The following is a 144,179-nucleotide window of genomic DNA, read 5'->3' as shown; positions in this document are numbered from 1 at the left end:
TGCTCGACAAGCTGCCATCGGAGAGGGGGTCATTTGTTACGTCACTTGGTTCGTATCCCACAGAGCACAGGCAATGCTACTTGCAGGCTGGCACGCTTATCGGCTTTGCCACTCGGTGACGCCAGCACGTCACTACTCTGAGATGCCCCAGGACCGGCCATGAGAGCCAAGGCTTTGCACTTGCATTCAGGTGGACGCGCCATACTTCCACAAGGCGGCGCTGCTCTCGATTGACGTTTATCAGGAGATGTCATTGCCTATGCTCCATCCCAAAAGTTGTCTGCAGCAGGTGCAAAGGCACGAGGACGTTGCTTTCAAACGTGCAATTCTTTCGCAAGCGCTCATGCAAGCAAAGCTCGCTGCAGTCCTATGCCCTCGTGCCCTTGCCTTCGTCTTTGCTGCGCACAACCTGTGAGACGGAGTACATTCGACATATATGGCTGGGATCAGCACAATTAAAAGCGTGATAAATCTTAAGTTGTCTCTAGCTTCGTATGCAAGAACAATCGTGCATTTGCGTCAAAGCTCGAGGGAACCAACTATGAGTTTTTTCAAAGTGCACCGTCGAAACCATATTAGCCTCTCGTGCAATAAACATAGTGGCCGGAGGCAGTGTTGCCAGTGGATGAAATTTCTCTCAACGTAATGGAATACCTATGCTAGGTGATTAACGAATGAAAAGAGCAGGGAACAGCATACCAAACCTCTAAGAGCCATTAAGGTGCTGCGAAAACAAACCACATCACGGCGGCAGTAGGGAGGGGGACACTAGATGTTTAGTGCAGCCAACCACGAGGTACAGCTGAAAATGGCGAAACGTCTATACGCTGTGCTCGTGCCCTCTCCAACGTTCGCCCTGCCGAATTCCGTGAAATTGCCCAGATGCACATAGACGGCGCTGCAATCGGAGAACATGGCGCCGCTCTGAAAGCTCCAAGTGGAATGATCTAGAGCCACTGTCAGGTGTCACAGCAATAACAAGAGTGGTAGCTTCTTGAATTGGCTTCGAATGATACAAGTTGTGCCAACAGCTCCCACGACCAACTTTGCACAGCTAATACAACCGATGCTAGACAATGATATAATTAGATAGTCAAAGCGATGCAAGAGGCGAAACTCCTAAGCCGCATATTTGCTGCCGTAGCAGACACGTGGGCCATAGTCGCTTGCTGTATCCGCTATAGTTAATAGCACCCGAACGGCAGCAAGGTCTTGCAGTTGTCCCATCTACGGTGCAAGCATTCTACCTTCAAGAATTTTCTGGAATCTCATGAGCTTAGAGCATGATGGGTCCTAGAGCATGTGCTGGAGGGCTGTCTCTTCCCCTACAGTGACACAGGACAGGTTTATGAACCTCCGAAAGGATGTGTTCACATGAGCTTCAAAACCGCTGCATTGTAAATAACGCATTATTTATGTGTCTGCACGCATGGGCAACATTTCAGACGCCACACAGAGTGCTCGCTCATCGCCCGGCAACTTCACCATGACTTCGAGTGAAGCGATTCGCTACCCTCCGAGCAGTTATTACGGAAGTCTAAGGAGATATAAACGAGCATGTTACAAGCAGGCCACAGCTGCTGTATTATATTAAGTATTGACTGGTGCCATCTACCTGAAGTCAATGAAACTGTTCCCTCCCTGCTTCCCACTGTCCTGTTGGCTGGCGACTGACAAACCTGACCTTCGACGCTAAGCCGGTTTTCTCCGGTTTCCCCAAAGTGCCCTCATGGCTGGTCATAAAGCGAGCGACCACGAGGGCGGCGTACAGCCAAGGAAAACAACTGCCGTAGTTATTTGACCGAAGTCCGAAAATTGTTTTATGGCCCCTTTAAAGACCAGTTTTTTTCAATTCAATTCAATTCAACTTTTATTTCCAACACAGTGTTGGGGGTCCCCGGGCGAAAAAGCTGTCATTGACAGCTTGAGAGTGCCTGGGGGCCCCTACAGACAGCAACATATTGTGAAAAAATACAAAAATATGACGCGTAACAATATGAGTACACATAATCACCGTGTGAATGTATACAATTATATATAGTTACGCACAAGCAATTAAAAGGATACAAATGTTTAGATATGCCCAACTGTCTCGCATGACGGTGGGTCCAGGAACCGTCAATGAGAACGGAATGGTCGTCATCCCGCAGGTGAGCTAGGCTTGATGTTTACAAGATCACGGCCAGTGAATCCGGTTTTGGTGGCGTGTCATCATGTACACAATTTCGCGATGCATACACGACCTATTCGATTTTTTTCATCACTACAGAGCGCTGCTCGTTAGAGAAATGGAATGGCTCTTCTTAGTGCTTGTACAACTCACCGCAGGCAGGCTAACTTTACCGTGCCTTAACATCCATGAATTCGATATGGCAGTTTTTTTGTGCTAGTAATCCAACACACCGGTCTGGCTGGATTTCACAAGCGACAAAAAAAATGGCTCCTCTATGAGATGACGATCATCCTTTTTGTGCTCGCGACTTTTAGTGGTGGCTAATTGTACGCACTCAAAGATCTGTACACCTTTGATGACTCACATGTAAAGAAACTGGTCTTAAAGACAGGAAAGCAGGTGGTCATGGATGTCCATCGACTCGCAGCCACATCTCACTGTCTTGGACATGTTACAACTCCCACGCAGACCTCCAACAGCATTCTAACTCTCCTTGCAACGGTAGCGCATACCCCAGCACAAGCACACCGAAAAAGCTCTTTCAATGGCAGCGCCTTCCACAGGGGTATAAGGAAGGTACTCAAACAAAGACAGCAACAAAGCACCTCGGTGATGCCTAGCTACCCTTCCTAGAAGAAACAGAATAGTAAAAGCCAGAAGGACAGTCACGCCCGTAAGAGACCGTGTTGGAATCTAGGCTTCATCACTATACTTTGTTTGAGAATCCAAAAATGAACGAATGTGGACAAATGCACAGTTTTGTTTTGCTCTTTGTATTTCCTTCAAATCCTCGCGGCTAGGAATCGCAGTGAAGAAAAAGAAAAAAAAAAGATATAATTAGCTGACGGGTAATATCCAGCCTCTCATCTTCAACGACATCCGTCGTTCCGCTTTCGCTCCTCAATAGATTGCCAGCAGCTTCCCCGGCGGCGACGCTCAGGCTTTCTGGACATGCGGGAAGTGAAACGTTTGATCAAAGCAGGGCTCTCCGACAAGGCCGAGTCACATGTTCCTTCCGAAAGGAAATTCAGTTACTGATGATTTTTGTCGAATGCCGACGTCAGAAAGCGCTTTCAAAGCAACAAAAACATACCTTTTGGACAGCACGAAAGCGCGCAGCCCCAACAAGCCGTCTCGACAACGCAAATGTTTGTTTCGTTGGGGGATATGACTACAGATTTTATAAAAGAACATACTTGCGCTGGTACGATATCAGCTATTAAATAGGAGGACTCAGCTGTGCAGAGAAAGAAACGAAGGAGAAATGTGATGCAATAATACTTTGTTTGGGGCTAGTTGATTCATATTGAATAAAAGATGAAAAAGCGCGAACAAACAGGACGACACGGACAGGCGCCAACTTCCAACTGATTTATTGAAACACGAATCACCGCCAAACTCGATCCCAATCGCCTAAACCAGTGGTTCACAACAACTGTCGTTTCGCGGACCCCTTGTCGATCAGCGGAAATGATAGAGGACCCCCTTTTGTGGTGAAGGGAAGGGAAAGGTCTAGGTGAATTATTATAATTATTTAATCAATGATTATAACTAAGGCCTAGTGTGAAGTAACTTCTCTCACACACTAAAAAACTCATCAAAGCATTACAGTGTTCCTTTTCAGTCTGGAAAAAAGACAACTTTTCATGCCGGACTTGACTGATGAGGCAGGGCTTGCAGACCCCTAGGATGCCTTCGAGGACCTCAAAGGGTCCGCGGACCCCCATCTGAGAACCACTGGCCTAAACACATGCAACGGATAAAATTCTTTTCGCTCATTACACACATCCTTCAAGAAACACAATTTCTTTGGTTAACAGATAACTAGATGGCATCTTACGCATCTGTCAGCCGCTTTGTGTATACAGAAAGCTTCGATTAGTTCTCTATCCCTTTTTTCATTCCCTTTCCTGATAAACCTTGTGCGCTCAAACAAAGGTTCGCACCCACATCGTTTGCAGTCCTCCGCAAGATGCCCACCCGAATTATTGCGTACGGCAAGTTGGTGTTCGCGCGCTCTTTCATTAAAGCATCGGCCGGTCTGACCGATGTAAACTTGGCCGCAACTAAAAGGAATCTCAGAATCCACCTTAGTTACGCATTCGGTGTATCTTGTCACATGTTTTTTTAGCATACTACAAACTTTCGTTTTGTAATTGCGGAACATATCTTTGAACGTTTGCACGGCGCTGAGACGACCACGTTAAAGGGATACTGAACCAAGGAATTTGGTGTCCATAATAAGTGGGGCACGTTCTTTCCACGAGCCAGCAGCCGCCGGTGTGCGCGAGCACACGCAACAAAAATGACGTCACAGACCTCCATTCGTGGTTGAGATGACAGTGAAATGTATGGGTTTCGGACCAAAGGAGAATAAAGACAACTTTTTCATCTACACAGTGGTGCCTGGTGTAAAAAGTAAGTGATGAATTGGTCTAACAAGCACGTAGCTTTCACTTGTAGAGATGAAAAGCCTGTCTTTATTCTCCTTTAGTTCGAAGCCCATGCATTTCACTATCATCTCAACCGCGAATGGAGGTCTGTGACGTCATTTTTTGTTGCGAGTGCTCGCGCACACCGGCGGCTGCTGGCTGGTGGAAAGAACGTGCGCCACTTATTATGGGCACTAAATTCTTTGGTTCAGTATCCCTTTAACCCTGTGCCTAACAGCCATCTTTTTTAATTGTGGGACACTTTGTGCAAATATGGTATCACCAGCACTGGCATCTTTTCTGTCTTTTCACGACTTTTGTCAACGCCCTCTCGTTTTATTTTCTGTAAGTGCCTTTTACAGACACTTGTCACTAAGCTCTTCGGGTAACTGGCCCTCGTCAAGCGTGCAACCTGCTGATCAAAGCTGACCGGTAGTCTATGCTGGCAGCTTTTTGTAATGGCTGCTTGAAAACAGGTAAATGCTATCCCCCGTTTTAGGAGCATTGAGTTGGCACTGCTAAAAGAAAGGAGGCCTTTCTTAGTTCGTGAATTATAACTGCAGCACAAATGATCCTTAGTAAAAAAAGAGCTGTAAATCTAGAAACTGAATACTGCCATCATTAGGCATTTCCCAAGTGAAGTTCAGTCCCCCGGACAGTGACCTAAACAGATTAAGAATTTCTGCCACGTCATTTTCCATACAATTCGCATTAGATTCCCCCAAAATAATCAAAAATTATCCACATAGCGGAAGATCTTGACCGCATTCATCCCGTCAAGATTCCTCGATATGCCCTTGTCCGTGGCAGAAGATAAATGTCACACAAAACAGGTGTCACTGAAGAACCTACACAAATACAACCCTTTTGTACGTAGAACTGTTCATTAAAAACAACGGCCGTGGACTGCAAGTAAAATTTTAACAGCGCTATGAAATGGTCGCAGTTGACACCCGTAGAATTCTGGAACCCCACTTCACCAGAGTTCGTTATGCTCTCAAGAACAGCGATGTAAAGTCCATCATGGGGAACCGAGTAAAACAACTCTTCTACATCCACAGACAAGGCTGTAGGCGCATTCTACAGTCCTGGTTTAAAATCTTGAACTAGTTCCCCGGAGCTTCGAACCAGAAAGGGATCGTCAATGACTACCCTTAGCGAAAACTAGGTTGCTTTAAGTATACTTTACGGTCTTTTAAGATACTCATTCTCAAGAAGTATACTAAAATTGTCCTTAAAGGATGCTAGCCAGAAGTAGGCTTGTACTATTAGTGTCCTTTCTTAGTATGCTTGAAGTAAGTACTGTAATAGTATACTTTTAGTAAACTAGCTAAGACCTAAGTAGCTTCTAAGTTCATGCGAAGCGTCTTACTAGTAGCCTGCCCTGGGTATCTTTTAGTGCACTAGAAGAACGTTATGGAAGTAAGCTGGAAGGATCTTGTAAGTATTCGAGCAGTGACTTATCAGTTGCCTCTCTAAGGTTTCTTTTAGTGAACGAAAAGTTTACTATGGAAGTGCGCTGAAAGGATAATCGGAGTATGCACCGAGTATGCTTAGCCGCGCTCACCATGAAATGAGGACAACATTGGGCTTCGTCGCTGTGTCTGTGTCATGAAATGGCGTCAGCAGCTCGCGTTGTTTCGAGCGCTGTGGCGTTTCAGTGCTGTACGTGAGCCCCCTGATCAAGTTCTCAGCGTTCCGGTGGCAGGCGTGACCGACTACGTCTGCGATTGCACCGTCCCAGAATGAGTGTAGTGACCATTATACGTTGCGCACACGCTGTGGACGCGTAGCTTCCCGGCGTGGCGATCAAGAAATGACCCGCCTGGAAACGACAACAATAGTTGCTTTGACGCAGTGGTTACCCCTCACAAGAGCGCAAGAAAAACTGTGAAAGGTACGTTCAGTTGATATCTTCAGGAATATGAAAGGTAGCCGCTGCAGTCTCAGCGTAGTAGTTGTCGTTTCCAGTTCGTTCTGGTTACACGGACGCGGTGAGCAGCCTGCAACAGCGAGTGAGATACGCTATTACCGTTTGATCCACCAGCTTCGGGAGGCTGATATCACATCGCAACCCGCAAAAGTCAGGAGCTTGGCAGATGAATCCGAACACCGCGTACAAAGAAAGTGATTGCTTGGTGACAATCAACAAATATGCGAGCATTACCGACTACGTCTGTGATTCCATCGTTTAATCATCAGTGCTACGTGTTACTTGCCCCACCAACATCGACGAGCAATCTTCTGTCGTCGATAGTTCTCAGTTTGTGTAGTGGTGCACCGGGTCGCGAAATCGATGCTCCTGAGTTTCGTCGACGCAGAAAAAACAAGCTTCATCGTGTCTGCGTCTGAGAGCTCCTTGTGGTTTCATTGCAGTGTTAAAATTCGAATGATTTGGGGTCTGTTGCTGTCGTGACGCGTTTGAGTTCTTGGTATTTCTATCAGTCATGAGCGTGACCGACCACGTTTGCAAATACGTCGCTTTTTAGACTTAAGCTAGGTGGCGCAAGCTACCACCCGTTACAAAGTGCGCTGCAAGGTGCCGCAGTAGTATCCATACCCATACAATCATCCAGATGGTGCCAGATTGATCAGGCGTCAGTTTTGTTTAGGGGTGTCGCGAACTTTTGTCGAACCAGATTTTTTGGTCGAACTTCCGGGGTTCGACTGAGTCGAACCGGTTCGACGAACCTTCGAACTTTTCACCAGATTCGACCGGTTCGACTTTATGGACAGTGTGGCCAGACCTTAATACAAGCATGTCTAGGTTTGGAGAATGTTTTTTTTATGCAAGGGGTTATTTTATTTTTGAACAGCTGCAATTAAAAGAAACTAATTCTAATCACTGAATAAGTTAATAACTTAATGTTTAGTACTGTATTGACTAAAATAGACAATCAGCGCTGCACTTACTTCATCTTTTAGCCATTACCATCCAATCCGAAGCCAACTGGCCAGCCTGTCGCGCATGCGCACACGAGTCGAACCTCAATACAAGGTTCGTCGAACTTTCCACTAAAAGTTCGAAAAAGTCGAACCTGGTCGAACTCGAACCGCGGCCGGTTCGCGACACCCCTAGTTTTGTTGTCTTTAAATAAACCAGTTTTTTTTATGAACGTTCGATGATGTTACTTCGAAAACTTTAGCATTCAGAAGTGGGATTACCGCTGAGCCTTCCCGGAACAGTGGTGGCTGCGACAGCCACGTTCACGCCGACGAACGTGAGTCTTCTTCGCGGGCGGTGGTGCGCGTCCATTGTTTCCGCCACCGTGGAGAGGCCGTTCAGTGTTCCCGTTGACTCGACGAGAAAGCACAGCCATGGCCGCGGACCGTGAGCTCGTACGGACCCTAGCGTCGCAACCGGGCTTCGCATCGGTGACCGCGATGCCAGACTTGACGGCGTCCATTCGCGCCTTCTCTGACTCGTCGTCGGCAGCGAGCGCCATGAAGTGCGCGGGACTGGGAGGCGCATATCAACACGCTGGCGGCGCAGCGCAGTCCGGGTGGAGTGATGAAATAACGCTCGCTGTTGCTTCATCGAAGGTGAGCGGGACGGCTTGAGTGGCATCCAACGACCGGGAAGCGACTGGAAACTTGGTCGAAATGGGCTGAAGAACTACAGATGGTGTTCCCCGATGATGACGATTCGCACTCTACGAGATGATGCTCCGGCGGACACAGACCGGGTGAGTCCGTCGCTGATTATTTTTTCGACAAGAGATTCTTCTGCTCGAAGTGTGACGTCAAGGAAATGAGTTTACAATGGCGCAGCTTATAATTGCGGAACTTCGGAACATGAACCTCGCTGTGATCCTGCGGCTTCAACAGCGACGTTCGCAACGTCTTTCGAAATTTTGCGAAAAATTGCTGATTATTTTTCTTGAAATCACTCGTTGCAGAACAAGCAGCCCACAAGAAAAAAAAAAAAAAAGACACTGTGGAGGACAAGCTTCTCAAAAAGCTTCGCCAGGAGCTGAAAAGTCACAGGGTATGTATAACAACATTTTTGTTAGAAAGTGTTAACTTTATGGAGAGCACATCAGATTTATATAATGTTGCCATTTTGGTGCTTGGTTAGATATATTTTAATCAATGTCATTATTTTTTTTTTCAAGTGTACTTATCAATTATTCATTCATGCAAACTGCAAGCTGTTCAGAATGCTGAAGTAATTGGAGACTAGATATACTGTTTCAGTAACCTTTGCACTGTGAGGGCAGATGACATATGATGTTATTTTCCTCAGCATTAGAAAAAGTTGGTGGGCAACGGGAATGCAACTTTGCGGGTCAGTCAGAGGTCACTTCTGGGAAGCAGTTGCTTAGGACTTCCAATGTTATACTTTGTTGTACAACTCTGATAATCTATCATTACTGCTTATATTTTCTGTTTATAGCTCCGTGCATCTTCTGGGGATCCTGAGGACGTTGCATCACAAGCTCAAGGACCTGTCTTCGCTGTACCTGCCCTGGCCTCTGCTGAAGAGGCCTCTGCTAGGTCCAAGGAGGCCCGGATAAAGGAGGGCGAGACCTGGGCTAACAATGTCGAGACCAGGGCCAGTGAGCCTCAGACCGGGGCCGAAGCCAGGGCTAATAAGGTCAAAGCCTGGGCCAACGAGGCCGAAACCAGGGCAGGGCCACCGAGGCTGAAGCCAGCATGGAGCACGTTGAGACCAGGACCGACCTGACTGGGGGACGCTGAGGCTAGGGCGGCCGAGGCCAGAGCACAGGAGGTCGAGGTTGTAACGTAGCGTCCTCTGCATCCGGATGTAAGGTGAAACAGTATAACCTACTTGTCCAGGCCTAACTGCTCGATGTCGCAAATTTGCAACCTAAAAGATTTTTTGCTTAGAAGTTCATTTGCACCAAAAATAACTTTAGTGATCGATTACATATACACATTTGCAGGTACGTCCCCTGGGCGCCGCCATCTTCCTAGCTGGAGAGCGCGTGAGCTGCGCCATAACCTAATTACGATGCCTTGAGAAGAAGACGTAGTCAGACTATGGCGCGGCCCACAGTGTACCTAAGTACCCCCCCGTAAGCAAGATGGCGGCGCCCATAGGCCATACTTACAAAGATGTATACAAAGCAAAAAAATAAAGTTTAAAATATTTTTCTTATCTACACTTTGCTTTAATTCCCTGCGTTAAATGGTCAACAAGCTTCTTCATATCCCAAAATGAGTGCTACTGCTGCTACCATTCTTTGTGATTCCGTAAGTTTTTTTAGTTAAACTGAATGCTGATACAGGAGAGACTTTTTCAAAATCAGGGTAGGCAATATCTGTGATGGTAAAGCACTGAATCGTGATGAGAGAGCTGACCCTGCTTGGGTTTGGAGTTTGACTGTCTCTATGTTTACACACAGTGTCAATTTTCATGCCTCAATTTGCTGTTCTCCTTACAGGAATAGCTTGTGCATTTCTCTTTAAAGTTGCAGCTGTACATAGGTGAAATGGGGCCACTCATAATATGATATAGAGTGGCAGCAGCATTCTTACTCGATTTGGGAGCGGTTTGTGAAGCGGCGTGTTGACAGTGAGTGCCCGTGTCGAAAGCAGTGAAATATGCACAAAAATACTGAATGTGCACTAGGAGAGAAATTTTGAAAATAAAAGTGACAGCCACTGAACTGAGCTGACTAAGATCAGGGAATGAGATTTGAGGGGTATTGGGGTGGCGAAGCAGTCTGAAGGGAGATTAATATTTCTAGTGCAAGTTAAAGGGCTCGGATAATTTCACGAATGGTTTCTTTATGGTGAGTATACACATGTCCAGCATGGGATTTCAGGCTTGGATTTCATAGCTTCATGCTTTCCCACCATTCATATTAAAAGTTTGAAGTCTAGGAGCAAGTTTGGTGCAGTGTTTGCTTTAATCGTGTGCACTTTTAATTTTCCTTAATGTTAAACCAGGTGTCACATGTGTGTAACTTCAAAGCGCCTGTGATTTCAGTGTTGGCTGTTGAACCAGTAATTTTCTTATAATTTGATGCTTCCTACCGGCAGGTGTGCCACCCCTTGCTGCGGCTATGGAGACTCGTGGAGTGGCAGGCCCTGTGGTTCAAGAGGATATTGTGTAGAATATGGTATGTAACAATTTTTTTTCTTCACATTGCAGGTAAAGGTGTGAATCTTTTATCTTGTCTTTTTCCTAACCGTAATGGCTCATTCCCACGAAATTTTGACGCTGGGCGTCAAAATTTGATCAGATTATTTTGAAGCTCGAACCACAATCGCAGACTTTTGACACTGGGTGTCAGAACTCTGTGGAATATCCTGTGGCAAGCGGATCAATCAAAGACCTTTTTGATCTTTTTTTTTTTTTTTTTTTGCTGGAGAAAACTTTTTAATTAGAACAAAAGGCAGGAATTCTATTGCCATATGTCCCACCAGGGAATGTCAGCTTATGTGCAGCAAGAAAATGAATTTCGGCGACGCGAGGATGTCTCGTGCAAGGCTCTGTCACATGCCTCCTCAGCTTGCAATGGCCTTGCCACTTGCCTTCCTTGTCTTGCTCGGCCTTTTCTGTCCTCAGGTACAGTTGGTTTGCGACAGCACACTGCCTTTTGGTGCCAGGGTAGGTAGATGCAGCTTTTAAAAAAAGGTCTATTGCATCCTTTGTGATATAGCAGACGTTCATAAATCATTTTAAATCTCGTTTAGCAGACAATAAATCAATGTCTTTTTTGTTGTGTTTTCGTCGGTGATTGACACTTCATGGCAGGCGAAACCAACACAATTTAGACGAACTAGAGGTTTTAGCACCGATTTTCCATGTCACCTAAAAGGAGTCAGTGTGAAGCGCGGATTGAACACAAGTATCATGTCAGCCTTGACTGCCCATTCGGTGAGAACACGAGTCGCACCTGATTGATGATGCTTCACTAATTATTATGCTCGGTCCCCCTTTTGGTCACAGAAAATCCAGTGTGTTGACTTCCCAAACTCTTCTTTTTCTCGCACTGACAAGCAACATATTTGCAAAGAGTCTTTTAGTTCCTTCACTCTCGCCAAGACGAAAATCAGACCCCGTGCTGTGGACAGCTTTCGTTCGGTGCTCGCATATTTCTTGGTTGTCACTGAGCAATGAGCATAGGTAACCTACTCAAAGTAATGCATGGTGTTTGTCAAAAGTTGACCTCCTAACTTCCTCCGCCGACGCACACTGGCACGGCAGGGTTGTACTAAGGGAACTGATTTCCCAGATACATCATATGGGAACGGCAGGGAGTAGTAAGCCTCAACATTATAACTTACAGTGCGACTAGGACAAAGACAGACAGAGGAGAAAACACAGGACAAGCGCTGAACTAGCAACTGATTCTATTGAAAAGAAAATACATATGATGCTGCTGCTGCTCAGGCAGGCATGCCCCTCTGTGGCCCTGGCGCTTCTTCTTTTACTCAACACGATACCAGCCGAGTTATCCGAGATCCGAAAAGCCGATCTCGCTCTTCATCAAAGTCACTGTGGGCTGGCTCACACACAGAGATCCGTTTTGTGTTATGTAGTATGTCTCCATCATTTCTCGGGGTAGTTTTTGGTTGTGTCGGAACATCACTGTCGTGTTGTTAAAAAAGGGTTGGCATCCGCAATCCCGGCAATGCATCGCGAGATGTGTGTGAGCGGTTCCTTTCGTAGAACTGTAATGTTCTTCTAGTCTTATCTTGAGGCAACGCCCAGTTTGTCCTATGTAGGCACGCCCGCAGGAAAACGGGATCTTGTAGACCACACCTTTTATGCAGGCGACAAACTGCATTCCGTGTTTGATGCTGCAGCGGCTGTGAGATGTAGGATCGTCATTTCTCGCACGTTTGTTGACTGTGGAGCACACAGATCTAAGCTTGTGGCGGGCGGAAAAAACAACATTCACATTGTATCTCGTGGCAGCTTTCTTGAGTCCGTGGGAAAGACGGTGGATGTAGGGTATGACTGAAGTTTTCCTTTTCTCTTTCTGCTCGAGGTCACATTGCTCGATCTCTGGATCTGTTTTAAGGTATTTCACGATTTTTTCCCAAGTTGAAATAATGACCGAATTAAGATACCCCAAATCCTTGAGCCGTTGAATTTTAAAAATGAATCGGGAACTCAATTTGTGGATGCATGTGCTTGTTAAAGCTGTCCTGAGACAGGGAAATGCGATGCCTTGTTTGACGAGTTTAGAGTGGGCTGACTGAAAGTTTAGAAGAGCCTTTGCTGTTCTGGGACTGTAACACCAGCAAACATGATCATCCCCCTCTTTGATGCGGAGATTCAGGAACTCAATAAGGTTCTTTTTTTGGGCTTCATAGGTGAATCGAAGTCCTTGCCTTTTTTTTTGTGAAGATCTTCAGCACATTGTCAAGCTTCTGATGGAAATTAGCCCTCTCAACGAACACCAAATAATCGTCTACGTACCTAAACACTTTTTTGGTGTTTTTCTCCAAGCAAGGTTCCGGATCCCGATGGATCTTGCCTAGGAAGATGTTATTGAGCACAGAGGCTACCCTCGACCCTATGCATACTCCGGACTTCTGTATGTACACCTTGTCCTGCCATCCGATGAATGTGGACTTCATGGACTTCAGCCCACTCCAAACTCGTCACACAAGGCATCGCATTTTCCTGTCTGAGGACAGCTTTAACAAGCACATGCATCCACAAATTGAGTTCCAGCTTCATGTCCCAAATTCAACGGTTCAAGGATTCGGGGTATCCTAATTCGGTCATTACTTCAGCTTGCCAAAAAATCGTGAAATACCTTAAAACAGATCCAGAGATCGAGCAATGTGACCTCGAGCAAAAAGAGAAAAGGAAAACTTCAGTCATACCCTACATCCACCGTCTTTCCCACGGACTCAAGAAAGCTGCCACGAGATACAATGTGAATGTTGTTTTTTCCGCCCGCCACAAGCTTAGATCTGTGTGCTCCACAGTCAACAAACGTGCGAGAAATGACGATCCTACATCTCACAGCCGCTGCAGCATCAAACACGGAATGCAGTTTGTCGCCTGCATAAAAGGTGTGGTCTACAAGATCCTGTTTTCCTGCGGGCGTGCCTACATAGGACAAACTGGGAGTTGCCTCAACATAAGACTACGAAAACACCACAGTTCTATGAAAGGAACCGCTCACACACATCTCACAATGCATTGCCGGGATTGCGGATGCCAACCCCTTTTGAACAACACGACAGTGATGTTCCGACACAACCAGAAACTACCCCGAGAAATGATGCAGACGTACTACATAACACAAAACGGATCCTTGTGTGTGAGCCAGCCCACAGTGACTTTGATGAAGAGCGAGATCGGCTTTTTGTATCTCGGATAATTCGGCTGGTATCGTGTTGAGTGAAAGAAAAAGCGCCAGGACCACGGAGGGGCATGCCTGGACGAGCAGCAGCATCATCATATGTATTTCCTTTTCAATCGAATCAGTTGCTCGTTAAGCGCTTGGCCTGTATTTTCTCCTCTGTCTCTCTTTGTCCTAGTCGCACTGTAAGTTATAATGATCTCTACCGTAAACTCGCCCAATTGTCCATTCTGCTAAGCCTGAACAGTTCGGTCTTTTTTTGGTGACCAAATTCGGTCGGCAGCAAGACTGCTTTTTAAAAGTGTGAACAAACCATATGTTCTAGCAAAAAATGTGCCTATTAGAGAGGTTCAAATATTCGAACCATAGCTATACTTACTGACCTTATAATGTGAGGCCTAAGTTTCCACATTCCACCAGGATGTGCGAAGAGGTAAGCATTGGAATCTGTGGAAGAAGCTTAGCAATGTTGAGGCATAGAAAGGTAATGGTTCTTCAAACAGCGCTAACCGTATTGTTGGTTTCATTTCTGAATTGTTTTGTGTTGTCTCTGTTTCTGTCGTGTCCTTAAATCTCAGTGATTTGCTTTGTTCGTGGTTTGCAAGGTTTCAGCAGACCCGTCCTCTTTTTTAAAAGGTTCTTTTTTTAATTAGATGCTGTATATGGGGTGTCTGTTCATGCAGGCTTAGGCCATCCCAACAATGTCAGGACTGCTTTCTGCTGATCATTTTCATAACCTAAATATAATTCTGTTAGAACCCAGGGAACAATTTTTGCAACAGATATATCCCTCATTGCCTCTACGCACGCCTTCTAAATTCTGGGAACTGGATGGAAATAGTGTATTAGGTTCACCACTATCTTTCTATGATTTTCCGAGTGATGCTGCCACACTCCACGAATGCGGCCAGTGGAAGTTCTCATTCAGCCACTGTAGGGCGCGCAGCATTCAATCGGTTGAGGCGTTTTCAAAACTGGAGGATATAGTGGTGCCTCGATTATGTGACTTTCAGGAGACTGCGCGACAACATTGGATAATCCAAAAAGCAACAGTTACGGGACAAAGACATGCAGAACTCCCAAACAGCCTTTAAGCTGATAATCTGCTGGAATCTGAAGAAGCTAGAACCCTCATGCAACTATGAATGTAACCTAGAAATTGTGTAATAGAGGTGCCAATCAATCTTTATTATAACCTTGGAACTTCAAAAGAAATCAGTGAGTTTCTGCTGACTCGTCCAGTTGTGCATAAACCGGGGACGCATAATTGGGGTTTTACTGTATCCACTGTGGGACACATTTCATTCTCGATCGCATAATGTGTAGAAGTTTCTTAAAAATTTCTGGGCATTGCCTTTAAGGACTAGCATTTTCAAAATAAAAAAAAAACAATCAGAAAACTGCTTTAATAAACGACGCAGATCAAGCCTGGAATGTGCTCGACAGCGGATGTTTTCTTCAGCTTCGATAATACTTCCCCAGTCGACTCCTGCATGCTGCAAGATTGCCAATTCAGAACTTCCGGAGGCTGCAATCACAGAGTGAAGCGTAATTATAGTTGGAGGCACCTACTACAGTCCATGTGCATGTTCTCTTAAAGGGACACTTGCATGGCTGTTAGGGATATAGCTAATAGTAATCAATAATATTGATTACTATTAGCCTTGGCACACTCGCAACTGTTGTTTATTTGGAAAGACAATTTACTATATAGGCCCCTTCGGCCAGCCTAGTCATCATCACTTCGCGCGAAGCATTTTTGTTTAATAGTGCGATTGATGCCTCACTTACACACTCTTTTCCTTTTTCCTAAATATCATATTCCCCATGCAGTTCTCTGCTTGTTTTGTCATTTTATCTGGCAAGAATCTTAACATCGTGCAACACCAAGGAACAGGGGCATCTACTGCAGTGAATGGCGAGGTGGCCAGACAGGCTAGCTCACGTGGCAGCCACGTGCTCATGGGCACGTTCATTCATGCATCCACAAATTTATTCTTGTGTTTTATGCTGCAAGGCTCAGACGGCTGCTCTATGATGTTGATTCTGTGGCAGAGCCGAGCCATCTTATTGGATGCCAAGGACACCACAGGAATGCGGTGGCGCTGACCGACTTCCCTTAATTGTGTGAAACTGAGGCTATGGTATCACAGCTGGTCTTACATTGGACCTCTCACGAGTGGGTTTGTTTATCCAGAAGCAAGCTACCTGCAGATGTGTATAATTCAGGTCGCCAAAAGCTTGTTAAATAAAGTTGAGGCATAAACAAACCTGCTCGTGAGAGGCCCAATGTGAGACCAGATGTGGTACCATACTTACACTCATACCTGCCAACTCTTCCGAATTTTTCGTAAAATGTACAAATTGGGACTAATTTTACGATTTTACGAATCTTGCTTCAAATCTTATAAAAAAAATTTTTTATTTTTTTTGTTGTTGTTTTTGTAACTCCGTTGTTGGTGGTATCTTGTATTGCCACAAGAGGGCGATAGGTACCGTCCACAGCAGCGTCGTGGTTTTTACTATCCGTCTATCCGGTGGCCACGAATCGAAAACCAATCCAAAGCTCAAAGCCTTTGTTCGTGTGTTCGGCGGTGCACAGGTGCAAGTTGGTTCGGCGTGTTCAGACGTTGTTGGGGCCTCGTTGTTTCGGCCAGTTTCGAGGCAAAAAGTATGGCGTCTGTGTTTGTTGCACGTGTAACTGTAGCATTCGCCTGGTCACTGTGGCTTCGCGGCGCAATGCCGAACTCGAAACCTCAAAAGAGGTACATTCAGATGTTCCTGAAGTCCTACACGTCGAAATTTCTGTGCTTCATGCCGCCCAAAAAGCAAGAGAAGTTTGGATTGTGTAGCACGTACACGTGTGATGCAAGCATTTCGCACGCTGGCCAGGCTGACATTAAGCTGCACATCGCTTCGCGTAACCCCCCCCCCCCCCCCCCCCCTCCGCCCCGGCCGCAGCCGCGCGACTTTTACGAATTTGAAATTCCACAGGTTGGCAGGTATGTACACTCAGTGTCACACAATTCAAGGAAGTCGGTCAGCGGTACCGCACTACTGTGATGTCTTCGGCACACAATAGGATGGCTTGGCTCTGCCACAGAATCAACAGGCCCAAGCCCCGCCGTCTTAGCCTTGCAGCATAAAACACAAGGATAAAATTGCTGGGTGTGTTTTGGGCGTTGTGTATCAGATACCAATATTGTGAGGGGCAGTGTATATGGGCCAGATGTGGGAATGATCCTGCCCGTGAGCATGTGGCTGCCACGCCAGCCAGCCTGTCTGGCCACCTCGCCATTCACTGCAGCAGATGCCTCTGTTCCCCGGTATTGCATTATGTTAAGATTCTCGCAAATACAATGACAGAACAAGCAGAGAACTGCATGAAGCATATGAAATTTGGGAAAAAGGAAAAAAGCGTGTGAGTGAGGCATCAATCGCCCTATTAAACAAAAATGCTTTGCGCCAATGTGATGGTGACTAGCCTGACCAGTGGACTTTATATAGTAAATGTTCAAACTAGACTTATCACCCTCTTTACTATTAGCTAGCTCTCTTCATCAAACACTTCCTTACCACCAGCATGTCAAGGCATTCATATGGATGTAATGACCGTATTTGGTTCTATTTTTATGTTTCAGATAACCTTTGGAGACATTGCGCTTCCTGAAGCGCAGTTGAAGCATGTTGACACGAAGCAGCCATCCATTTACGTTCAGGAACTCGCGGTCATGGTATTTGGAACTGAGGCCCTGACAAACTGCTGCCTTACGGGGTCGGCAATGAAGGGAAAGCTTCCTAAAAAGGGAGCTAAGGACTTGATAGGTGAGTAAATTGCCGTAAAGAGGAAATGGCAAGGCACTATTGCAATCAAACTTAACAGGAACAAATACTAAGTTTACTCTTGACATATATTGGACTTAAATCTTGGACAAAAGCTCACCAGACAGAAGCTCACCGGTCAAAAGCTCACCACGTGAAAATTTCATGTTGGTCTTAACACGAGTGCAGACAACTTAGGTGCATGCGTGCGACACTAAAACACAACAATGAATTAAATCTGATAGGCACATGGTTTGTTGATTAGACTGGAAACAAGTTTATCGATTGGTTAGAAGGAAATGCAGTCCCGTACAGGCTGTTTCCAGCAGTCTTGGTAGATCTCGGTGCACCTGGAGCCCCTTGCAAATATTTTCCAGACGGTTGTGGCATACCTTGAGTCAACCCAGATTGATCTTATCAGCTTCAGCTCCACTCATTTTGGTGACCTAAATTTTTGTCCCAAATCGTTGCTTCTGTGCCTGTTATGGCTTACCTGTCGACACCGTTGCATGAGATGGGGTACCACTTCTTCTAAAAATAGTGCAATGTCCATTGCGTCCGCACTTTGGCCCAGCTCGTGACTCACCAAGTAGCCAAAAAAAAGGGGGTGAGCTATTGTGTGGGTCTACGAAAAAAAACGGGTGAGCTTCTGTCCGGTAAGCTTTTGTCTGGTCACCATTGGACTTGTGTCTCGGTACTCATGGATGGTTGTTTCTTTTTGGCTTATGTTGGGGGAGGTATTTGTCTTTTTGTGTCATTACGTCTTGCGCTACACCTCTGGTTTGCAATAATGTGCCCCAGTTCTAGCATACTTTAATTTTTGCCTAGATTATAATTCACTCTGATGTTCCTTCTGCTTAATTTTGATCGTCGATTTATATCAGCGATTAAACTTAACGAAACTTCAGTATTGTTTACTTTTGTGTACAATTTTCTGAAGATAGCTGACTGTTTACCCCAGCTTTAGGCTGCTGAATCTTTCAAAAGCTTTCAGCTTGTTCAGTTGTTTTTAAAGTAATTGTTTGGTACAGTATGGCCTCAGTTGGTTTTATATCAGTAAACCCTGAATTATAATATAAAATAGATGTCAGAGTCAAAATTAAAAAAAATGTGGTCATCTGTGTGTTTAAAATTATTGTCTAGCTACGCTATCTCCGACTTTCTAGCCAAATATCCTGAGGCACTGGTTCTCGAACAGGGTTCCTAGTACAGTATACTGAGGGTTCTTTCAGCACCTGAACTTCCTCAATCGTTCCTACACCATTGTCATACACTCAATCGCAACAATGCCAAGAGTGGAAGGGGCTCCTCGGCTAACAATAACATTAGTAAATTTTTGTTCGCTGATGTCAGAAAGTTTGAGAGTCCCTGTCACAAAGAATGTTATGTTTGCAGGCTTTTAAAGGGGTTATGAAATAGTCTTCAGACTTCGGCCAAGTAAGTGTGGCAGTATCCCACCATCGCATGTGCGGTGAAGATCAGAAAACAATTTTTTCCAAGGTGCACTAGTTTTATTAAAAAAATTAAATAGACTTAAGCTTGGGGGGCCCCTCAACCTTTAGAGTCCTTTCCAGGTCACGTGCGTGTGACATGAATTGGAGGCCAAATTAGTGAATGACAACTTTTATAAAAACCTTAGCTTCAAATTGGGCAGGTACCTGCTCAACCCGCAAACTCGACCACTATTGGCGCCAAGCCAGTAGTTCCTGTGGCCACCATAAGCTGCATGATGAAAATTGGACCCTTTTTTCCTTTCTGATTACGCAGTGCACTCGCGACATTTTGAGGGATCACGGTGTGTTTTCTCGTACTTGTGATAAGGTAAAAGAAATAAAAGTAAGGAGCTCCAGACTGTTTCCACAGTAAACTTGTTTCATGATCCCTTTAATGCATTGCAAATTGACGAAATGCCTTGTTTTACATTATTTCACAGCAGCAATATTTCACAGTTGCCAATAAACATAGTCATTGGTCCCTGTGCTCAATATATTTAGATGATTAACTTTTTGTTGTTGGTTTCTTTTTGTGAAATTTTCTAAAATTATATGGACCTGGAGTATAATTTTAAGTAGTATTAAGTAAATATGGAGTCTTAAGGCAAGTTCCTTAATTGTCTATTGTCTTCTCTTTTCAGCTTTTGTTACTGCCAATTCCCTGGAGAAACTCGGAAGTCCGTGAAAGAATACCTGTAAAGGAAGTGCAGCAATGCTTCCTACACTCAAAACAAAGCCTCCAACACACAGAAGAAAACTGCAGAATCAAAAAAAAAAAAAATTAGCTTTCATTTTCATTTATTTTGCGCATTGGCTTTTTTTTCCTCTTAAATCTCATTAGCGATTAATTTAGATTTTATTTAACAAGTGCATTAACTTTTTTCATTCCTTTTACTTCAGTCATGTAGGTGATGTTACTTCAGTCATGGTAGATGATAAATATTGTAGGTTTTATATTAACAGGTGCAATACTATTTTTGCTCGTTTTTCTTCAGCATGATAGTTTGTAATTATTTTTTTCTTCTAATAAGAGCTTGTTTATAAAGCTTTAAGTGCATCTGTGATATTTGTAAGCCACTAAAAGTATTACGTTTTTTGTTCCATCGTAAGTGTTTGTTTATAGGCAACATGTGTTCATTCTATTGAAAAAAATATTTGTTTAATAAAAAGTTCTTACTTTAATTTGTCATCACTTTGGACTCGTCTACATTAAAGCCTGTAACATAATGCATTTCAGTTTCGATAAGTGCAAACCACTGCAATTGCTAAATCAATATAATTTTCTACTTTTCTTATCTGGAATTGGTCAGGAATAAATTGGTGAAATGCTTTAAAAGTTCTATTAAGTGTACCCCCGATTATATTTGAAAGCCTGCTTCCAAGTTTAATCTGGGGTACAATTTATAGTACTAAAGGCCTGCATAAAAGCATACTAAAATTCTGCTCAGAAGTGTACTAGAAGAAGTATCCTAAAAGGATGGCGAAATGTTACTTCTGAAGTGCGTAAGAAGTGTACTAAAATGCCTCTTACAGGCATGCTTAGAAGTATCCTAAAAGTATAGCGAAATGTTACTTTTGAAGTGCGTAAGAAGTATACTAAAATGCCTCTTACAGGTATGCTTAGAAGTATACTAAAAGTATGGCGAAATGCTACTTTGAAGTGCGTCAGAAGTATACTAAAAACCGGCCAATTTAGAGCATCAAGCATACTTCTGGAAGTGCAAATAAAGTATACTCTAAGAGCCCCGGTTTTTCGCTAAGGGTAAGGCACTTAGGTGACGCTGTAAGTACCTGCTGACCTGCACGCTCCAGTAGCCTTCCAGTAGACGCTTTTCGGCACGTCGGGGTCGAAGTCGTCAACGCTTGCCGGTTTGAACTTCTTGAAACAGTTCACGCTGACGTGCCATAAACATAAATCACGTACGCGTACACTGTTAGCGAAAATGTAATATTTCGCCTGTTTACACCCCATTTTCACTCGTTAGCATATTCTTACACGCTCTGCTAGTGATAAATCGTCAAAAAATTACTTGGGGTGGTAAAAATTGGTGTTTCGGTTTCGGTTTACACGACTAGGCGTGTAAGCAACACTGAAAACACACTAGCCCAACACCCCAAAACGTCGAGCGCCGTGTTGCTTCTGCCTTGAAGCCGTACGGTGGACGTAGCAGCCGAAGGTGAGTGTTTGATTTTTTTTATCAAGTTTGTATAGAATGTAGCACGTCTCAGATTTTTTGTTACATGCCATTCAAGAACGTTAGATTTGCTTTGAGCAAGCCGGCTCAGGCGTTAAGCCCGATTCACACAACCGGCGTTTAGCCACCCCGTCGATTGGAAACGACTTGACTGCTCGCCGGTTCTTTTGCGCGAGTTTTCGCTCGGGCGCTGTGAACCCTATGAACTGTGGTGCTCAAAGCTAGCACAGTTAGGCACGGCTAGCGTCCCGGTGGAAGCTGCAGAGAGCGGAAACCGAAGACACCGTGGCAATAGAGTGGCGAAGCCGCGATCCTGCGCTGATCGTTGTCCCGCCGCTCTCTCCGGCAATATCGACACTTCGCTGCTGGGTGTCTCGTATTTCGACGTTTTAGAGAAACTTGGCAAGCGCGAGGAGTCTCTATATCGTTTTCTCCGTCGCCTGCGTGGAGGAAACACGGTGGCGATAGAAACATATGCTCATGCAGTCAGTCAACTTGGACAATCCCCCTGTTCCCTCAATCCTATCGCATTCTTGGACTGCGTTTGTGACAACAACGTTTCCCCAGTGTGAAAGCTTTCAGTCACAATGGGCTACAAACTGGGTTGTGCATTGCATGTAGCCCTGAGGGAATTCTTCGCCGGAGACACCAGCACATTAGTTTCATTGGTAAGGTGACCGGCCACTAACGTGTTTGGCAAATGAAGCGATCACGGGTAAGTAGAAATGCAAACAATGCTGAATGAATATTAAGGTGGTTGTAGCCAGAGCCTGCCAGTTGAAATCAACCTTTAACAATATAGTCTGCGGTAACTTCTTTTTGCCCTTAGGATTGCAAATTTAAACACAAAGCCACTCCACATAGCTGTCGAAAATCGTGTAAACAACAGCAGTCATCGTCCCCGGTTCGGATGAGCGAAGCCTTAGCTTGATGAAAAGAATGGCGGTCTGTACTTCTTGGTTGTTTTAATCACAACCTCGCACAGCTGAACAGACAAACAAATCAAAAAATATATCCCGCGCTGCCTTGCAAATCACAGCACACAAGCAGGGTACATAGCAGAGCAGAAAACACTGGCAATGAGCACACGGAGGCATGCAGCTTCCTTTCTTTTTCCCTCGGCGAATGATTGGTTTGCTGCAGCATTCCTTAAGCACGTCGACATTCAAAAGTTGAGCCTGATCTGTCTTGCAGTGCCTCGCGGAACGGCAATTATCGTCCACCATTCCACAAGGCACTGCAGGACTCGCAAATGTGTGAACAGTTCTTTGCAATAAAGGCCATGATCGGGCAGCAGGTGCCCATCTAAAGACATTTAATATTGATTGGCATTGAACTAAAATTTGGGCTTCATCACGTAGCAAGCATGGGTGAGGTATAATTCAAGAACATTTAATGTTCGACGAGTTTAATACGTTGTGGTGCTTTCCCATCTGTTTCGGTGTCACGGAGTGGGGTTCAAATTAATAAAAATAATTCAATGATCCACTCTGAAGATAAACGAGAAATTACGGGAAAAGAACAAGAGAGCTAAATTCGACCATTGACTAGCGCTAGGTCCACGCCTGGTGTATAATCAGTAGAGAAAGATGATGGCACAGGGAGGATAAGCAAACAAAAGATTAGATTTAATAAATTGAAAAACTAAGCTGTACACGGCACTAGAGCACTCAACACAAACCACACTCCAGCTCAAAGCTATGGGGCCCTGCGAGCCAGAAACTAATACTAAAAAGACTCGACGCTCATAAAACCGGAATAAGCCAACAAAACAGTGACGAAAACCCGACACTAACAACGAGAGCAAACCGAGATGGAGCTCGAACGTTACCGCTACACTCATGGGATAATCCTCCAAAACAGTCTCGACAGAAAGTAGCACTGTGTAAAAATCTTCCCAACATTCAACAATTCGTACTTCAGAGCCAGAGAATGCAGTAGACAAGTCCTAGAAAACCAGGCTTAGCTTTCAGGTAGGTGCTGAGTCTAGAGCAGTCCGTAGTCTGGAGTTGTCGGCCGAAGAACGGCGTCTCGGAGTCCAGCGGTTCAATTAGAGGCTTGATGAGGTCGACACCGCGCACCAGACAGCCACACAAGCTTCAGCACAACAAACTTAAACACTTGCCCGACAGGCAGGGCAGAAGCCAAAAATTACACGTTCCAAGACTCATCTGCAGGGAGTAACCGCGTTGAGCAGCGACCCGGCCAGCTCTGGGGTTGGACTACCTTCTTTGCTCCCGAACCCCCTTTTATAGGCTCGTCTACCGACCTTTCCCCGCCTTTCGGGTCAGTCAACTTTCAAGAAAAACAAAGCTACACAGCAACGACCGAAATGGCAGAACCTGTTACATTTTTCAGACAACCAAACATATGTGCCCATCCATTCCCCCGTACGAGTCCAAAAACATCAATTATCGCCGATACATAGAACACGACAGGCGGCAGACTGAGTAGTGTTGACGATTGGGCTAGTTGGTCATTCATATTAGCGGAAAACAAACAGCGCAAGGACAAGGACAGAGTAGAAGGCGGTAGACACACACAGCGCTGTGTGTGTCTACCGCCTTCTACTCTGTCTTTGTCCTTGCGCTGTTTGTTTTCCGCTAATATGGCAGACTGAGCAAAGCCGCCGCCTTCAAAAAGCGCGCTAGCCAGCGTAAACATCTTTGTATCCCGGCGGCGCCCCTGCATGTCAAATCGGCACCATGCGCGACCCAGCATACGCACCCCTCCGTCCGCGAGGTCAAAGCCACAAACTGTGACCTGGGATGATCTACGTCGCCCGTTAACAAAACCCCATTCCGCAAACGAGCAAATTCGTTGGGGACTTAGAAAGGAACTACGACGGGACGAACTGAGATTAAAAGTGGCACCACACTCCCCCTTTTTGACCGTACCAACACTTAAAGTGGTCCAAAAAAAAGATCATAAAAGTATTTAAAAAAATGAAGAGAAGCCTGAATTTGTGACACCCGGTTTCTCCATCCTGTGTTTTTTTTGTGCTTTTTCTATTACGAAGCGAGACATTATTCCAGCCGTAGGCACCAGACGTAATTCCCGTCTGCGATCATAAGATTATAGGATCCTAACTGCCGGCAGCTAAGTGTCAATTACATCCGGCTTGTACATACAGTGCAACATCTTTTGCTATTCCGCCGATCATCACTTTACAGCCTGGGTATCTGTTCTTGTAAACGACAGTAGTGCTACATGTTAAACGGCTTTAAAGCGATAGAGCAAACTCACATCTCATTATCTTTTAGCTGAATAAACTGTTTGTTTGTTATGCTTGTTATCCAATTTTTGTTTTAATTTAATTTTCTCATATAAACACCTCACATTATAGCAAAAAAATCTTTTTATAGTACGGAGGTGTCCATATTAAGAAGACATAACTTATCATCTTTGAAACTAGTTTGCCACAGCCAGTGTTATAATATGTATTGATTTTTTATGCAGTGCCTGCCTTTCCTTGCCCCTTGTGAGGACGACTGAGAAAGCGACTTTGCGCCACAACGACGGATGGCAAGTATCCCAAGTGTCGTCGCGTATAGTGGTCATGTCCTATGTGTTCGCAGCATTGTAGGCCGACCGTGGATCACTTTCAAAAGGGAACTTTCGCCATGTGCGCAGTATGGCCGTGTACAATACGGGGCACGTACAGTCAGAAGAATTATGAGAGGGAACAGGCGGGCGCGTGTCACTTGGAACAGGCAGAGCAGCCTAGCAAGTGTCATGCTTGTGCACTGAGGGGCCCTGGTTTGAAGAGCCGAGGCGGAAGTTTCAGCAGCGGTGTCACTGCCCTGGCGGCTTGTCGCCGAAGCAGAGATGGGGTTAGCTAGCTTTGCTCGTGGCTGGCTTTGTGTAGTGTGTGTAGACCGGGAACGTAGACTTATGAACTTCGGCAACAAGAATACAACACGGCTTTGGTGTTTTGGTACGAGCAACAAACGTGACACTATCTGCTACGACTAGCTACGACCACCCACCGCAGCGGTGAAGGCATCGAAGAAGCAGAACCTGTGTATTACGCCGTTGCCGTAACCCAACAGTGCTCATTTGTCATGGAGGGCTTTCCGCCCAGAGACTTTGCTCGTCACTGAGTGTTATTTCCCGTGTTTCCCTTTGTGTGCTCAGTGGCTGGACGGGCCTCATACAGCAGTTCTTCAGGCTCAAAGGTGACTAAAAGTTGAGGGTGGATGGACTTGCAGCAATCCCCTCGGTTGGTGCGTGTGACAGAACCTTTGTACGGCATCATCGGGAGGATGCTGTTGTAAGTTAGCAAGTAGTCCAATTGTATGTTCATTATGCTAATATTTAAAAAAGCTTGTTTAAAAGGATGCTGGACCAAAATTTGGATTTCATAAAATAAGGCCGCGGAAGCTTTGAATGGGAGCTCTACAAACTCCGAAACATCACTCATACATTAATATCTCAAACGGATGACCGTATTCTTGGAAAGGAAAGGGCACAATCAAACAAGAAATGTGACATCATACTTCTCCTGGTACACTTTAGAATGAGGGGAAGCGGCCTCGCTTCTCTCATTCCCGCTTCGGTTCACCTGCTTAAGGAAATGAAGCCTAGAGGAGAGGGAATGAGAATCGCGACATCACATGTCTCGTCGTCCTTGTTGAATCCCACATGTTTCCAAAAATATGGCCATCCGTTAGAAATAATGCTCTATGTGTGATGTTTTGGGGGTTTTGCAGCGTCCCGCCTACCGCCCCAGTGTTGTTTTGCAAGCTTCGAATTTCGGTTAAGCATACCTTTTAATATGAATAATTGTGTCATCAGCATGTTAGAACATGTCAGTTCTACACAGCTACTCTCAAACATTTTCGAGTGGTCTCGCCTGCCAGATTCAAAGGGGGGGGGGGGGGGGAAGCATGTACATGTTTTTATGTCTACAGCACAAATGGTTCCTATCATGCACTCTAAATAGCTGTCAATCGACAGACTGGGTAAAAGAGTGAGCACAAACAAGTCCAGCTACCAACAATGCTGTCCATGGCGAATCTTGGACACCATGTCTTACGTTATGTGGCCTCAGTGGTCTTTCTATAGTTCTTTTCATTGTTGCCGGTAGAACAGCTACCGATAGGGGGGGTTGCGAGGACGTCAACTTTGAAATGCAGTTTCTTGACATAATGTTTGCACCTTGGGAAGTTTTTACACATATACCTTGAAGTCGCTATTGTACGGATGAAACAACTTTGTAAGAGTGTCTATGAAAACTTTGGCAGGGTTCTCTTTAACGTGCCTGACTTACAACAAGGCTGTCCAACTTGAGAAATTTCACTGGTGGGAAGCTTATTTTCATATAAGAATGGTGTACTTCTTCACAGCGCTGTATGTATCCAACAGAAACTCCAGATGTGTTCAATAAAAGTAGCATTTGCTAATATTGTGTTTTCTGTGTATCTGATGCACTAGGTTGCATTTGTTTTGAACGCTTGCTACGTTTAGGCTATAAAAAATAGTCTAAATTTTATGTCGACCAGCTTATTGAAAAAGAAGTGTTCGGTCTGAATAAAAGATTCCAGAAATTACACCAAAATAAATTGCTACTTGGGGTAGCAAAAATGGTGTTTTACAGTCGACTCTCATTATTTCAAACTCCAGGGTCCGTTTGCTCGAAGCGCTAACCGCGGCTGAAGTTAGCCGCAGTACCTAGGAGAGGGATTTTCAAATCACGTGACTGGCTCGGTAGTGATGCGGGGAAGCGTGGCGGTGTCCCGGTGAGTGAGCGCCGCACGCTTTGGAACTAATATGTCGTTGTAGCTGCAATACCGGACGCGTTAGTCAACAACGAATGGTGCAGGAGGCTTTCGCTTTGCCTTACCTCACTTCATCACAAAGCACGAGCAAGGCTCTCGCCGCAATTGTTTAGATAGTCTTTCGACTCTGGCCATTCCTAAGCCTAAATGAATGTGGTAATTGTCGGCTTAGCAACATCTTTGGAAAGCGGATTGTCTTGACTCTATCGGTCGGGTATTCATTGCACACAAAAGCAAACAGCATCCCTATAGACCTTTTTCTAAATTACCCAAGCATCGAGAAGAACGCTGGAAGTATAATTCTGCGGTCCGCGCGCACTGGCCTTCCTCTTATAAAAGATTCGAAGTTAATAATCATAATAGATATTTGACCAACGCACGTGCAAGACAAAATTTGTTTAAGACTTTTTACTTTAGAACAGTTACCACTTCAGACGCCAGCACATGCAACGCGTGTAACTACACTTGTAGCATGCAGCTCGGTGCTTGGGAAATTTAGAGAAAGGTCTAATATGGTCTATTGGGACGCTGTCTGCTTTTGTGTGCTATCAATACCCGGCCGATTGAGTCAAGGCAATCCACTTTCCGAAGACATTGCCATGCTAACATTTATTGCGTTCATTTAGGCTTAGGAATGGCCAGAATCGAAAGACTATCTAAAAAATGTGGCGAGGTCATATGCTCATGCTTTGCGATTTAAATGAGGTAAGGCAAAGCGAAAGCCTCTGGCACCATTCATTGCTGACTAACGCGCCCAATATTGCAGCTACAACGACATATTAGTTTCAAAGCGAGCGGCGCTCACTCACCGGGGCACCGCCATGTTTCCCTGCATTCTTGCCGAGACAGTCACGTGATTTCAAAATCCCTCTCCTAGGTACTGCGGTTAACTTTAGCCGCGGTTAGCGCTTGAGCAAACGGGCCCTGGAAGCCACACACTTTAGTTTGAAATATCAGAAGATTGAATTATCAAAATTCATCTAAATATTGTCACGAATAAAAACATACTTATTTATTAAACCTAAAATCAGTGTGTAATGCGCCGAACTTGTGCTGAGAAACATAAATTAACAAAGACTTTTGATGGTGTCGAAAGGACAACTGCCTCAAGCAGAAAAGCAAAGGTACTTTTGTAAGCGCGTGGGTATCTATAGTCGGTTACAAGTCAAGAAGGTAGGAGAAGCTCCTCCCACAAGTGTGATGCGCCCGTTTCAAATCTCTCGGCAGTCGAAAGAAGAGTTCACTGGAAACGCTCCTTGTTCCGCTTCAATGGATTCCCACTTGTCTCCGATCCCACTTTTTAAGAAAGCGACCTTTGTATTCATCGGAGAGGGAACCGAGCCCCTGAAAGCAGCCTTTGTATCCATCGGGGGGGAAGCTAATCCCCGAAAGTCGTATTTTTTTCCGTCGGTGGGGGAGAACTCTAATCTCCCTCTCGTGGCTTCCACAATGCTAAGTCAAAGTCGAAAAATAAAGCAAATATGTACAGAAAGGCAAGACCCTCCTCGCGCGTTGGCCGCGACGTCAAGGAAACGGTGGGACGCTATTGGATGCGGAGGTGGCGGAGGGATATCTGATTCCCTTTGAGGGTCATTTGCCGCTACCTTCTTAACCTGTAACTGACTATAAAAGTTTCTGAGCTCGAACAAAAAAAATTTGGAGTCGTCTCATCATTCCAGTCACGCAAACAAAAGAAAGAAGTACATGCGCTGGCGGGGTCAGCGGCATGCGAGTCGATCACGCTGCTGACTCGGCTATTTGTACGTGGCATTATTCCCCTCTTGTGAAAAACTCATCGTCTTTATGCAACACAAAATTAAATTAACAGCTTAAAGAAGACTAGGTCAAAATACAGTCTCGTAAATAGCAGATTTTCACAGTCCTACCGAACATACCTAGTTCAGTTGAGTCGGAAGACGTGAATCGCCTACGGGTCGCAGAGGGCAGCGTGACAATGTTGATGTGCCATTGGCCAACGACTTACAACTTAGGTCTCGTGTAGCGAATAACCTTGAGGTCGAAGAACCACTTTAACAGTTCCTTGCTGCGACGATGAATTGGTGTTTAGATTCACAGTGGGTAGCCAGGCTGAAACTGGGCGTCGTGGTGACAAAGATTGTAGCAGTCATCGTCAGGAAGTTGTGGCTTGCATCAAAATGCGACCAAGCTGGCAAACTTCCTCCGTTCGTTGAGTGACATACCAGGCGTCGTCGTCCTGTTCGTCTTCGTGACAGATACCACACTTGCCGTAGGTAGCGTCATCGGGTTCATCCTCAAGGTCGCCGTCAAGTTTGTAATCGTGGTTGTCGTTAAAGGGCGACTCCGGACCGTACTTTCAATTTTGGGATTATGACTGTTTTTAGTGCAGTCAGCGTCCCTGAATTGCAAGGTGTAATTTTTTCCTCGTTATTGTGCGTAGTTTTAAAGATATGGACGCCTCAAAGTTTTGTTTGGGGCACGGCCAACAAAACCGAAACTAGCCGCTCGAGGCCCTGGCAGCACTAGAAATCAGCCGCTATGTGAACGTGACGTCAGGATCGTTCTCGTTCAACGAGTACGCAGGTTGATCAGCAGCTACTTCTGTTGCGCTAGCCGTCTAAATAAAGGTAGGAGGTAAGCTGATTTTATTTTAATTTTGTATATGTGGTAGTTATCCAGCACATGTAGGAGGAGTTAGTGCGTATACCCAAAAGCTAGTGACTGGAAAACCCGTAAACTCGTACAGTGCCGTACTCGGCGGCCGCTACCGCCGTGCGTGTGCCATGCCGTACTTGTCGCTAGTATACCCAAAAGGTAGCGACTGGAAAACGAGTGAACTCGTTCAGTACCGTACTCAGCGGCTGTCGCCGTGTGTGCAGTCTTCCGTACTCTGTCGCGAGGCCTAAATTGTCATCGGGCTCCGTGGATGGAGCGGCGTTGCTCTATGACGCGCTGCCAGTGAAGTACAGTACTGGGGGCCGTCTCGCTTTCGCGCTGCGGGTCAGTAACAGACACAAAGCTTTGAGGCTTTCCGGCACAAGCTGCTGCGTTAGGGCTGTACGTGTCTGTTTTTGCATTCTTTTTTCCTCAAGCGCGTAAAAGCCAAAGTCCACTCGTCGAACAGCGTTTATCCACACCTTCTTCAATTTCTGGTACGTTGGAAACTTGTGAAAAAGCACCTGCGGGTTGTGCAGCGGGTTGTTTGAGCAGCCCACAGCACTACAAGTTCTACTCAGCATCCTTCGAGGAACAGCTGGGCAGTCTTGGGCGCTACGAGTTGCTCGCTAAAACCAGTCTTTTGAGTCCTCACAAGCAAATAAACAAAAGGCTATACCGAAGCTACACGGGCTACAGATAAAAGCAATGGCGAAACATGACAATCACAAGTCCAAGTAGCGGTGGTAGCGGCTCAAAGAAGCGCACTCCGCGTAACGCTTGGAGGAAAAAAAGAACGATACTGACGTCAGGGCCCAATGTTGCTTTAGTGATCGGCAACCCGCTAGCCGACCGCGCGTGCAGCGGCTCGCGGCGGGTTACATTTTTATTATCGGCATTAGTTGAGAATGCGGCATCTCACGGACGTAATATTTTGGCTGGGGTCGTATTTTGTGTCACTACAGCGATACCAGTAATTTCTTTAATTTCGAGTTTTGGCCGGAGTTGCCCTTTAAAGTCATCGTCCGGATTGTCCTTGGATAACTGTCAAAGCCGTAGTCGGGATCGTCTTCCATGAAATTGTTTGAGTCTTCGCCTGGGTCATCATCAGTGTGTTCATCAGTCTCGTCACCACGGTTGAAGACTGTTTGTCATAGAGGCCGTTGTCAGGTCGGTTGTTGACATTGTAGCCGGGTTTGGTCTTTGGAGTTGTCGTCCGTTTCATCATCAGCGTAGAAGTCGTCATGATGTTTTCGTCTAAGTGTGGTAGCCAGGGGCTTTGTCAAGTTCATTGTCCGGGTCGCTTCCGAGGCCATAGTTGAGGTCGTCGTTGATGTCACAGTTGGAGTCGTCCTCGGATGATTTCAAGGACGTCGCCTTCACGATCGTCGTCTTCAGAGTTATCGTTTTCACAGATGGTACGCTTTATGGGCATAGACTGCGTTACCCTGCACATCCACCAACATGTCATGAACAAAAACAAACTTGATTAATAAAACTTCAGATCAATGTTAAATGCAGCGAACTTGTGCCGAGAAACATAAAGTAACAAAGACCGCACATACTTCGACAGCGACAAAAGGACGACTGACTCGAGCAGCCATGCGAAGCTCTTTTTGTAAGCCCGTAGGTATCTAGAAGGTTCCTAGCTCGAACAAACAAGATTCTCGAGTCATCTCAAACATTCTAGGCGTGCAAACAAACAAAAGATTTCCCATTCCACCCAACTCCATTGCAGAGAATTGAAATTTTCTAGTTTTAATTCCATTCCTTTGAACTCCTGGAAAGGAAAAACTGGGCCCATCCCCACTCCTGGAATGGCTGAACTGCTGCATTCCATTCCTCGCAATCCCTCCGAATTGTGAAAATGGCACTTGACAGCTAGTTCTAAGTTACCGGAAAATAACGTCGGCGTAAAGCTGGCGTTGTGAAATGCGTAGACAACTGCAAAATTATAAACCCTACCTGCAATGATTGATTTTACTAAGTTGAGCTTTGGTCGCACATAGCACTAGTGGCAATTGGTATGGGGGCACTGCAGATATTGATCGCACCACCAGGTGTAAAAGCCTCATAACAGAGAGGAAAACTAAGTCGCCCATCTTTTCCACAAAAGAACCGTATATGTCCTCCACTTTTACGAGATATATAATAAGTGAGGAGTCACGTGTATTAACGAAGTGTGGCCGGTGTGACATTGTCCCTGCCTGGTGGCCTGCAACTGGTGCTGTAATCACACATGGTCCCAACAGCGCCTTATGGTTGCATCTTGCAGCACCAGGAACGACACTTTGGCTGTGTTCCAAATCTTACCCAAATAGATCCGAGTTACTACGGTGGGTCGTGTCACGTGACAACACAGATTGAAAAGTGCTGGGCACGGGTAGTTTTTGGAACGCTGAGGTACAAAACACGAGTAAATTGCCCTTGTCAGCCTACAACTCTACAGTTTGGGTTGCTTCACTGGGGTTGCCACTTTCATCCTCGAAGGAATATAAGCAGTCAGATAACCAAACCGTCAGTTACCTAAGTGCAATAATGCCGTTTCGAAAGCCCCTTTGACGGCATCTAAGCAGCTCGCATTAGAACAAAGCCTATTCCATTCCTACTCTAGTCTGGGCAAAATGTAACTACTAATTTCATTCCCATTCCATTCCAGTGATGCCACCATTTTATTTGCATTCGGTTCCAGGGTTGTGGAAGTGCGGAATCGTTCTAACTCTGGAGTGGCAACTCCTCAACACTGGTGATAGTCAACCAGGCACCCAGTTCAGTGTGAATGCTGTCCTCACAGCTTATCCAAAGCTGCTATTACTGTAACAAACTCCAGTACGACGAAGTAGTTGAATTCGGAAGCCTGTTGTGCAGATTTGTACCTTGCATTGTTTCCGGTATTTTTTATTTCTTTTGTATTTTATAATGGACAACAACCGTTGTAATCTCGGTATTGTTGCCAAACCTGAAGGTTTTATCATCGGTGCACTTTTAAATAAATACATATATGCCACAGCCGCAGCTCCGCGATGAGCACTTACACTGCGACTTAGGTGTTTCGTAAGTATTCATTTTGATTGCGTGATAATGATCTTTGTCTTCTGTTAGAATTAAAAAAACCAAAACAATATTCAACATGATGGATAATTTTGGACACCCGCGGCATGTGTGATCTGAGCATTTGTTATTTTCATCTGAAGTGTGTCTCTTGCTTACTACCTATAGAGTATACGATGTTGTGGACGGAAAAGATGCTGCGACCTACTCCGAGCAATAAAAACATTCTGTTTATTCTCATGTCGTTGAGCTCGTGGCGACGAGTATGAGTAGCACTGTTATCTTTGGCGATGCCAAGGCTGAATCGATAGACTGCCGCAGAGCTATCGCCCTCAGCTCTGCACTGTGAGGAATGGCACGATTTTGTTGAAGTGATTGCGGCTCCAGAGGTGTCGTTGCTGTTAACATGTACCGCAAGCAGGATGACATACTAGAGAGCAGGAAAGAGAGCGTTTGGAAGCCGTGCATGGTAGTTGACGCCGAGGTCAGGAAATGAGGCAGCAGACGGGGGTAATCGACCCTGTCGTGCTTTCAGTCCGGCTCGATCAGTTTGGAGTGTACAGCCTCGGACTGAAAGGGGGATGCCGGCCGACTGCGGGGCCGATGCAACATCCCCTAAGATGAGGAACCGAACTGAGAGCGAATGCCTGACATGGCAACGATGAGGAGACCCTGGTCAGCTAGCAACATGCCTTGTGAACAGTGTGAAGATGTCGATGAATATTCACTTGCCAAGCCGGTGGGGCAAGCAAGGTGGTCGCAGCCCATTGCTGGGAGATGCCGGTGCTAGATGCGACAGAGCAGAGGTGGTTGCGGAGGCGCTGCAGATATGGAGGCCGAGAAAGTTGAATATGTGCCTACTGCATTTTCGTTCGAAAAGGCAGAGCCATTGCCGTGCCCTTGGCCACGAAGAACATTCCCCTGGATAGCAGGTGCTGTGCTCGGAGTCAATCATCATGTCCAGGTCACCAATCTGTAGCACTTTCGATCTTGAGGACGGAAGAGACGGTGCAACAGACTCCGAGTTTAACTGTGAAAACATTCTCTTTATTCTCGTACCGTCAAGCTCTTTCCGACGAGTAGCTTGCTTTTATACACTGCAGTCATTAGCATTATAGTTGATCTAAGTATTTTGCAACACTATTAATACGGCAGAGTGGGCGAGTTGGTACGGCATAATTATGAACCAGCGCACGGGTAGACCAGTTACTCAAAATCCAAATACACAAAAATATACACTCGCACAGCACTGATGTGAGCTTTTTGTGTTTGGATTTTGGGTAACTGTCTACCTGTGCCCTGGTTCGTAATATTGCAACACTGCCGTCTTTAGGCGGTGTGGAGGCTGAACCGATGGACCGCCAGAGGCCCATATCTGTATCTGTTTCATATACTGAATGCCTTTTTGCACGGCTCTGTGTTTACTTTTGTCTTCCAGATTTTTACTGCTCACTTGTTTTTTAATTTTATTTAGAGGATACTACTGGCCATTGAAGGCCCAAGTAGGAGTGGGGTACAACATATGCATTCACACACCTACAACAACAAACAAATAACACGACATTAAGAGGTTTACAACAACTAACCAGCAAATATACAGGATATATATATTTAAAAGGGGGGGGGGGGGGGCGGCACAGCATGCATCAAGCAGCATGTAATTCAATCATTTGTAATAATAGATGTGAAATTCAAAACTCATATTTAAGATTGAAAATTATCAAACAAATGTGAATTTAATTAAGCTATAAATTTTATATAGACTGTTACTTTTTATACAATTTTGTCTAGATTTGTCAGGATAAAATCTGCAAGTATGCATAAAGTAACTGGAAAGTTGAACGAAGCAAATTAGAGATTGCAAAACCTACTTCTCAATAGATATTTTTTCCCAAAGTATTTACGTGATAGTGCAGCTGAAATAAGGCTCCTTTTTCAGTTTTTTTTTTATTTGAAACACCTTAAAAATACATTGTTTTCTATGATTTGTTTTTATTATTATGCTTGGAAAATTAAGCTACCGATTGTGTTCAGTTTATTCTAAACTATTTATATGAAATTCCAGAGTGCTTTTGTGCATAACAGTGGCTAGATAAGGTTTTTATAATCTCTGATAAAACAAACTGACTAGTTTCTCTTTAGTGACCGTTTCGCCAAGGTGACAGCAGAACAAGTAACGGATCCCGACGTCAAACTGCAGGAAGTTGAGATATATGTTTTCTTCGCGATTGCACGCCACTGTTGTGACATATTTGAATATCCTTATCGCTTGCTTGGGCTCAGCGGGTAATGCAGGTCGGCACTAGCGTGAGTATAAAGGCTGAAATGCATAAAGCGATTTAGCGAGCGACGGCGACAGCGACGAGTCAGCGACGTATTACGAAGATTTCTTACTATCGCTCGTCGCGTCACTCGGTTTTTGGATTTCTAGAAAATATCGTTCCGCTTTCATGCGGCTTGCGTCGTCGCGCGAGTGACTGAGCGTCAGCGAAGCGGCCGGGTCGCCGTCGCTTTTCTCGTCGCTCGCAAAATCGTTTACATTCGGTTTATACTTCACGCTGTCAATAATATCGACTCGAGCGCGCATAATTTCATTTCCACGGGAGCGCGTGTAAATCAAACCCTAAACCAAGACGGCGGCTGCAGCCAGCAGCTTTGAGAGCGTCATACAATGGATTATAGTTTGACAGAAGCAAGCACACACTTCGCTAGCGCATTCCAGCCTTGAGCGCTCGAACTTCCGAAAACGAAACCATATTTTGCTACATTTTGGCTAGCTCGAAACATTTTGTTTTAAATATAGGGTGTCTTTCATCTATAATCTAGACTAAGAGAAATGTGTACCTTCCCAAATTATATTTATGTCGCCGTACAATATAAGTAATAATTGTGTAATATCGTTACGTTCATATAAAATACGGGGGGTGTCACCGGACCTTCGTCTGAAACAAAAAGTCTGCTACATATACTGAGCGGGCTTCTGTTACAATTGAGTAGGAGTGTCCGGTTGGTAGTGCCTCTGTTCGTTGTTTGTCTATGTAGATGCTTGTATGTTGATCTTGTAGTTTGTGCTGTGATATATGTGTTGGTATGCTGCCTGCCGTCCGTGTTCGAGTGTGTCACTTCCACAAATGCCGAAATGTTCTTCATTTTTGTAGTTTTCCGCATACTCACTAGGTGGCGCAAGCAGCCGCCCAATCTTATTTTATCTTTGTTTGTACGTAGTCCATTTATGTGCAAGGAACCACACCACATAGCTACAGTCTAGTAGAAAAGTAACCGCGTGTTTAAATGGCGCATAGCGCCGGCGTTCAGTTCGTCTTCGTTCGCTGGCCGTTTCGGTAGCCGATACGTACCCGGAAAGCCGCAAAATTTCCGTACACACGAGATATGAGTGGATACGTCGAAACGTCGCGTACAACTTTGCTCGTGGTAAAGAGGTGAGCGGGACGTCGGTAACGCCGGTCGGGTAGGGTCGGGTCTGATCGGTGTCGGAGCTATTCGCCGTCGCTCACGGCAAACGGGCTTTTTCAATAAAGTTCATGTCTGTGGTCGCGAAAAGATAACTGCTGTGGAAATTACCCGGCATCGGTGACAATGCAACCGGCTTGAGGCCTCGGCGATCGGCTGAACCGCCACGCGAACGAGACCTGCTCGATGGGGAAGCACACTGCTGGATGCAGTCGATGGTCGCTCCCACTGTCGCGTAATCGCCGTAATGGATACGGCGTCGGCGCTTGGGGGTGAATGCTTGCGGTAGTTCAGCACGTATGGACGATTACGAACGAACACGTGCAAACTACGCTTTCGCTGCGACGAAAAGCCGTGTAAAGCGCTGGGCCTCGCTCGCAGAACCCGCCTTGCGTCAAACGGCCGCCATTGTAAAAAAACACCCCTAGACGTGTGATCGCAGAACGAAGTACACGTTCAAAGATGTTCATTTTACACAAGACCTCGGGTGCAAACGAAATGCAAACGAAAGCCTCGCGTGTAAAACGAACACCATTTGGGGAGTCCGCCCTGGGACAACGGTTTACACGTCCAGGGGTGTACTTTTTCGCTGTGTGTGTAGTACATACCGACACCAACACACACCGGACGGGATAGCCCTAACGTCTAGGCGGCTTTGGTCCATTGGCGGCAGGGGGATGGCATAGCGTCGCGAGCCTAGCCTCCGCAAGGCAACTTTTTATGAAGCCGCCTCTCCCCTACCAGGGGGATGGCATGACGTCACAAGCCTAGCCTCCGCAAGGCAACGTCTTTTGAAGCCGCCTCTTCCCCTACCCTCCTCACATTTTTTCCGAAAACGGTATGCATCTCGGGGGACGAGTCGGCCCCCCCCCCCCCCCCTGTGACTTTTTCTAGCAGGTTCTAGTAGAGGCACTATTATGGTGAGCTATTATTATGGTATGGTATGTCCACTATTATGGTATGTTCAATTTACGGAGTAGGCAGTGAGCGCTGAGGCAGTGGGTGTCGGATTTGTAGCGTCTGCGTGTCTTTCTTTTGCCTCTTATTTACAAAATGGGCAGTGAGCGCGGAAGCGGTGGGTGTCGGATTTGTAGCATCTACTTGTCTTTCTTTTGTTTTGTATTTACGGAGTAGGCAGTGAGCGCGGAGGCAGTGGGTGTCGGATTTGTAGCGTCTGCTTGTCGTTCTTTTGCCTTGTATTTGCAGAGTAGGCAGTGAGCGCTGAGGCAGTGGGTGTCAGATTTGTAGCGTCTGCTTGTCGTTCTTTTGCCTTGCATTTGCAGAGTAGGCAGTGAGCGCGGAGGCAGTGGGTGTTGGATTTGTAGCGCCTGGTTGTCGTTCTTTTGCCTTGTATTTGCAGAGTAGGCAGTGAGCGCTGAGGCAGTGGGTGTCGGATTTGTAGCGTCTGCTTGTCGTTCTTTTGCCTTGCATTTGCAAAGTAGGCAGTGAGCGCGGAGGCAGTGGGTGTCGGATTTGTAGCGCCTGGTTGTCGTTCTTGTGCCTTGTATTTACAGAGTAGGCAGTGAGCGCGGAGGCAGTGGGTGTCGGATTTGTAGCGCCTGGTTGTCGTTCTTTTGCCTTGTATTTGCAGAGTAGGCAGTGAGCGCGGAGGCAGTGGGTGTCGGATTTGTAGCGTCTGCTTGTCGTTCTTTTGCCTTGTATTTGCAGAGTAAGCAGTGAGCGCTGTGGCGGTGGGTGTCGGATTTGTAGCGTCTGCGTGTCTTTCTTTTTCCTCTTATTTACAAAATGGGCAGTGAGCGCGGAAGCGGTGGGTGTCGGATTTGTAGCATCTACTTGTCTTTCTTTTGTTTTGTATTTACGGAGTAGGCAGTGAGCGCGGAGGCAGTGGGTGTCGGATTTGTAGCGTCTGCTTGTCGTTCTTTTGCCTTGTATTTGCAGAGTAGGCAGTGAGCGCTGAGGCAGTGGGTGTCGGATTTGTAGCGTCTGCTTGTCGTTCTTTTGCCTTGCATTTGCAGAGTAGGCAGTGAGCGCGGAGGCAGTGGGTGTCGGATTTGTAGCGCCTGGTTGTCGTTCTTTTGCCTTGTATTTGCAGAGTAGGCAGTGAGCGCGGAGGCAGTGGGTGTCGGATTTGTAGCGCCTGGTTGTCGTTCTTTTGCCTTGTATTTGCAGAGTAGGCAGTGAGCGCGGAGGCAGTGGGTGTCGGATTTGTAGCGTCTGCTTGTCGTTCTTTTGCCTTGTATTTGCAGAGTAGGCAGTGAGCACTGAGGCGGTGGGTGTCAGATTTGTAGCGTTGGCATGTGATGTTTTGCTTTGTAATTCTCGACCGCTACGATTGGAGCATGAACTGTGAAATTTCACAACTAAAGCACTTCTTCGCGGCGCACCTACGTTGTTGGTGAATCTCTAGGAGGCTTCGTAATGTAAGTCGAGCGGCTCGCTGGAAGCAGCGTTTCAGCAGAGACTTTCTCTAGAAAGCGGTGTCAAAGATAGCGCTCAATCTTAAATCGCGTCACAAGCGCTCCAACCTTGACAGGGATTTTTTTAAGTTCGTCTCAGCTGAGGCGCTGCATTCGAACAAGCCGGCCCAGAGCAGCGGTTCTACCGTGCGCTTTATATAGCATTCTCTTCCAAGCTGCTCCTAAAAAAAAAAAGGCTTTTTTTTTTTGCGAAAACGCACAAGAGTAGACGTTGTCATCGCGATCTCTTTGACAACGAGAAATGATTTAGCGATGCCAGGCGTCGGCCCGAAAATTCGGAAGTTCCAACACAGGAATGAAAACGAATCATGACCTCTAAACCCCTTACACCCTAAGAAAAAAGGGAACGCGACTTAGTTCCTCGGGGGACCAAATGCGCTGCCACCACCATTAGTCCCCTAGGGAAGCAACTGTAACGGGAGTCACTGTTGCGCCCCGTCCGTTAGTCCCTCACACTAGCGCCGTTGGGACTAACTGTTACACCGTTTCATTTGAACCTCGAGGATGAACTGTTAGGCCCTTGGGCTTGGACCCCTGGGACTAACTGTTACACCGTTTCAAATGAACCCAGAGGACCAACTGTTAGGCCCTTGCACTTGGACCCCTGGGTCTAAACGTTGCGCCCTTGGATTTAGACCCCTGGGACTAAAGGTTTATCCTTTACATTTGGTCCCGAGCCACAAATCTCCGAAACGAAATCGTGCAGTTCAAGTTAAATGTAGCTTTATTGCCTCGTAGATACACATCGCATTCAAGGATGACTGAAGTCGAAGTTTTTGAACGGTAGAATCCACCATAAAGCCAAATTCCGAAGAGTGCACTTGCGTCGACGATGGCTTGAACACTGAGACGTCTGTCCGAACCGGTCGTGGTCCAAGCACCGTTTATTGGGGCACCGGCAGCTTAATGCGAGGAACTCTAATTATTAGCAACAGGGGCAGCGTGAAATACCCGATCGCTCAACAAAAGTATGAGATATAACACACACATAATAAAATAACAAATAGGCTACAAAAGGGCTACAATGGTTTATATCTAACATGCGATCTGTTGACAGCAGACCAGCGCAATATTATATTTTTAGTAGACCGTTCGCTGCGAATTTCAGGCTCAGCGTGTGCGTGCTCGAACTATGCTTCAAAGTGACGGAATGAGCTCCCGCCATCAACGCGAAAGTCTGTACAGTCGAATAAATGTATCCATTAAGGCCGCTTCTCACACTCAGCGAAGCGCTGAAGTAGTGCTGCTCAGGTGTCGTGAGCTGTTTTTCGTCTGCCATGAGCAACAGTTTTGACGGTGCGATACAAAGCTGATGAAAGCTCCCGTCAGCACGCGCTTAGCGCTAGGTCAGTGCTATGCTTGTAGCTCTCTGCTGCATGTGCGAACAGGCCTTTATGGTAAAGCGATCCTGCCAGGGTCTGCAAAACACAAAAAATAAGCCATTGGTAGAACTGGCGTTTTGCTCGATACTATTGAATACCAGGTCTCTGTGCTGCGTAACAAAATAAGCCACCATGGTGACAAAAAGAATAGAGCATGGCGCGCGCCTTGGAAGCTAGAGAACGCGCTGAAAATAAAACACTTTCTGAAGCCGCATTTAATAAATATACCATAAACAGAAGTGTTTTGACATGCCTTAATCGAGTTTCCTTGTCTTGTGACTTCAGAACAGATCAAGTGCAGTGTTGCAGTACCGCGAATCCAAACCGGATCTCGCAATGATGGGAGACGACCTCAACAACTTTACCAACGCGCCCACGTCAAACTCAGCTTCTAAGTTCTGACGAAGCCTGTACTAAAAACAGGTTCTTTTCAAACAAAATCCCCTTTTCATTTTCCCGGCGGACCCTCTCTGTCCTACCCCCCGCGTGAGCGAAAACGCAAGGATGCGGTGTAGGGGTTGGTGGGAAGGAAAAGGGCGCGCACCCGAGAATCTCTTTTCCCCCCTCCCACTACACACGACACAAGGACACACTGATTCCCCAAGGACGAGAGAGGGTCGAAGGTCGCCATTTTCAACACGCCGGCCAAGTGACGTGCAAGCAAACACGTTTTTTTTCTTCTCTCTCTCTCTCTCTCCCTCTTCTCAGTTTTCTCGGGGGATTTTTTTCTTTAGTTCGCATTTGTTTTGTTATTAGCAGGGTGTCGCCATGGGTGACATTCCGAGCGCGGTTCGTTCTTCGTTGTTCATCTGAAATGCGACGACGATGGCATGAAGACGTCTGGATACTACCCCTGAATGTGCTGTTTAAGTGGAACGTGCCGTACATCAAGTGTGTCGTTGCGGATTTTGTGTTCGACATTGGACTACCCAGAAAGGTTGGTTACGAGGAGACGAAGAGACGGGGCTCGACTTGTTCTCAGTAACTCATTTTTAGCGATTGAAGTGACCGTTTATTCTGACTGCGAGACTCCGGTGTTGAAAGCGCGGCTTCTACAAACTCCCAAGTTTCATTTAAGAGAAAAAAGTGTCAGTATTTGGAGGTGTTGCGTTTGGATAAATGATCATTTCTTTGCGCGAAGGCAAATTACGTGAATGGGACTTGTGAAATGGCAACAGATCATTTTTGACAAGATAGGTGGGTGAGGTAGAGTTAACACATTCGTTAACTCGCAATCGCACAACGCGTGAAGCTCCACCATGTAATGTCTGAACGTTCATGGCACATTAAACAACTTCGCCGGTTCCGTCTGAGTTTTGTCAACACTTTTAGCCGTGCTGGGCTGAGTCTCCCCAATCCCCAAGAAAAGCGAAATATCATCCGTCCTCCTGGCGAACATTCCGTTTGCCTTCGGGGACTAAATCAAACAGATGCGCCCTGCCTGAGCGGGACTAATGGCTGCTTTGCTCCCGCACGCCTATCGGTTAGTCCCAGTCGAGCGCAGTTAGTCCTCAGCTTTTGCGCACGGTACCTAGCTTGAACCGGAAGGTCCTTTGGGGGAGCAACTGGGAATTCAGAGGACCAAATGCTGCCGTTAGTCCCTTGAGGCCAACTTTTTTCTTAGAGTGCACTGTGCTCGTGGGATATCAACTTACCTTGCTGAGACAGCTTCATTCTGTCACCGCGAATAACGCCCAGCTCCACTTGTCTCGAGGCGTCTTAATTCACATATTTTATTTACAATAGAATCATTACGAAAATTAAAACAGTATATACAACACTTATTTACAGCATAGATGTAGATTTTCAACACAACATTGACTTATAAATTAGTTACGGTACCCCTTTCAGACAGACAAAATAATTACAATGTTGACAGAAGACGTGGTAATCTCTTTAATCTGGCTTATATATATCGTACTGGCCTTTGAACTGTGCGAGTTTGGTGTGACTTCGCCTTACTTTCTGTTGGTGTAGTTCATCTGTGGATACCGTGCTTATGCTTCGTTGTCTGATGTGCACGATCTCATCGCGTTTAGAAAACACCAGCACGATTCACCCACACAATCAAGCGCGACCGCCGCGATCGCAAACACTTTGCAAGGTGACTCTTCGATACAGACTACACCTTTGACGTCGTTCTCCATCTTCAGAACTGTTGCTCAAGCGGTGCTCGACGTTATCACGCGGATTTCAAGCTTCTGTGGTTCGCAGACTCCGCATCTTGACGACCTCGGGCATCGCCGGGCGGCACTCCTCCGTCGGCTCTGACCGTCATGCTTAAAGTTAAACGCCAATACAATAGGGACACAATAATAAATGCAATCAGGACGAGGCGCCTCGTCCTGTCTGCATCTATCACTGTATCCCCGTTTTGGCGTCTAACTTCAAGCACGAACAACCAACTAGCCCAACGCCCGTCAGTTTTGACAACTTCATCACTCGCAAATCCCACCGAACGACATAGATTTTGATAGTATACCGCAACCGGCCGACTTCCGGGTCGACTTCTTTTTTTATGACTAGGCTTCAGAAAAATCACGTGGTGCCATCCCCCTATTGACTCCGTAAGTGTGACGGCATGGGTCCAAACAAACCGTTGCTAGGGCCGTTGTTATGGACAAATACATGTGGCTAGGTTTCACTACGAAAACCCGACTGATCAAAAATCAGCAGTAGGATTTAAACTTCTAAAAATCACAGATATAGAAAGCTTGAATATCATATGTGTTTCGACAGAAGTGTGCCGGTAATCGTTTGTTTCTGAAATATTCACGACTGAAACTTCCGGTCGTCACGATGCCTGCAGCAGACGACAAAGTATGCCGTCTGCCACACGCCGGCCCGGCCAAGCCGGCGCCGTCGTTTGGATTATGTGAATAAAGACGGTATTCTGATATTGCATTTGTATGAAATATCACGAGTGGAGACATTTATACGAATTCGTAGTAGGGTGCGAGGCAAACTATGGTTTATCGAAATTCCGTGCGTCGTTTGAGATGATCATCTGCTAAAAGATCCCAGTGCACCCGTAAGAAAAGCACTTCAAGCGATCAGTTGAGGTCCCAAATTTTGTTTACGGACTCGCGCAATGTGAGGGTGCTTCGTACCTGGTTGTAACCATCGCTGCGATGGTTACTCCCAAATCGCGATAGACATGCCCTGACAACCACAATAATAATAATTAACGACTTACCTCGATGGCGTACGATTTCGAAAAAACCCCGAGACTGGGAGAATAAGGGACGGACAAACACAAAATCTCAATTTGAGACTTTGTGTTTGTCCGTCCCTTATTGTCCCAATCTCGGGGTCTTTTCGAAATGTTTAACCACCGCCAGCTCGTTTGTGCCCTTACCTTTTGCGTACGATTTGTTTCTCATGCTGATCTGCAATAAGCCGGTAATGCACTTCAAGTCGTCGTCGTAACTGATCTGCATGACGTGGTTTGATTTTACGTCATTTTCACCGCACTAAACTAAGCTGGGTTCTTCACAGAAAAAGAAAAAAAGAAAAACGCACATTGCGGAGGCATCTACGGCCATGGCGACGCACTTGTTTTTGTCGCTTGTTTACCGACGCAATTCAATGAAGACGCCCGCTACACAGAGGCCAGCAAATCTATCGTGTCGTCTGCTACCAAAGCAAAGCGGAGTGTAATACTTCAGAAATGGCTTTCATTGTTGCAATACGAAACTGAGACGACAAGATAGATATCAAGAAGTTAGGTTGCTTACAAAAAAATATTTACTTGCTTGTAAGGAAAAATCTAGCCTTATGTGGAGTCATTAGTTCATAGCAACGTCCCTAGCAACGGTTTTTTTGGACCCAGACGCCATGTCGTGACGTCATTGCTTACGGGGTCAATTGGCGGCGTGGGTACGTAAGGACTGGATTGGATTGAAATAACATTCTCCCTAGCTTATATTAGTACTATTATTACTCAAAATATTTTTAAAATATTTAAAATTATAAAAAAATTACCATGTTAAGTTTAGTTATTGCTAAAAAAAATATTGTTTGCCCGGCGTTGGTTGTCATCCTATAGTCTGACTTGCAGCTACGGAAGCCAATCCAATCCGATGTGAAATAAACCGAAACCGAAACTACCGCGGTACAAGGCTCAAAGCTATGCTGATAAGCTAACTCCCGTCTATCTCGGCTTCGCTTCCCATGGATTTGATATCCGCATTTTATGACTTCATATATGCATGCCATAAAATGGTTGAGTTTGACAGCTGAAACTGTTAAATTTGAAATGGCCCAATATGTGAGTTTCTGATTCAAATTCTTTATTAAAAAGATTATCACAGTTTAGTTTCGCGGTGCGCGCGTTTCCGTAGAGGTCTGATCATTTCTGGTCGCGTTAAATGTTGTATACCGGTAGAGCCTGAACGAGGTTACCGACCGCCGGTTTAACTGTCGGCGCCGGTAAGGCGTAACCAGTCGCTCCGATACGTGGCTGCTGGTGACCGCGCATCGATTACTGGCCACCGTTACGTGATTACGGCCCACCAGTGTGGCGTACCGGCTTCGGCTGAACGTGTTCACTCGCCGCCTGTTCATGATATGTGCAGCCGGTACGGCGTATTTGCTTCGCCAGTTAGCGGTTACCGGTTACCGGTATGGCGCACCGGCTTTGGCAATACGCGTTTACCGGCCGCCTGTACATGGTATGGGCAGCCGGTACGGCGTTTCGGCTTCGCCAGTACGTGGTTACAGGTCACCGGTACAGAGCTACCGGTTGCCGATAAGAGAATACAGGACTCCGGTATGCACCAGTACAGGCCGGTATACATTTGTGCAAGATTTTTCAGTAGGGAAATATATCGCAGTGAATCCCCGTAAGAATTCTGTGTTAAAAAAGGGGGAAAAGGGAATTCTAAATTTCGCGCTGCGATGTTCCTTTTCGGAAGGCCATATTTCCGCTGATTGAAACGAACCTCGTTGGTCGTAATAAAATAAACCAATTTTGCCTGTTTTTCCATATCGAAACGCTGTTCTTTCTTTCCTGGCGTTTGATTGGCACGTCGAGCATGCTGAGGCTCAATGTGCTGCCGCATCTGTCGAACGATATAATGTTCAGTCCGCGACCCATTTTTCTTCGAGGCATTCTAAAACGACCAGATCACTTTCAGCAAGCGTGTATTGTATGTTTGGATGAATGATTGTATGAATGGTATCGGCTATACGTTTTGTGTCGGGCAGTAGCTTGCGCCACCTTGCCTATAAACATTTACTCCACTCCTCTTTAAATTTTAGAAAAAATTCCGTATTTCGCTAAATCATCCAGCCCTACCAATTTTGAGTGTTCTCACCCTTTTCTGGGCCCCTTCTAGCAACCTTAAAACCTCATTTTGTTGCTGTATTTTTTTGTTCATTTGTTCTTTCATCCTTACCATCAAAACCCAGAGTTCCAGTCAAATCCGTTAGCTTTTCGGGAAGGACAGGAAAAACCTCCGTGAACTTTAAAATCACAGGATGTACATTTCACTGTCACAACGGGATATGGCATATATGCGCCTATTCTTTAAAATTTGGCCTATATATATTGGACCTTAACACTCCCGGTCTCGCCTAAAATAGTAGAAAGATTTCCCTTGAATTATCACACATCTCTTCTTTTTATGTCCTGTAATTGTGACCTGACTAATAAAGCTGATTTCTCGCGCAGTCTCTCTCTCTCCCCCCCCCCCCCCCCCCGTCTAGATTAATTTTACTGTATTTGTCAAAAAACTAGTCTGCTGAGCCCCATTAATAGTGTGTGGGTATGTAAATGGTAGTTGTCGGACTGGGTTCGTCTATTTAGTGTTTATATTTCTTAAGCTATGATTGTTTGCATAGATTCCGTTCCTACAACATATCCATCATTTCAGTCGCGCATTCGGTTAAAATTTCAATGCACTAATTGCCTTTCTCCTAAAAGACGAGCCGCGCATGTGCCCTTGTACGCTATCATTTAGTGCGCCCCCATATGCTCTCTGGTCTGATACAAAGTACCTCTGGCCTCATTCACAGTACCGAGTTTACAAAATTTATCTTGGCGCTATAGTCATTTTCGTGCAATCCTGACCACTTTATATATATTATATTATCACAGTGCATTGCGTGTCATAAAAGTTGAATTCACTTTCGCTTTCCTGATTATTTCTCCTTAATGTTCCTCTAGATATATTCTTCGCTTATTCATCCATATAAATCCACATGTTTAGTATATTACAATGCCTTGAGTTTTCAGGAGTCACCTCTTTTCATTCATAAACACCGTTACTCCAACCCAACTCTGACCCAAGGTGTTCATTCATCTCCGCATATGCCAGTTACTTCCTTACCAAAGTGCACCCTTGTTGGAATTGATGTGTAATCTTTGAACTATGGCGGACAAAAGTACGAACTCTCGACATAGGGAGTGAAATTCCGAGCTACCCACTTGCTCCATTTGCACGTTGAGCACTGTCATTTGGCCGACAAAATGTTATGACATTTAATAAGTACCCTTCGCACAACTCCCTTTTGTCGCAAGGGTTAAGCGTCGGGATTACAACCTTGGGCTCCAGATTTCGATTACCTTGGGGCACTTTCGAAGTTTTCTTCTTTCTCTCAATTTATCCCCTTACCACTCTGGCGTATGCGCATTCGTGTGGTGCAATTTAACAGGATTTTCCCAGACGGCTGCAGAAAGAAATGCAATCGCATTTGAACATCCTAGTGAACTGGCGCCACCGCGTTTCATGTGTCACAGCGACAGCAGCTTGGGGCTTTCGTAACTTGATACCGCTCTGGCGCCGCAGTCGTTTCTGCGTCCCCTCCATAGCGCAATTCTGAGGATCTTCACGGTATGGACGATTACCCTCTCGATTCCGCTCCATTGCCTCATCCTTACTTCACCAATGACAAGCCTCCTCAGCGTGCCGTATCTGAAATTTGCATTCATCGTACCTGCTATGGAGTTTCCGAGTCCTAGTCCTACAAAGTGAGAGTTCATCCGCTCGGATGGTCCTGCGTATGCGCCGGCGTGGCAAGGTGTGAACTTTAGCCAATACTATTTAGAAGGCCAGGCGTTCCCATGACGCCATCGTTAGTGGACCCCCGACCCGTGCCAAGCGGCAAACATTCTGAAACTTGAAGAGAGTCGCCCTCCAAGCGGCGGACGCCGTCGTCTTGACGTCACCACGTGCTAGCGTCGCGGTTGTGGCGAGACCCAGCAAGGCGCGCTGTCGGCAATGATGAGGCCAGCAAAGGCGGCTGTGCGTTAATGCACCAGTGATGACGTTTGGGTGGAAAGGAGCAGGCCTTTTCATTAAGGTGGGGTTGCTATAGCCAACATTTCCGAATAAAACAAACGGTTTAAAAAGAGTAAGCGCTTTCCCAAACCAGGTGTAATAATTTCTTTTCTGCGGTAGTGCAGAAAAGAAAAAAACAGTGAGTGCGCAGGCGAGCTGGTGGATGTCGATCATGATATAGAAAACCCGAGGCTGCGGTAAAAGCATGGAAACTTAGTCGAAGAAGAAACACAGGGGAAAAGAACGTTTCAGAAAAAAATTCGCGTGAAGCGTCTCCGCATGCCCCTTGAAGACAGCAGCGCCACCGCAGCTGTGCTGTCAAAGCCGCGTGCTGGTTCATAGTGACTGTCACAAGCTGAGAAGTACAGGTGATCTCTACAATTCACCAGGCCTCCAGCACGCGCACGTTGCCTTTCGCCGTCCTCTTCAGCCGAGTGCAACCTCGAGGCTCACGAGACGTCGATGCATTATGAGAAGTAGAACTACACCCTACTTAGATATCCGATCACAAACATTCAAATAAAGTGGATACCGCTTTAATTCACTGGCATTCGTCCCTTCGATCGGTGTTAGTAGTAGTAGTAGTAGTAGTAGTAGTAATTGTTTATTGTTGATTAATTTTACAAACATCTGAATCCGTCTCCCGAAAGAACTTTTGTGCTTGTGTGAGTACGGGCAATACACCTGGGTAGACTTGACCAAAAAAAAAAAAGAAACTACAACAGCAACATCAAAATAAAATACACAAAACGGGGCAGCTGCACCGTCGAAATGATACAATCAAGTGTCATTGACACTGAGCGGGGCAAAGTATTTCGGAACAAAAGCATACATGACATTTTTATAACATTGCGAAATACAAAAGAACATGATGAGAGCAATACGAATTAATGTTTTGGAAAATCATAAATAAATTAGCAACACATTGTCGGTATGTATATGCGCGTGCATTGACACCATTTGATTATTCATCTTTTCGCTATTTTAAACAACGGAAGGTTCGGCAGATTTTCCGGCAGTTCATTGAAAAGACGTGGTATAGAATAGGTCATTTGATAGTGCCGTTGACTGTACAACAGCGTGTAAAGTGTACAAGATAAGTCAAGGTCGATGGCTGTTTGAAGGGACAGGATAAATCGGTTTCTGAACGTATCGAGCTACGATTTTATACACAGGTAGCCGAAGAACGTGAATTAAGGGTATACAAGTACTTACTTACCGAGTTCAAAGTTGGAAATTAAAAACGTGAAATCTGTGCCTACGACGGCCGTGGGCTAATTCAATGGCGGCACGTGAGTTGGCATGCGGCCACGACGGGCGCTTCCGATGACCTCGGCAATAGCAGACAGCATTTCTGAGCCAAGGGCGATTTTCTCTTTCTCTGCACGAATTGTCAGCGTATGATTATTTTATTCTACCAATAAAACACCAACAATGAAGATTAAACGAAAACAACAGAACATATGTTATTGTTTTTTGTGTTTTTTTTTTTCGTAATTTATTTTTGCTGCATGCCGTCGTCTGATTTGCATCCCCTGGCTGCTACCTCGTATCTTTTCTTCTTTGCAACATTTGCCCGTGCTGTTTTGGAGTGCAAGTCATCTCCATTGTGCACTCAGCTCCCAACGAGTGAGTGACAGCTGCTCTCTGGAACGGGGCGTGCAAGACGACGAAAGAGGTCCGCCGTGGTTTTCGGGCGGAGCTTCAAGTGCGACCTCCGGGCTCCCCTGCAATTCTACACTGGGTGAGGCTCCTCAACGAGGAGAGAATAATCCAAAAGAAGCCACCGACAAAAGTGGTGCCATCACCGAAACTCCTGTGGAAAAGGCAGCACTCGGTGCCTCCTGTCGACGCGGAGAGCGCTGATGACATCAGTCAACTGTTAAGCCTATCAGACACCTTTGGTTAGCATGGTCGCTGCAAGTAGGAACTTAGAGTTTTTCATTTCTCACTTTTTCCTGAGGTAAATTGGTTCAGTGTAATTTTTATACCTGTAGTGCACGTTTGCCGGCCACCTCTGTACAAAACTTTAGCTTGATATATCAAGAAACTGATTTATGCCATATGTTCAAACGGCCATTGATCCCTTTCACTTTCCCTGTATAATGAAGAGGGAGGACGCGAAGCGAGATGGACGCTGCGACGCGATCGTCCTGAAAACATTTTATTGGCGCGCCCCTAAGTAGATTGAGCCAACCCCATGAAAGCGCGTCCAGCTGATTAGGCCTACGAAGCTTCTGGGTGTAACGAGTAGAGCCGTCCACGCAGACTCGCCCAATCGAGCGCACGGACGTTGTGCACACCAACACATAAAAAAAATGAAAGCCGTTTACAACTCCCTGTAACGCCGAATTAGAGCGCAGCTCTTGAGGAGGAGGAGGGAAGGGTACTGGGGGGGGGGTCAACTGACCTCGGGGGGCGGGGGGTCACGTGACCTTGGGGGTCACGTGACCTTGTGGGAGTCACGTGACCTTGGGGCGTCACGTGACGTCGGGGGGTCACGTGACGATACCGATGACGTCATCAGTAGCGTCACTGATGACGCCATCAGTGATGATGATGACGATGCGGATGCCGGTGACGTCATTAGTGACGTCACTGATGACGTCATCAGTGACGATGACGATGCGGATGCCGGTGACGTCATCAGTGACGTCACTGATGACGTCATCAGTGGCTATGACGTCAACGGAGGTCACGTGACCTCGGGGGGTATCCCCAGGTCACGTGACCCCAGGAGGGGTCACTTGACCTGGGTAACCATAGTGACCCTCGTGAGGGTAACCCTAGTAACCCTTGTGAGGGCAACTCTCGTGACCCTCGTGAGGGTAACTCTCATGACCCTCGTGAGGGTAACTCTCGTGACCCTCGTGAGGTTAACTCTCATAACCCTCGTGACCCTCGTGAGGGTAACCCTCGTGAAGGTTACCCTCACGAGGGTTACTAACCCTCGTAACCCGCGTGAGGGTTACGAGGGTAAGTAACCCTCGTGAGGGTCACGAGGGTTATGAGAGTTACCCTCACGAGGGTAACCTAACCCTCGTAACCCTTTTGAGGGTTACGAGGGTTAGTAACCCTCGTGAAGGTTACCCTCACGAGGGTTACTAACCCTCGTAACCCTCAAAAGGGTTACCTTCACGAGGGTTACCCTCACGAGGGTTACTAACCCCCGTAACCCTCGTGAGGGCTACAAGGGTAAGTAACCCTCGTGAGGGTAACCCTTGTGAAGGTAACCCTTCTGAGGGTAAAAACCCTCAGAAGCACCCGCAACCCTCGTAACCCTCACGAGGGTTACGAGGGTTGCCGTTACGCCGACGCCAAAGCCGACGCCGACGGCGACGGCGACGCCGACGCCGACGGCGACGCCGCTCAAGCCGGGAACGGGCCCCTAAGAGCTGCGCTCTAAAACGGAGGCACCATACTGAACGGCGAGAACAGCACACGACACAAGGCAGACAGCAAACGCTGAAACAAGCGTCGCGTACACGCTCCAACTAGCCCGAAATGCCGATTCCCGATGGGGTGATGAGGCACCCGCGCGAAGGGTTATCTGAGCAGCACTCAATCAACTCGTGCTAGCAGTGCTAGGTTAAATGCGCGCCGACTGGTTTGGAAAGTTCCGTAAAGGGGAAGCGGGGGGTCTTGTTGTTATCCGTCTTGTTTCTGCACGTTTCAAATATATTTTTCTCCATTTTCAATTTCTATCGTTCAATAGAAACGATTTCTTTAAAAAATAACGATGGATTAGCCTGCATAAAAACAATCATGACAAAATGGTTACCGGTAACGTCACTGGTCGCGCGTTTTCTACACTTTCTGCCGCCATCGAATATTATTTCGTGGCTGCTATACTCATTTCCTGATTAGCGCAAACCACGAATGAGGTAATAAGATAAATAGGTAAGAAGCTCAAATGCCATTAGAGGGTGCCTTTGAAGGCAGCGCGAAGCAATAGTATTCAGGCGGTCTGGTGTAGAAACATCTAAAGCCTGAGACACGGGCAAATAAAATAACCGACAGGGGAATCTGGAATCTCGAACACACCTGGGTTTATTTGAAAAAGAAGAGCAATATACAAGGTGTTTCAGTGAAGGCTTTAAAATAATTACTAAAGATAGGGCGGTTCACAAAAAAGGAAACTCTCTACGGGAAGAAATGGCCCTCGATGGCGGACGTCAGGAATTGCCAAATAATACTAAATACCTAAACAATTACCTAAAATTTACTAATCAACAGTTTAATTAGGAAAAATAAAGCACTATTGAAGGTTACTAAATTTACTCATTTTATAAATGCGGAAGACAGGTCGCTTAAAGAAAACGTAAAATTCGGACGGGCATCTGGTTTCCGGTTTCCTAACAGAGCGCATCTTTGTTTCAGCGGTTTTGCTCTCTGGTGACCAGGGAGCAAGACCGCTGAAACCTACCTCGTCAGTGAGTCCTGCTTCTGCGGACCAGAAGCCACCACAGAGGCAGAGAAACCTGCCTCTGCAATGAGTCCGGATTGTGTCCTGGCGGCTTTTGCTCGGCAGGTACCTTCGGCGCGGCGGCATACGGAAGGCGATGGACTCGTGTTTGTATGAAACTCTTCGAGAGAACGTGCCAAGTCAGGGATACTTTATGATTTTAAGTGTAATTTATTAAATCCTGGAAAAATAAAATTAGCAGACGATAATTTACCGAAATTTTTCTTAACTTTGATGCATTTTGCAGACCGCGTCAGAGGCTGGCAATCTAAACTTGTCTGTGAAACATCTGCTTCATGTTCGTTTTTCGTCGTGTTCGTTTAGCCCTCGAATGCGCTTGGAGCGGACGAATTTGGCGGTAGCAGACGAAATCGGCGTATTTAGTCATGTTTTGACGCCCGGGGACGGCCAAGACTCTTGAGGTATGGGCGCTAGCTTTGTGTTCCGAAGTATGGGTAACGTTACTGCCTGAAGAAGGAAAAAGCGGAGATAATTAACAGGGGCGATGTTCAGTTCGGGTGACTCTGTCGCCGGAACACAACATCACCCGTGTTAAATATCTCCGCTTTTTACTTCTTCCAACTGCGACAGCAGTGTAGTGTAACAGTGTAGCGCGGGCTTCAATTCACGTCGAACTAAAATTTGTTTACCTTTCTTGCTCGTAAACAGTGGAAACTTAAAAGCTACACCGCCGAACGAATCTTTTCGCGGAATAGAATCGACGCCGTCCAGGCATTTAGGACACGCCTCAGCTGACTTCTCAGGTCGCCTTAGTGTATCTGTGTTGCGTGCAGTCTCGATTGTTTTAACTTGTAATGGAAAACTACAGGCAAAACAGAACCTACATCTTGAATATATTGTTACTTTGCTCCACTAAACTTGCGTGGTTTATGCAGAGTTTACAAAATAAATTGCCAGTGGGTCGTGTTGCCTGCAAAATGAATCAGGATATTTTGTATTCCGATTCTTTTTTGCGTGGCGCCATCTATGTGAAGTGTCACGAACCTGCCTGAAGTGGGGACACAATCGGGTCGCCCAATCGGCTCTCGTTTCCCCGCCGGCCTATCTTACACCCTGCTGATGGCCGACACGCGCAACTCACGTGCGCTACGCACAGAAAAGAGATTAATGTCGTATTTGTTTCTTTCAGTAAGCCTATTTGAAAAAAAATGGCGTTAGGTATAATTTTTGTTTAATTACTTTCTAGTAAATCACTTTTTTAATTCATAAATTTAAAGCTTTTACTTGAGTCTAAACCTTACTAAATACAGCCGAATGCAACTGAAGAAACCACTTTAAAAGCTATATTTACTTACAGTTTTCGTCGTTTAGAAAGAAATGCTAAATTTATATGCACATCCGCTTTCCAGTTTCAAATCGGAGCACACCTTTGCGCCAGTAGTCGTGCTCCCCTTCGTTTATGCGCGCCACTAACGTTCGTTGCTGCGCATTTTTTGACTGATGGAGGTGAACCAAAGGATCAAAGCTTATTTATGCAGTGCTATTCGAATAGCGCATTGCTTCCGTTTCTCGACAGACGCCACCTTTTAACCCACCTTCGAGCGAGGCGAGTCGTGTTTCCGTATTTAACGACAGGGAGCAGGTCCGTTGGCGCGGAGATAAATTCTGGTAAAAAATCAAAGTTTAAAAATGTCCATATGGAGCGTTTTTTTGTTTTTTTTTTGCTTTTCAAAAAGGCCGGAAATTGTGGTGGGGTCTTATGTTGTGGCATTGATTATTGCCTAGATGTTTTCAGTTTTAACCATATCTTTCTATGTTCAATCTTAAAAGTTAATTATTCAAATGTAATTTATAACCTAATTATATCAATAGTTTTTATTATTTTAAACCACCACCTTTGGCAGAACCCTTAAGAATCCAAATTTTCTGTTTGATATATTCTTTTCGCAGGGACGATTTGGCCAGCGTTTCGAGAAATACCCTGTATATTAAAGATTTAATTAACCATACAGTTTATGTTTAAATCGCTGCTATTGCTATCCGGATTCTCGACGACATCTGCTATCATTTAGCGGAGAGATTCCGACTCGGCGAGAGATGGAAATTCCAACATCGCAACGGTGCCCGTACTGCTCTGCTAGAAGAGCCAGTCTGTTCTCCCGGCGCCGGTGGTTTCGGATGCAGTAACCACATTTTTCTTCGATCGCAGCCTGCGTTCCGCATACTGTTGTCTTTGAAGAGACAATCATTCCTATCGAGTGTCAGCGTCATTGGAAGCGTGAGAAAATTATCTTTCTTTTTTGTAAGAGGGAAAATGGACGTCATGACTGAAAGGGCTGAGCAAAAGAGAGCGCTGGGAACCGCGACGCGGCCCCACAAAACCATCCAGTCCAGTCCAGTCCAATCAACAACCGTCCAAACGACGACGACTGCATGGACAAAGGCAATATATACAAACGGATGAAAAATAAAACTCAATAATTCATTTTTGCTTCGTGTCTTCCTTTAGTACAACATGGGTAAAAGAAACGCGGCAAAAGTAACAGGTTTATTTTTATATAAGGGTTATTTATTTTTGTGGAAGGGCAAATATAGGCATAATTGATTACAATTTTCCCTTGGGTTATTGTAAATGCCACTACTTACGTTTTTAGCGATGTGTACATGTCTCTGTGGGACGCCATCTTGCAGGAAGCTGCAGTAATTTGCCTCACCCTCTAATTGAGCAGCCATCACGCATCCTGGTGCGCATGTACAAATTTGCCAGGCCGCAACTGAGCTAAAGCTTGAAAAAAAAGGGGATCACGTCAACGCGCTCGATAGGTGGACAGGTGCAGGGGTTTACTTTTGCCCTGTACTAATTTTTATTATCACACGAATTTTTGACAACATATGATTTACAGCTTACTAGAACTCGTCCTGCTCGTCAACTCATTAAAAACTGATTCAAAGATGAGATGCTTACGGGAATTTTTTAGCATGTTTTTAAAAGTGCACTTTTCATGAATAGAATACTCGTGGACTATATAGTAATGTCCAGGTGACCGCGTGGATCTGAAGATCTCTAATGCTGTATAACGAGAAAAAGAGATGAGCTATTATCGAGGTTATTGTGTGAACAAGTGGCATTTTAGCGGCTCTTCAAGTTTTGGCTTTACTCCTCACTTGGTCGGGTCGGCAGACGATTGCTGAGTATCTTATAGTAATTGTGATCGGCGATATAAATAAAAAAATGCTCATTGTCAGTTATTCTGCGAACTTACTACCAAACACCCGAAAACGGATTGTTCAGCCTTTTGTAACCGTAAATCCATCCTTGCTAGATTTTGCCTTTGGTGGCGTAACACATCCCTATTCGGCGAAATCAGCATTAAATTAACTACAGCTAGTCCAGCGGGCGTCGATGTTAAAACCTGAAACGTCGCTGTAGCTTTAGTAATGGTTCAGATTTCTTCTGGTAGGTAGCTCGGCAGGCATTGTAAGCCACTCACTCCACTGGGCTTTTTGATATTGTCTGAGAGTGTAGACTAGAAAGAAATAATGCACGATTACACATTTCTCTTTAATTCCGATTTTGAATTTGTAGCTCGGATTAATTCTTGAGATATATGTGCGCTAGTCAACATTAACTGCTGTTTAAAATATATTTTATACTTTATATAACTATACCATATTTCTATAGATGCTTTATTTGTTCTGTTGTTTCGTGTATATTTTGTTTTACTGAACGATGGGAAGCTGAATATTTGTCTTCAAATATGTCTGGAAAACTCTCTGAAGAGGATCAAAGAACACTCACGCCTGAATGTTAAAACAGATGCTTCAAGCATATTTATTGTTATAACTGGACATATCACTTGATGACCAGGTGGTGACTCAATATCTTGAAGGCTGGAGGACGTTCTTCTGATAATCACCAGGAATATTTCCTTGGGGAGAGTACTTGCAAACTACAAAACATATGGAGGAACTGGACACGGCGTAGCCACATCCAGCATGGGTTGTTGATTTCCACACCATTTGTGTGTAGTGAGCTGTATTTGAGGAAAAACCACCGCTTTGGTGATTGTAGTATTCAATTTCTTCATACCACATTCGTACTGCCTTTTCAGCTGCAAAAGAAATAGAAGGGTATATTAATGTATATATCCCAGGACTGTCGGAAAAATCAATTTATGAGGTTCCCCACATACGGTGCAAATTTTGTGGTAAATGTGCGGGTTCCAAATACATTTTATTTAGCCAGGGTGCTCCTATTTGCTGAACCTGAGGGGTTCCGTTCTCCCACGTTCAAGAATGACTTCCTAGGTTTTTTTCTAGCGCTATATAAGTGATATACTTTTATTCTTAGGCCACTGCATTCCGTGACCAAGAGAAAAAGGTCCTGGGTTGTACAGCGGCAGTTGCAAAATGTCTTAACACTTAATGCTTCCAAGGGATGTCTCATTTAACGTGAAATCTTTATAGGCTAGGTTTTCAGGTGAAAGGGAGCCTCAAAAGCGTAACTTCGAATTGACCCGCTATAATTAGCGAGGAAAATGACGTCACATGACCTAATGTCACGTGACCTATACAAAAATTCAGTTTTCTTGCTAAATGTAGCTGAAAAAACGTTACGGGCAATGATGTCACGAGACCTCAACGCGAATTTATTTTCCCGCCATGTTTAGCAGGAAAAATGATCTCGTATGACTTTATGTCACGTGATTTAGATACTAATCCAGTTTCCTCAATAAATTTAGCGGGGATATTGACATCATGTGACCTTCACACCAATTAAACTTCCACGCCAAATTTGGCGGGAAATTTACATTACGTGACACCGATTGCATATCGGTGCAGTCAAAAGGTGCAGCTGCTCCTAGTGTACAAGTTGGGATATCAAATTCTTTCACGCATACGTGAAACTCGGAGTACAACTAAATGTTTCCCTGATCTTGGTATTCCACGTTAAGTGCCGATAACTGCCAAGGCGGTTTATCAAGTACGAAAAAAATTAAGAACTTTGCATTAGAGCTTCCTTGAAAAACAAACAAAGCTTTATGATAAAAATATTTCTGAGCAGTTCTTGTTGACCTATAAAAGAACAAGAACTAAACGTTCTGCAAGACTGCTTCCCTCCGCGAAAACCACACCCGTTGTTTTTACTAAAGTCAAATTTTTACGTTTCCCAGGTATCTAGGTCTCGCGTGCTTTATCTGAAAGTTGATCAAATCCATTTTTGTGCCTTAATTTCTAAACATAAGCCCCGAAAACACTTTTTATGTTTCCTATATCAAGCATGACAAAAACACATTTGTGAAAAAAAACAAAAAAAAAAAGAAAAAGCATCCCCAAGTTGAAGCAAAAGCATAAAACATCCCCAAGTTTGAAGCAGATAAAGCATGAAAAGTCTAAAATTAAAGAACAATGCAAAACAACTAATCTTTATGAAATCGAGGGTACTTCAAACCACTTGATTAGGTAATATCGCGTTCATTTGATTTATATGTAGCACCTACTTGATACAATATATATCTGAATTTAATTTTAGACAGAATAAAGTCACCAGGAAAACAAAACTCATGAAAAAAATGCTCACTTTCAATGCCTTTGTTGTGATAATAAAAATTCAATTAAAGAATTATTCACAGCGCGAGTAACACGCCAATACAAATATGTAACTACCTATCACTCCTAGGAAAAGCCCATGAAGCTGGCTTATCTGTATATTGCGGGCCTCGTGGCTATGCACTGAACGTATAAATTGTACAAAATGCACCGAAATATTGAATAAATGCCTTCATGTGACGACCAATTTCACAATATTGAGAACAAAAGATACAATGGGTTTAAAGTCTTAAAGGGAAGATGAAGAGCTTTCAGAAAAGAAATGAGTTAATGGTTAATTCTGACGTGTTTGTGCCTGCCGAGTCCATATATCGCAACCATTTGACCCAAAATAACCCTAAACGCGAAAAAAAAAAAAAACGAAGAAACGAGAAGCGATTGCCGCAGCGGCACGCCATTGGCTAGTCACGCGTGACGCGCCACTACGTCATAAAAGGACCATCTCGATTCTCGTTTGCTTTGTCGCTTGCGGATGTAGCCGGGCGCCGGGTCTTGTGCTCTTGTAAATCGGGATCGGCTTCTGATTTTTCGGAATCTTTCGGTGGATTCGAAAGAGGAATGTGTCCAGACGACCCTCGACGGGACATAGTACGCGTTTCAGCCGTCGGCAAAGTAGGAAAATGACCTCCTGCAGTAATAAACGCAGACACGAGGAACCGCTTGCGCGGACGCGACATGGCCGGTTTCATACCTTCAGGAATGTTCTGACTGCTACTTATTGTAACCTAAAACGGTGACAATAAACGGAGTGCTATTGAAGGGACGCGTCAAGCCGGATTAGCGTGACCCTCCCCAAAACGGTCGTCAAAGGACAAGATTTCTGCACACATCGGCCTTCGTGCTTGCCAGCTGCTGGACACGTGAGCGTGCAGGGTGCATTGTTCACCAAGGCTGAAGTGGCTTGAATGGATAGTATAATTGGCTTCGGGCGACGGTGATGATGATGATTGGGGTTTTATGGCGCAAGAGCAACTAAGGCCATATTGCGCCAAACAAAGGTTTTTCCAAAGGGCTTAGAGGTGTAATCTAAAAGAACTGCAAGCTACAGCTGGTGTAAAAGGCCAGTGTTATGAAGGAACTTTAAAACTCGATCGAATGGTATAAATGGTTGATCGCCAAGCAGAAAATATGGATGAAAGGGAAGGTGATCTCGAAAGAGTTCTGGAAAACATGATCGGCGCTCCTGGTTTAAAGCTTTGCAATGCCACAGGATGTGCAAAACAGTCATAGCTTTCCCACAGTTGTCGCAAAGTTTAACATCCTCACCACAGAGCAGGTGCAAATGAGTCAAACGGGTATGACCAATTCTTAAGCGGCAAAGGAGAACCTCAACCCGACGGACTTTATGGAACGAACTCTCCCATACTCCCAGTTGGGGCTTGATATTGTGAAGCTTGTTCTCTTTTTCAAAATCCCAATCCAACTGCCATGAGTTGATAATCGATTTCTGTATGATCGGTTTCAGGTCTTGGTGTGGCAGGCCAAGAGGCAGTTTGGGGCATTCCTTTGCAGAGGCAGCAAGCAAGTCTGCCTTCTCATTGCCAGAAATGCCCACGTGGCTCGGGACCCAGCAGAATTTGATCTGGTGTCCTAGATGAAGTGCTCGGTTTAGTCGTACCCGAAGACATTGCACGAGGAGGTTTTTGCTGTCTGCTAAGGACGAAACGGCTAGAAGAACGCTCTGGGAGTCGACAAACAGAACTGCTTTCATAATATTGTTCTCTAATAAGTATTCAACAGCCATTAAAATACCGTACAATTCAGCAGTAAAAATATTTGCACAAGTGTGGAGTTGTCGAACTTTCCTGAAGGTACTGGAGTAAACCGCACACCCCACGAAGGTTGATGTTTTTGATCCGTCAGTGTAAAAGTGTGAGTAGTCCTTGTATTTCTGTTCCAATTCGGCGAACTCCCGCTGAAGAACGAGTGGAGAAGTAGCTCTCTTTCTGTACTTGGCCAGTGACCAGTCACAAGAGATTGGCAGAAGGTCCCAAGGCGCAACTCTCTCATTGCTCCTCAGCAAAGCAGCTTCACTAAAGGGGAGATGGAGCGATGTTGCCATGCTTTGCACTCTGAAACTCAGGGGCCGAACAATGCTCGGCTTGTTTTCATAGAGTCGGAACGATGTAGAAGGTTGAAGGGCGTCGAAAGTGGGATGTTGAGGATAGCTGTATATCTTGTAAGCATAACAAAGACTCAAATATTGCCTTCGTCTTTCCAAGGACATTTGATGTGTATCAGCATACAAGCTAAGTACAGGTGATGTTCGAAACGCTCCCGTGGCAAGTCTGAGCCCCAGATGATGAATGGGGTCCAACATTTTTAGGGCAGACGGACGCGCCGAACCATAAACAATTGCACCATAGTCCGGGCGGGACCGCACCAAGGAGTTATAAAGTCGCAAGAGGCACCGTTTGTCAGACCCCCAGGACGTATGCGACAGGACTTTGAGGATGTTTGATGAACGTAGGCATTTATGTTTCAAATCTTTCAAGTGTGGTATAAAAGTGAGTTTTTTATCAAATATTATTCCTAAAAATTTGTGTTCTTCCTTTACAGATATAGCAACGTCATTCAAGTGCAACACTGGATCTGGAGACAGGCCACGGCGGAGTGAAAAGGGAACACAGATTGACTTTTCGGGAGAGAACCTGAAGCCATTTTGATCAGCCCACCTGCTCATCTTATTGATAGTGAGCTGCAATTGCCGTTCACAGCTGGACAGGTTACAAGAGGAAAATGATATCTGCACATCGTCAACATACATTGAATAGGATACAGATGGTGGTATAACCATAGCCAGACTGTTAATCTTCACGGCAAAAAGTGTAACGCTTAGCACTCCACCCTGAGGGACGCCGTTCTCCTGGAGAAAGACATCCGAAAGGATGGAGCCCAAACGCACTTGGAAGGTCCAACCCGTCAAGAAACTTTGAATGCAGCGAAGCATGCGACCTCGGACACCATACGAGTACAAGTCTCGAAGGATTCCATATCTCCAAGTCGTGTCGTAAGCCTTTTGTAGGTCAAAGAAGACAGAAACGCAATGCTGGCGATGGACAAATGCTTCCCGAATAGAAGCTTCCAGGCCGACAAGGTGGTCAACCGTGGAGCGGCCCGCTCGGAAGCCGCACTGATTCCTATCAAACACACCCTCTGCCTCTAAAAAGTGGACAAGACGGCGATTAATAAGTCTCTCATAGGTTTTTTGCCCAGGCAGCTTGTCAATGCAATCGGGCGATAGCTCGTCGGTAAGGAGGGGTCTTTGCTGGGTTTCAGTAGAGGAATTATGTGTGCCATTTTCCAGCAGTCAGGAAAACAAGCAGCATCCCACAATAAATTAAAAAAGGTGAGCAAACTGTTTAAACGTTCAGGCGATAGTCTCCTTAGCATCTCGTATTGAATCTTATCCGGCCCAGCTCCAGATTCTTTTTTGACACCAAGAGCCAACTCAAGCTCACACCGTGTAAATGGCTTGTTATAAGGAACACCCTGGGCACCAGAAAAAGAAATAGCTTGTTTTTCTGCTGTTGCTCTAAACCTCTTAAAGGATTCACTGTAGTTGGCTGAGTTAGAGACTTCCTGGAAGTGTTCACTAAGAACATTTGCTTGCTCCTTAAGGGATGTTGCTGATGGAAAAAGGGGTATCCTGAAAGACCGATAGTCTCCCCTAATCTTCCTAAAACGATCCCACACTTCCTTTGATGAAACAAAACTACTCAGAGATGTGACATACTTTTTCCAAGAACTGCCCTTAGCTTGCCTTCGCACCCAGCGAGCTTTGGCTCTGCTTTTCTTGAATTCAAGCAGATTCTGTGGAGTGGGATATCGTCTAAAGATGCACCACGCCTTGTTTTGCGATTTTCGTGTTGTGGTGCAGTCATTGTTTCACCACGGCTTGCATTTTTTGGGGAGTCATCCAGAAGTCTGGGGAATGCTATGTGATGCGGAATCTATAATCGCTTCAGTAACGTACAGCGTGGCTTCTTCGGGGCTCATATTTACAAGAACAGATGAATCAATAAAAGCCTCCAAACAAAAAAGAGACCAATCAGCCTTTTCCAATTTCCACCTGGGAAGTCGTGTCGGAATAGAAGGAATTGGCATCGTGCTTTCTAAAACAATAGGGAAATGATCACTCCCAAAAGGGTTATTTAAAACCTTCCATGAAAAGCATGGAAGTAAAATTGGTGATGATATAGAAAGGTCAATAGATGTATTTGTATTTCTAAAAAGCTCTCCCGAAGAGAATATGAACCTATGGAAGGAAAATTTAACAAAATTTATGTTTACGTTTAAAAAATATATAACCTCAAATATTATCAGCAACTGTAAAAAAAAAGAAGAAAAAAAATGTTTATGCTAAGACAAGTGTCACAGTGAAAGTCCCTTTATGAACTGCATGACCACTTATTATAGGAAGCCTTCCTCTCCCAAGTGACTGGTTAGCGGAGTAGATTAAAAGAAAAAGAAATTAATCTTAGGCTACCCAAGATTGGTTTCTTTTGTTTCCCAGATTCCCCGGACCTAAATCGGTCCGGAAAATAGGGTCACTTCAACAATATAAAAAACCAACACTAAAACACTAATATAAGGCGGTTAACACAAGAAAGCCAGTGGAAACCCGCTATTTTGCTACATGATCGCGGCTTTTCTAGTACACTGCTCAGCTCTAATAACGTAATAGCTTTTTTCAAAAACAGTCAGCCTAAAAACCCTACCTAGTTACGTTTTCTCTTTGCTCGTGACTTTTAATGCGCTAAATTGCCTTCTTACGTTCAAAGATTGTCGGCAGAGCGTCGGGTTCAGGCGGGCATTCTTCAGACCCAAACCCATGCGTACATAGTTCTCATATGCGCCGTCCGGAACACGTTTTGAACAAAAAACGGTGTACTTGCTCAAATCCAGCCACCCCTTTAAAATTTTGGTGTTGGAGTGGAAACGACGGTAAGCGGGAAGAACTGCGACGAGCGCTGTTTGTGCAAGCCGGCGGCTACACATGAGTACGGCATCGTGCAACAGCATGAGTCAGTTAATTCGGTGCCACGAGAATTCTTCAAACACGTGAACAAACAAGAGAACAATCAACCCGTCAGGCGATTGAGTCAATAGCACGACCGGTCAACGGAAAAAAAAATGCAAGCGCTTTGCGGCGGTAGAACGACGACGGCTCGAAATTTGCCAGTAGAGCAGCCTTCGAGGGAAGCGCGGCCAGCCTCGGCGGGATCCCCCAGCCGGTCCTTTTGTGACGTCGGCTGGCGGGCTTTCTCCTCTCCCCCCTTCCTCTCTGCTTCGGACGGGCGTGGCTTCGGCGCTACTTTGAAGGCGCTTTTCCGGTTAACCCGCGCAGAAAATGACAAAACGAATTGGATATTCGTGATGGTTGATGACTAATAAACAGGCTCGGGCGTTTTTTCTCATATTTAAAACCGCTTCAGCTTCCCTTTAAGTTGAGCTAGTTGGTGCATGTTAAGTATAGGTGTCATCTCGAACATAAACAGGAAGGTAGAAATGATAGAAAGGGGCGAACACACCTCTGACTACCAACTAGGTTAAATTTCCTCTTTTTCGTCCTTAATCCTATGTATTCCTCTTCAGGGAGCTTTCACGGGATCGACATTATTGTAAATAAGTTCAAAGTAATTCGAACTGCGCATTCGAAATACAACTCACGGAGGCCTGAAGCACCGCATTTATTGTTTTTCTTCGTTTTGGATGCAATCGAGGTTTTCCTTACACATTATTCAGCTTTTTCTTCTATCCCAAGTGCCTCACGCATCTTGCGTGCATAGAGATTCTTGATTCGTGCAAGCACTGTTATGTTGTTGAGTACTGGTCTGTATTTACACTCAGGGCAATGACGTAGAACTGCCCTGTTGCTATGGTCTTCACAAATGCTGCGTATTCTCGTGTCCTTTCATTAATGCAGCTGCCCGTCTTGCGAATATGGCAGTTACCGAACGATAAGGGCAGTAAATGCTATAGCGACAAACTCACCCTAGTACAAACCATCGCATCCAAATATCTGGAGGAAAAGGCTTCGTGGATGGTATTGACTACCTCGCGAGCCAAAAAAGTTAAGCTACAACAAGGATGAGTTTCGGCTCTACTGTGCAAGAGCTACGAAGCAAAGGTCTTCAGCTCTGCGTATAAGATAAAGAATGTGGTTTTGTTTTTGATTGCGGAACCCAGTGAGAAAAAGCTTTTGCTGCGATGGAAATGAAAAGTTGGCAAGCGCACTTTTCAACTTTTTGGCAAAGCAACTGGCCCTGGGGGCGTCGAAAGAACATTTGGTAAAAAAGCAATCCACTAGAATTATATTTGGTACACTAAAAGTATTATTTTCATAGTGCCGCCTACTAAATTCATATTTTCAGCATATCAAGTGTATACTTCCATGCAGTACGAGAGTACTGCATGGAAGTGCACTCGTAAATACATAATTATCACATGTACTTGGGCACACTTGAATCGCATTGACATTGTATTATCAATGTAATAGGAATGAGTGCGAATGTATATTTATAGTATACATTTGTAAGTATTCTGTAAATAAATTTATGTTCACTTTAATATTATGCTAAGCCGCCTCGGTGGCTCCGAGGCGAGAGCTTTGGCCTACGGATCCCCATGTGGCGGGTTCGAATCCCAGCCGAGGCGCCCGCAATCTGACGGAGGCTTATTGCGGAGGAGGCGCCGTGTTAGCGAGCTTTCGGTTGCACGTCAAAGGATCCCAAGGTGGTCCAAATTAATCCTCAGTCCTCCGCTGAGACGTGCCAGGTGCCCGTCTTTGGTTTGGCACGTAAAACCCCCAAATTTGTAATGTTATGCTAAGTTAATTTATCGCGCACACAGTATGTATAAGAACCCCAGTAAGTCACTTGACAATTATTGAAGGTACATACTGCGGCGACAAACAGTGAATCCTGAATTTGTGCTGTTTCTTTTTGTTTTTTAGCGGGATTGATTGATTGCTTGATTTGAGTTTTATAGCGCGAGAGCTGCCAGGGCCGAAATGCGCCAAGTGCATAAACTATTGCAGAAACAAGGGTTGAAGAAACGGATCTATAGTAGCTGATTATTTTATAAGACTATGAACATGAAGCGTGTATCACATAAACATGAGTTAAGGGTATAAAAAATAACTATATCTATGAATTTTAAGATTACAAACTGACCATAATCTACAACATTTTAAGATATCTACAATGGTAGTGATATATTTTACGAATAAAAGTTATAACCGGTGTATGTAGCCAGTTATTTCAAGAAATTCTAAAACGCGTCGAAAAGGGACCAGTTGTTTATCGCCAAGAAGGAAGGCTGGGTGAAACGGGTGATGACATCTAAAAAGTTCTGGAAAACATGTCCTTCGTTGTTCATGTAGGTGCCTGCAATTCCACAAGATGTGTAATACAGTCGCTACTTTGCCGCAGTGCTAACACTGCAGATGTGTCAAGCGCGAGTGGCCAATCCTCTATCGGGATATCAAAACCTCATGAAAGCGATTTTTGTGATGGGAGCTCTCCCACACCTCCAAACAAGGTTTGATAACGTGTAGTTTATTGTCAATTTTCCTATCCCATTCTGAGTGCCATACCTTAGTAATTGCTCTTCTGAAAGCTGGCTTAAAATCTTCATATGGCAGTTTAAGGGATATTTTCGTCTTATCCTTGATAAAGGCGGCTAATTCATCTGCCCTTTCATTACCGATAATTCCTACATGGCTCGGTACCCAGCAGAGTTTAATATCGAGTCCAAGTAGGAGAGCATGGTGCAGATTTACACGCACTTGTTGTGTAAGCCAGTTTTTTGTGTCGCTAAGGAAGCAAACTGAGAGCAGGGCACTCTGGGAGTCAACAAACAAAATAGCTTTCATCACATGATTCTCTAAGATATGTGCAAGGGCCATATACCATAAAGCTCAGCAGTAAAAATACTGGACACACACTGAATCACGAGAGGTTCGACTGATTTCTTATGAAATTTGGCCAGTGGCCAGTCGCATGAAACTTTTACGGCACTCCAGAAAGGAATGCTCTCGACCCTTGTAATCATGCTATTCCCAGGGATTGTAAACTGCAGGGAGGTTGAAATACTTTGAAGCCTAAAGCTTAGGGGTCGCACAATGCTTAGCTTGTCTTCAAAAAGTTGTAAGAGAGAAGAAGTCTGTACACAGCTAAAGGCGGGATGTGCAGGGTCAGATTTAACTTTGTATCCATAACAAAGGCTAAGATATTGTCTCCTTTTCCCCAAAGAAATTTGATAAGCATCTGCATACAAGCTCATTATAGGCGAAGTTCGAAAAGCTCCTGTGGCAAGTCGAAGGCCAAGATGATGGACTGAATATAGCATTCTTAAAACAGATTCCCGTGCTGATCCATACACAATTGCACCGTAGTCCATACGGGAACGAACCAGGACATGGTATAATCGGATGAGACATCGCCTGGCAGACCCCCAAGACATGTGGGAAAGTATTTTGAGGATATTAGACGCTTGCAGGCACTTCTTCTTTAGTTCCTTGATATGGGCCAAAAACGTAAGTTTCTTGTCAAAAACAACTCCTAAATATTTGTGCTCTTGCTTTACAGGTACAGATATACTATTGAGTTGTAAACTGGGCTCAAGTGAGAGGCCACGCCGCAGTGAAAAGGGCACGCATACTGTCTTTTCAGGAGAAAATCTAAGCCCATTTTCATTGGCCCATTTACTCATTTTATTTATAGAGACCTGCAGTTGGCGCTCGCAACTTGAGAGGTTCCAGGAAGAAAAGGAAATCTGTACATCGTCTACATATAACGAATAGGAGGCAGATGGTGGTATCGCTGCAGCCACCTGTTTATCTTCACTGCAAACAGAGTAACGCTCAATACACCTCCGTGGGGGACCCCATTTTCTTTAAGAAAAACATCAGAGAGTGTGGAGACAAACCTAACCTGAAAAGTTCGGTTAATAAGAAAATCTTGTATGCAACGTTGCATTCGGCCACGGATGCCATACATGTGCAAGTCCTTGAGAATCCCAAAACGCCACGTAGTGTCGTAAGCCTTCTCTAGGTCGAAGAATATCGAACACAGTGCTGTCGATGTACAGGTCCCCTGAAAGTAAAACGGAGCGCCGGAGCGGCCACCGAACTGCATCGTCACGCTATCTAGCAGCGCCGGCTGCAACTGACAGGTGCCATCTGCGCATGCGCACGTGCCGTTCGCGGTGTCCTTCGTCTTTCTTGTTTAATCCTCGCATTATCGGTGTCTCGAGCTGCTAAATGCTGTACCGATAAACACCACTAGGTGTTCGGCTCACACGTGGAGATAACGTTGAGGGCAAGTGGGAAAGGGCGAGTGTTGTCGATGAGCGCCGCCCCTTGTGCTATCAGGCGTCGATCTTAGGAAGATCGTTGCGTCGCTCGAACCAACGATATCGTGCGAGGTGGAAGAAGAAAACGAAGGCCCGAGCGGAAGGCGCGTTCGCATGCGCAGATGTAGCCTATCAGTTCCAGCCGGCGCTGATAGAAAGCGCGCCGATGCAGTTCGGTCGCCGCTCCGGCGCTCCGTTTTACTTTGAGAAGACCTGTACAAAAGCTTCACGTATGGGAATTTTCAGGCGAACAAGATGATCGAAGGTTGAGCGACCCATTCTAAATCCGCATTTATTCGTATCTAAATTTTTTTTTCAGCCTCCAAAAAGTGCACTAGTCGCCTATTTATCAGCCTCTCGTACGTTTTCCCGAGACAACTGGTCAGCGCAATGGGACGATAACTCGTAGGCAGTGAAGAATCTTTACCGGGTTTCAGCAAGGGAATTATATGCGCACGTTTCCAGCACTGAGGAAAAACAGAAGCTCGCCACAAATGGTTAAGAAAAGTCAACATATGTCCAAGGGATTCACGGGACAAGTGCCGCAACATTTCATATTTAATTTTGTCAGGTCCAGGTGCAGATTCCTTTTTTGTTGCAAGGGCCACCTCAAGTTCACACAATGTGAAAGGCTCGATATATTCTAGAGCATCTGATTCAGACATACCAATTGGCTGCTTTTCCGCCATAGCCCTGAATTTCTGAAATTTGGCAGTGTAACTGGATGAACTAGAGACTTCTTGAAAATAATTTGCAAGACAATTTGCCTGGCCCTTTAATGTTGGCTGAGGGTAAAAGAGGTATCCTAAAAGAAAGATAATTGCCCCGAATTTTTCTCATTCGGTCCCACACCTCTTTTAAAGTAACAAAACTGTTTACTTTGGAAACATACTTCATTAACGAACTCCTCTTGGCTTGCCTTCTTGTGAAAGTATTATGAGATGCACTAAAAAGGTTGGGTCACTTCCATTTAAGAGGCAAAGGCCAGATGATAACAAAAAATCGTTCAATGACCCCACCACGGGAGTCTTGGCGGGCGCTACCCTACATGGGGTGGTGCGCATTAAAATCTCCTAAAATTAAAAAAAAGGTTGGAGAAGCTGGCTAATGAGTCCTTGAAGATCCTGCAGATGCAGTGAAATATTTGGTGGTAGGTAGATTGAGACCAGTGTAATAGGGTGGTCAAGAAGTGCACGGACTGCCACTACCTCCAGCGAGTCGTGAGAGGAACTCGAGCACAGGCTAGACCGCTCTGGACAACAACAGCCACTCCACCAGACGAGTTGCTAAATGATGCACGGTCCTTTCTGAAAACTTGAGGGCGCCGTAAAACTTTGGCATGCGTGTCCCTAAGATGAGTCTCCTGCAGACATATGGCCAAAGGTCGAAGCTCATCGAGAAAAAAATTTATGTCGTCTATTTTAGAAAAAAGGCCGCGACAATTCCACTGCATGGTACTATACTTTGGCATCTAGAAAGGAAAAATATATATATATATATATACGAAAAGACATTTAAAAGGAGATTTTAAGGTTTCAAATCTATCTTAACACGTGGCGTGTTTTGTTTTTTAGGAGGGCCTTTTGGCCTCCAAGTGGGCTCACTGGCGACAGGAAGGGAGGACTCTGATCCTGAGATGGGAGCATCCTCCTTGGACCTGGACCCACCTTCGTCCATGGGCTCATCTATTGCCGCCGGCAGCTGACCCTTGGAGGTCGACTGCTTCGGCGGCTCCCCGGGCTTCCTCTGGGGAGCAGAGGTGCGAGGGGGTAGGCCTCGGCCCTTAGGGGCCAAAGGGCCAGGTGGAGCAGGGGGGGTCAGCCCCTGCCCTGAGGTGGATCCAGAAGAGGCAGCATCCACCTTACGGTTCGAAAGCGGTGTCACTGGCATCGCTCCCGAGGACAAAGACCTCGACGGGAGGGGCAGATTGTCCGCAGACGTCTGCGTTCCAGTCGAAACCATTGACCGTACCGGTCCCCTGCGTGCGGCCTCGGCATAAGAGCCTTTGGATACAAAGGCGAAGCGCTTCTTTGCATTAGCGTATGAAATATTTACGGTAACCTTCAAGGTGAGGATTTCTTTTTCCTGTTTGCATAATGGGCAAGATCGGGAGAGCGCTGGGGGCTTACCGCTACAGTTAGCACGGTGGGGCTCGTTCTCCCACACATCAGCGACGTGCTCCTTGCTAGAACACTTGGCACAAGTGTCACTTCGTCGACAGTTTCGTGACCCATGGCCAAACTGCTGGCACTTAAAACACCGCTGAGGGTTTGGCACATAGGGGCGGACGCGGCACTGGAGATATCCTGCCTTCACAACTTCAGGAAGTGTAGTTGACTCAAATGTGAGGATGATGTGTTTGGTCTTGCGTTCAACATCATCGCGGCGAAGGGTAATACGCCGAGCAGCGATTACTCCCTGTGTAGAAAGGCCCTCTACTACTTCGGTTTCTGTACACTCGAGCAGGTCGTCTTCCCAGATCACCCCTTGAATTGTATTAAGTGTTCCATGAGGTGTGACAGTGACTTTGTAATCAGTCACGCAGTTTAGTGCTAATAGTGAATCACTTTGTTGCTTATTGTGTATCTCCACTAGGAGATCACCAGATGCCATCTTTTTTGCATTGTAGTTCTTCTCAATCACTCCTTCGAGAACTTTTGAGATGAGAAAAAAGGGCAACTTGCCAAGCGGGTTTTGATCCTCAGAGTGCATGACAAGAAACTTGGGGCACTTCGAAAATGTGTACGTTGGTTTTTCTATGCGTAGTGCTACGGTTGGGACCCTTTTCGGGGCCCGATCAAAAGGTTTTTTTGCTTGAGAACCCATATGAAGGAAAAGGGTTTTCGGAAACTGTCGCGCACCGCCCACCACCGAGCGCAACAAGGGAATAGGTAACGCTCCATAAAAAGAACGGCTTGGGTGAAGACGCTACTCTATTATTGCTGCCCAGTCTGTATAACCAAGAGTGGTTCGATCTGGACAAGGTGTCTGTCGCCACCCAAGGTTAACCTTACCGCCAAAGGAGTTGAAAAGGAAAGAAGAGAAATGAAAAGCGTGAAAAGAAGGAGAAGACAGGGAGAAAGTAGACAGGGGATAGTAGAAGTGGCGACAAGACTGAATCATCCTGGCCGGGCCTTACCAGGACTCCCGTCTACGAGAAGCGGGGGCCGAAGTGGTGTATTGCCTCACCCGGGGGGCCCCGAAAAGTTCAAACCAACCCCGGGCTCGGGTCAACCACCAGGATGCCATTTTCCCCGGACACGGGAAAGCCACGCACACCCATACGCGGGCGGGCGAACCCGCATGGCTCGGGGTCCGTGGTTACGCCACTTATCAAACACCTGCTCACACAGGCGCCCCCTACGGGGTTTTAGCGGGAAAAGGGAAGGCTTGCAGAAGTTTGGGTCTTCACTAAGTGCATCCAAATTGGTTAATTACTTGTTGATTTCAACGTTTCTTTAAAAATAGAGCAGCGAATTATAACTCATTTACAATACACCACTTTTATTACGGAACCTACTGTAACGAAACAAGTTTAATGTTTGTTTACGGCATTTCTGAAAAGTAATGACGAGCAGATCACAAAGACCCATTATATTAACACATTTGTTTTAATTTTTGCCGCATCTGCCTTCTATGGTTTGTGATCACTTTGTATCACAAAGTGATCAAAGAAGGTTTACATATTATGGGGCAGTTTTCCAGAGATTATAAACCTGGTTTCTCCGCTGCGTTCTTTTTGAACTGGCGATATTGATGGCTGGCATTACGCAACGGTGTGGACCGAGTAAAACAAAAGGCGAGGAAAGAAAGGTGGAATAAGAGGTTATAAAATGCCAATATCCGTGGAAATTAGCACAGTACAGATTAGAGCAATCATACAAGGAATGAGCGTGGTTCGTGAAGACCTTCTCAGCAGCCGTGCCCGTTACGACAGTAAAAGAGGTCTCCATTGGACGAGCCAGGTTTAGCTGCCTGGCCACTAGGCTGGTAGGCTGTTAACGCGCCTGCGAAAGTGGCCGCGAACTCGTATACAAGTGGTTCGTTCTGTTGCCTTTTTCGGAGTGATAACAGACAGGGTCCAAGCGGGTGCTCGGCATGTAGTAACGTTCAAGGGGCAACGGAAGTTCTCGCGGAGCCGACGAAGCAGCGCTGAACTTGGTCTGCGGAAATGGTGTGGGACGACAACGAGGAAGCGTCAATTCGGCTGACCCAGAGTGCAGGTCCGGTGTCGGAGGTGATGGCGGGCCCAGCTGCCTACAGACTGTGAAGTCACCTACAGCCTTTCTGGTCCTTGTTTGTGACAGACACTGACAGACGTTGGGTTCGCGACTCGGGAGCTGCGAGATGGGTAGACTATATGAATTCTACCTCGCTTCGTCTCAAGCTTTGTCGAGTTATATTCCAAAGAGTTGACTTTGATTGTGTTATGCGAAGCCTGCATTAGGAGTTCGCTGATTTCACCGCAAGTACTCCACCGGGTTTTATTTGCGATTCACAGTCGTCTGCTTGTTGTGGGACGAAACGCCTTGCGATGAGTAGGATCACAAGGCAACTTCTGTGAATTAAATTGGTTTCTTAGTTTTACACGCTGGTTACACTGGTTGTTAAGATAACTAGATTTTTTCTTCCGCTATTTTGCCGCTTGAGCACATTTATTGCTCGAAGGAGTTCAAGTGGCCCATATTAACGCGAGACATGAAAGGCATGAAGGCTGGACTAATGTATTTGGATCCTAGGAAAGTAGCTCGAAGCTATCCTTATGGCTGTCAATTTGGTTCATGAGATTAGCAGTTTCTCCGTGACCTCTTTATACTTGGTGAGCCGATCTAAATTCGCTGTTGACGGGTAGCTTTATAGATACTTTTCTTTGAATACCGAAATTGTCTGATCCACACGCCTGCAGGGCGCACCTTCGTCAGTAGGTGTTTGATGAGCGGCGTCGCTACGGTTCCCGAGAGAGCCATATGGGTTCACCCACCCAGGTCTGGCTGTGCGTGGCATTCCAGTGTCCGGCGGAAAGGGCATCCTCGTGGTTGAGTCGAGCAGTCGAGCGCGGAATAGGTTTGGACCCTTCGTTGCCCCCCGGGTGAGGTAATACACCATTTTGGCCATGGCTTCTCGTAGATAGGGTTCCTGATATGGACCAGCCAGAATGATCCAGTCAGTCGCCAATTCTTTTACTGTCGCCTCTTGTCTTTCAGATTTCTTTCACCCGTTTCCGAGTTTAGCGGCGTCGATGTCGCCGCCGGCGTAACTGTGCTAAATATAACGGGAAAATGAAAGAGGTTTACAATCCCCAGTAGCGCCGAATTAAAAAAGCGCAGCTCTTGAGGAGGGGGAAGGGAAGGTACGGAGAGGAGGGTATGCCCGTCCTCATCCGTACCCTTCCCTGCCCCTCTGCTTCTCGCCTTCCCTTTTAGGGGTAAATTTCTCGCTAAATTGAGCGTAGAATTTTTCCCGCCAAACTTAGCGGGGAAATGTTGTCCGCTAAACTTAGCGGGAAAATTTTCTCGCTAAATTTAGCGGGGAAATATTTTTCGCTAAATATAGCGGGAAATTTTTCCTGTTGAATTTAGCGGGAAAATATTCCCGTTAAATTCAGCGGGGAGAGATTTTCGGCAAATCGAGCAGGGAATTTTTTCCGCTAAATGTAGCGCATAATTTTGTCCGATAAATTTAGTGGGAAACTTTTCTGCTAAATTTAGAGGGGTAAAATTTCCGATAAATTTAGCGGCGAATTTTTTTTTCTAAATATAGCGGGGAACTTTTTCCTCTAAATTTAGCTGGAAAAATGACCTCTAACTGTAGCGAGGACTCTTTTGCGCTAAATATAGCGGGGACCTTTTCTCATTGTATTTGGCGGAGAAATATTCCCGCCAAATTTAGCGTGGAAATTTACCCATAATGCAACGCACGGTGACGTCACGAATGACGTCACTGGTTACCTTCGTGACGTCTCGTGTGACGTCATGATGAATAACGTCCAATAATGCACCGCGCGGTTACGCCCATGGCAACGGCGACGCCACTCAGGCCGGAAACAGGCGCCTAAGAGCTGCGCTCTAAAATTGACATCACACTAGAATTTCTTTGCTAGATTTAGCGGACAAATTCAGTTTCTCCGCTAGAGTTAGCGGGAAAGTTGACGTCACGTGACCTCAACACCAATTCATGAACGAAATTTTTTCATAGGTGACGTGACACCAAGTAATGTGATGTCATTTTCCCCACTAAATTTAGGGGAGAAACTGAATTGGAGAAAAAGAGGAGAAAAGGGGACGGCGGAGGATGAGGAGAAGAGGAGGGGAGGAGGAACGGAGAAGAGAATACGGAAGAGAAGGAGGGGCATATACTCCCCCTCCGTACCCTCCCCTCCTCTTCCGCAATAGCTGCGCTCAAATTTCGCATTACAGAGATTTGTAAAGGTCTTTAATTTTTTCCCCTTCCTTTACTTTCTTCTTTAGTGGCTAGGGCCAAACTTCGGTGGCAGTCGATTTTTCTAATCTAGAGCCAAACTTGGCTATAATATCCAGGCAAGCGCTGGGAGAGTAGCATTCTCTTGTGAGGTACTACCTATCCACTTGTTCGGCTCAATGAGGGATGGCGCATCGCAGACACTGAAGACCTTCCAATTTCTTATAGGTCCCAAGCAAAGTAAAAACCTGATCGGCCTTTTAAAATGGGCTGGACAGAAGCAACAATACCTGATTTGTCATCTCCAGTCCGCAATAGTTTTACTCGTTTCTTCGTGATGCATTCCTAACAAGCTGGAAAACCCTTGACAAAGCTCTCAACATTCCTTATTTCAAAGACTCTTGAAAGCCTAATCGGCAAGAATGTAAAAGCCAAAAACTGTCATCTTGTGACTTGCTAGTAGAGGTTGAAAACGACGTCCAAAATGATGTACTCCTTCAGCTGAACAAAATCTCAGACTGCAAGGTGTCTGTCACCCCGCACCGTACGTTGAATTCTTGTCAGGAAATTATCTCTGTGAACGACCTACTTGAGTCCAGTGACCAGGAAATCTTGAAAGGCCTGTCTAATTGAGAAGTCATTGGAGAGCGGCAAATTTCGTTCCTGAGGGATGAAACCGAGAGACCGACGAAGCAGGTGATCCTCATACTCTCTTCTACCGTGTTATCCCAGAGAATGAAGGCTGACTATCTCCACTGTGAGGTTTGTCCCTACATGCCAAACACTGGACTTTGCTTTAAATGACAACGATATGCCGATAGTTCGGTTGCCTGCCGAAGAAAGCATGTGCAAAGTGTAGAAGCAGAGAGCACTCAGCTAACACGCGCGGAAGTACTTGGCTCAAGTGTGTCAACTGTTCCAATGCCTATTCTACCTACTCTTGATCTTGCCTGAAGTTTCCGGAAGAGAAGAAGATATGAACCTTAAAATTATTGAGAACCTGTCGTGCCCGTAAGGACGAAGACGATTTTCATTCCTCGAAGGAGGCACGTATGCCGAGGCGGCTGCCAGGGGGGCTTCACCGCCATCGAAGGCATCAGTGGGCACTGAATACAGTCCTCAAGACTTTGAGTTCTCACTCAGCCCCCCAACCCCCAGCGAGGTTTCTGTGGATTCTCAGACCCCAGTGGCCCCGGCTAAACACCCACATGTCAAGACGACATCCCATCATCTTGGCCCTAAGCCTCGAGTGGTGCTGGAGACCACACCGTCCCAGAGCACCATGGGGTACCCTCCTTCCACTTCCAGCGAACGGAGGAGGCCATGAAGGTGTACGTCGACCCGACAGAACCGCCTCTAACTGCCAAGGGCAAGAAAAAACACTCTCGAAAAGGGCCATCAGAAGAAAAAAAGCTCCAAAGCACCGACCTATGTGATTTAGCTTGCGAGCAGTTAGTCACTCCACTGAACCCCACATTTCTGAATTTATTTTAACTCAGCTGTGCTATGGCCATCTCGGTTTCATGCAATGAAGCTGTTGGGGTCGTTTACATGATATTGTTGATATCAATTACTTTCTCTGTGAATGACATCCAATACTCTATCATTACAGAAGTTTCATTTGATTTCCAGACATGAACAGGTCTTACGGAACTATCGTATTTTCCGTAAAGATCGAGCGTCATCTCACTCATCCGGTGGCGTGTGAGTTGCTGTGAAGAGGGGAGTGGCGTGTTCTGAGGTCCCTCTTGACACGCCGCTCGAGGCTGTGGCTGCGCGAGTTCTTACTGACTGTCTAAACATTGTTGTATCGCTGTACCTCCAACCGCATTACCCCATACACATCAATATTTAACCTACAGAAGCTCATCGTCCAACTTCCAAAACCTTTCTTAATACTGGGCGATTTTAATGCTCATACACACTGTGGGGAGTGCATGGGTTGATTCTCGTGGAGGAGTCATTGAACAGATTTAATTATCATCCAATTTATGTATTTTAAACACCAAGAAATTCACATTTTTTAGTTCAGCACATAACACATTTACCAGCATTGATTTTATTAACCATGTTGAATTAACCTGAGAGCGAGGCAGAGAAAAAAAATCAAAACGTAGTAGAGGGAGAAAACAGACAGCACGACATCTCAAAATTGGCTAATTCAATTTTTTAGTGCATCTCCTTACATCGTCTCACCACCAACACAAAGGACAAAGTCCATACAGAACAAGCGGATGTACAAGCGTACAGGTCGATGCTATAAAGCAACATCCATCTTCAAAACTATTCTTTAGAGAAGGGGAACAATGGGAGAAAGGACAAATACAAATCTTCAAACACAGCTAGGTGACTGTTGTGCGACCGTAAAAATCCACCTGGTCCGGGTATCGAACCCGAGACCTCTCCATTTCCAGTAAAGCGCTCTACCAACTGAGCTAACCAGGGGTTAGACGTCTGTAGAGCAAACAGGTTTTATCAGCTTCCATTGGTCTAACACCAAGAAGGGTGAAAGGCTTGCATTTTAGGGTTATGATTATGATGCAATTAATTTTCGTCATTCTTGTCCAGCTCGCTTGAACCTTTGCAATTATTTGCATTATAATCGATCCTCCGTCAAACTTAAACAATATGATCACTCTCCTCTTTCGTTCTAAACATAGTCACCACTTTTGATTTAAAAGACGCCCTCTCCACCTACTACCTCCAATAAACACCGAAAGGACCTCCGGGCAAACACAAGGCAAAAACAAAAAACAAAAAAAACAGCAAGAAAAAAAAGTGCTCAAGCGTCATTTGGGACAATCACAACTGGAAGTCCCCTTTAACACTTAAAACATTAACATTCCATTTAAAAGAAAGCGTTTTGAATGAGTAATCTGTGAACATGAAGTCGAGCTGTTTTAAGTAGTAGAAAACATGTACCAGTTTGCACAGCGACCGATCACAGCGCAGGAGGGCGGGGCCAAACCCAATCGGACGAATCACAGCGCAGTAGGGCGGTGCCCCTTCCCTCTCTCCCATCCCAGTGACCAATGTCAGGCCGTGGGCATCGATGGCCACGCCCACGGTGGTCACCGACATAGGAGGCCCCGCCCACAGGGTGTTGGCCAGTGACCAATCGGAGCTCACCCGGGTCCCGCCCCCCGAGGTACGCGGTACAGGTGTGAGGTCACGTACCTCAAACCTCAGACCTCAAACATCAAACCTGAGACCTCCAACCTCAGACCTCAAACCACAAGCGTGGTTGACCAAGTGTTGAAAGCTGTGGTCATCATCTGATAACAACCACGCGATGTCACAGGGTCCGAGCTTCGTCCGACAGAGGGCGCTATAGGACTTGAATTGCGGCGCTCAGGCCGTCTCACGTGTGATGTCACAGGGTTCGAGCTGCGTCCGACAGAGGGCGCTCACGTGATGTCGCACAGGGTTTGTGCGGCATCCGAAAGAAGGCGCTGCGCTGCGGTCACATGATGGTCAGTTGTCACGTGACATTATTTGAATCGCTGCGCGGTAAATGCATTTTAATCGCTAAAAAAGGCTCCGCGGCCGGCTGGGAGTCGACTTCTCTACCTTGGGCACAGCAGCTCGACACCCTACCCACCGAGCTACGAGCACATTGCTTCCGAGACTGCTTAACTCGTCTTAGTTGTCCGTGTCTGGGTGTGTGTGCAATTCAGATCACGTGTTTTCCTACCACTTGGCTTTTGTAATGCGGTTAAAAACAGGATGCGTCATTGTCGCAGGTCATGTGACGATGGTCGTGTGACGTAATGCATCGCTGGGCGCTAACGTTGCTCGTCTTCCTATCACGTGATTTCGCTCGCGCGATTTAAGCGGTGTTTGCGGCCTCGTAGCCTCCCCATTACTGTCACATGTTCAAAGCCCAGGAGGGCGGAGCCAAACCCCATCCGACCAATCACAGCATCTAAGCAGTCTAAAATCCCAGGATTTTAGACCTTGCTGTGCAAGAAAGGTGTGATGCCGGACCGAGCTGATGTTTCTCCCTCTTTATGACCAATTTCTGAAACAAAAGGTCGTATTAGCGAGGAAAACGCGATTTTGATTAACCAGCTTAACGAGACAGTGGTTGGAAAGAAGTAAAAAAACCAGGTCAAACCGCTGCAAGGTCACTATTTCGAGATATACCGCGCGCGCGTTTCCTCGACGGGCGCTTGTTGCAGACGTGTGAGACGTTAACAACCTTCATGCGATGTTAACTATCTGGATCTCATTTGCATGTACTTCCAAGAAGTACGTCTTGCACCTAAGGAAAAGGTTTGTATAAAATAGGGGTAGAAACTGACTCGCTGTCGCACTACCCAAAGGCAGCCTCGTAACTACCCCGTCGTTTTAAAGATGGCGGAGGACGGACAGCGAGTCTTTGATATTGTACATTCTCACTTCATCGAGAGTTTTCGGCAAAGAAACCCTCGGTCTTTGGAAGAGATCATTGCGTTTGTCAATCCGCATCTCCTCCACGACTACGGCTCGGGTGAAGGAGAAAACTGGGACGAGGAAGAAGTTGATCCCGGGAGAGATATACAACCACCTCTATTTGCATACTTGGCGATGCAAATGTCGGCGATCCTTGCGGTCGCCTTCGGTGAGCATATCTGCCCTTGCGGGATGCTTCTATCGTATTTTTTACCCTCTGACCTTGTACAAAACAATTGATGGCCGCTTCCGGACTCTACACTTTTGGGCTGGATTGGGTGGATCCCGCGAGGCTGCCGGGGCGGCCGGGGCAACGCAGCAGGTGCGAGAATTTGTGCGGGATCATCTGATAGCGGTTGAGCACCTGCTGCCAGTGCGGACTGGTGAGTCACGCATGTACAGCTTGATATCTTCATCCACTTTTCTTTTTCTTTTTTTCAGATGACGATAGTGGTGTAGAGGATGACTATGTGGACAGCGAATAACAGCTGACACTTCGTGTCACCTCGTCATCGGTGAGAAATCTGTGTAGAACATTATGCTGTTGTACCTAAAGCAGTGGTGTTGGCAGAGGGGGGGGGGTTTGGGGGGTTGAAACCCCTCCCGAAATGCCATAGCTACCCCCCCCACCCCCCCAACAGGGCCTGCTCGCTCCCCTGCTCACGCAGTCGGTTTTGCACGAGGCACGGAGCAACGGGGGAGCACGGCTTTCGGAAAAATTGTTTGTGGTGTAGAAAATGCTCAAATTAATCAAATATGCAATATTGATTAATTCATGTTTATCGATGGGATGCGGAACTTGATCTCAGATATATAGAGAGCGGATATGTCGAAACATTTGTGGTGTGAAGGATGGCAATTTCAACACAAAATATGACAAACTATCTTCACCGAAACACACAGTTCAATCAAACCAATGTGAACATAATAAAACGAACACACGGTGATAATATAAAAGAATGTCAGTGATGTAAGGAATAATAAATGAATTGTTAAAAAACAATCGCACTGTAAGCAACGGGTGGCGCTCCTTTCACGCACACCTTTTGTGATCAGAATTACGTGCTTTCGACTAGAAATTACAGCGAATAAAAAGGTAACTGACTAGTTATATTAGAATGCAATTCATACGTTCTCTTTATCATCTCATTTATGTCAAGCGCTTACACATTAAAATGAAGCTGCCTGCGTTCACGGGAAAAAATATCCCGGACGTCCTCGGCTTGAACTTTCATGTTGCGGTGAACATTTAAAAACGCTATACTTCGTTTCAGCCTAGGTCCAGACCACGGTGGTCCAGACGTAGCCGATGGTACAAGTACGAGCTCCGGGCTTTCAGCATCCCTGCCAAGCACGCTCGCTCGTGCAGTGCAAGCACTGTTCAGGGCCACATGTTTACGCCTGTAGCATCGCTCAGGCGAGCGTCCACTTCGAGTGAGCAAGCGCTCACTCGAAGTGGACGCTCTCTGGTATGCTTTCAACCGTCGTAGTGAAGAGAATGAGCGCTCAGGATCTTGAGGAGACGATGGGCGTTCTGAGATAGGGCTTCCAGACAGAGGGCGACCGCCTGTATACCGCAGACGTGACGGGCGCTTCACGTTTCTCCCTCTTGCATTGGACGCCTAAAATTTCCCTATTTTTGGCGAAGTTTCCCTCACTTTGCGAAAATCGTCGCTCACGGATGCGATGAGGTCCTTCGTTCTTTCTGCTTTGTATGTCAAGGTGGCATCCGATACAAATCCTTATTACTATCAGCGTAATCTCTTCGTTGCACGGAACATCAGAAACTTGAAGAGACAAGCCTTCATATTCTCACTATACGCACAGGCGCAAGGCTGGTCAAGTTCCTTTCCACGTTCGGCGTGTAGTTTCTTTGTGGTGCGTCATGTCATTCTCCGAGTGACGGAACGACGAGTTAGGAATGATGACTTCTCCTTACCCCGAGGATATGCTGCTGCTGCCTTTGGATCACGCTGCAAGATAAAGAGGCCTAGCAAAGAAAACACTCTCTTTCCTTCGGCATCTGGTTCTGTAGCACGAATTTGTTAAACCTTTAATAGATACTAAATTTTGGTTCTGTGATTGTTCAGAATTACTTTCGCCCTAAATATGGGCCCCTGGTGTTTGCGCGTGGTCAATTTCTCCAATTTTTCAATGTAAAAAAAAAAAAATTTTTTTTGCTGTTTATTTTTTTTGTGTGAAAGTATAGCTATCCTTGTGTTTTGTCTGGCCTTCACGCGTTGTTATTGCAGTGCTACTACGAAAAGCGGAGAAAGTTGTGTGTTGTGAGGAAGCTTTTAAAGTTGGTGGGTCGCAATTCCGACGACAGTAGAACAGTGAGCCACCCCGCCCGTATTCCTGTAAATGAAGCCTGCTCCGTTTTGAAAATGACAATGCAGCGTTACCCGTTTTATCTTAACAGCGCCTCCCTAATCTGTCCGTGTCGGCGAGCTGCGCCCTCCGTCATTGAGGAGGGGGGGGAGTGCCGTTGAACCCCTCCCGAAATAAAATCCTGGCTACGCCACTGTACTAAAGCATTACTTGGCAGAAACGCGTTCGCCGACATTGGTTGGAAAAAGGGCGGAAAAATGTCAATGCGTTCGGGCGGGTAAACGAAAAGCCGATCAACTTGCACGCCCTATCGAATTTTCTTTACAGCTTTCGGTATGCCATCTGTCGGTCCAGGCTGGAGAGGATCCCCCACAAAGCTGCGCCTGCCAAAAGAGCATTCCCGGATGCAAGCGATCTTCATATCCTCATCGCACGCCCTGACTTTGTAAATATTTTTTAGACTGTATACCGCGTTGCTGGCGAGATTTCATTTCCCAAACTTTTTGCCGTCGGTGTGTCCTGATTCTTGAAACATCTTGTATTGTACATTTTTTTTATTCTATAATCCGGTAGTGTACGGAAACGAGCGATATCTCTCCTCGTCGAAGATTCTGACCTCGTAAATATTTTTGGACTGTATCGCGCGTTGCTCGTGAGATGTCATTTCACAACTTTTTTGCTTCGGATTTGTCTTGAAACTGCTTCCGTTGTACATTTTTTGTCTAAAGTATTTCTAATGATGTCTTTGTTGTGTAGAGTGAATTTAAACGCCGAGTCTGAATTTATAAGTGTGCGTGCTCAAAGAGCGAACGAGAATAAAAAAAAAAATGAAACACTATATCAGTCTCCTCTTTAGCGCGTATGGATGCGCCCACGCTCCGTTCCATTTCCCACACTGCTCCGTTCAGCAGACAGATGACGCTAAAATTATCGAGAGATGTCACGCGCGCGCGAGAGAGAGTTGACTCCATCTACTAACGTGACGCTAAACTTTGCGAGAGATGTCGCGCGATAATGCTAAACGTTCACGCCAGCAAAGGGATTCAGGCGCACGCCATGTACAAAGGGAATTGGAAACTCATCCGCACAAAGCCCGGACCTGCGCGAGCGTGAAAATACGGATGAGCACACCTTAGAAATACAAGCAATTCACCTTTTCCGCGAAAGATGTCGCAAGTTCACACCCAAGCCGCTAGCCCCCAAAATATGGCCGTGCTACTTCAAAACCTTATGCTGGGTCTGAACTTAGCACGGTCCGTGAGCTTCAAAATTTTACCGTCACCCCTCAAAATTAGATGGAAACAGCTTGCCAGATGTGCTAAGGAACCATCACGTAACGCCCAAATTTACGGGGTCGAAGCTTCTGCCACCAGATGTGAGCAATTTTAGCGATGAGCGCTTCAAAGTTCAAACCCTAGATGACGTCTATCCCAAACTTCACTGGGTCCAGCACGGTCTGTGAGCTTTTCAAAGTTTACGCTGGAACCCGATATTTAGCAGGGCCACTTCAATGCTTTACGCTGGGGCGAAGATGTAGCACGGCCTGTGAACTTCAAGTTTTACCGTAGGACCCCAGCCAAAAATTTAGCGGCACCCAGCTGGTGCTACGGGAATCTGCAGATGACGTCCAAATTTAGCGGGTTGAAGCTTTTAACACAAGATGTCAGCAATTTTAACATTTAACTCTTCAAAGCTCTAACACTAGATGGTGTCTATCCAGAAAATTAAAAAAAAAATCACTGGGTCTGGCATGGTCTGTTGCTTCAAGACTTTGCGCTGGCCCGCAAAATTCGGCAAGTTCACTTCAAAGCTCTACGTTAGCCCAACAATTAACACGGTCCACCAGCTTCAAAGTTTTACCGTGACCTCACCCCCAATTTAGCGGCACCCAGCTAGTGCTAATTGGGACCTTCACATGACGCCCAAAATTTATAGCAGGTCGAAGCTTTTACAACCAGATGGCACCCAATTTTAACGAGGACCACATCACAGCTTGAACACTAGATGGCGCCTATTCCCGAAATTCGCTGGGTCTTTACAAAGTTTAACGAGCTGGCCCCAAATTTTAGGAGGGCTACTTTAGAGCCTTACGCTGGACCAAGATATATCACGATCCGCGAGCTCCAAAATTTTACCGTCACTTCACCCCCCAATTGAGCGGGACCCAGCTGGTGTCTTTTGGGACCGTCACATGACGCCCAAACTTAGCGGGTCGAAGACCAGATTGCATAAACCAAGCAGCAGGACAGCTCTAACACGTGATCTGACTTGCGCGACATACGGATAACGACATCGTCACATGACCTGCGATAATGACGCATTCATGTCCCCCCTGTGGGGTTTATTTTTTACCTATATTACAAAAGCCAAGTAGCGGGAAAACACGTGATCTGATTTGCACACACGGACAACTAAGAGGAGTTAAGCCCTTTAGGAAGTAATGTGCTTCCAGCTCGACCTTGTGGATGTTCTTTTCCCAACACCAATCTATCGCACGATCTATGAAGACTGCCCTGGTCAAGATGTATTATGTCGCGTAAAAAAGATGGGAATACCTCCAGCAGCCAAAACTTTCTTTTTTAAGTTGCACTGTTCTGTATTACCGACCAAGTATGGCTAAATGAAAAAGGGGTATTCGTTCCATGGACAGTAAATTGTCTACTGTGCAAAACACCAGAAACTACAGAACATGTTTTTATTGATTGCTGGGACGCAATTTTCTTCTGGGATATGTCCTGCAGCGCACGTTGAAAAAAGACTTTAACATTTCACCGCATTCAATACGTTTCCTGCCTGTTTCTTCGGAAGACACTGTGCCGTATGATCTCATTATGCTCTTGGGTTTATATAGTATTTGGAAATCTCGGATGGATGTAAGAAACGCCATTCAGACACCAAAACCTGTGAGTTTTTATTTTACTCAGTGTGTAGCCCAAATCAAAAGTATATACGAGTGTCGCGAAATTCTGCCCGACTGGTTGCCTTTGCTCTCCAGCTTAATGAATATCAAAGTGTTCTAGATCATAATGTTTGCCTATGTAACCTATGATGTGTCCTCTCGTCCTCTAATCCCATGCAATAAAAAAAAATGTGCTTTCAGCTTAGGGGGTAGAGTGTCGGGCTGCTGCGCACAAGGTAGCGAGGTCGATTCCCAGCCGCCTCAGAGCCTTTTTTAGCTAATAAAAGTCGTTTACCGCGCAGCTATTCAAATAATGTCACGTGACCGTCATGTGAGCGAGGCGCAGCGCCCTCCCTCGTATTCAACACGAACCCTGTGTGTCATCACGTGAGCTTCCTCTGTCGGACGCAACTCGAACCCAGGGAAAATCACGTGGTTAACATCAAGTGATGGGAGCCGCGGTGACGACATCTCTGATACGTGTCTTTCCCACGCTTCTGACACGCGCCGCGTATGTGTCTGATAACATCGGCTGTTTATACCTGGTGATTACAGGCTAAGTGTAGCGTACGTGGCACGCCGCGTACGTGACTCGTAAAGTACACATGAAGTATATTTATTCCCCTGCTAGAGGTTTACTACAAGTGTGCTTTTAATATACATCACACAACTAAATGCGTATTTTTGTCGTATTACAGCTGTTCAAAAAGTCTGTTCTTAGCCTATTATCAGCACATTTGTAAAATACTTATTTGCGTTATAAAGAGCGAAAAAATCATGTTTTCATTTAGTGCACTAAGTACTCAATAAGTATACTTTTTATGTGATGCTCATACCAAGAGAAAGGGGAAAAAGTATTTCGGCTTCTAAATATCTTATAGAAACAAATCTTGTAACAGAATTATTTGTGCCTCTGTCGTAATGTAAATAACGTGTTAGGCTGAAAACTAGGTACTTCGAGAGTTCAGAAATATACTGATAATATATAGCCTGACTCTAAAATATACGCGGGCTTGTAATAAATAAAATCTAAAATACCCCAAATCTACCTATGAAGTCGCATCCAGCTAGCATTGCCATTCTTTAGTTCTGGCTCTATTAACGGGTAGCAAAGTCACGTAGCTATAGTTTAAAAAGTTTATTTTTAGTGCCTCAGTGAAACTTACCATACTGAGAATATGGCTTCTGGGCGTAGGTCATCCAATAGATATTTTCTCCAATGCCTGGGAGATATTCATGTCGAATGCCATGTGTAGTGTCCTTACTTGCAAGATGCTTTGCCCAGGCTCGAGACTTCGTGACAAGCTACACCAGCAGACATAAACAAGACAGACATTGTTGGTGATGACCTGATCAGTGTAATGTTTCTATCATTACTCTCACGCATATCTACCTAAAGCTTGACACCTACGAATGTACTAAAATGGCGTCCTAAGAATATACACCGACTAAGCTCCTTTACCTTCTTGCCTAATGTGTTTTAGTGACGTAACGTCGCCGAGCTTTGATCGGAAGGATACTTTGTACACACAAAGCTTGCTACCATTGCCTCTTCCCACTGACTACCTCCAGTCAGAGTGAGCGAAACTGTTTACTGCTCCTCGTATAGAGATAGTGGGATAGTGGCAGTGCGCGCGGTGCGTGATATAGTCAGGTTATCAGTCACCGAACGCAGTCGTCGTCTAAAAGTTCTAGCAATATTTGGAGAAAAAAATTGCTTACATTGTGGCCATTCTGCCAACGCGCTTAAATGCGGTGGCTATAGGGTGGGTGGTGCCCAGGGCAGGATGATCCTTAGTGTTTCTAGTGTTAGCGGTGCTCTTAGTACATGTGGCGCCTAGGGCGGGATTTGTATAAAAATAATTCCGACAAACCATTTCTTCTGTAAGGCTGCGCACGTCTCCCCTCAGCACCAAAAGATGGAAAGTCTTTGCGCAGAATTTTATGGGTCACCAAAAGGGGGGGGGGGGCGCATTCCTGCCTTTTCCGCTCTCTTTCCGCGCGCATTTTCTACACAACCTGTTTCTGCTTCCCTCTTTCTTTTCCTTTCAAACCCTCTCCGCTCCTTGCGCTTTCTCCGATCACCTGCTTCTGCTCCTCCCGTTCGGGCGTGCTGGGCGCGCAGCTCAGTCAGCAGCGCACTCGGCTTCTACGCCAGTGACCGCAGTTGGACTCCTGGCACCGATTACCGTTTCTTTTTCAACATCGTTTAGGGGTTACGGACTCACGGACCTACACGATCCGCGCTTTTTAACCTACACATTTCGTCTCAACCCTCTGCAGGGTCTAGGTTATGTTAGGCATGTATAATTTTTTTTTTTAATTTCAGCTTTATAGATTAGTATGTAAGCTGCCGAAATGATACGTACTTGTATTCAAGCTGTCTAACCAAACCCGAACCCTAATCGAAAACAGGAACAAAAAAGTAACATCATTTTAAAGCAAACCGGAATAATATATATTTCCACTCGCGTTCACAAATAAATGTAAAACACTGGCTACGGTGTCTAGTAAGTGTCAGATAAACCTAGATACCTAACCTAGAGGTGCTGACGTTTGACGGGCGCAGCGGACAGTGGTATTTGTTCTAGGACATATTTACCAACACCGACCATGAACAAAGTGCCTCTAGGAAACGGGGGCAAGTTCCAGTACCTATGAACACTTCTCACCGGAAGGGCTTCTAAGGCTATCGCCGGTATTCAAGTTAAAGACTCCTGCTTCTCAGACACAGTAGAATTCATAAAGGAACTATTTCGCGACGCCAAATTGTACAGGACCACCTAGCAAAGCTAAGGTGTCTACCGCAGGCCAGATTCAATAGCGACAACTTAGACTATCGAAACACACTGGGCACTGTACAAATGTCTAGGAAGTGACCATGTTTTTTACTCCTCCATGCTGCGCAAGATGCTGCTGAAGTTCCTGCAGAACATCGCTACGGATTACGATGGCAAAATGAGCTTCGGCGGGTAAAGTACGTCTTCGACAGCACAATCAGGGAGCGGACACGTGACGAAATGTTTGGAGTTTTTAACCATTGATGTATAGTGAAAGATAAAAATTATGGTTCGAACCAATTCACCGAAGACTGATGTCGGTCTCCCGAACCCATTGCATGATGAGTCGCAGACCCAACAGTAGTAGTGCTCCACAGTAGAGTAAGCATATCTGAAACATAATGCTATTTCTGCGGCTCGCGTACACGTAAAACGGAGGTGTGGGTCACCGCCCAATTATTAAAAGAAATAAAGAAACTATGAGAAGACAGGCGTTGTTACAAGTTCATTATGCGAGCTCAACAATCACGATACTGCAGACGCCGTATTTTGTACGGTATATACAGTGGAAGACACGAGGCACCTATGTGTTACCCCAACAATGGAAAACTAAAGTATCATGCCGACGTGATACCCAGGCCCTGCATGTTTTTGAGTGGAAAATAAAATAATAAAAAAAGGCAGATCGATGTACAGGCATTCATACCATGGCTCCTGACAAGGAAATCTAGTCTTATGCAGAATGAATAACGGATAGCGGAAGCCAACATTTACTCGTTCGAGGAAACGTTTCTAGTCAATGTAAAATGAGAGTACTCGCGGAGGTTACACTCTACATCGACTTCTTCGGGTCAACCCAGCGGCCGGAGCAAGAAAAGAGGTTGTTTCAAATAAGACTCAAGAGCCACTTGCACCTTAGAGAGTGCGTGGCAGAAGTGGTAGAGGTTCCACAGATATGCAAGGACATCGAGTTGCCGCCGATAGACCACGGGTTTGTGCAACCCCTTCAATAACAAGAAAAAACACCCGCTAACGCATGCTTTAACTCAAGACACACAATGCATGTTGTATCAGCTTACTAATCGACGCCTATCAGCTATGGAAGATTGTCAAGGGAGAATTCATCTGAATCGAAGATCTATCAATGATGCTTCTGAACACATATCTTAGGTGGACTTTGCAAGGACCCACGGAATCATCCTGCTCTCTGACTGATAACAGCAGTTTCGTGGCATGCGCATTTCGTGTTTACGCACAATAATGCTTGCGCTTTCATATGATGGGTAGCGGCGCAAACTTTCTGAGTAACGCACTCGTTTTGTTTTTTTTATATCGTCCGCGAATGCAAAAATAATATAGCGCAAATTATACAAAAACGAGAGATTATAAACAACATCCTTGTCGTTGCACCTTTTGCGCTGTTTTATTTGCAGGTAATAATGTGACGACTATAGTCGTGACATTGTTACCTAATGAATTAAGTCTGGGATATAGCCCAGCAACTTACTTCATTAGGTAAATGCTTAAATAGATAAAGCCAGTAATATGGTTTAGTCATTTTTCCACCCTTAAGTTTAATGTTTTAAGGTTATAGTAACCTCAGTACTACCTAGGAGAGCTTTAGCAAGCGGTTCTTAGCAGAAGTTTTAAAAATCTTCAGAATCCAGAAAGTAGGATGCTTGATTTGCTTTTCTTAACATCTTCAAATACCATCCATACCAACTTACATATTCCCCTGACTATTCGGTCAACAAGAAGCAGAAAAAAAGCTGCATTGGCGCGTTTCCACTGTGACTCGAACACGAAATGAACTCAAATTTAAAATTATGGTAATGGTGCAGGTGAGCTGATGAATATTAACCATGTTCAATTAACCTGAGACTGAGTAGGAAAGAAACATCAAAACGTAGACGAGACAAAAAGTAGAGACGAGGACCTCTCAAACTCATTTAACATGGTAAACTTTGACGCAGAGTGCATTCAAAACTAATTCCCCTGAAAACACTCAAAATGATTCAAGAACATTAAAATGAGAATAGGTCTCAATATTTAAACTATACTTCGGATCAATATATTTGTCCACATTCTCTCAGAGTTATGTAGACTTCGTGCTTCGCGTTGTGATCTCCAAAAAGCTTTTTTTTTTTTCCCAGGGAATATTTCTTGGAAAGCGGCTTGTGTCAATAAATATTGGCTGATCGATAGACTTTTTTCTTGCAATCCAATAAAAAAAATTCTGCGCTATTTTCTTTTTTGCTTTTCTAAAATTTTTAAAATAACGCGTTCTTTTATTTTTGTTCGACGGACAACTACCAACAACGCTTTAACGAACGAAGAAGTTATACGGCGTTAATGTCGCCTACCCAACCACCGCCACCGCCGAAGAGCCGGGGGCAGGGCTTCAGTCCCAATCTTCACAAAAGTAATGGTCCTTTCTTCCATGGGTGAAGAGTCACTTTTCGGTAGGCTTACTACTCTTCGTCTCACCCTACGATGCAGTAAAGGCAAAAACTGCGGACTGCCAGATCCAATCACAAGCCGCTAAAACATTGTGTGGTATTTCACTTCAATACACGAATCGATGGTCGCGTCTCGGATCACTGATGGGATGCGCGGAGAGTGGTTCGAATCGAATAGCACTGACTGACTCAACAGTTGTACATTGCCAAGAAAGCCACGACATAAACTCTTTTCGGTGTCGAAACTATAGATATGACGCAGCACTTTTGGATTCTGAGCATGAATCAACCACCCCTAGTCAATGTTAAGCATGTCATAGTTTAGCGTGGAACTTGATTGGACCTGCGGCCCCTGGTTTTGGCCTTTGGATGAGACAAAGTATAGCCGCAATGTTTGTTCTGATTATCTAAACTGCAAATTTTTATGTGGGCCTTATTTTATTCTTTAGTAGCATTATATGTTCACGGGGAATATTCCTTATGTGGCTATTACCGCTGCAAATTCAAAATCTTCAGAATTATTTCTATGAAGAAAATTTGAAAAAAATATGCGGCATTTTGGCGATTCTGCCAATCGCGTTTAAACGGGGTGGCTAAAGGGTGGGCGGTGCCTAGAGCAGGATGATCCTTAATCTTTCTAGGGTTGGTCGTGCTTTTAGAACCGGTGGCGCCTAGGGCAGTGATTTCTTATAAAAAAGATTACGTGAAACCATTGTCTCTTCTTGAGGTTGCGATCGCCTCCCTTCAGCACCACAAGGATACGAAATGTTCGTGCAGAATTTTAGGGGCCACCAAAAGAGAGAAAGCGCGCTTTCCTGCCCTTTCCACTCTCTTTCCGCGCGCTTCTTCTACACGATCTTTTTCTGCATCTCTCTCTCTTGCCTTTTCAAAACTCTCTCCGCTCCTCGCGCTTTCTCAAGCCATCTCCTTCTGCTCCTCCCCTTTCGGGCGTACTGAGCCCGTAGCTCAATGAGCAGCGCGCTCGGCTTCCGGTGAGCGGGGTCCGATCCCTGGCAGCGATCAGCGTTTTTTTTTTTTTTTTTTTTTTTTTTCCCAGGATCGGTTAACGGTTACGGACTAACGGACCTAGACATTTTGCGCTTTTGGACCTACACGTTTCGTCTCAACCATCTGCAGGGTCTAGAATATGTTAGGAATATATGATTGATTTTTAAGTTCTATTTTCATCGAGCAGTATGCAAGCTGCCGAAGTTGTAGGTACTTGCACTCGTGTTGTCTAACGAAATACGAACTCTAACTGAAAACAGGAAAAAATGTATTTTTAAACCGAACCGGATGAATATATAATTCGCTCGCTTACATATATAAATATTAAACACTTTGTATATATCCTAGCAGCAGCCAGAGAAACATGCAGTGAAAGAAAATCTGGGCCTAAAAGGAATATTTAGTTAAATCATAATACGTGCTTACTTACATTTTTATTAGTAACACTAGTGATTTACGCCCCGCTAAAAGCGTTGTTTTTCACAAAAGAAAACGATTACCTTTTACAAAAAATCTTTTATGAAATGTCCCAACACTTCAAGAGTAGAAAGGCCAAATTCTTTGCATCGTAGATGAGCGATGTCGCTACTGTTACGTGACTGCTAACATGGAATGTTTCAGCCATGGAATGTTTCAGCCATAACGCAGTAAAAATGCAATTCGGCAGGGGGCAAACCGCAAGTAAAAATTGCATTTAACTGGAGTGTAAGTTAATCTGAATGAATCAAATGGCGAAAATCTAAGCTTTTTCTTAAGTGGTTTCGTTAGTACGGTTGTCTGCATTATTTTATTCAAACAAATTTAAGAATGTAAAGAAGAACAAACATTAACACAGATCGATAGCCCGGTAGTGTAAGTAACGTGTACACTTTACCCTTGAGTTGCTCTTCAGAGGTGGGACACCATGCATGGCTCTGTATTTATTGTGTTCTTCGAGGCACAACGTGTTGAAACTGGGTTTTGCATTTTTCTGAAAATTATAACATATTAATTTTGCACATTACTATCGTGCCTCGCAACTTTTCTTACGCTATACAAGTTTCTTTTTTTTCTTTTTGTTTTTTGCTATAGTGTTTGCAAGATCGTCTGCCTTTTTCCCACTTCGTGCGTTTGTTTTTTCCCCAAATTGGCCCACGTGCTTTTGTTTACCCCCTACCGCAACCAATGACTGCGTGGGCTTGGCTGCCTCATCACCAAGCGATCTCGGCGCGTCCTTCTGTCGTCCATTGATTGGCGTACTCCTTGTTATTTTACAATGCGCCGAAGACGCATTTTGGAACACTTGCTCGCCGTCTGCTTACATGTGTTGTTTGCTATCCTGGCGTCCTCCCCAAGCATATCGACGGTTCATCAGTTTTTGCAAGCCTTTTCCGAGTCGTAAACACCCTGTGTCTCGTTCGCCTTTCCGCTCTCTCCTTTTGCAATCGTGTTCTTTGGGGCATATAATTCTTTTTTGTGGTTTTCTTCCTCTACAGGTGTATTATAGCTTTACAGCCGTGCCTAATTCTTGTTGTGGTGGATTCACAATGCCGTCTTTGCCTCGGGTAAAGTGGACATGCGCTCGGTTATACCTTGAGTGCATAACGAAGCTATGCATGCGTACTCATCAATACTTAAAAATTGACATGGAGAGTTGCAAGCATAGCCTGTCGACTGGTCCCCCGTTAAAACGTTAAACGGCGCAAACAAAACAGGGCGAAAAAAGACTCAAATACGACACGGACGGTTGACACGAACAGGAGGACGGGGGAATGATGAGCGTTCACGTAAAGGTAACTTTGGCTGTATTTAATAATTTTGGACACGAGCAGAACCTGGTAGTAATTAAGTTTGTGCCGTTGTGCGTGAACTTCGAGCACCCCTGTTTTGCTTCTTTCCTTCCCGCATTTTTTAAATATTTTCCGGTTAGTAAGTTGTTATATTCCAATTGACTGAGTAAAGTGTGCTAGAGCTAAATAAGTACTGAAGAACTGCGCAGGTATCGGTCATGGGTTTTTATCTTTAATAGGTAATTTTACTGCATTTCAAAATTGCTTATGTGATAAAAAATACAAAAAATATCAAATTTGCGCGGGACTGTGGTGCAATAGAATGTTTTCAAGAAAAATAAAACAAGGGAGTTTTGTAATAAATAAGCAGAGCTTACTCTAAGTGATGGTGTTAGCTATTTGTCTTTAGTAACTGGCAGATTAAAACACCCGGGTCGGGGCATATCATGTTCAAGATTCTCCATTTGTAATTTCCTCGAAGTTGTTATCGAGCATACCAAATCATTCGCTGCTGATCGATAATAATAAATTCGGGACTCACCATACCCTGAGTTTCGCAGGCTGGCAGTAACTATATAGTCGTGTGCATCGACTCAATTGCAGCACCTCATGTTCTCAAACAATAACCGCGGAAAAAAGTAACACTGTTCTTTATATGGGTGGAACCTAAGGGAGTAAATGAGAGCGCGCGGGCCGTCAGAACACCAAGAGAAAGAATAGAGTATATTGAGGTCATCAAGGACGACTTCGGGTGTTCATCCGGGGGGGGGGGGGGTCCCTATTACCGGGGTCCCATTGGCCTTGCTCGCCTCATCGGCTAGGATAACCAGCTGGCGCTGATCTTCCGCGTCCGAGGCTGTGATGGCCGAAGCTTTGGTTGAAATGACTGATGGGTAAACAGAAAGCTAGCTGCCTTTGTGTCCACACAATCTTCAAATGCGTTCGAACGCAGAATGCCTGCATCCGTTTTTTGGCGTTCCCGCTTGAACGCTTTTAAACAGCGAGTAGAACCAAAGCCAGCAAGCTTTGCTAATCACAATAAACATCCCGGTCAGTGCTCTGGCGTCCGCGCGCGCTTTTATATCTACCTTTCTATCCATTTCTGCCCGCACACTCCATTTGTTAAAACGGCTTCTGGCAGCTGCCACTTTGGTGGAACGGTTTCTAGCGATGAAGCAAATGCTAGGAACCCATGTGCTCACGCACACTCAGCGTCCATTAAATATGTCCCCTTCATTTTTAAAAGTAGAGCTAGGTGCGTCGCTGCAAGAGACACATGTGACGCGCAGCGTTTGGCAAGATCATTGCAGCACAACACAGCATTGTGTAAAGGCCCGTTCACACTCTTGCGACCGAGTACGACTGAGAGAGACGAGATCTTTTACAACTTCTTAAATGTTTCTAGAATGAGGGAACACACTGACATTGTGGCGCCATCTATGCGGTGACTCTAGAACTGCATTTCACAAAAGCGAAGGTTTTACGGGATTTCCGAGGTCAAATGTGCGTAATACCCATAGAAAGGCTCGTTTATAACATTGACAAAAGTTTTTCGAGCCAAAAAAGAAAGGATATTGCGCGAGAAATAAAAACAAATATGCCGGACCGCCGAGTTTACACTGCTTCCCAATAGATGGCGCCAGTGTGTTCTCTGGTTTAAGAAGTTTTAAGGAAGCCAGGTTTAAGAGGTCGCAAGCAGTCGCAAGAGTGTGAACGGGCCTTTAGATTTCGGACACCATATTCACCCCGGAAATGGCGCGCGCATGTGTCTCGAGTATTTCCAAAATACTGAATGGCGGAACATTTTCAAAGACAGAGGGGCTTTACCATTAATGCTGAACACGCGTCATCTTCGCTCCTGTAATTCCAGAAAGCGTTGTTCTCGAATTTACATTATTGCAACGTTTACAAGTGCTCAATTCAGCGTGCGATCTCCTCAGCCCTTCACGCGCATGTTCGTTGCTCAGATATCGAGCAAATCACTGGCCATACTCCCAAACACTGAAAATAGAACCGGCCTGGAGCCCTTTTTTTGAAAGGTCTATATATGTTGGTGCATTCGGTGCGTACTCCCCCGTTTGCCATAATGGATGTCACGCACCACTGCACTGTTATTGTTTAACACTGGGCCGTTATTTTTTTAACGGAATGGTGTATACACGATTCGTGCATTTACAGAAGCAACACCCCAAACGTAAAACTGCTACAAGCTGAAAAATTCTCTCTGGAAACGCTCGAACGCGACAATCAACGTGTCCTGCAGCATTGTTTTATAAGATGTATAGTCGGTTGCTGCAATAAATCTAAAGTTCAAACTGCCTTTAGCGTGAGCTTTTATTGTAGGAGTTCTAATTACCGATTTTTGTATTTCTATGCAGGTTAACCGAAAATAAATCTTGACAGAGGAAATATGAAACGCATAATATCATTTCCTTCTTTGGTTGGAGATTTGTTAGCTCTTTTAATTGCATTTAATAATTTTCTTAAACAAAATTACAGTAGGTCAAACTCGTAGTTGGGCTAGTTGGTGAACGTTGTAAATCATGGTATAAGGCGCAAAAAACAACGGACACAAGGAAGAAATCAGAAAAAAAGGCGCCTGTATGTCTGATCTCTTTCTTGTGTCCGTTGTTTTTGGCGCCTTACACCATTATTATTAAAAGTTGTTTACCGGAGTCTTTTGCTGGCTCTTTTTCTTAGGTGGTTTGTCACCAGTACCTGTAGATGAGGCAACGGTTTCTTTTAGTTCATGTTCACTTTAGTTTCTACGTGAAGTAATTTAAACTGCGGCTTTTGGCACCCAGATTTAAATGACCAAGCAAACAGAAATGCATGAAGTGAAACGACCCCCCATGGACGCACCAAGCGCCCGAATAGTTCAATTGGAAGTTTTGTTTCACAGTTTAAGAGAATGAGCTTAATCTATATAAAACAAGACATATTGCAATTTAGATGTAATTTTTCATCCCACACTGACGGTACTTGATCTAATTTAAGCTTTCGCTATATCACACCTAGAGGCAAGGGTGCAAATTAGGATTTATGATACGCGGTTTTGTATTTCGTAATAGGTCTGCTCTGAACGTTTAAATAAAAAAAAATCCTTACGATTTCAGTTAGGAATTTGCGTTCTAGAATATATATTTTATACATATATATTATCTTAGTCAAGAGATACGCTCTGCAGCTTAGCAAGTCTTAAATTTTGCGAAGTATTCTGCGTCTCCAAACAGATAGAGAAATAAAAATAAAACCATACCTTCAGGAATGATGAACAGCATAATCGCAGAAAAGATAAAAATGTGCAAAGTCGTGCTCATTGCGGCGGCCGTAGTTTTCTTCTTTTTGAGTAAATAACGCTTTGCCGGCGCTTATATTGGGTGCAAAAAATATAAATGACAGCATAACGAAAGCGTATAGCATAGGGCAGCTCCCTCACTCCAGAGAAATAATAAAAAAGGTCAAATACGACAGAACGAACAGTACAGCTGCACTTAGATGTTTGTGACATTTAAGGTTTTCACAATTTTTTTCTTCCAGTCTGCGATATAGACTCTTAGAGACCACAATAATATTTTCCTCGAGCATACGTTTTGAGGCGCAGAAACATTATGATGGTGATTTAATTGCAAAATCGAACACGCGCGTCGGTGTCGGTATTTTGATTTGCCTCGAAAATATATATTGAACTCAGTCCCGCAATAAAAATACACTTTAATTTTTTAGATGCATTACTTCGCTTTAAACAGGGATGGGCAAAATACATGCAAATATGTATCGAAATACAAATACAAAATACTTCGTCAAAATGTATTTAATTACGAACCTAATTACATTTCCAAAAAGGTATTTAAGTACAAGATACGAATTCAACCAAATGTGTTTGGTCTCTTCCAAATACTTTTCCAAATACATTCCTCAAAATTTGTGCCAGCGACTTCAGGACACCTGCAACGTGTTTCTGGTTATCTCATCTTATTTTTGCGTTGCACACTCAGGAGTTAGTGTGCGAGGCTCTAGTAACGTAACAGAAATATAATCACAAAAAATGTAATCAGCTTGGACGTAATAGGTGAAAAAAGAACAGAGCTTCAAGCAGCTCTTTTTGTCGATTACATGTTGGTATAGACCAACAGAGAACCGAGACGACCAAGACGCGCAGCACTAGCTAGAGAATGTTTTATTGTTGCAACTCGCACCAGTTACGAAAATCTGGACGACCCGCGCATTTAGAATGTTCCAGGCAAAAATGTGGATGGAGATCAGGCTGGAAAGGATCACAAGTTGTCACAGGCACTTATTATCCAGTCTGCCTGTGAAGGTCGATTTCCTCACTATTCTTGCCCTGGACAAGCACCGTAATCACAGTCACTAGACGCTTGTGCTTGATTGAGAGACACTGCATTCGGTGCAGAACGTACCCAGGCAGCACACCGTTGTTGGACCCCCGTTGGCACAATGTTGGCAAAAAATGGTTCCAATATTGGTCTGACGTTGGCATTTTCAAAAACGCTACCCGATCCAATGGTGGTCCAACATTGATGCCAATGTTGGACCACTGGTTTGCCAACGTTCTAGCCCACGTTGGAGCAACGTGGTTTCCGCTTTTTTATCCAATATTGGCATAGAAGTTTCACCGTTGGCTGAACCAACATTGGCATCCAACGCCTTACACACTGGCTCTTCCAACATTGGCTTAAATATCGGCTATTCCAATATTGGCATCCACTTTAATACACTGGCAAATTTTTGCATCTATTGTCTATGACATTATTAGATGCTATTTTTCAGCCAGTGTTCTAACCAGCGTCACAAAAACAGTTCAGAGAACGAAGCAAATATCTTTCCCTTTTTCCTGAAGCACCGTTTTCTTTCTTATACTAAAATCTAATAAATGCGGCAATTTGACCATATTTGGGCACATTAGAAATCATTAAAGCATGCAAATGAATTGTTCATAACGTTTGACAGTTCATAATTTATTTAGATCGAATAAATATATTTTAAACATTGTGCAACCACGGGGGCCTGGGCAGACTCGGTGGCAGGGTCGGCGGCAGGCTCGGTAGTGGACAGGGCAGAGGGCTGGGCAAGGAAGGGGATACCACACAGGGGCATGACCACAGGATTCTGAAAGAGACAGAAGCGGGGGTTGGATTCAGGTGAAGGGTTTCAGAGGCTCTCAGTTCTCTTACGCCTGTCAATAATGAATATCAAAATAAAACAGAGCTTCATTAGTAATCGGTGCCCTTTAATTAAATATTCGATTAATCGGTTCAGTTGCTCTTCAAGTATAAAATCTCGGAAAAGCCTACCGACTTTTTTATGTTTACTTTTTTATATGATAAACTTTCTTTTCCAGTGAATTATTTTTCATTATTTAGTATATAAAAAACTTTGTACTGCCTTCTAAAATAAATAGATGCTCAGGTAAGACACCGGGGCCAGCTTGCTGAAATCAGTGTCTCAGCTCAGACTGGGTGAAAGAAAGCACTGTAAAGGCTGGAACGCGCGAGCGTCTTGAGTCGAGGTTTGAGTCCCGTTCAGCTCGTACGCTGGCTTTGACAGTGCTTTCTCTTCCCCCGTCTCGGCTGAGACGCGGTTTCTAGCAAGAGAGCCCAGGCGCTTACTATTGTTTTGTTCGTCCGACTTGTCCTTACTCAAAGCTCGATCGATCTAGATTCAGATATTTATAGTGATATTAAAAAAAAAAAAAATATTCGAATAGTACGAAGGTTATTTTATCAATTGCTTAGCTCTAATCTTGCAACATCATGGCGTCCCTTAACCTTTCATTTAGCTATAAGAAGTTTTAAGAATTATAATCTCGCCATCTAAGTTCACACCGATATTTCTACACGTAAGAACAAGACAATTCAACAAAATTTTATGATTAAATCAATCAAGAATTAAAAAAAAATCACGCATATAAAATAGCTTACCGTGTAAAGACAATTAGTGGCAATTACACTCGCAGAGCGCGGTGACATAGCTGACACTCAACTTGCCCCCAACAAGCCGAACCTTGTCAAATAAGCACTACTCAACGCTTTGTAGTATTCGGCTTTGGACATACCTGAAGGACTTTTTACTGCAGCACACATCTGCCGCCAAAATGACAGCCGTATTTTAACAAGAAAAATGAAATTAAAAAAACTTCGAGCACAGAAATAACAAATCAGAACGCCTCTCGCGGTCTATTAGAATAAAAAGCACTACAAATAGCGCTGCACAGGGCCTTTCGGGCCGATCGCTGTGGATTCCGCGTTGAACTCGTCGGAGATCCCTGGCACAGAGTCCGACACGGTTCAAACTCATCGGAAAGTGACAAAACGTACATTGCGTAGCAAGAATACCCATCCCCAATGGTCAAGAGGACCTCTCCTTGTCACTCACTTGGAAGAGAAAGCGGTCCGTCGTGTCTTCGGTCCGTCGAAGCTAGTGGTCACATGTATGCCCACAACAAAGGAAGATCACCGGTATGTAGGCGCTGCCGAAAGAATATCCATGAATCTTGGCAATCCGCATGTTGAAGATCGCACTTGGCACTAAGACGAAATGCGCTGCTGGTGATCGGAACTCTAGAACCACCGTTCTTGCCCATGGATGGCGGAGCTGCCGAGCCGCTTCGCCCGATAAAAGCAGTCTGCTAAGCAATCAAATGCACTCGGACAGCCTGGAAACGGACCCAAGGTGTCCTGGTATCAGCATGATTATCTTGCCATTCTTGTTCCTTAGAGAAAAAAGCTATTTCTGCCACACACACAAAAAATAAAAAATAAAAAAACATGCATAATTTGCGAAGCGCACCTGCCCACTTGCAGTTCTCGGATGCGGGTGTTGGAAATTGAGGAGACCGTCCCCACCGCCTTCCAGTCGTTGCCTTATCGTGTGGCCTTGGTGCTCGCGATCCCACTTTCTGTGTGCTTGTGTGTGCGAGTGTGCGTGTGTTTCGCGGTCTAGACTCCATCACCCCTAAGCTGAGAGTGCGAGGAAGCTAAGAAGCTGGGTGAACCAATCTCAGGTTTATTTTTATTCACGTGGTCACACTCTCTCCCGTAACCACGCGCAGAGAGCGGTGCAGGTGATGACTGGTCCGGCCGGCGCGTAGCTTCCCCGGCACTGTCAGCTTAGGAATGCGCAGTGTCCCCCTCCCTCAAGGTCGAGTCCTCTTCACCCACAAAGGAGAGATTAGTGACGGCGTGGGGAAAATGGGAGGGGAAGCCGTTCAGGGACGTTAGTTCCGAGGCCGTCGGCGCGACCCCTCCCCTGCATACTTCTCTCTCTCGAATTCTTTCGTTTCTCTCTGCTGGTATTTGCTATCCGGGTTTCCAAAAACCAATGTAGAACAGATTGCTCAGACATAATAAACTCTACAGCAAGAGGACGGAGAAGGACTGACAGACACGAAGCTCTGAAATCAGCTCGGAGCCTAATGTCAAAATTGAAAAGAGACAGTGATAAATCAAATGCGGAAAAAAGGAGCTAGACTCCATAATCAAACCAACATTGTCGTCTGCTATCAGTGCCTTGGCGCCATGTAGGAGGCATTAGGGCTCTTATTGTAGCACCAGTAGTGCCGTAAAGAGCCGTCATTGTACAACCACATTTCAGAATAGTGTCCTGTTCCAATCAATCGCAAAGAAGTTCTTCACCTGACACGAGGTGCAGCCCACAAGCCCGTAGTTAGAGCACGAAGCTTTTCTGTCGAGATCATAAAGTCAACATAATAATCTATTATGGGGACTATAACGCGCACATCGATTCTTCTTCTTTTTTTTCCCAGTGGGCGGTCCTGATGAGCCCATATCGCTCGCGACTCCTTAGTATGCACAGTGAAGGAGCAAAACATCGCCATTAAGTTCTGTACGTTGTTATTGTTTTGTTTACTTTGCAGAAAAGCACCTGAATCGCGCATTGAAAAAATAACATTAAATTGACAATCGCTCGAGCAATTTCAACTTGTTGAGGTAAAACGAAATTTGCCAAAACCAGCCTATTTCAACATGCTTCCACTATTAAGCCAATGATGTTGTGAGACTAACAAACTTTGACTATTATATGCCACTGTGTTTTTGAAATGACGATGAGCGAATGGTACTAACAAGACAACAGTAACCATTATAAGCTCGTGTTTATCCAACATTGGCAAGCCAATGTTGCAGACAAGCCAACAGTGTCCATTTTCAGTCCCCATCAAATATTGGAATGCCAACGGCACGGACAGGCCAACGTTGACCATTTTATTCCAGTGTTCATCCAATGTTAGCAAGCCAAGGGTACTCAAAGGGCAACATTGTCCGGTTTACGCCAGTATTCATCGAATATTCGGAAGCCAATGGAACTGACAGGCCAAGATTGCCCATTTCATACCAGTGTTCATCCAATATTCGCGAGCCAATGGAACTGACAGGCCAACATTGTCCAGTTTACGCCACTATTCATCCAATATTCACAAGCCAATGCAACTGACAGGCCAAGATTGCCCATTTTATACCAGTGTTCATCCAATATTCGCGACCCAATGGAACTGACAGGCCAACATTGTCCATTTTATGCCAATGTGCTTCCAATATTGGTTGGTCATTGGAGAAGCTGGGCCATCACTGAAGATGCTATATAATGGCATAGACAATATTGAGTGCAGATTGGCTAAGGTGGACCATCATTGGACCTTCTTTTGCCAATGCTCTTCCAATATTGGCCCAACACCTTGTGCTGCCTGGGCAGTTTTCTTCCTGCTTTGAACAGTGACAATAAATTTGAGGGATGTGTTTTCGCGAACAAAATTGTATTTAATTACAATTGTGTTTGAAATACCCATGTTTTAGTATTTAAATACACACGTCAAATACATTACCCAATTTGTAATGAAATCCAAATGCAAAATACACAAAGTATCTGAAATACGTATTTAAAATGCTTGTATTTCAAATACTGCCCATCCCTGGCTCTAAACAATGCTGTCAAGCAAGGTGAAATGCTACGTTTAGGCTGCTTGGTGTTTGTACACAGTTTAGTCGGTTATGAAAACCGACTGTTTTTCATAACCAACAAAACGGGGGGGGGGGGGGGGGGGGGGGGGCTTGTTCCAGGCCCGAATGTTCTAAGCGTTTAACCTTCTCTGCCGATTATTCCAGAAGCCCACGTGTGTACATAAGGGGCTTCGCGTGGCGAGCCAGAGTCAGTCTCGCACCTGCGCTCGATCCTGGGGTTTCGCCGACATCGACGCCCGCGACGCTCTGCAGTTATCTTCTGTTTTCTTTTTGTTTGGGGCACAAGCTCGCCCCATTAAACGCTTTGTTTCTTCAGTTATCTTTGCCTCATCAATCGCCACTCGTGACATTTTGGTGGAGGTGCGGGGTACCGCATGCCCGTGCAGCGTTCCCCTCCAAGGGTCCGCACTGCAAGTCCGATTCCCGGCTCGGTGAGAAGACCACTCAACGCGGAACCTGAAACTCGGACCAGCCGCCGCACCAAGGAAAGGGATCCTGAGTACGGTTTGCTGCTGGACAAGCCAAAGAAGACGACGATGGCCAACCAGTCGCAAGTCCCCGCCACTTCTCCCGTCATCTACATGCCCGTTGCACCGCGGACGGCTGCCCCCTTCTACGATAAACTCTACGAAGACGTCGAAGACTGGACTGACCAGTATGAACGCGTTGCCCGCCACAATGGCTGGACCGACGAGCAGCGCCTGCACAACGTCAACTTTGCGCTTGAGGGTACCGCCAAGCACTGGTACGAGAACCACGAGTCCTCTTTGATGCCGTGGGACACTTTCAAGACCGATCTGAAGGCTACATTCGTCAACCGCCACCGCCAAGAAAGACCCGAGGACCTACTGCGAACCAGGACCCATGGCTCCAACGAGAGCGTCACCGACGTCGTAGACGACGTTCTGCGGCTGAGCGCCCGCACCTGCCATCGGGCTACAGAAGACACGAAGCTACGTATCCTTATGCGCGGGGTGAGAGACGACGCCTTCGGGAACCTCGTCCGCAACCCGCCGGCAACTGTCGACGCCTTCGTCACCGGGGCGACAAACATCGAGCGCGCCTTCCAAGCGCGCGCTTCCCACTACCAGCGGCAGCCCAGCGTCCCTGCAACCGCGCTGCTTAGCGGCGAAAACGCTCCTGGTACGGACATCCGCGAAATTATCCGGGAGGTCTTCCGGGAGGAACTGCAAAGGTTGCTGCCAACCACCAGCCGTCCGCCAACCCTTTCCATCGCCGAGGCTCTCCGAGAAGAAGTGCATCGGGCGCTCCAACCAGAGGTTCCCGTCACCACGGTGGCACCGGAGGAACCGACGTTAAGCTGCGCCGCCATGACCCGACGACCGCCCCAAGCTTCCCACCAAGCCATGGCGCCGCCCCGAAGAGACGCCCCAACGCCGCAGTATTCCGACGACAGGAAGAACAGGCGTACGTTCACCCAGAGCGACCTGCGCCGAGGAAGACAGACGTCTGGAGGACGGTCGACCGACGCCCCCTGTGTTACCAGTGCGGGGAAGCTGACCAAGTGTACCGCCGATGCCCATACCGACGACTCGGGCTGCGCGGATCCCACCCAAACGACCCGCGCCCCCGGTATGGTGAACGCCCTCGGGAGATCGACGAGTACCTGCGGCAACCTCAGTCCCCCTAGCATACGTCCCGCCGAGAGTTCCGATCGCCTTCGCCACGACGCCCAGCTTCGCCGATGCACCGACCCCGACCTGAAAGCCTGTCGCCCCTCGCTCCTCGCCGGGGAAACTAGGCGCGGCAACTTCTGGAGGTGGAGTTGGCGGAGACGACCGACGTAAAGAGCCTCCAAGAACGACGGAGCGCTCGCACTCTCCCGAAGCTACGCATCACAACGACGCTCCTCCAACGGTGTCAAGCGACCTAAACGTTGTTATCGACGGCCTAGACGCATCGGAACTCGTTTACACCGGAGCAGACTACTCAGTCTTGAGTGGGAGGCTCTCCCGCCGCCTTCGAAGAGTCACGACGCCGTGGGATGAACTTCAATTACGAACCGCCGGAGGGCACCTCATCGCACCAGTCGGGAGATGCACTGCTCGCATCGAGATCCACGGTGAGACGTGCCCTGTGAAGTTCGTCGTTCTGCAAGACTGTTCAAGGGACGTTATACTCGTAATGAACTTTCTCTGCGAGCATGCTTTCGAGAGGAGCCACAGCACCTAACGAAGGATACCACCGTGGGCCAGGTCGAGGAGCTTCAGGCGCCAGCCGTGGTCACCGCAATCTCCGAGGAAACCTCGTCGCCACAGCAGAAGAGCACGACGCCTTCGCCGCTCGACATCGACCCCGAGCTCCCAGCTCCGAAGCGTCGGCAACTGGTTGATCTCCTTGCCGAATACAATGACTGTTTGCCACGACATCGAAAGTTCGCCAAACACCAATGGCGAAACATCGCATTATTACCGAGCCCAGAAGGGCCTACGTCGGAAAAGAGACGCACAGGGAACCATTCCTGTGCCCCAGGCACATGCCCATGTGCTACTGAAAAAATCGATCCCTGCTGCCCAGCTCGATACCTCGTGTTACAGTTCCGAGCAGCGCGAAGTGACGGCGGTATCTGCGCGCCTCGGAGACAAGGATATCGTAGTCGTCTCTGTGTACTGGAGACCGCATAGTACCACCAACGACGAAGATGCAGAATGGCTCAAGCTCTTGTGTACCCGCACTATTCACCCTTTGCCTGTGCTGATCGGAGGTGACTTTAATGCGCACCACACGTCGTGGGGGTCAAAATCAAACACCGTACGAGGCCGAAGCGTAGCAGACAACGCACTTGTGGCAGGCCTCGTGCTCGCCAATTCGCCTGACGCGGTAACCCGTCGGGCCGATAGTCAACAGCAAGATTCTACATCGCCAGACGTAACATGGCATTCTCCAAGCCTTAGGTGTTCATGGGCGGTGGTAGATGACACCTGGGGTAGCGATCACTTCCCAATTATCATCGGCCTCGGTGGGAAATCTCGCGCTCTTGCTACACGCACCGTAAGCACAACCCGATGGGACGACTTTCGCGAGGTGCTCGCAGAACTACCGCCTCACGAACCACTTTTCAATCGTATTATTCAAGCCAAGGAGATCGTGACGCGGTCAGTGAAGGTAAGCGCCGAAGCTCCGACTCCTGATCAGCACTTGCTTAATTTATGGGAATCAAGGATTAAGGCCCAACACTGCTACCTAGAGGGCGGCAAACTCCCGCCCGACCGCACACGCTTTAACCGTGCATCAGCAGAAGCAAAACGCTATTCTCTCGAGCTCTCGCGGAAAGAGTGGCACGACCACTGCACGTCTTTCAACGGGCGCACATCACCGGCCAAGGTCTGGGCGACGATGCGTGGTATGACAAAGAACCAACGTCAACAAACAGCTGGAGAAGACATGGCCCTCCGGTTGGCAATCTCCAATGAAGAATTCGCGAGCAAAGCTGGCCCCGTATTTTTTCCACAGGAATGTCCAGCGAGTTATGACCCAGCCAAGGTTAGATTTTCATTCCCTCCACCTCAAGAACCCATGGACCCAAGTATGGAGCGGCCCTTTACCATGGCAGAGCTGCAGGGCGCACTTTTCTCAATCACAAAGTTGCATGGTGCTCCGGGGCCCGACATGATAACTGTCCCGGCCCTTCGCAACCTTCCGGAGGCAGCGATGCAAGAACTTCTGGACATCTTCAACGAGTCCTGGGAGCTGGGTCAACTTCCCGCCATCTGGCGCCACGCCTCGGTTATACCAATCCCAAAACCAGGCCGAACTCCAAAACAGCTCACAGATATGCGACCCATCTCTCTGACGTCACATGTCGGGAAGCTTATGGAGAGGATGGCGCTGATGCGGTTGGAATGGCACATTGAAGCAAACAACGTCCTCCACCCGTGCCAGACTGGCTTCCGCCGGGGTCTCAGCACGCAGGACTCACTGGCCCTCTTCGCTGAGGATCTTGCCGGCAAGCACCCGCGCTACGACATCAAAATAGCGGTTGCTATAGACGTGAAGAAGGCTTTTGATAGTGTTCCACATCCTACAGTGATGGCCGCCGCATCCGCGGCGGGCCTCACCGGCAAGCCTCTCCAGTATATCAGGGCGTTCCTCAACGGGCGCACCTACAGTGTCTCAGTAGGAAATGCACAAGCTCCTGCGGCTCCACTCGAGCTAGGAGTCCCACAAGGCGCGGTGCTTTCCCCGCTACTCTACAACCTAGTGATGGCGGATTTGAGCCACCGCCTCGACAAGATCCCAGGCATCCGCCACACAATTTACGCAGACGACATCACAATCTGGACGACGGGTGGCCCAGTTGGCCCTCAAAATGATTCCGCCCAAGAAGCACTGGACATCGTCGCCGGATTTTTGATAGAACGCGGTCTAACTCCGTCACCTGATAAGACGCAGTACGCCGTGTTTGGAAACACCAACGCACGCCGAGAGGCGACCCCGTGCATCGAACTCAAGTTCGGGGGCTCAGTCATCACCGCCACAAACGTGCTGCGTGTTCTTGGCGTCGACTTTTCCGCGCACGGCCCACCTGTGACGTGGCTGAGCAAAACCAAAGCCTCCGTAGTACATATGCTGCACCTTATCCGTCGCACCACAGCTAAGGACTGGGGCGCCGACACCCACACATTACGCATGCTTGTTAGGAACCTCATCCAAGCCAAGATGCTTTACGGGGCACAGCACGTAGGCATCACCAGGAAACAGCGTGAGGACCTAGAGGTCCTTAATCGGCGTGCCATGCGTATCGTCACGGGCCTGCCGAACTTCACGCCGGTTGACACGCTGCAGGCCCATGCTGGACTCAACACCATTGGAGACCTGTTACACGAGGCATGCCTAAAGCAGCACATCCGCCTTTCAGGGTCCAGACCGGGACGATCCATTCTCGGGTTGCTGGGCCAGCGACCCGTTGAGGGAGTTCCACCACCAGCCACACCCCCTCCACCTTGGAGTCTGCCATGCCTGACCTCCGGCAAGCCGACGCCATCCCATGCTGGAGGCGGCCATCCGGGCCGCCGACGATCCCAAGCTGCGGCGCACGAACGTGACGTCAACGCCGACGGCCCCGAAGTACGCAGATATTACTGTGACGCGGCCGCGGATTCCGAATCCGGATCTACTGCCGCAGCAGCCTGTTGCCTGTCCTTGGGATCGACCACTGGTGTCCGGCTTCCACCGGGGCTTGACTCGCTGGAGGCTGAGCTCCGGGCGATCCTGCTGGGAGCGGAACTGGCGCTCCGCGACACCGCCACCAGAGGGCTATCTCCCACCGAGATCATCCTGCACACAGACTCTGCGGAAGCGTTCAAGGCATGTGTTTCTTCGGCCCCCCCTCGCTCTCCAACGGTCTGCTCCATCCGGGCGGCTGTAGCGGGACTCGAGTTGGTCCTGGGATCGGCCGCACACATCAGGGTCGCTTGGGTTCCGGGCCACGCGGGCATAAAGGGCAATGAAGCGGCGCACCGGCTGGCAAGGGCGTTCTTGTCTCTCCCCTCGGCCGGTCAGCCGCTTCAGAGACCCTTGGATGCGCCGTCTGGCTCCGACGCTAGCATAGGCCCTTCACCACCACAGCACCCGCGCACCGAAACTAAGCGGCGCCTGTCCACCCGGCTGCCTGAGTGCCCGACCTCCATCCCTAGGGGATACCCGCGGGCGGCCGAGGTCCGGCTACGCCGAATCACAACCGGCTGTGCATGGACACCGTATCGCCTGGCCCGCTTCGGGCTACGTTCGCCAGAGTATGCAATATGCGACCGGTGTAGTTCGACTTCTACATCGCCACCTCAAGCCAGTCAAACCGCCGGGCTAATCCCCGATACTTCCATTAACACCCAGTCTTCAGCGCATCTCGCCACCCTACGCCACCTGCTCTGGGAGTGCCCGGCAAGGCGAAAGGAAAGGGACATAGCACTCGCGCAGCTCGGTCCACCGCCAGGAATGACGTTCGAGGCCTGGACGGCACCGACAGGCCCCACAGACGTCAAGAGGCGCGTCTTCAACTCACTCTTGGCTTACGTGAGGACGGCCGGTCTGGCCAGCCTTCTGTAAGCCCTCTCCCCCTCCCGCCCTCGCACCCCCTCTCCCATTCCTGCATCCTTATTCCCTTCCCCTTCACGACAAGGCATGAAACCGGTCGCGTCGTACCCCTTCTAAATATGAATAAAACGTATCCAACAACAACAACATTATTACCGACGACGACGCACTCCCTGCCCACCAGTCGGCGTATCGAGTCTCCTTAAAGGAAAGGAAAGTGATTCAAGATCAAGTCCAGGAGAAGCTCGACGACAACATCATTCAACCCTCAAGAAGTCCACGGGCGTCCCCAGTCGTCCTTGTGAAGAAGAAGGACGGAACCCTGCTGTTCTGCGTGTACTATCGTCGACTTAACGCTGTGACGAAAAACGACGTTTATCCGCTCCCCCGCATCGACGATACGTTAGACCGACTGCGCCACTCCCGATATTTTTCGTCAATGGACCTGAAGAGTGGTTACTGGCAGATTGAAGTCGACGAACGTGACCGGGAGAAAACTGCATCGTCACTCCCGACGGACTGTACGAATTCAAGGTGATTCCGTTCGGACTTTGTACAGCACCAGCCACATTCCAGCGCGTCATGGACACCGTGCTGGCAGGTCTGAAATGGCAGAGCTGCATCGTCTACCTGGACGATGTTGTGGTACTCTGGCGAGATTTTAACGAACACCTCAGACGACTTCGAGCCGTGCTTCAAAGCCATCAAGACCGCCGGCCTGTCACACAAGCCAACAAAGTGTCGGTTCGCCTATGGGGAACTAAAGTTCCTTGACCACGTCGTGAACAACAAAGTTGTTCTACCTGACCCCGAGAAGTCCCGCGCGGTAGCTGCATTAACGCCACCGGCTGAGAAGAAAGCCGTGAAAAGATTTCTCGAACTCTGTGCCTACTATGGGCGATTTGTTCGAGGCTTCGCCAAGCTGTCCGCGCCGCTGACACACCTCACGAAGGACGCCGTAAAGTTCGAGTGGACAAAAGAACACCAGAGGTCATACGACGAGGTCAAACCAAGACTCCACACGCCCCCGATTCTTGGCCATTTCCACGAGTCTGTTGAAACCGAGATCCACACCGACGCCAGTAATACCGGACTGCATGCGGTACTAGTCCAAATGCAGGACGGCGCAGAGCGAGTCATCGCATACGCAAGTCGGACGCTGTCGAACGCTGAGAGGAACTATTCAACTACTGAAAAGGAGTGCCTCGCTGTCGTCTGGTCAATAACAAAGTTTCGCCCATATTTGCATGGAAGTCCTTTTCGCGTGGTCACAGACCACCACTCGCTCTGCTGGCTGGCGAATGTGAAGGACCCCTCCGGACGCCTCGCCCGGTAGAGTCTACGACTGCAGGAGTTCGACACGACCGTGGTGTACAAGTCCGGCCGGAAGCACAATGACGCCGACTGCCTGTCAAGGGTCCCAGTCGAGGCCGCTCCTGCCTGCACCAAAGAGGATGACGATGAGTGCTTCCTCGGCACTCTGGATGTCAGCGACATGGCAGCACCCCACTAAACGACCCTGAGCTGCGAGCACTCATCGAGCACCTAGAGGAACAAGGAAGCGCCGTTCCTCGCTGTTTTATACGAACACTGCCAACCTTCTCGCTCCGACGAGGTGTGCTCTATAAGGAGAACTTCTGCGACAACAACACGGTGTGATGTTGGTGGTCCCTTTTAGACTTCGAGAAAAAATTTCAAGCCTGCCACAATGACCCGACTGCGGGACACCTTGGCTACAGCAGAACTCTTACCAGGATACGCGAAAAACACTACTGGCCCAAGCTCGCTAAGACAGTGCACCACTACACCCGATCTTGCCACGAGTGTCAACGAAGAAAAAAACCACCGACGAGACCGGCAGGACTTCTTCAGCCTATTGCGCCGCCATCAGCACCATTCCAGCAAATCGGAATGGACTTGCTTGGGCCATTTTCACCATCGACGCAAGGAAACCGAGGGATAATCGTCGCAACCGATTGTCTCACATGGTACGCAGAGACTAAAGCCCTTCTATCAGGAATGGCTGTTGAAGTCGCCAAGTTTTTCATCGAGTCCATTGCCCTCCGGCACGGCGCCCCCGAAGTCTTGATCTCAGGCCGTGGATCCTCGTTCATGGCCCAGCTGATAGAGGAAGTCCTTCGTCTCAGCCACACCAGCCATCTTCGCACCACGGCGTACCACCCGCAGACCAACGGGCTGACGGAAAGACTCAACAAGACCATCGCCGACATGATCTTCATGTACGTCGACGTGGAGCACAAGGCATGGGACGAGGTGTTGCCGTACGTCACATTTGCCTACAATACGGCCGTGCAAGGCACCACCGGGGTTACTCCCTTTCAACTGGTTCATGGTCGCAAAGCAACGACAATGCTAGACGCAATGTTACCCCACCAACCGGCTGTCGACAGGAGCGACGATGCCTAGTTGGTTACCCAGCGGGGAGAAGTCCGTCAGCTCACCAGAATCCGGATTAAAACTCAACAACCTGTCGACACTGGCCGCTACAACCTTCGTCGTCGGGACGTCCACTTCCAGCCCGGAGACAGATGTGGGTGTGGACACCGATCCGCCGTCGTGGTCTCAGCGAGAAACTCCTAAAGCGCTAGTTTGGACCCTACAAAGTGCTTCGTCGACTCGGGGATCTAAACTACAAGGTGATGCTCGACGGAACACGGACTTCATCACACCGCCCTCCACGACCAGAAGTCGCCCACGTCATGCGCATGAAGCCGTACTACGCTCGATAGGACAGTGGACCTTATGTATTCCAAATGACTCTTTAGTTTACCGTTCTTTTTGTTTAATTTGTTTTGTCTTGTGCTGCATCGGGGCGATGCACTTTTTAAAGGGGGGAGTAATGCCGCGCGCGCAGCTGGCTAAGTAGGCAGCGCACGCGTGGCCTAATGGTTATCGAGCTTGTCTCCAACGGTAAAAGCCAGGGTTCGATTCCCTGGAGCGATGTGTCTTTTGTTTATTCCTGCAATTTAGTGTTCTGGAAAATTCGAGAATCATGTTGCTTGTTCCAGGCCAGAATTTTCTACGCGTCGAACCTTCTGCTCCGATTATTCCAGAAGCCCACGCGTGTAAAAGGGGCTTCGCGTGGTGAGCCAGAGTCAGTCTCGCCCCTGCGCTCGATCCTGCGGCTTCGCCGACATCGACGCCCGTGACGCTCTGCTGTTTTCTTCTGTTTCCTTTTTGTTTTGGGCGCAAGTTCATCCCATTAAACGTTTACTTTCTTCAGTTATCTTTGCCTCATTAATCGTCATTCGTGACAGTATCAGTTTAATTAGGACACTTGAATCGGTCTGCACATTCTTTTTTTTTCAGTTTTTATATCTATTATATCTTATAAATTTCTCACCTGGTGTGTATTTCTTTGTTGTTAAAAGTCATGAGACGAGACTTGACATCGGCAGTCTTTCGTTGCAGCATTAATTTCAGTCCTCTTCTCGAGCTTTTTACATTCGAAGTTACTTGTGTCAAGTTTTATCAATAGCCGTCGTTCACAAAATTGACCAAGTCCCCTTACGATTATCGACATAAAGAGGAAGATATATTGAAATCAAACTTTTCGCTCTTAGAAAAGCCCCTCGACGCGGATCATGCTGAGGACAGCCTCATTGCACCTACTTGGCGTGTGGTGAGTTGTGGCTCAATGTGCGCGTCAGGGTTTCGCAATGTCGTTCCTGAGTCGGGAGTGATTCCAGCTTCAGATACTCATTTCTATCAGCGTTATGGTAATTTCCGATTGATTTCCGAGACACCAAATGTTTGCTGTGTAACTGGGTACAAGAGCTTACTCACTTTGGTGCGTGAAAATTGACAAGTATTTGACTTAGCCGCTGGATACTACACAAGATAAATCATTCTTGTTTCATTCAGATTTGAAATATGAAACATGTCGTGAAAGTCATTAAGGAGTGCAAGAACCAAGTGGTTAATCAGAATATACATGATAAAGTCTGTTTGGAAGACCTACCTAATGTTTTTGAAACGAAACCGGATACTGCAACATATCATTCGCCTCGTTTAAAATGATTGAGGGTCAGCTCAAAGGAAACAGTAGGTGCCTCAGCGTGCTGTAGCAACCTCTAATTTTTTTTTTGTCGTTTTTGTTTCTCGCTGAAGAGTGAAATAGCCAAGCAAAAACTGAGTTCCACGAGCCTTATAAAACCTTATGTCAGCAAATCCTTGTTCAGGCCTTTCTTAAATGCAAAACGTTCATTCTGATACATCGCCTTTTTATGTCGGCCATTGTATTGAGACTCGAACCAATCTGTGAACGTCAGTTATTGTTAAAACATGACACAAGTAAGTTCGAGGGTAAAGTGCTGGAGCAGCTAGGGGAGTTGAACGCTAGCGACAACACGAGTCTAGCGTTTGTAGTTATCATCTGGTTCTAACAAACATTAGGCTTGGGTCGGTGCACTCTTCGTGGGGAAATTGACTTGGCAAGCCAAAGAACGCAGACAAGATTAAGGATCAACAATAACATATATTCAAAACTAAGATAAATAACATTACGCACGCCGTACTCGAGTCCCCTGGCTTAAATACTGATAAGATTAAAATTAATATAAAAAACATGCTTTGTCATTAACGCCAGAGGGGGCACGTCGCCCCTCCCTATTACCATTTACCCATTACCATAGACGATTAGCTCCGATCGAAAAGCTCATCAGAGCGCAGGGAAACCGTCCCCGATTTACTTGCAGATTACATAAGAAGGTATTTTACCTGCCAGCTCTTCAAGCCTCGAAGTAATTGCCTACGTCAACGCCTCTAGTCCATTAATCCTCGGGTAACTTGGACAAGGCTGGCAATTCCTTGATATATATAAATTTATTATTTTGCTCACTCACTTCGTCATCTCTTCTCCTCCTAAACTCGCCCTCGGCATTTTAAGGATAAAAGAATCTTGCAGTAAAGCCAAGTTGCGAAAATTTCCTTCGGCCAGTTCGGGTGACTGCATGGGTTCTTAACCACTTCGATAAAATACACAAAAAGTGACAATTTTGATTATAATACAAAATACGGTAAGGGTGCAGGCGAGCTGTTGAATATTAACCATGTTGAATTAATCTGAAACTGAGGCAGAGAAAAAGCATCAAGACGTAGAAGAGACATAAAATAAACTGGACAATGTCTCAAGTTCAGCTAACTCCGTTATTTTGTCCACCTCCTTATACATTCTTAATCTCATGGTCATCCCTACCAACACAAAAGAATAAAGTCTATACAGTTCAAGCGCCACAGCCTCCATCATAAATAGTAAGAATGTGGAAAATCTTACAGGCCTACGTGATAAGACAAAAATCATCCTGCTTCAAGCTTAAAAAAAGGATATCTCTCCCCTTCTATTCTAAACAAGGTTCCACTTCTTATTCAGAGAACACCCTCGCCACCTGCTGCCCAAAACAAAAAAAAAACACCAAAACGGGCTTTGGGCAAACAGAACTTCAGTACACAAGAAAGAGTATAAACAAAACAAGAATACACACACAAGAAAAAAGAAGTGCTTTACGGTCATTTCGGACAATCACAATTATGGGATTCCCTGTTCGCGCTTCAAAACACAGAAAATATTATTTGACAACGCATTTTTAGAAACCTTCTTGAATTCCGAAATGTGGCAAAGCATGACTTATACAATTTATACATTTATGCAGTTATACAAAATCAGACTTGAAGTCACATGGTAATGGGAATCGGAAATTGTCGTTTAGAACTGAAGAATGGTGTAAGCCCCGGCAGTCTGCTGTCAATCCATGTGGCGGAGTGTTATCACCTTGGACGGAGGAAGTTCTAGCCAAAGGGCCGAAGTGTTGGAATTTAAAAACTTCGAGGATTGACGCGTAGTCCTCTATTCATACGGTAGCCAGAATGGTTAGTTGAGAAGAAAAGGTCGCTTTCGTAGATCATGTGATCAGTAGATTAGAGAAAGTAATGGGTGAGAAGTACCCATAGGACAAAATACATTTTAGTGAAACAAATGCAGTTAAGAGAATTGCAAACAAGACCTTGAAGCTGTTAGAAATAAATAAGTCCGAACGGTTCGCAGTTTTAACTGAGGCAATAGTCTAGAAAAAACAGGAACTGCAATGGAATACTTGTTTTTGAAATAGATCTGAAACGTAGGAAAGTTAAAAAAATTAGTGCAAACCCGAATGAGGATGAATTAAAGGATGTAGCAAAATATATAAAAAACGCAACAAATTTTACATTAAGCATCAATTTTTTTCCAAAGACCATAAACCAAAAGTGCTCCTTCGTACGGTCATTAATGAGAGTGGGACATCGCAGAAAGTGATGTCAAAGTTTCTACAACGAGGGTTGAATTACGCATGTTTTGAGAAGTTAATATCCATTCCAAATTCAAAAGAACTGATTGCCATTTGGGAAACTCCTAATGGGAGGAGTTTTTTGGAGTTATCAATGGACAGTAAGTATTTGTACTATTCACTAGGAAATACTCGGTTAATGGGGAGAGTGAGGTAGGCATTAAACCTGAATCTGGTTAGGTTCCAATCGGCCTGATGTGTATTGAAAGAAAATCTCTTATCGAGCCCAGAGTTTAGTCCTAAGTCAACGATAGTGGAGTACGAAGGAAGGAAGTATATACAAAATAGGAGGTGTTTCTATAAGTTCATCAGTCGCACCAATCTTAACGGAAGTTTACCTAAACTCTTTGAATCGTGTAGGACATGGTAATAAACTGTATTTGTCCGCGGATATGGCAAAACTGAGAAAATATGTATATGACATCCTGGTATGTACGTTTGCGGATGGTCTATCAGAAAACATAAAAGGTGTGATTAGGACAACCGCTCCAGAACTGCAGTTTACAGTGAAAAAACCGGAGGAAGATCTTTCACAATTCCTTGAATTACATATTCACGTGAATCGAGGCTTATGTTGGGAATACGGAAAAGGAAATTCAAAACCGGTTTTGCTAAGTATGAGTTCTGATTCGAAGACTGTAAAGGCTGGGGTGGTAAAGTCATTGGTTAGAAACGCGTTAGGAAGGTCACTTGTGTATTATATCACTGAATCGGTAGAAGGGCAATGGAAAAGGATGAGTAGTGTAGGATATATTGACAGTTTTATTAAATGACAATTATAATTGTTTATCAAAGGTAGGAGAGAAACGAAAGAGAAATCAAGGAACCGCTTCGCTGCAATCCCATTTTCATTATATTTCTAATAACCTGTAGGCATGTTCGAGGACGTTTGGAGTGCGCACGGTCTTTGCTTCAGATTTTCGGTTAAGTAAATTGACGCCATTTCAAACAGGTGTTAGTGAGTGCAAAAAAATCCATCGGAAGAAAATCGGTTGGTTGTGAGAACGGTGTTGTGTATAGAATACCACTGGAGTGTGGGTTTAAGGGCGTAGGACACACGCCACTTCAAACAAAAATGTGAAGACCAATGCACAAAACTCGGAAATCACGAAATATATCCATGATTGTAACAAGCGCACGGCGCTCGGGTCGGAGAGGGAAATCATACGCAGACGAGCGATGTAAACGGACTAGTAAAAGAGACTGTGCGGATAAAATCTTCGGGTAATTGTATCAGTGAGCACTCGACACAGTTCGGAAGCAATTAAAAACCTGTTTTAAAAATGTATTGGAAAATAGTTTTGTGTGTTTTGGAGTGTGAACAGGGAACCCGTTATTTTAATTGTCCAAAATTGCTGTAAAGCACTCCCTTTTCGCTTTTTGTTTATGTTTGTATGTATGTAAGTGCGTTTGTATATTTCGGTTATTTTTCTTTTCTGACGTTGAGTTGGACAAACGCCGCTCCGGTGTTTTTCTGGGGTAGTTTGTGAAGAGGGCGTCTTTTGAATCAGAAGTGGAGAACTTGGAAGATCCTTTCGTTCAAGTTTGAAGGAGGATGGATGTTGCCTTTTAGCGTCGAACTTTAAGGTGGTCGACATTCTTGCATTGTGTGGTGGAGACTGTGGCGCTTAAACGGTATAGAAATGTATCACCTATGAACATTTTGTACAGTAGTGGTTTAAATGGGCAATCGCAGAAAACCATTTACTTCAACTATTCCATAAAAATGTTGGCATAGCTGCGTGCCATCTTGGTGCCCATTCGGGTGCAGCTATTTCGCATAAAATATTCAGTGCTAAATTCAAATACATTTAGTCCCAAACAAGCAGTGCTTTCTCAATGATATGACCATATGTGTTTTCTGGTTTCCTTTGGGGCTTGTACCTTTCAATTGACGAAGCTCTTTCGTCGCCCTGTGGAATGTTCGTGTACACTGAAGACACAACCAGGGTTACATGATATCGTCCTTTCCGTATATATATGTCCGCCGGCAATATGGAGGTGAACACCTTACCTGGTCTCTTGCCTGTTTTACGGCTCCCTATAGCCATATTAACTCTGAACGTCTCAAATCGTACGTGGCCAAGGGTCTAAACTTTGCGCTCTAGCCTTCATCTGGAACAGTGCTTGTTTCAAAACTTACAGGAGCGTCAATAAGAATAAGAGGGCTGTTCACCTTCATATCGCTCAAGTGTACTTTTTTTTAATATCCCTGATAAAATGGGTAGTGTCCTTAACATTCAAATCGAGAGTTGTAAGTATATGCCGAGTTCGGTCGTCTACAAAGCCCCATTGAGGCTCTGTTATTGTTCCTGTGCCAGACTACCAGTTCTGTGAATTTTCGGAAGCATGTAAAAGAGACCGGGGGAATTGTTTAAGAGTCGTTTGAGCTTTGGCGGTACGATCTGAGTTTGGTGTTTTGTAGAGTCTTCTGGGAGGCGCTCATAAAATTTGGGATAATTTAGTTGGGCGTTATCCTTCCCTAACATGGTAGTTAATACTGCGAACTACAATCGCCCCACCCTTGTATGCCGCTTTTATTGTAATGCTTTTTTTAGCAATTAGTGATTTCAAAGAGGTACTTTCAGATTTAGTTAGATTCTCCAATCTTCCTTCGCACATGTGGTATTATTGCATGATATCGTTATTTTAGGCGGATATGTACAAGTCCACACCGTTGTTATGAGGGTTTCTGAAGTCCAGTCGCTAGTTGGAGGAGGCTGTGTGTTTTCGGAGTTGGGCAGTTTATCTAGAAATTGTACCCGGATCTTTAAATATCTGGCAAAATTATTCAGATCTCAGAGAACTTCAAACTCATTAAGGTACGCAGTGTCAGCGTAAACGTTCAGTCTTTTAGAGCTGACTTTTCGTTCTTGGGCTGATAGAGTAATTCTAGACAAATTGACGATAGTGCACCGTACCACTCGCCCCGTTAATATTTGAAGGGTTATCGTCGTCTCGGCGTACGATATTTCTAATTCTAGTGGTTAGCTGAACGCCGATATTAGTTTTGTTATCCATGTGTTGCTCGAGTTTAAGTCTCATGATTGTTTCAAACTCGCAGTGTTTCTTTCTTTCAAATCCATGTAAGGAGGTTGTTTCATGCATCGAAAGCGGATTGTGTGATCGGATAAAAGTGGTGATTGAGGTGTTACATTTTTTACTCGGTTCTCACTATGGCTGATTGCAATTTTTACCAGTTTAAGCGGCGCCTCGAATACAACAGAATTCCATTCCCATCCGTCGCATCGCTCGAGGTTTGTGATAGCGGGAGGGAGATGTAGTGGCTTGCCCTTTCGGTGGAATCCCGCGTTCAGGTACACTTTATTTGTGAAATTCACGTCAAATTCGCTTGTCAGTGAATTTTCGTACTTTGAGGAAGATGGTAGTGTAGTTTGGTGGAAAGGAATTCGACTCACTGGAGACAAACCAGTCTTTAATTGGGTAAGGACTTTGTGAGACGGTCTTACGTAGCTTGTAGCGTAGTGTGGTGTGGTGTGGGGTCTTCAGCCCGGAGGGGTCGTCACGTCGGCTGTAGGTCTTATACTATCAGCGAGCGTCGGGAAGTCAATAAAATCGAGGCTGAAGACTGCCACCGGTTGAAGAGTATGGTGCTCCGTGGCTGTGGACTGTCTCGCAGGGACTTCCTGGGTGGGAGAGTCATCTTTTTGGATGAGCGTCCTTGTGAGCGCTATCGCTCAATGAAGGCGGGGAGGCGATCGTCGGGGGTTTCTTCCGTGGGAAGGCGGCGGCAGGGATTTCCGATGGTCGTCCAGTTGGAGTGAAGCGTCTACCTTGTTGGAGCAGGCTTTTCGAATTCTCTGCAATTAGCGCCACTCCGGAGAAGCATGGATGAAATTGTCCTCGGCCAGAAATCGACGTGGCTGGAGCGCCGACATTTGTGGTCGAGGAAAGCCATCTTGCCTGACTTCCGACAGCAGCCCTTGACATTGTCGTTGAATTTTTGGGTCTCATTATTAAACCAGTGTATGAAGCAGTTATTGTGCTGCTCCAGACGGCAGTTCGCGTACTTCGGCAACCCGAAGAATACGACCAGGCTGTGAAGTTCCGTACTAGCTTTCAGGGTGTTAGTGACTAGACGGCAGCACCTTGTAAGCGTCTGTCCGGAGGCGATCGTCTCCAATGCGCTCGTCCCGACGTGGAAGATCAGGGTCTTTACGGGTGGTGGAAGATCAGCCAGCTGCCTCCCAATATCGAATGTTGAGACACCGCGGATTCTGATTAAAGCAGGGGTGGCTTTGTCATATAGATAAAAGTGATAAAATAGGTGCCTGGTCTGAGGTTTTCCGATCATCGCTAAGATTGGAAGGTGCTTGGGGCACTTCCGTTAGAGTTGCTGCACCGTCGATAAGCCGGGGGCCGGTCTTGAAAGAGTGGGCATGATAGCATTATGATTAGTAGAACTAATATTCCACGTTACGATACAAGTAGCTGTCAAGACGCTGGGTGATTGACCTTTTCAGTTCCATCAATAAGATTTAGAAAAATTGGGGAAGCTGGTACATACAGAGAGTTCTACCCTGTGTGCACTATTGCCTTTGCCTAGTATATCTTCAATAGAAACTGTTTTCTACGGCTAGACCATATTTGGTAACACGTATTTCCAGTGCAAACAATATTGTTATGTCTTAAGAAGTATCCTTAAAAATTATAATTGTGTTTCAAAATTAAACATTTATGTGCATATGCTAGCTGAAGGCTTATGCTCTGTTTACTGTACAGTTACATTAGTGGCAAAAAAATTATTTCTTTATTTTTATAAAATTTCAGGGAATAAAAACAAACTTTTTTTTAGAGCGCAGCCCTTAGGCACCCCTTTCCGGTTTGAGCGGTGTCGGCGTCGGCGTCAGCGTCGGCGGAACCGCGCGTTTTATTATCGGACGTTTCTCATAATAACGTCCCACGTGACGTCCCGTGTGAGGCCACAAGGGTAATCCTTTCCCGCAAAAGTTCGCGGGAAACCTTTTCCGCTAAATTTAGCGGGGATCAGCAGTGACGTCACGTGTGACGTCACACTAAATTTATTGAAATACTGTTGCGGAAATGTTTCTGCTAAATTTCGCACAAAAAGTTCCTCGCTAATTTTAGCGGGAAAATGGACGACACGTTACGTCAACACCAATTCAGATTCCCGGCTAAATTTGGCGAAAACATTTTTGGTAGATGTATTCGCTAAAGTTGGCGGGAAGATTTCTCCGCTATATTCTGTGGGAAAATTTTCGCTAAATGTCCCGTTAAATTTAGCGGGAAAATGTTGGTAAATTTCCCGCTAAATTTAGCGGCGATATTTCCCCTCTTATCTTAGGGGGAAATTTACACACATTTCACCGGGGAGCAGGAGCCTACCCTCTCCTCTGTGCACTCCTCCTCCTCTTCAAGAACTGCGCTCTAATTCGGCATTAGAAAGAGATGTAAACGTCTTTTATTTTTTTCTACTTTTTCATAATAACCATTGTCGCAGATCTTCGAAGTGAAAGGACTATTATGTAAATAAGAATTGAAATTATAAGGTTGTGAAAGCGGGTCGTAATTTTAGGCGTTACAAAATTTATAGACAATTCTAATTTTTATAATCAAAATATCTGAGCAGTCCTCGACTTCCATGTGTACTTACGTCTGTAGACTGATTCAAGTTTCTCCAAGCAATTTTTAATTGAACACGGAAGGCGGGGCCTAAAGATGCGGTAGTCATGCTGACAGCTAGGAGTTCCCAGATCTTTAAACAAAATATGGTGCAACTCTGAGACAATTAAAGACAAACCAGGATAAAGATGGGGAAAAAATTCCAGTCGCTTGTTTTTAATGACAAAAGTTAAAACGGCGATTATCACTCAAACCTCATCGGAATATTGCTCTTGTGGCTTTGAGCGTACCAAGATAAGTTCGATACGTTTCCAATGTGTTGCTTAAATCTGCATTGCTTAGGGCCTCCACGAATTGTGACACATTCAGTAGGCACACTGTGAAGGTCACATGTATTTAACCCACTTCTAATTAATCGGAGAAATGAAGTATTTTGATATCAAAGGATAATTGGCTTATAATTGAAATATTGTGTCATATTTGCTTTTTTGGAATATAAAAAAAAAATGCTTGCCCTAATCTAAATTAACAAATAAAACCCCTAATATTTTTATGGCTCAATACGGAGTTAAGCTTTTCAAGTTAAAGTTAAACAAATCAATAAAAAATGATGTTATTGGGAGGTTTTTGAACAACGTTATGGGACAACATAGGAAATGGGAGCTACATGACTTCTTTCTTCTCTTTGTTTTCTTCTCGTGAAATCAAGCGCCGGTCATAACAATTTTTTATATTAACTTTGCAACGAATCAAGTTTCCTCTTCGACATTTTGAAACAGAAATTATCTAACTTGCCGAAGAATTGAGCACAATTTCAGTGCCCAGGCGCGCGAAATCAAATTTTCAAATTCGTTTATATTTTGTACATTTCTTAGGACATCTCTATAAACAAGTTCGAGCATTTTACACACCACGAGAAATATTATATACGTGTAAAATAGCATTTTAACCAACCAGCGTGTGACCCGTTTGGTGCTTGATGTAGCTCCAGAGTTTTGTATAATTCTCGGCAAATCTGCAATCCGGGACTTAATTCTGAATTTGGAAAAAGGAACTGAATATTCGACAAGATTGGAGCATTTTACTTTTTAACAGGTATAGAGTTACGAACGGTTGATTCGCGTTAAACACACAAGAAACAAAAGCCGGATAAATACTGGTCATGTTCATGTGGGCGCTGTTTATTAAATATCTCAAGGAATGTATAATTAACACTACTATATGTGACGTAAGGATATCAATATGTGATATTAGAATGAATTGTCTGGCCTATAAACGCAACGCTTTCGACAATTCTAAGCTTAAACACACAGTGAGGTTATTTCATGTCAAAAGCATGTATCTAGGCAACGACACTGTTATTGGAAGTCGAGCAATTATTTCGGAAACCGCAACTGGTAGATAAGTCCTCAGCGCTGTTTGTACCTTGAAAATCACCTTATTTTTTCGTGATGACATTTGAGAACAACCTTTCTACGGGGATGCTTCCTAGATCGAGCACGGCTTTTTTGAGGACGAAACTGAAACATTACATTTAAAACATAATACAATATCTCTCTTCCCTGACTTGTTTTCCTTCTAGATGCCCTTTTAAAAATTGTTAAAGGTTAACTCTTGCTAGGAGAAAAGGTGGCAGATATTGTGTCTTGAAATTTTTTTTTATACGAGCAGCGTATCCAAATTTAATCTAACTGAAAATATATTTGCGTCGTAAAATAAACATATTAGATTTTACCGAATACTAACATCTCTGTAGAAAGGCACAATAAAATATCTGCCTAAATTCAAAAGACATACCGGTGTAGCTGATGTATAGATAAATGGAGTCATTGTACTTTTGAAGTATAAGAGTGGTTGGAGTATGAATCTAAATACATATAGATATGCGTTTTAAACAATAAAGAAATGTTAGATTTATTCATAAAATCTCAGGCCAAGGCTATACTTCGTTTCAGCTGGTGTCCAAACACAGCCGGCTGTACGGGCAACCTGGACCAAGCAGGCAGCTTCAAAAGCGCAGTTCCTTGGGCCTTTTCTGTTTTGGTTGGTTCGGCGATGATGGAACAGGTACGGAAACATGACAAACGCCATGATGGTGCGCTTTTGTTGCTGTCTGATTGGTTGCATCAGCTCGTAGTGTCGGCTGCGTTTCGACTTAACTGAAATGACGCTTCTTTTTTTATAGAAGGCATACAAACACACATGCAAATTGATTGAGCAAAACGTATGGTCACGGCGCATGGATGTTTAAACAACGTTATGGGACAACCTAGGTAATGGGAGCTACATGACTTATTTCTTCTTTTTTTTTTTCGTTAAATCAAGCGTCGGTCATAACAATTCTTTTATATTAACTTTTCATCGAATCAAGTTCGCACTTAGATATTTTGAAACACAAATTATCTTACTTGCCGAAGAATTGTGTAAAATTACAGTGCCCAGGCGGGCGAAAACAAATTTTCAAATTCGTTTATATTTTATTATTTTTATTAAGACATCTCTATAAACAAGTTCGAGCCTTTTACACACCACGAGAAGTAGTATATACGCGTACAATAGCATTTTAACCAACCGGCGTGTGACCCCTTTGGTGCTTGATGCAGCTCCAGAGTTTTGTATAATTCTCTGTAAGGCTGCAATATGGGATTTAATTTTGAGTTTAGAAAAAGGAACTGAATGTTAGACAAGATTATAGCATTTTACTTTTTAGAAGGTATAGAGTTACGACCGGTTGATGCGCGTTAAACACACAAGAAACAAAAGAAGCCCGATATATACTGGTCAGGTTCATGTGGGTGCTGTTTACTAAATAGCTCGAGGAATGTATAATTAACACCACTATATATGACGTAAAGATATTAATATATGATATTAGAATGAATTTTCTGGCTTATAAACGGAACTGTTTGTACAACTCTGAGTTTCTAACACAGTGAGGTTATTTCTTTTGGAAAGCATGTGTGTAAGCAACGACCCGGTTGCGCTTATTAGAAGGCGTGCAATTATTTCGGAAACCGCAACTGATAGATAAGTCCTCAGTGCTGCTTGTATCTTGAAAATAACCTTTTTTTTTTTTCGAGATTACATTTAACTGCAAGCTTTCTACTATGATGCTTCCTAGATCGAGTATGGGCTTTTCGAGAACGAAACAGAAACATGACATTTAAAACATAATACAATACCTTTCATCCGTGACTTGTTTTCCTTCTGGATGCCCTTTTAAAAATTGTTAAAGGTTAACTCTTGCTAGGAGAAAATGTGGCACATATTGTGTCTTGATTTTTTTTATACGTACCGTGTATCTAGATTCCATGTAACCAAAAATATATTTTCGGCTTAAAATAAACATATTATTAGAATTTAAGGAATACCAACTTATCTGTTGAAAGGCACTATCAAATATCGGCCTAAATTCAAAAGACATACCGGTGTAGCTGATGTATAGGAAAATGGAGTCATTGTAATTTGCAGTATCTGAGTGGTTAGAGTATGAATCGAAATATATATAGATATGCGTTTTGAACAATAAAGAAAAAATATATGTATTCATCAAACCTCAGGCCAAGGCTTCGTTTCATCTGGTGTCCAGACACAGCCGGCTGTACGAGCTACTGGGGCCTATCAGGCAGCTTCAAAAGGGCAGTTCACATGGCCTTTTCTGTTTTGGTTGGTTCGGCGATGATGGAACACGCACGGAAACATTACGAACACCATGATGGTGCGCTTTTTTTGCTGTTTGATTGGTTTCATTATCTCGTAGTGTCGGCTGCATTACGACTTAACTGAAATGACGTCTCCTTTTTTATAGAAGGCATACAAACACACATGCAAATAGATAGAGTAAAACGCATGGTCATGGCGCATGTATTGTACATGAACAATCTTGTACAATCATGTACAATCGTGTACACCCTTTCATATGGTCTGAACTACGAATGCAACGCGAGGAAAATGACGTAAATGAGAGACATATTTTGCTTGAACGTACTTTCTCTAAGAAAGCTTTTTCAACATCCCTTGAACTTTTATCCTTGTATAAATAACAAATAAATAAATAATATCTGTTACTTAATCTTTCCATGTGTTTATTATTCTATGTAGGCCAAATTTTTCCGTCGACATCATAGCTTCTTTAGATTTAGCCTTTTTTTCATGCGTTCATAGGCTGTAGTTTTCTTAGTCACGCTGTACTTATTAATACACGTTATATTTTAACCAATACCGTCACTATCTTTGCATATTTTATTTACTTTGCGATTCATTCATGCTGTGAATATGACCGTGTGGGTGCCTTTGGCTTTGTCAAGTTGTAAATGTCACAGCTTTTTTCTGTAGGGCTTTTGCATCATCATGTACTTCTTGAATGCCAATAAACTATATTAACGCAATAGCGATAAGGAGAACGTGTCGCACCGGCCTCGATGCAGTAGCAGAAAAGCCGGCGGCGGTGGCGTGACGTAAAAATCTTGATTGGTCGTTAGAGTCATGAAGTCACGGTCACATGACCTCGCGCCGGAATTTCGAACGACCCACAACGCTAACGCGAAATGTGACGTAACGCGTGGAATGAAAGCGATTAATAAACATGACATGTAATTCAAATTAAAGGGCACCGCATGTCTGAAACGACTTCACTTGCTTGCTTTCATTTGCTTCAAAGAAAAATTTGGAGAATTTTAGGCGGGTTTGGAATCAACGACTCTTCGGTTGCGATCCAGACAGATTATTTACTAGACCATATCCGCCCCACTTCCAGCTCTCTGGCGGGATGGCAGGAACAGCATGAGAAGCTGGTTTAAGTCTGGTTTAAGTAAAAACCATCATGGTCTCACTAGAATCTGGTTTTAGATTCAATCTGGTGTAGCTGGGAGCCAGTCTGGTCTTAACTGGTCAAACTGGTTTTCCATGGAGCCAATGTGGTCAAGCTGGGAGACAACTGGTCATGCTGGGAGACAAGCTGGTGAATCTGGTCGGACTAATGATCGTGGTGGTCAAGCTGGTCATGCTGGGAGCGCGCACGCCAAGGTCGGCTAGAGATAGCCGAACTGGCATTGCTGGGAGTGCGCGCGCCAAGGTCGGATTAGGCTGGAACGAGGCCACGTCCTGTTCTTTGTCCTCTCGTTTTTGGTGGACGACCGGGCGCGTCAGGCGCGCTGAAAGCTACCTTTGTGTGCGAAAAAAGAGAGAGAGGGAGAGTGTGGCGGGAACGGAGAATTTGCGACGCGTTTGGTTATCTTGGACAGATTTTCGAAGGGACGGCTGTGTGCGCGTTGTTTGGAGTCTAGTTCAATGACGGTGCAAGCGAAGCGGGTTTTGAGGAGACAGCGAGCGGCAGTCCGTTCAGTGTGGGAAGATGTCGGATGTCCCGACTGAGGCGTCGCTTCATGTCTTCGAACGTGTGTGTGCTCAAGAATGACGGCGGTGCCGAGGAGTATCGCCAATGCCATCCAAGCCACACGGATTTCCTCGCCTCAGCCGACCACGCAAGTTGCCGCTTCGCTCCCATCACTGGCGGGACCCAGGTTCGCTTCTCTCATCCGTGTAGTATTTTCATTTGCTATTGCCTGTTTTTGGCGTGTGTCTAGCATTTTTCGTGTTGAAAAATAAGCAATCTGGCTTTATTAACATTGTAGGCTTTGCACCGAGAACCACTGTCTGTGCGTCGGTTAGTACTGTGTCAGTGCCGAGGATGTGGAGCATCTGAGTTCATGTGAGGCAAGTACGAAAATAATAAATTGGATGCCGAGTTGGCTTTTCTGAAGAGCTTGGCTTGTTTATTCTGTGTATTAATTTAAACAGGCTAAACTGGTTGGGAAGTTCACCAGCATGACCAGTTTAACCAGTATGACCAGCATGCCAAACTGGGCATGCTGGGGCAATAACCCAGCTTGAAGCTGGGACCAGATCCACTAGCGTGACCAGCATGCCAAACTGGGCATGCTGGGGCAATAACCCAGCTTGAAGCTGGGACCAGATCAACCAGCATGACCAGTATGACCAGATCAACCAGCATCACCAGCATGCCAAGCTGGGCATGCTGGGGCAATAACCCAGCTTGAAGCTGGGACCAGCTTAAGCTGGTTTTTTCAATAGGGGACCTTTAACGCTATCGCGTTCCACTTTTAAACATACCTCGGCAAACCTCACTCATGAGGACCCTCACTCACCCTTACTCACCCTCATCTTCACAGGTAAGGTGAGGTGAGTGAGTTTTTGAACCAGAAAAATTCACGAGTGTGAGGGTGAGTGACGGCTGCGAGGACCGTGAGGGCGGTGAGTGCCTGAGGGGTGTGAGGGCCATGAGTGCGTGAAGGGCGTGAGGGCCGTAAGTGGCGTGAGGGCCATGAGTGCGTGAGGGTTGTGAGGGTGGTGAGTGCGTGAGGGGTCTGAGGGCCATGAGTGAGTGAGGGGAGTGAGGGCGGTGAGCGTGCGAGTGGGATGATTGTGTGAGGGACGTGAGGGCCGTGAGGGCCATGAGTGCGTAGTCCAGCGAAAGCTAAGGTTGTTCCCTACCTTTCACTTGATCGACACGAATTGCTGAGATCGGGTCCGGCTCGAATGAAGCGAGTAACTGGGAGCAACTCGAAGACGTTTGAAGCCGCTGCATCCAACCAGGGACGCGATATTTTCACGTGATTCCTCGTGCCGGTGGTAATGAGAACCAAATACTTGGTTCTGGTTTGAAACTAAACGTTTTTGGAAATTATTTGTTTCAGAAAGATGCCTTAGTATTCTCAACGACATTGAAATGCATAAAAACACGTTGATAGCGCGTAGTTGTGTCTAAATAGTGCAAGAAAAATAAAATGTTATCATGATGATGGCAAATTGCAGCAATTGGTTGCTGCGTGTGAACGCGGGCGGCCCGTGTTGCTGGTGTTGCGACGTCAAGTGTCTGGGCGAAATTGCCCCATCTGAAGCAGGCCTGAGTGGCGTGAGGGCCATGAGTGCGTGAGGGGTGTGAGGGGTATGAGTGCGTGAGAGCCGTAAGTGGCGTGAGGGCGGTGAGTGGCGTGAGGTCAATGAGTGTTTGAGGGGGGTGGGGACAGTCAGGCAGTCTTGGGTAGTAACGCGTTACTAGTAACGCGTTACTGTAACTTAGTTACTTTTTTGGTAACTTGCACCTGTAACGAGTTACTTTTTAAAAATGTAACTTGTAACTGTAGTTCTATTACTTTTTTCTGAGGTAACGACGAAAGTAACGACGTTACTTTTGTCGTTACTTTGCAGTGTTTTATGAATAATATATCACAGAACGGAGGTGCAACTTAGCCATTCGTTGTTGCACTTTCCAAATCGTCTATTCCAACATTTCGAGTGTCAAGTTGGCCTTGCACAAAGTTTTGAATACGTTCTTTCTCGCGAGTCACTACCCGAATATAGCCACGTGTAGATGTTATGAAAAAATATCTAGTTATCTTTACGCACGCGCTTGTACTTTGTGCCTGAACACTTACATCTTAGTGTCTTGAAGCACTACCTATGTTGTGTATTTTCTTTTTTTTTGTGCAAACGCTTTTTCATCGGGTGAATCAACCGTAAAACAACAATACACGTGAAGGGCACTGCGCGTGTCTCGTATTTTGATTAGTGCCACTCTTCCGCACTGCGCATGTTTCGTATTTTGATTTGCGCCACTACTCTGGCGTGGAAACTTTCAAACAGTAACTTCGAGAAGCAACTGCTGCTAAGTTAGAATATGAAGTAAAACGCGTACTTTTTAATTTTATGCAATAAAACGTTGTGAGGGGCGTTTTCTAGTTTTTCCTAAATTTTTTTTTTGTGTTATAGAAAAGTGACTGAAAAGTAACGTCGTTACTTTTTAGAAGTAACTGTAACTGTAACGAGTTACTCTTTTGTTGCGGTAACTGTAACGGTAACTTCGCTACTTTTTTCTGAAAGTAACTGTAACTGTAACGAATTACTTTTTAAAAGTAACTTACCCATGACTGCAGTCAGGGCCGTGAGGGTGGTGAGGGGCGTGAGGGCCATGAGTGAGTGAGGGGCGTCAGGGCGGTGAGTGACATGAGGGCCATGAGTGCGTGAGGGCGGTGAGAGGCGTGAGGGCCATGAGTGCGTGAGGGCCGTGAGGGCGGTAAGGGGCGTGAGAGCCATGAGTACGTGCGGGCCGTGAGGTTCAGTGAGGGTGAGTGAAGGGCTGAAAGTGAGTGTGACTGTGGGGATGAGTGTGAGTGAGGGGCTCAAGGTGAGTGCTGCTGTGAGGGTGAGGGTGAGGGAGGGACTTAGGTGAGTGTGGCTGTGAGGGTCAGGGTGAGTGAGGGGGACCTAACATGCCGATATCTGCTTTTAACGGCAAAACTTAGGCGCACTTCAAGTTTGATCCTCATTCTTCTTCTTCTTCTTTTTCTTGTCCTTGTTTTTCTTCTTCTTTTTCTTCTTATTATCTTGATTCTGCTTCTGGAGTGATGCCGAACTTCTCTTCGCTTTTTGTGCAGAATGTGCCACTCCCCCCTTCCTGGAGTAACGATTTCAGGCCCCCTTTTGTGAACCACGTGTACTTTTGCCACGCATCGCGTTTTATAACCTCTCTTTGTGCTAAGCGTTACAGAAAAAGAGTTCGATCATATTAGAGAGTTTTAGCGGATCGTTTTTTGGCCCCAATAACGACAGCCGATAACAATACGATGCATACCCAAGGCTGCCAGAGGGGAGAGGAGACATCCCTATCGGGGCGAAAAAACGATCTGCTAAAACCTCTCTATTTCGTGCCTTTCATCTTCAACAACCTTCCAAAGCACGTCATCAAAGCCAGCACGAAGAAAGAATTAAAAACCATCTTAACTATTTTAGCCTTATAACGTCAATGTCGCTCCGGCGTTTCCTACATCCTCAGACTTTGTTGTTTTGGCGTTGTTACCATGTGTAAAACGCTCAGTGCTTCGTTGTTTGACTTGCCGGGTCATACCCTTAAGCCTCCTGCTTTGATAGACCCGTATTTTTATTGTGTTACTGATTTCCTGATGCATAAATTAATATTATTGTTATTATTACCTACAAATTGGTCGTGGCAGAAGCACTGTCAAGCTTTTATGTATGAAGTGTCCGGGGTTCTTAATTGTTTTTTTTTTTTCTTTTTTTTATGTTGTCTCATGCGTGTTGCTTTCAGTAGTCTCATACACGTTATGTTAGTGTTAGATAGGACATATTATTAGGTAATTTGGCTCCCACCTACAGTTGTGCTGTATGCAACCATTTTCTCACGATGATTTTTTAACAACGTGGGTTTTTATTCAAATTATAGAAAACTAGAGCATAATATCAGAAAAAATGAAAGTCATTTAAAAAAATGCTTGTCTTAGAGCTTAGAGGCGTCTTTACACAATGTAATTTGTTGACATATCCCAGACATAACAAACTTGCCGCGTCTCCTTTTGCATGGAATGACCTAGTCAACAAGAGGCACGTGATGCCTCCCTACTATTTAAACATCAAACTTAGCTACCAAGAGCCGAATATAAAGTAAAAACATACACCCACACATACACACTTCAGTGAGTTTCGCCGATATCGTGCAGAGGCGATATCATACACACTGTCTCGAACCAAAGCATAAAGTTAAAGATAACCTACGGCACCTCAACAATTAATAAGGAGCAAAAGAACCGATCTTCTAAAGAAAGTAACAACCCGAACCAACAGAATGCGTGAGCACAATACAGATTGTCCGACGAGAAAGAAAGCTTCCGGCAATGTCCAGTAGCAACCACGTACAGTGGCCCTCAAACGTAACGCCGCCACTTCGTTTCGCAAACAATGATATATTGCATACTACCCAAAGATAAATTGGTCACTGCAGCTGCTGGAATATCTTCCCCTGGTTGGACTTTCATCGGAGGCGCAAGTCTACACTGACTAGTGTAACCGCTACGTTCAGGAATAGCTCAAAAAGTGAAGAAACTGGAACGTTTCATGCCGGCGTTAAGTTTCTGAAGCACCGTACGTTAATGTAAAAATAGATACACCAAAGAAGGTTAATCGAAGACATCTTTAGAACGCAATATTTATACGAAAGCATAAACTCGACCATCGAGTGAACAGGCGTTATCAGCGTTCAATCTACGAGAAAAACGGCTCCTAAAAAAACGGCACCTAAATTCCGCTGTCTCATGGAGCGAAGCCGCGTTGCCTGTAGCAACGAATTGAGGACTAAGTTTCTATTGGCCCCGAGTGGAACCGATTGGAGCGCTTTGGACCAGCACCAGCAAACCCGGGGGTAGGAACAACCTTACTAAACGAGAAACCGACAGTGCTCATTCCAGCTGTGAGTAGAATCGAAGCTACGCCCAAGTCTCTTGAACCTCGCATGGCTGTGATTGTTCTAGGTACACCAGTCGCCGCTCTTTTAGATACTGGTCCAAACATATCGCTTTTTGGGGATGCTGTATCTGCTGAATGTAACAAGAAAAAGATACATCTCCGGTCAGCATACGTGAAATTATAAGTAGCATCGGGTCCGTACTGCCTGCTGTCGGCGTAGTCAGGTTACGAATTTCCTTTCATGGCAGAAAACGAAGACAACAGTTCGTATACCTCCGTGAACTGCCGGTGCCCATGATCCTTGGTAGACTTTTTATTGAACCGGGGCGGCGTTTGCTACACTTTGCCCATTCTGGATATTGGTTGGGAGGTGAAACGAAATTAACGCCGTTTACCAGACGTCAGGATTGTATTCGCGGCCAAGCATTCCCGTTAAACTTTGCCGGGCAGATGTCTTTACTTCCAGACAGAATGCTTAAAGCCGTGCAAAAGTGTTCCAGTGAAGACAACCAGAAGCAGCTCCAGGAACTGCTGGAACCCTTCTCGCCGATGTTCACGGAAAGACCTGGGAAAACCGACCTCCTACGTCACCGCATCGAAACCATAGATGACCCCCTCCAGAGGTGCGATCCGAGGCCCATAAGTGCTCACAAGCGTGAACTTCTGGATGCGGCGCCATCGGAAATGATCGACACAGGCGCCGTACGTCAGTCGAAAAGCCCATGCACACTAAACTTTTTTACACCCCTTAGGGGTGTAAAGCACTTGTCCCAGAACGAGCACCCTTTGAGGGTGCAAACGAGCACCCCTGTGCCAAAGCACCCTATAGGGGTGTGAGGTAGTATAGGGTGCACAGTGCATTGCACCCCAATCCAAGGGTGCTGATGCTGATTTTAATGGGGGCTCGAGGATGATTCATTCTAATCGAAATAAACTTTTGTAAAACAAAACTTTTCTTATTTACACAGATGATCTCGTTACAGATGAGCACTTAGCCAAGCCGACACTTTGTACAGGCAGACTGGCACTAAAGTTGGACTATTATCTAAAATTAGTTGATTAACTTTTTCAATTACTGGTTCGACAGCTGTTACGAAATTGAAGACAATCACCTCCTTAAACCAGTCAATTTTTTATAAATCCTAAAATGAGCACACAGACCAAAAAAAAAGGAGAGAAAATATCATTTCACCAAAGGCAGCGGTATTGTAGCGGTCCTGAAGGTACTGTATCCCACAACCCGTTTTGTGTGCAACAATCTTTCTCAATCATTTTTTTCTGAGGTTTGTGCTCATTTCACGAAAAATAAGCTGGTCTAAGAAGGTGAATGCCTCCATTTTCACAATATGTGCTGGTGCCATCAAACCAGCAACTATAAAGCTAATTCATGAATTTTATGCAATAAGTCCACTTTTAGCTGTCATCTTGCCTGTATAAAGTGTCTGCCAGGACAACTATAACTCAACTGTAAAAATATAATTTGCATAAAACAGAAGTTTTATTTTACAAGAATCTGTTCCGATAGGAATGAATCACCCTGTATCTCAGCATCTGTCAAACAGGGGTTAGTATACCAGGCATGGCAATCAGAAAATCACGAAGTATGCAGACCAGATAAGTGAAGAAATAAGGAGATGCAAAAGTGCACTGCCAGCACAGGACCTTGTTACAGAAACTGGATTCATGATTTGATATGTGTGCGGCACACATGCTACTTGAAGCAGCTGTGCATAGATGCACTGTCCGATAATGAAGGCAAGATGTGCATGGCAGAAAAGGTAATATTTCAAAATGAAGCTTATGTGCAAACGGAAGTTACAGGAAAATCTTGCTTAATTTAGGTTTTACTTCCGACAAAATTTGGAAGGAAAATAAGAAAATATCACAGAATTTGTTGCATGCCTAAAGCTTCTGCATTTATTAATTGCTCGATGGTCTTAATACTCGCATACTAGAATACATCAGTGGGAGACATTCTCAACATCATTTAAAGAAGGAGTCTGCCACCAATCTCACTGTGTCATCAAAAGTGTCCAATTGTCAAACTGCCAACACTGAAGTGTGATATGCATCACATGCATAATCAGCACTTGCTCATGCAAACTATGCAATGTGAGAAAGTGTATGGTACAAACATAAACAACAAGGAGCTTAGCTTGTTCAATCCCGATACTTGGTCCTTGCATCCTGCTCTGGCTCGTCGGTCATTTGCCTTGCATATGATGTGGTTACGAGTTGTGATACTTGGTATGCCGTAGTACCTTTACACGTTCGCCCAAGGCATGGCGAGTGGCATCAGCTGCATACAAACAGCATGTGATTAAGCTGCAAGTAAATAAAATTTGTTATAAAATGAGAAAAAAACTGAAAGGAAAACTAAATTAATAACTATTATTGAGCTATGTGACCAGAAAAAAAAATAATGAGGTATGTCCCCACACATATATCAAAATACAATACTTGAGGCATTCTATCAAATATCGCAGCATATATAGGCCTAGATCTAGTAAAAATCCAGAAAAAATTGGGGGGTTTCAGTCAATAAAAGCCAAACTAAATGAATAATCATTTATTGAACTATTATGTGAGCACAACAAAATAACCAGCTATGTCCTCCATGCAAATAACAAAATATATTTTCTTTAAATATCACAGCTAGGCTTAAGATGCTAGCAAAAAGAAGAAAAAAACAACAACAAAAAATCAAGACAGATTACCTCAGTACATCACAATGGTTCTTGATAAAATGACTAGAACAGAAGAACAATTTAGATGCCTTCCGTTTCGAGTGTATACTTTTTGTTCCATTGCACATGTGACTTTCATTTAGAACCCTAAATTGTATAAAAATCACGCTAAACTTCTTTTAGTTTAGGGCTTAAAATATAAAACAAGCTACCATATTTTCCAGACTATAGTCCACAATCCGGCGTATAATGCGCAAGTGTAAATTTCGGCTAAAAAGACAAAGTATTTTTTAGATAGTCCGCACTCGGTGTATAGTCCTCGGGGAAAACTTCAGGCTGGAGAACTCCACAAAAGGGATATCTGAGGATTAATGTCAGGGGGCTTTCTGTGATCCGCTCGTCAGCCAATCGCAGAGCTCCTCAAGATTAAGCTTGACCTAAGTTGGTTCCTTGCGGGCTCCCAAGCAAACAACATGTCAGATGCGAGGTATCGAAAGCCTGGGAAACAGACTGACGGTAAGAGGTTGTCTTGATTACTTTATCTCAGCGTAAAGTATCCAAGACACGGCAATCTGGCCTAACCAGTTTTGTAATAATGAACAATCTTGAAACAAAAATTGTAAAGTCCACACATGTAGATAGACCGTACGGTGTAAAATAACAAATTTTAGACTGTATAGTTTGTGCACTATAGTCTGGAAAGTATAGTACATTTATTTTAGTTTAGAGTTAGAAAGTTAAAAGTTAAAGAGGTGCTGTACTGAAATTTGACTTCACAAAACAAGGCACCAGAAGCACACAGTGGGATGCTACAGACCCCAAAACATCGCTCATGCAGCAGTATCTCAAAAGGATGGGCATATTTTCGAAAAAGGGAAGAGGAGAATACAGATGTCGCAAGCTTTGTTCAATCATGCTCATATTTTCCAAAAAGTACTGCCATTCGTACAAAATACCGTCATATGAGTTATGTTCTAAGGTTTGCAGCATCCCACCTAGTACTCCTGCCTGGTTTCGTGCCATCCAAATCTCGGTTCAGCATCCCTTTGGTACTAGAACGGTTGTTTGTCGGCCTCATTGATTTTACGCTCTTGCGACCTTGTACAAAAATTTCGTCACAACTGGCCTCGGAGTAGTGCTGCTGAGGCCGACAAACAACCGTTCTAGTACAGCAACTGTGTTTGCTGCCTTTTTCGAGTACTTTATATTAAAAAGCCAGTAAGCCACCATGTTGCCAGCAATGTCGTCCTCTGCATTCTTCACGGACAAAAACCGCTGCCTATCGACAGCGAGGTACAAAAAGTCAGCTCCCTCGGCGTCATTGCCAGAGTACACGACGCACGGCATTGCCGGGATGTCCTGCTCCTACGTTAGCAAACAAAATCAATGCAATGTAAGGCAGGAACCATGTGTGATAGCGTCCCTTGTTGATGATTTGATGTTTTCGTTGCTTAATGATTCCATACTTTATAATTATAACTTCAGATGTTCCTTGTTTATCTGCAATATTAAATAAAAAAGTACCTTAATAAATAACTGGTTGAACTTCCTGATTATAATATTCATTTTGCTTTAAAATGACATAGCGGGTGTGACCCATCGTAGTTGCTTCATGAGGCATCGCCAATGCGTCGCAAGTCACGTGCATTCGGCATTAAGTAACGCCACTGCAGCACAAGCTGTTTCTGCCTTGTTCAATTAAAACATAATGCACTAGTAACATAATTCTCTCCTTATTGCCTAGGTTGCCCAAACCACCATTACAGGGATTCTAAGGATTACTTTTATCTGAAGAAGCTGAAATGGAAGGTCATAATATGCAACAAAAAAAAATGCTCCTTCATCGTCTTTTGCCCAGTACAAACCGACATGTCTAGCTAATTGCTTCAGAGAGCCCAACGACGTTACAATGCACAAAATGAAGGCAACTGCATGGCAACTCCATCGGTAGTGGATTATTCTGTCCGTCTTGTTTTTCTGTATTATTGTTCTGTCGTGTGTGCATTCAATTTTATTATCCTCTGCCTGCATTCCTCCAGGGCAGTTTCTCAGCCACTAATACATATTATAGCTTTTTGGATGCAATTAATTTGAAGGATATGAACCTCAGCTTTCCCAGTGGCACAGAGACATTGCCAGAGCCTGTCCTACTCAAAAGATAACGAAAGCCCATCCCCCTCTCCGCTTCCCCCCCCCCTTCCCCAAAGTCATCCATTTTGCTGGGGCCTCCTCTGCCCCATCCCCCTCATACAGCATTTTGTCATGGGCGCCGCCGAATCAAGATTTTGGCTACGTGCCTGGCTTGTACCCATTCTTTTGTTTGTTCATTACTGTAGGATTTAACTGTAAGCACAGAGTAAAAAATGCAGCATACTCCTGTTGGCTAGTGCTGATGATTGGACCAGTTGGTAGACAATTATTAAAAATAAATTGTGAAGAATACGGGAACAGAGCATACGGACATGACACAGCACTGTGTTCATCTCCTCCTCCTTGTCTGTGCGACTCCCATTCTTTGTTTCTAATAATAATTTATTTTTAATGATTTTCTGTTTGGTATCATCTGTATGGGGGTTCACTGTAACGACCCACCTGCCATTGCATTCACTTTGGGGGCAGCTCCCCCTTCCTTATGGTGACATCGTAGAGGAAGTGCAGGGTGGGCGTCACTCTCACTCTTGTGGTGCAGTTCTCCAGGTTCCCATAGGTTGCAAGCTGCCAGCCAAACTGAGTCAGGCCTGCCAGCCCCGCGGGGTCAATTCCACTCTTTTAGACCTAGACACCCAAGCTTTGAGTGTACCTGAAGAAAGCTTTAACATAGAGGACATTGGCCCTTTTTGAATGCATCTTTTTCTTTTGCTCGGAACATACTAAAAGTCACAAGCTATTGTACATTCAGTGGTGCGGCTTAATTTATGATGAGCATTTTTTATATAACTTCAAGCATTTAGAGAAAACATACAATATAATGGGTCGGACATAATTTGTTCCTGTGAACTATCGTGTACATTTACACATTACCTGATATCATGAAAGCAACAGAGCAGGGAAGGCTGTACTGTATGAATTACACATTTATAACCAATTAAAAGTTTGCATTTATTTCATTTATTACTATTGGCTATTATTTTTTGACAGAAAGAATAAATGGGCGAGTCGTTTATTCTTTTGCTTTTTCTAGCTACTCTGCTTTTTGTAGAGGCTTTAGCTGCCCCGTGAAAACGCGACATCCAAACTCACTTTATTTACATCGCACAATCGTAAACTTCAAAAGCGTGCCGCTTCGGCATACGCGAAGAGACCGCGCGTCTCTGCGGCACAGGCATAAGCATAGGCAAGAAATCATGCTGCTCGCTCTTGCAACGTTTTTTCTCGCTCCCGCTTTACGAAACGAATCGGTGGCGAGCGGCTTTTGAGACCACACGGCAGAACTAGCATGACCTGTGAATGCTTGAACTGCCGCCAGACTGCACTTGAACGTTCCGCAAAAGCGTCGTCGGACGAACGTCGAAGAACGGCGCCCAGAACAGCCTCTTGGCTGTTCTGCCATAGGTTTTGAACAATGTACGCTCTTTTGAAATAACAAAATAACACCGGCCAGAAGCATCGATAGAATCAAGCATAGCTTAGCAAGCCTATGGTACACGACAAAGTTTGAAACAGTGACGCAGTTCGCAGAAACAAAATTGCTCACCGGCGTTTGCAGCAGTGTTGATGGACTGTCCGCAACTTGCGTTGGTAAGACGCAGTGTCTTCCAGCTCTCAGTCATCGCTTGCTATTCTTGAACACGTTATTCGTAAGGAATATATCTAAAATATCTGCGAAAACGGCTAAAACGTAAAAAGGAAGCGATTCCCGAAGCCTGCGTAACGCCAATGGACAGTGCTCACGTCAGCTGATTGCAATAGCGATGGTCCTTGCGCAGTCTTCAAAAGGCTCTTCTTTTTTTTTGCAGGGGGGTAAAGGTGGGTGAGGAGGAGTGGCAAATCCCGTGCGCCGACACCCGGGGTCCCAAGTGAACGATCGCAAAAGAGAGCGACAGAACATGAGAGAAAGAAAGCAACGTTGCCATGGTAAACGCGAAGAGTGAAAACTCTCAGCAATATAAACAGTGAAAATTTAACGTTGTAAACTAAATTCTCAGCTATTCTAACGCTTATAAAAAGCAATAAAGTCATTACACTTCATTAACTTCCCTTCTGTCGAAATCTCGGAAATCTGGTGGTTGCGCCGTTTCGTATTCCTCAACCGCGCCCCCCCGCGCCCCACCGGCGAAGCCGGGTATATGGTTTAGTTTAGCGTTGACGCGAGGCCGTATATCTGCGCGCTATGCAAAAAGAAAGCTTCGAAAGGAACACGAATATCTTTCCACCGGTAAGTTCGTGGATTGTTGAAGTTCACGAAACTGCTCTGATGATGTAACCGTGTTTGGGACCCCGAGGGTCTGCCTGCATGATCCGCCGCTTGCGGCAGCCAGAATGTATGGGAAAATGGCGGACCTTTTCCTCTAGAGTTAGTATGTATGATCTCTATGCTTTTTTGTTTTTGAAAACGAATCTATGCAAATAAGTATTATATTACTAATAATAGAGTCATTATAATGTTGTAGAAAGTTAACAAAAATTTAGTCTATCTTAGGATTTATCTAAACTTTAGGTTTCTTTTTCAACACGAAACCGAAACTGTAGCTCAAGCACGTTTCGTTCTTCGTATTCATTTCTGTGCGTGTGTGCGTGCATGCGCCCGTGTTCGTGTGCGCGTGTGGATACGTCCGCGTGGTTGTTTGTGCGTGCGTCTGCGTCTGCGTGTGTTTGCGCGTGTGTATGCTTGCGTACGTGCGTGCATGCGTGTACGTGTGTGTCTGCGCGCACGCAAGCATATCTGTTTATGCGTTCTATTGAACTACGCTAGCAAGAAGACCAATAGACCGATCTCACCAAGCGTTCCACGTATGCGTGACGCCACCATAGCTGTAGTTCGTAGGAGGCAGACGCCAATTCACGAGATAGCTCATGCCACCTCGTGCACTGCTCGCGCAGACCTCTAGCAGGGTTGTCGCGCGTGCAGGAAGACTACAGCTCCCACGATGCATGTCGGCAGCGGTGGCGAACTCAAACCAGCTGTGGGATGGATCGATCTACTGGATGTCCCTGGGCACTGCAAAAAACAATAAACGATTTTATTTGTATTGTTATTATTGAACTATGCCAGCGTGAAGTCCAGTGGTTCTTCCTTAACTCTGCAGTAAATACTAGTTGATTGATTGATTTATTGATTGATTGAGCTTTATTTTTGCTGGTCTTAATTTGAAACAGATGCCAATCGGATTTTCGGAGTTGCAGATTCTTGTTGATTAGTCATAAATAAAAATGAAATAAAACAAAAATAAAATGAATAAAAAATATACTGTGGTTCATCAATTCATCTAATGTACGCTGAGCCCAGTTCTATAAACTGAAGACGACATACAGATATCTATCGCTTCCTTTTTTTCTAAATTATGCTGTTAAAAATAAACAACATCCTTGACCGAATAACTCAGCACCCTTCCAACACCCTTCCAGCACTCAGCACCCCTCACAATGAATCGGAAGGGTGCTCGCGCTCATGCACCCTCGGGCTCGTCGCGAGGGGTGCTAACCCCGCAAGAAAAAGGGTGCTGGACGGCTAAGTGAAGTGTGCAAACCTCCTGCAGCACCCCTAAAGGGTGGTGTAGCACCCTTAAAGGGTGTAAAAAAGTTAAGTGTGTGGGCTTTCCCGGTGGTCCTTGCTCCGAAGAAGGACGGCACACCAAGGCTTTGTGTTGATTACAGGCGCCTAAGTGAAGTGTCAATCAGAAACAGTTACCCGTTTCCTAGTATTTCTATACTATGTATGCCCTTGAAAACACGACTCTTTTCACAACCCGCGATTGCGGCCGCGGATTTCTTCAAATCGAAGTTCATCCGGCTGATGTAAAGAAGACCGCATTCATTTGCCGCAGGGGGTTGTTCGAATTCACTCGCCTTCCCTTTGATTTGTCCAACTCTTCCGCAAGCTTTCAACGCCTAATGCATGGACGTAGTCCTTGGTGACGCGAAGGACGAGTTCGCGATGGCGTGCATGGATGACGTAGTGGTGTTTTCATGAACATTCGAGGAGCATCTCGTACACCTTAACATCATACTCGAACGAATGCGTCAGGCCGGCCTTACAATTTATCGAGATAAAGTCCAGTTGGCATCGCCCGTAATTATCCTTCTCGGATTTGTTGTAGATAACGGAACGCTGCGCCCGAATAAAGAGAAGCTGCGTGCAGTAACGGAGTACCATCCCCCTAATGAACGTTAAAATCATCCAGAGATGTTTTATTCCGCAATGCGCTGAGATAACTGAATCACTGAATCAATTTCACCGCAAAAAACAAAAAAAAACTACAAAAAAAAAAACAAAAAAAAAAACGAAATGGTGCTGGGGGCAAAAGCAGCAAACCGCATTCGCGTGTCTTTCAAGGGCTGTGACTGAAAACGCGTGTTTAAATCTGGCCGACTTGAATCGTTCGTTCATCTTGCAGACCGACGCAAGCGATTACGGACAAGGAACAGTTCTTCTGCAGGAACATGACAGCGTTCTTCGTCCCGTAGCTTTCGCCGGTATACGTTAACCGGAGCGGAGCGAAACTACTCAACAAAGGAAAAGAGTGCCTGGCAATAATTCTTCCGCTTAAGAAGTTTGACATGTACCTTGACGGCGCTTCGTTTTGCATTCAAACTGATGACGTCGCTCTCTCGTGGCTCAAAGGGCATCAAAACCCTGCAGGACGACACGCTCGACGGGCCCTTTCGCTCCAGCGCTAAAAATACAGAATTGAGTACAAGCGTGGAGTGGCTAACCACGTTGCAGATGCGTTGTCCCATGCTCCACCTCTCGGGCAGGAAATGCAGGTGGATCCCGACTTTGTTGCACTGGCCAATGCCGCGCCCATCACACCCGATTCGCGATAGGGAACCCTGGTGAGCAGGGAGGAGCTCCGGGCGGCCCAGCTGTACGACGGACTTTGTCAGAAGGTGTTGCACCAGCTGGAAGTAGAAAACGAAGCCGACGCTGGAAATACCAGAAACTTGCACTCACACCTGCTCAGCAACGACGGCATCCTGCTGCGATACATCCCCCACACGGACGACGGGTCCAGCGGCCCGCCATTCCGGACTGTAATACCACGTTAACTGCGTAAGTAATTTATAAAATATATGCATGATCCCGCCCTCGCAGCCCACAGCAGTGGGAGCAAGACATACGAAACGTTCTCTCAAATTGGAACGTGGCCAGATATGAGGGAGGATGTAATGAGATACACACGTTGCTGCCCGTTTTGTCAGAAGGCGAAACCTCGAGGTGGCCAACCACCAGGTTTAATGCAGTCAGTCGAAAGAAAGTACCACTGGGAGTGTGTTGCCTGCGACGTTGTTGGTCCCTTTCCCCGTAGTCCACGCGGCAATCAGTATTTGCTAGTAGTGACCGACCATTTCACAAAAAGGGTCGAAATGTTTCCTTTCCGCAAACTAGACTCTAAAGAAATCTAGGACTGTCTTCTCGAGACGTTCGCGCGCTTTGGCTTTGCCGGAACGCTTATTACAGACAACGCTTCATATTTTGTTAGCAAGGTGTTTGTGGATGCGTGTAAGGCGCTAGGCATACTGCACAAACGGACTTCGCCATACCATCCACAGGCGAATATCACGAACGAGTGAACCGTAACCTGAAGCAGATGCTCGTAGCGCATACAGAGCGACACAAAGACTGGGACGCGAAATTGGCAGAAATGGCATTCGCTACCCGCACAACTATCAACCGCTCCACGGGTTTTACTCCGAGTCAACTTAACTTGGGGAAAGCGCTCTTGTTTTCCCTGGGAAACAGCCTTCTTTGCACAGATCCTGCAAGCATGCAGCGCACTACCACGCAGTTCGTAGATCTCCGGAAGCGTTTCACGGATAACCTACGTGAAGCTCGAGAGAGCCTCGACGTCTCGAGACTGCAGCAGGCAAACCAGTACAACAAGGGGAGGCGAAATCTGCAGTTCAAGGTAGGAGTTCTGGTACTGAAACGAACTCATGCGCTGATTGATGCTGCTAGAGGCTTCACGGCCACTTTAGCAAACCGGTAGGATGGCTCCTTCTGTGTTAGTAAAAAGCTCTCCAACCTGTTTTATGAGCTAGTGCATTGCGAATCCGGTGGAGTGTGCGGGTCTATTGATGTCGCCGACCTAAAAGCATTTTATGAACCCGAGGAGGTAGATGTGTCGCAGGTTCCACATGGCAACTATCCGGACCTGCTCTCGGAAGATTCCACACCTTCTCTGCCCCGGTACAACTTGAGACGACGGTGAAGACGACCGGGAGTAGCACGAGCTCTAAGTGCATTATATTCATGCCCTCTTCGATGTTTTGGGGGGAGAAGAGAAAGTAGCCGCGCTCCCGTAAGCACAGTGGGGCAGGCATCTTTCGCGTGCGCGGCCACTTATTCCTACCGCGCCATGGCCTCCTGTTGTTTTTAATGTCTAGTTCCTCGTGCCAGACAGCACCGACGCAGCTCCCATCATCAGACCCCACCCCCCCCCCCCACACACACACACAGCCGCATCGGTACTGTACGGAAGTACTGATGTCGGACCCGTGCTCGCCTACCCGAAATGCATCTTTCCAAATTTAAAAAAACAGTGCTTGGTCGCCAGAACATTATCTGGCAATAAAATTGGCCCACCCCAGCGGAAAGCCGAACCAATTGCAAACTTGAAGTAGAAACGGCAGAAATCTAGTTTTGTAAGAGAAACTTGATGAGACTCAGCTTTCTGAATTTCGTCTCGATGTACACGAGAACAAATATTCTCGGACGCACACTGATGCTATTTTGTAGACTTTTCAAAAGTGTTTGACTAAGGCCCACACCAGCGCTTATTAAAAGAAATCGAAGCTCTTAATATTCATCAGTCTCATCTTGCGTGAATCAAGGAATACAGTCCGACAGAACTGAATCGGCGTCAGTTCGTAATGGCCCTATATATAGAATTCCAGAAATATCAGGTATCCGTCTATGGCCCGGTTCTTCAGTAACTTATGCTAATGAACTCCCAAACTTAATTTCTTCTAAAATCACATATTTTTCATATGTATGGGCAATTTATAGTCGTGTGGTCAGCAAGGATGTGTGCTTGACTATGCCGCGTGACCAAATTTCTTTATGATAATGGCGCGAACATTTCGAAATCAGCAACAAGATTTGAGACGTTAATCTATTGACACTTTGTCCGAGGAAAACAACTTCTCCTGACTACAAAATAAACGGCTTAAACCTCGAAAATGTAAGCAACTATAAATATATCGGTGTCACACTAGTAAAAAATTGAATTGCAACCTGTATATCGATTACATCGTTAAGAAATGAAATCGTGTCTGGTTTACTAGAAGAAATCTGTATTCAGCATGTTCTGAGGTTCGCTTGTTTGCTTACTATTACTTCATTCGGTGGATCGTCGAATACGATGGCCCTATTGAGAGTCCCTGTCAAGATGACTTGATTACAATGTCAAATATCTGCAAAGCAAAGCCGTAGGCTTTATTTTTAGAGATTATTATTTCGCGTTTAGCCCGAATGCTCTAAATTCTAATGCTGGCTTCGCATTTTTACTCAAAAAGGACAAAATGTCACAATTAACTGTTCTTCCATGCCTGTACTAGCATAATCAGCATCTTAAAATTCAGCTTTTACTTCTCCTTGCACAATTTCTTTCAAAAACAATCACCAGCAACAAACACGGTTATCTTCTTGTCGCACCAAGCAATACTCTTAGTGTCCTCTAAATCTTTCTATTGAGGAATGGACTTACCCACCCAAGTGTGTGGTAAATAGTTCTGAATGTACTTAGTTTAAGGGTGTTCGCGATGAATTATTTAATGTTTTTTTTTTAACATTTAGTACTAAATTGGTGCGTAGCTATTGTCTTTTTTTTAAATTGTTGTTCAAATAAGACCTCGCAAAACCTCTTTGAATTTTATGTTGTTTGCATTCAAAGCATAATACTGCTTTGTCCCATTCTTGCCCCCCCCCCTCTCCCCCGCTTCCGATCTACCGCCTTCGGGCACTTTGAGGCAATTAAATAAAATAAAATTAAATTCAGAAAGAGATACAGTCAGAACCAACGAGGCAGACTCCAAAGACTAATAAAGGAAAAAATAGGAATAAATAGCAAGAGGACTCCAGAAGGCGTAAAATGATTTTTCTTGTTTTTGCTCTTTTGTCGACAGCGGTACGGCGTTAGTGCTAGTTTACATGGCCACTTTGGCACTCTTTGGAACACCGTCTGTAGAAGGACAGCGATATGCCGAGACTTTCATGAGGGCAGATATTGTAGCAACCAGGCAGGGAACAAGTTACAAGAAGTATGAGCTCTTGAAATAAAAAGAGTCGTCCTAGAGTTCTCTGTCTCTGAATGCGCTTTTATGGACGCTTTAGAGCATGGGTGCACAGCATGCGGCCCGCGGGCGGCATCCGGATTATGGGCACTTTCTGTGCGGCCGGCGGACATGACACTGCGAGATATGCTCAAGACGGCGACCAATGCGATGATGCCAGATATTGAAAACCTGCCTGCAAGTGAATATAAACCTGCGTAGATCCCAATGAGTATATTATATATATATATATTTTTTTTTTTTGGCCCGCGGCATTTTTTAGTTGTGCAGCCCTGATTTAGAGCAACTTAGAATTGTGGCCGCCACTTGCTGGATTACAGTTTTCGCTAGAGTCTGTAACCACTATTCTCTCTAAAGCCCGTAGGCCATGAGGATAAATACCCAAATAAATAAATGCCAACGTTATGAAGTGACTTTCGTCCTTCACAGCGAGCTCTTCAACTTTCGGGCCGCTCTCTGCAAGAGCGGCCTGTTTTATACCATCTTGGCCGCTAACTGTTTAAAAAAAAAAAACAATTTAAACCAAACTATTCTACATGAAACTCTTCAAACGATCAAATTAAACTATTCAATGGAAATACTATAGTCAATTTACCTCCTGCGCTCCATAAATGTCTGCAAAAATAGAGTGCCTGGCACGCTTCACATTTTCCCCATTCACATGTGTATGTTGCCTTTAATCGAACAACTATCTATGTACGCTCCTTGTGTTTTTGAGGAGTAAAAAAAAAGAAGAAACATGAATTCTAGGAGAAAGTCCAACAGCTTCGGTAATCGTGACAAGCACAAAACCAATAGGACTCCAAAACCACAAGAACCCATACCGGAACCGTTGAAAAGCAGCCGCCAACCGTCCGCAAATGTTCCAAGAATTAAAGAAAAGAAAAAACGTCGATGCGAAATTTTTAACGGCCACGGTCATTTATGTAGTATCGACGTCACCGAAGATATGTGCGTCCGGTTGTTGGTTATTCAGCTAAGTAAAGTTAACTAACTTAATTTTAATAATAACTGTCATATAAATTGGCAATTCTGGTTCCGTAGAAATGCAATGAACAGAATTTTCAGCTCGCGCGAACTGAAGGAGGCGCTTACCCAGCCATCATCACTGCCCTTCGTGGCGTTGCAGTATGAATTCAGTTTGAAAATCCTTCGGCTTCCCAAGACTGCTTCATTCTTCGTTTCGTAACTCGGTAGCATTGTGTTTATGTCATGTCGTAACACTGGTTGTTATCGACATTTCATTTTATTTTGAAGACGTGAAACACGTAGAAGAGATCCCTTTATGTCAAGTGTTACGATAGTGACTTCTTCCGTCCAAGTACTGTTTGCTGTTAAAGCCTAGCTCGTTATGCCTGATAATCTCTTCAGCACATACGGTCTTGCAGCAGATATAACCAAGTGCTTCAATAAATCTTCTATTAAAAAAAACAATTTATTTAAAACCTTACGTGTTAGGAATGCACAGAGTTGAAAGTTGCTGGATTGAACACAAAAACATATGATGCCCAAATAAATGTAAATTTTGCACTTAGGTAAACAATTAACAATTAACGAGGCAATTGAATAGAAAAAAAAATATTGGCACTTGCCTTGCCAGACATTTAATCATGTAATTTTCTCTAGATTAATGTAAAAAGGTGTTGCACTCGAATAAAATAAGCAGGTGAAAGGTTATGCATTTACCAAAATATAGGTACACCTTTTTCCCTTTTTTTTTAAACACAGCCAGTGCATTTTTAGGGTACCATAGCAACGAGGTGCTTACTGATGAAGGGGAGTATGAAGATTGTGTATGGTTAAATTGTTGGCATGGGATGGAAAGTAATGCATATAGTATATTCTACTGAAATAATGTTAGAATAAAATAGTTTGGAGTGCCAAAATTTATGTTTTTTCTAAAAGTTGTAATGGTTCTATTCTTCCCACTTCACTTCACCAGTTGACTGCAGGATGAGAAGCACATTTAACAGAGCTAACTAACTCGTCAGGACAGACCAGGAACATGAAGAATATTGCGAAACTTTGATATACTATCGGTCATTGATAAAGATCAAACACCGACACGAGTAATCGAATAGCAGTACCTTATTCGAAGCTGTATTTGAAAGTTCCAAACATTGACACAAAACTACTGCAGCAATCCGCATGAGTGGGGGGGCTTGAGGTAGTATAGTTTCAGTATTAATACATATAAAGAAAAACATATTGAAGTGAAATTAAGCTTTCTAAAACTTGATCCATAGGCTATGGTGCTAAAAAGGTCGGCCTATATTACAGTGAATGCAGAAGTAATTTTGTGTCTTGTTATAGAACCATGCAAACCTTATTTGTGATACGTGTGGTCGGTCTGGGTTCGCTCCTCCAGCCTTCTTTTTTTGAAATTCATACGCAATATTGTCCATTTCATGGAGAGCTGCCATCTGCTCCTCAGCTCCAAGAATCCTCATTTTGGCATAAAGTACAATAAAGGGAAAGTGCTCACTGTCGACACTTGCTTCCTCTTGCTGCCGCCTCTCGTGGGGTTCCCTAGGTCTGCCGATGCAGTACTGCATGGTATCTTCACAGGGGTCATGTTTTCTGCAAATGAGAAGAATTGTAAATTTTCCTTGTGGTTTTGTATGCTTTTTTAAACTCTTGTGTTTTATTAAAGTGAATGACTGATTGATTTATGTTTGTCCAAGAGCAGAGCTTACTTAGAGTACATGGATGAAGACGACCAGGTTCTCTTTTGTTTTGGTTTCGTCGCCCCGACAGCTCACACTGCAACACTGTAAATATGCATATGCCAAGAGTGGCAACAATGTGTCTCGGGGAG

General features: G+C 45.4%; 1 pseudogene; it reads right to left on the bottom strand.

The window, feature by feature from the left end:
- Nucleotides 1-55,732: 55,732 nt before the first annotated feature.
- LOC115330655 lies at nt 55,733-94,266 on the bottom strand (annotated as a pseudogene).
- Nucleotides 94,267-144,179: the final 49,913 nt, after the last annotated feature.

This window comes from Ixodes scapularis, unplaced genomic scaffold, assembly GCF_016920785.2.
Source record: "Ixodes scapularis isolate PalLabHiFi unplaced genomic scaffold, ASM1692078v2 ptg000460l_1___fragment_5__unscaffolded, whole genome shotgun sequence".
Taxonomy (NCBI): domain Eukaryota; kingdom Metazoa; phylum Arthropoda; class Arachnida; order Ixodida; family Ixodidae; genus Ixodes; species Ixodes scapularis.
Note: the sequence above shows the minus strand (reverse complement) of the source record. Positions and strands in the feature narration are given on the sequence as shown.